Here is a 144179-nt window from a genome sequence, read left to right on the forward strand (position 1 = left end):
CTGAACATCGATTCGGAGTCAGATTTGGATGAAACATGTTTGGTTAGACTCGTATTCAAATGGATTGTCGGAATTTGTGAGTTTTGTTTGGTTCTGATGTAAGGCCCCATAAAATTTTACCTAAAACCCGAGGTTTTGTGGTGCCTAGGTAAGCTAATGTGTTTGAGGATTGTAGAAATTCTTCGGCTGCAGAACCAGTTTGCGGCCCGCAGATCGGCCACGGATTGAAGCAGAAAAAATTGCCAATTTTGACGACCATTATGCGGCCGTAGAACCGTTTTACGGACCGCAGATCCTATCGCAGATCCGGCATGAGAAATTTCGGAAGGAGGTTCTGCGGTCCATTATGTGACCGCTGAATTGGTCTGTGGATCGCAGACCTGTCGCAGAATGAAGCAGAAACACCCAGTTGTTGAGGGCCATTATATGCGGTCCATTTTGCGGACCGCAGAAGTGTTATGCGATCGCATATGCGACCATAGCTCTGCATCGAGGCTCCATTTTTCCAATCTAATACCCGACCCTTATTTCATTTATCTAGCCTAAGGGTTTATTTTTGGGGGATTACCTGACATTTTAGAGAGAGGAGAGAGATATTCTTGAGAGAGGAAAGGGAGGACTAAAGATTTCACTACTCTACTTTGAACAAACCTTGGAATTCCATCAAAAGGAACTTGCTAGGGCTTCAAAAAGGTAAGAATTTCTTCCCCCAATTCTTCAATTTTGGGTTGTGGTTGATTATGGGTGATGAGGGTAGATTTATCACATGCATGAGCAAATAGAGACTGTGGGGAAGTTGTTGAACCATCTTGGGTGGTTTTGTTCTTGAATTAGTTGAGGGAAAGGTCAGGTCATAGTCGTAACAGCCCTTGCCATGCGAATTCCTCTAGTCGTACTTATGATTCTCTTCTCCTCTATAGATTGGCATCGTTACGAGTGTTGGGACATTATTGTGGCACTACGAAAATCTCTTTCGAGGTGTGAAGGCTAAACTCTTTTTTCTGTTATTAGAATTCACGTGTTCTTACAAAACTCCATCATGTGAAGTTCGAATATGGAACTCTATTGATGTGGGGTATTCAAACTAGTAAAATTGATTCCCGGTTGGCATAACGTGTTAGAACCCTCGTGTGTTAATGATTCTCTATTTTTGACTTAATTATGTTATACCCCCTCTGAGAAGAAGATCAAGTATGAAATCAATGTGATTAAATACTTATTTCTCATATGATGAAACCTTAAGAACTTACACTTGCTAAGGCCAAAAGTGCAAAATGGTTGATTGAAAGGGAACTCTTTTGTACAAACTAGTATCGTTTTGGGAATCCGAAGTGCGGCATTGTGAATACACTTTCACTCGCATATATTGGGGTGAGGCGACGGGGCCGCTTTGTGTAGAGTTGTGGTATTGTGAATACACCTCCACCCGCATACATTGGGGTGAGGCGGCAAGGCCACTTTGTGTAGAGTTTGTGGTATTGTGAATACACCTCCACCCGCATACATTGGGGTGAGGTGGCAGGGCCGCTTTGTGTAGAGTTTGTGGTATTGTGAATACACCTCCACCCGCATACATTGGGGTGAGGCGGCAAGGCCATTTTGTGTAGAGTTTCTGGTATTGTGATTGCACCTCCACCTGCATACATTGGGGTGAGGCGGCAGGGCCGCCTTGTGTAAAGGTAGTTGCAGAGGAACCCCGACTTAAAAATTTATAAATGTTATTGAAAGCTCTTAATAAATTTGCTATGACTTTAACGACTATCTAAGCCTTTTATTGTTACCATGATTCATCATATTCATGTTGTATTTTCAAGTCCTTGCATAGGTGTTTGGTTTTTATATTAGTACTATTCGACATATACCAACGTCCTTGTTTTCGGGGGCGCTGCATCTTTAATGGATATAGGTGGTTCCACAGCGGAAGGCATTGACCAGTGATAGCGGTACACTCTATTCCCAGTTGACTTAGTGAGCCCCACTTCATTTCGGGGTCGTAAATCTTTCGTTCTGTATGTATTAGGTTTTGAGGTATAGTCGGAACCTTATTGCCGGCACTATCATTGTACTCTCTTGTATCTATTAGAGGCTCCGTAGATATGGTGTGGGTTGTGTATTGGTATTGGGAAAGTCAAGATAGTAATTTCATATGTGTATTACATGTTCCACTTCAAACTATGAAAGTGTATGTATTTTGAGACTTTATAAATGAAGTAACTAATGGTGATGGAATTAGTGTTGTTCATGAACCCTTTTGGTATTAATTAATGAAGTTTATCTTCTCTTTATTTATGGGTGAGTTGGGTAGAAGGCAATCTAGCAGGCTTGCTCGGCCGAGTTATCTCAGTTGGGCGCCGGTCGTGCTCCCCGAGGTCGGGGCATGACAGCTGAGGTGCGAGCCCGAATTGACTTTTTGGTTGACTTTGAGTATTTGATTAAAGAGTCAACCTTTATCGTTTCGGTTTGATTCCTATGGCATAATTTGATGTCATTGAGTTATTTTTGGCTACCTTTGAGCCGTGCAGTGGTCGATTTGGGCGAGAAGGCATTTTCAGAGTATTGGTTTAGCTTGTTGGAGGTAAGTGTCTTGCCTAGCTTTGATGACAAAATTTTTCCTAGTAAATGATACTATTTTCTACATGCTGGAGTGATGCATATATGAGGTGACGAGCGTATATGTATGTGCCAGGATTTTCATGCTCGGGAGAGGGAATTATTTGCCTCTTTATGCATTGTAGAACTTTTTGATTCCTTGACTTTTTGCTTCATTTAATTCTGTGACTAATAAACTTAATTATCTGTGTTAAGAATCATGTTAGAACGTATGGCGTCTTAAAAGGATTTAATGTGTTGTCTTTGAGACTGTTTACATACTTAATTTGACTGTATCATCATGAACACCCATCTATACATGTTATTGTCATGCTACTTGAGCTTCCCTATCCGTAATAAGAGATGATGATTGGGGCCTTAGGATAATGCTTGGAACTAGGGGTATTTTCGTGCGGATGATATGATGTAGGCACGATGAATATTGCCGTCCGATTTGAAATACGGTTGGCCGATTGGTTGTTTCAATGTGAAATTAATGGGAGCTGGATTTTTGTTATGATTACTCGAACGTTAAACACTTACATGCACTCTACTTCAGTTTCTATTAAGTTTGTTGTTTTGTATGTTACTTTCATGCTTGTGTTCCTTATGCAGTTACCTATGTGTTTTCTATTTGGCATGTTTCTACTATATCCATGTTCCTACCTTGTTTGTTATTGTTACTCTTGCACTTCTACTTGATTTACTTACATTCATGTCCTTCTGAATTCATGCCTTTACTTTTTATTAGCCCTTACATGTTACATGCCTCTATTTGTTACGTGATTTATTTATTAGATGCCTTGACCTGTTAAATTCCTTCGCTTACTACATGCCTTAACTTAATAGATGCTTTTACTTACTACATGCCTCTACTTGTTACATGATTTTACTTATTAAATGCCTCCATTTGATACTTGTTTTTACTTTCCAAACTTCTTTACTCGTTTCGTGTCCTACTCATCTTTGCTTAGCTGGATTGAGTGACTTTTAAATTGGTTGTGTGTTTATGCTTATTGGAATCCTTGTCTTTCTATACGGGATACTAGCTCTCAGATACTGGGCTTCCAATTTTACTACGATTGAGTTTGTGTTTCCAAGTTGAATACCACGTGTTCGTTTTTCTTGATGTTATGTTGTGAACTTTCCGGTGCTTGGTTGTTGTTGTAGTTTCATACGATCTTATATTATGTCACGCCCCGACCTTGGGGAGCGCAACCGGTGCTCAACCTAGATACCCCAGTCAAGCCAGCCTACTTCATGCTTTCTACCTGACCCTATCCATGAGTAATGCAACTATAAATATCACAAGCTAGACAATGAGAGAATGACATTTAGACCACCAATTTTATTACCATTAGTAATTTCATTTACAATTTCCCAAAATATTACAAGTCCGTAGTTTGAATGTGGACACATGTTTAACAAATACAATATTTCTAGTTTGTTTGGCCCAATCAAAAATACACCCCACACTATGTCTATGGAGCCTCTAACTGATACAAAAGAGTAACATGATAGTGCCAGCGACAAGGCCCCGGCTATACCACAAAATACTATACACAAGAAGCAAAAGGCGCAGACCCCGATATGAAGTGGGGCTCACTAACTCAGCTGAGAAGAGGGTGTACCGCTACCACTTGTCTATACTGAGTGCTATGAAACCACCTATATCCATTAAAGATATCGCGTCCCCAGCAAAAAAGGGACATTAGTACATATGGAATAGTACTAGTATGTAAGGTTAAACACCCTCTCACTGAATCGAGTAACAGTTCAAAAGATGAGAAACATGACATCAATGAGAGCCTCAAACAATATTAAAACGTCAAGTTAAGATAAAGATAAATGTTCAAGTAAATATCAATATTTTTAAGTTGGGAGATCATTAGTACCGATACACCATCGTGCTTATAGCACATAGTCCGATCTCTACCCAATCGGCTAAGACGTCTCACCCCCAAAGTATAAGGTTCGACATCAAAGCACAACACCACTATGTGTGCGGCAAGATGTCCGATATCTGCCCGATCGGCTAAGCCGTCTCACAACAATGTCGTGTAGGTCGACATCGTCTTTTACTAGAAATCATCTCATCCCAATTAAGGGAAATAATCTCAACACATCAATTTCATCCCAATTAAGAGAAATGACTTCAACACATCAATCACGTGGATTTACCCCTCAATCACTCCTACACCGCACATGTAGTTTTGGGTTTAGGTTATTTCAACCTACTGTTCCTCGGTAGCCAAATGATACTCCCAAAATATTTATTATACAAAGGAATTACAGCTCATTTCATAATCTTCACACTTTTTTCATTTCATTGGCATTATTAGCCACAAGTGATATTTTCATTCTTGGCACGATGTCCGCATTTTAAATTTCATACTTTCTTTTTTCACTTTCAAGTATCATCATAGGTTATCAACAATGAGAACATTTTGGAGTCAAGACTTTAAATATGTACATGAGCAACAAGAGTCTTAAACACATTGAGTTTTCCTTCCAAACTAAGGCGTAATAAATTTGCAATTGAAACATGAATTTAAGTCATAGCATTTTGATATACTAGTCATTTTGAATAATTTCCCAATGAGAGAATAATATGATAGGAGCAATTGGGACGCATTTGAGTATATGACTTACGACACAATGCTCATTTGGAATAACTCAACTTATTGGGAATGGCTCGGAACATTAGAAATTATGCTTGAAACTACGAGAATATCATGGAATTCAATTCTACAAGAGAAATTTAACCAACATAACTCGCTTGAGCTTTCCTTAGATTACTACAACATTTCGAAACATCTAGCGACTTCAATCTATTAGAGATATTGAACCATAGTTAGGAAAGGATTCATGGGTTCAACTACTAAGGCATTTTGTCGAGCACTAGCATTGCAATTTCGAATATACGGTCCTATGGTAATGTTCCTTCACCCCACAATCAATCCCCACATCAATAGGTCCCATATATGTTCTACAACCTCCCTACCACCTTCACTGGCACATGCATGCATATTTAACCAACTTCTATTCTCATGAACCACATTCCCCACCACCTATCTTTAGCCCAATTTTGAAATTGAGATCTAGGGCTAGAACCTTACCTCTTTAGTAAACATTTTTGCAAGCCTTCCTTGTGAATTCTCCAAGGCTTGAGCAAGAAATTGAAGTGGAAGATGTTGGAGCTCCTCTTTCTCTCTCTAGTTCCTCCCCTCTCTCTTAAAATATTCGAATTTCCCTTAAAAAGGGTCCCTTAAGTCTATTTATTAAAATAGGGCCGGGTTAGAAAATCCCATAAATTCAATCTCTGTGTCAGGTCTGCGGCCGGAGACTGGACCGCAAAATAGTTATGCGGTCTGCAAAGTTGACTGCGAAATGGTCCCCAAAAATTGGGATGGTCTGATCCAGTCTACGGTCGATCTGCGGTCCGCTAATCAGTTATGCTGTCGCATAACGCACCGCAGAATCTTCCTCTGGAATTTTCTCACATTGGATCTGCGATAGAAGTGTGGCCCGTAAAATGATTATACGGTCGCATAATGGACAGCGTGGTCGCTTAGTGGACAATGTGGTCGCGGCGGATATGCGGTCCGAAGAGTAGTTCTGTGGTCGCTTAGTGGACAACATAAAAGCCATGTTCTGCAAAATTTATTCCACCAACTCTCCAACGCTTTGCACCGTCCAAAACGTCTGTAAAACTTTCTTCAAGCATGTTAGCCTACTTCAGTACCACAAAACCTCGAATCCTTGGTAGAATTTTACGGGGCTATACATCCTCCCCTGCTTAGGATAATTCATCCTCGAATGAGGGTCAAAGTCCTCCTTTGGCACCAAATGTGACTCGACTCTTAATTCACATACAAGCAGTCCCAATTTTTGGCTAAATCCCCAAATTTTCAAACATTTCGGCAAAGTCTTCCCTGTATTAAGGCCAATCCACCTGTCAGAGTATCCAGAAACCAATCCTAACAACATATTCATAATCCAATGACTTAACATAGCATTAAATAATACCAACCATAACATCGTAAGCATTATACCACCAAAAAGGAGCATCTTTAACATAAATTGTACAAGTGGAATATAATTTATATAAAGTGAGCTCTTAATATTTTCATAAAACACAACTACTTAGTCATTCAAACAAATAAGGTTATTTCTTATTCATCTCTTCCTCGGCCACACAAGTAGCCACTTCAACTTGTTGGTTTCACCATAGAACTTTCACGGAGGAAATCTCTTTATTTCTCAACTTTCGGACTTGTCTATCAAGAATGAAAACCAGAATCTCCTCATAAGTCAATTCCTCATTGACTTCAATAGTCTCAAGTGGGAAAATAAGCGACAGGTCTCCAACTACCTTCTTCAACATAGACACATGAAACACCGGGTGCACTAAGGACATCTTTGGAGGTACCTCGGACTCAATTTCCCCTTCTTCACAAATCGCATTATACCCTTCATGGGGAAAACCGTCAAGAATACCCAATCATCCTCTTTGAACTCCAAATATATGCGACGCACATCCGAATAGGACTTCTGGTGACTCTGAGCAGTTTTCAACCGTTCCTTAATCGTCTTAACCTTCTCCATAGCCTGATGCATGAGGTTTGGCCCTATCAACTATGCTTCCCTAATTTTGAACCACCCAGTGGGAGATCTACATCTCCTGCCATATAAAGCTTCGAACGGTGCCATTTGGACGATGGCATTGTAGCTGTTGTTATAAGTAAATTCAGAAATGCCATGTTATGCAAAAATTAATTCCACCAATTCCCCTACGCATTCCACCATCCAAAACGTCCGTACCACTTTCTTCAAGCATGTTAGCCTCTCTCGGTACCACAAATCCTCCAATCCTTGGTAGAATTTTATGGGGCCTTACATCCACCCCCGCTTTAGATCATTCATCCTCGAATGAGGGTCAAAGTCCGCCATCGGCACCTAATGTGACTTAACTCTTAATTCACACACAAGCAGTTCCAATTTTTGACTAACTCCCCGAATTTTCAAAAAGTTTGGCAAAGTCTTCCCTATATTTAGGCCTATCCACCTGTCAGAGTACCCAGAAACTAATCCTAACAACATATTCATAATCCAATGACTTAACATAACATTAAAATAATACCATCCATAACCTCATAAGCATTATACTACCAAAAAGGAGCATCTTTAACATAAACTGTACAAGTGGAACATAATTATATAAAGTGAGATATTAATACTTTCTTAAAACACAACTACTTAGTCATTCAAACAAATATGGGTATTTCTTCTTCATCTCTTCCTCGGCCTACCAAGTGGCCTCTTCAACTTGTTGGTTTCGCCATAGCAGTTTCATGGAGGAAATCTCTTTATTCCTCAAATTTCGAACTTGTCTATCATGATTGAAAACCAGAATCTCCTCATAAGTCAATTCTTCATTGACTTTAATTGTCTCAAGCGGGAAAATAAGCGACAGGTATCTACCCACCTTCTTCAACATAGACACATGAAACACCGGGTGCACTAAGGACATCTCTAGAGGTAGCTCCTGCCTGTAAGCCACTTGACTAATCCTCTTAATGATTCTGTATGGTCCAACATACCTCGGACTCAATTTTCCCTTCTTACAAAATTGCATTATACCCTTCATGGGGGAAACCATCAAGAATACCCAATCATCCTCTTTGGACTCCAAATATCTGCGACGCACATCCGAATAGGACTTTTGGTGACTCTGAATAGTTTTAAACCGTTCTTTAATTGTCTTAACTTTCTCCATAGCGTGATGCACGACGTTTGGCCCTATCAACTATGCTTCCCCAATTTCCAACCACCCAATGGGAGATCTACATCTCCTTCCATATAAAGCTTCGAACGGCGCCATTTGCATGATGGCATTGTAGCTGTTGTTATAAGTAAATTCAGAAATGCCATGTTATGCAAAAATTAATTCCACCAATTCCCCAACGCATTGCACCATCCAAAACGTCCGTACCACTTTCTTCAAGCATGTTAGCCTCTCTCGGTACCACAAATCCTCCAATCCTTGATAGAATTTTATGGGGCCTTGCATCCTCACCCGCTTTAGATCATTCATCCTCGAATGAGGGTCAAAGTCCGCCATCGGCACCTAATGTGACTTAACTCTTAATTCACACACAAGCAGTTCCAATTTTTGACTAACTCGAATTTTTAAAACATTTGGCAGAGTCTTCCCTGTATTTAGGCCTATCCACCAATTAGAGTACCCAGAAACCAATCCTAACAACATATTCATAATCCAATGGCTTAACATAACATTAAAATAATACCATCCATAACCTCGTAAGCATTATACTGCCAAAAAGGAGCATCTTTAACATAAACTGTACAAGTGGAACATAATTATATAAAGTGAGATATTAATACTTTCTTAAAACACAACTACTTAGTCATTCAAACAAATATGGGTATTTCTTCTTCATCTCTTCCTCGGCCTACCAAGTGGCCTCTTCAACTTGTTGGTTTCGCCATAGCAGTTTCATGGAGGAAATCTCTTTATTCCTCAACTTTCGGACTTGTCTATTATGAATAAAAACCAGAATCTCCTCATAAGTCAATTCTTCATTGACTTCAATTGTCTCAAGCGGGAAAATAAGCGACAGATATCCAACCACCTTCTTTAACATAGACACATGAAATACCGAGTGCACTAAGGACATCTCTAGAGGTAGCTCGTGCCTGTAAGCCACTTGACTAATCCTCTTAATGATTCTGTATGGTCAAACATACCTCAGACTCAATTTTCCCTTCTTACAAAATTACATTATACCCTTCATAGGGGAAACCATCAAGAATACCCAATCATCCTCTTTGGACTCCAAATATCTGCGACGCACATCCGAATAGGACTTCTGGTGACTCTGAGCAGTTTTCAACCGTTCCTTAATCGTCTTAACTTTCTCCATAGCGTGATGCACGAAGTTTGGCCCTATCAACTATGCTTCCCTAATTTCCAACCACCCAATGGGAGATCTACATCTCCTTCCATATAAAGCTTCGAACGGCGCCATTTGTGTGATGGCATTGTAGCTGCTGTTATAAGCAAATTCATAAATGCCATGTTATGCAAATATTATTCCACCAATTCCCCAACGCATTGCACCATCCAAAACGTCCGTACCACTTTCTTCAAGCATGTTAGCCTCTCTCGGTACCACAAATCCTCCAATCCTTGATAGAATTTTATGGGGCCTTGCATCCTCACCCGCTTTAGATCATTCATCCTCGAATGAGGGTCAAAGTCCGCCATCGGCACCTAATGTGACTTAACTCTTAATTCACACACAAGCAATTCCAATATTTGACTAACTCGAATTTTTAAAAAATTTGGCAGAGTCTTCCCCGTATTTAGGCCTATCCACCAGTTAGAGTACCCGGAAACCAATCCTAACAACATATTCATAATCCAATGGCTTAACATAACATTAAAATAATACCATCCATAACCTCGTAAGCATTATACTACCAAAAAGGAGCATCTTTAACATAAACTGTACAAGTGGAACATAATTATATAAAGTGAGATATTAATACTTTCTTAAAACACAACTACTTAATCATTCAAACAAATATGGGTATTTCTTCTTCATCTCTTCCTCGGCCGACCAAGTGGCCTCTTCAACTTGTTGCTTTAGCCATAGCAGTTTCATGGAGGAAATCTCTTTATTCCTCAACTTTCGGACTTGTCTATCATGAATGAAAACCAGAATCTCCTCATAAGTCAATTCTTCATTGACTTCAATTGTCTCAAGCGGGAAAATAAGCGACAGGTATCTAACCACCTTCTTCAACATAGACACATGAAACACCGAGTGCACTAAGGACTTCTCTAGAGGTAGCTCGTGCCTGTAAGCCACTTGACCAATCCTCTTAATGATTCTGTACGGTCCAATATACCTCGGACTCAATTTTCCCTTCTTCCAAAATCGCATTATACCCTTCATGGGGGAAACCATCAAGAATACCCAATCATCCTCTTCGAACTCCAAATATCTGCGACACATATCCGAATAGGACTTTTGGTGACTCTGAGCAGTTTTCAACCGTTCCTTAATCATCTTAACCTTCTCCATAGCCTGATGTACGAGGTTTGGCCCTATCAACTATGCTTCCCCAATTTCCAAAAACCCAATAGGAGATCTGCATCTCCTGCCATATAAAGCTTCGAACAGCGCCATTTGTGTGATGGCATTGTAACTGTTGTTATAAGCAAATTCAGAAATGCCATTTATGCAAATATTATTCCACCAATTCCCCAACGCATTGCACCATCCAAAACATCCGTACCACTTTTTTCAAGCATGTTAGCCTCTCTCGGTACCACAAATCCTCCAATCCTTGGTAGAATTTTATGGGGCCTTACATCCTCCCCCGCTTTAGATCATTCATCTTCGAATGAGGGTCAAAGTCCGTCATCGGCACCTAATGTGACTTAACTCTTAATTCACACACAAGCAGTTCTAATTTGTGACTAACTCCTCGAATTTTAAAAACATTCGACAGAGTCTTCCCTGTATTTAGGGCTATCCACCTGTCAGAGTATGTAGAATCCAATCCTAACAACAAAATCATAATCCAATGACTTAACATAACATTAAAATAATACCAACCATAACCTCGTAAGCATTATACCACCAAAAAGGAGCATCTTTAACATAAACTGTACAAGTGGAACATAATTATATAAAGTGAGATATTAATATTTTCTTAAAACACAACTACTTAATCATTCAAACAAATATGGGTATTTCTTCTTCATCTCTTCCTCGGCCGACCAAGTGGCCTCTTCAACTTATTGGTTTCGCCATAGCAGTTTCATGGAGGAAATCTCTTTATTCCTCAACTTTCGAACTTGTCTATCATGAATGAAAAGGATAATCTCCTCATAAGTCAATTCTTCATTGACTTTAATTGTCTCAAGCGGGAAAATAAGCGGCAGGTATCCAACCACCTTCTTCAACATAGACACATGAAACACCGGGTGCACTAAGGACATCTCTAGAGGTAGCTCGTGCCTGTAAGCCACTTGACCAATCCTCTTAATGATTCTGTACGGTCCAACATACCTCGAACTCAATTTACCCTTCTTCCCAAATCGCATTATACCCTTCATGGGGGAAACCATCAAGAATACCTAATCCTCCTCTTTGAACTCTAAATTTCTGCGATGCATATCTGAATAGGACTTCGGGTGACTCTAAGCAGTTTCCAACCGTTCCTTAATCATCTTAACCTTCTCCATAGCGTGATGCATGAAGTTTGGCCCTATCAACTATGCTTACCCAATTTCCAACCACCCAATGGGAGATCTACATCTCTTGCCATATAAAGCATCGAACGGCGCCATTTGTGCGATGTCATTGTAGCTGTTGTAATAAGAAAATTCAGAAATGCCATATTATGCAAATATTATTCCACCAATTCCCCAACGCATTGTACCATCCAAAACGTTTGTACCACTTTCTTCAAGTATGTTAGCCTCTCTCGGTACCACAAATCCTCTAATCCTTGGTAGAATTTTATGGGGCCTTACATCCTCCCCCGCTTTAGATCATTCATCTTCGAATGAGGGTCAAAGTCTGCCATCGACACCTAATGTGACTTAACTCTTAATTCACACACAAGCAGTTCCAATTTTTGACTAACTCCTCCAATTTTAAAAAAATTCGGCAGAGTCTTCCCTGTATTTAGGCCTATCCACCAGTTAGAGTACCCAGAAACCAATCCTAACAACATATTCATAATCCAATGACTTAACATAACATTAAAATAATACCATCCATAACCTCATAAGCATTATACTACCAAAAAGGAGAATCTTTAACATAAACTGTACAAGTGGAACATAATTATATAAAGTGAGATATTAATACTTTCTTAAAACACAACTACTTAGTCATTCAAACAAATATGGGTATTTCTTCTTCATCTCTTCCTCGGCCTACCAAGTGGCCTCTTCAACTTGTTGGTTTCGCCATAGCAGTTTCATGGAGGAAATCTCTTTATTCCTCAAATTTCGAACTTGTCTATCATGATTGAAAACCAGAATCTCCTCATAAGTCAATTCTTCAATGACTTCAATTGTCTCAAGCGGGAAAATAAGCGACAGGTATCTAACCACCTTCTTCAACATAGACACATGAAACACCGGGTGCACTAAGGACATCTATGGAGGTAGCTCGTGCCTGTAAGCCACTTGACCAATCCTCTTAATGATTCTGTACGGTCCAACATACCTCGGACTCAATTTCCCCTTCTTCCAAAATCGCATTATACCCTTCATGGGGGAAACCATCAAGAATACCCAATCATCCTCTTCAAACTCCAAATATCTGCGACATACATCCGAATAGGACTTCTGGTGACTCTGAGCAGCTTTCAACCGTTCCTTAATCGTCTTAACCTTCTCCATAGCCTGATGCACGAGGTTTGGCCCTATCAACTATGCTTCCGCAATTTCCAGCAACCCAATGGGAGATCTGCATCTCTTGCCATATAAAGCTTCAAACGGCGCCATTTGTGTGATAGCATTGTAGCTGTTGTTATAAGCAAATTCAGAAATGCCATGTTATGCAAATATTATTCCACCAATTCCCCAAAGCATTGCACCGTCCAAAATGTTCGTACCATTTTCTTCAAGCATGTTAGCCTCTCTCGGTACAACAAATCCTCCAATCCTTGGTAGAATTTTATGGGGTCTTACATCCACCCCCGCTTTAGATCATTCATCCTCGAATGAGGGTCAAAGTCCGCCGTCGGCACATAATGTGACTTAACTCTTAATTCACACACAAGCAGTTCTAATTTTTGTCTAACTCCTCGAATTTTAAAATAATTCGGCAGAGTCTTCCCTGTATTTAGGCCTATCCACCTGTTAGAGTACCCAGAAACCAATCCTAACAACATATTCATAATCCAATGACTTAACATAACATTAAAATAATACCATCCATAACCTCGTAAGCATTATACTGCCAAAAAGGAGCATCTTTAACATAAACTGTACAAGTAGAACATAATTATATAAAGTGAGATATTAATATTTTCTTAAAACACAACTACTTAGTCATTCAAACAAATATGGGTATTTCTTCTTCATCTCTTCCTCGGCCGACCAAGTGGCCTCTTCAATTTGTTGGTTTCGCCATAGTAGTTTCATGGAGGAAATCTCTTTATTCCTCTACTTTCGGAGTTGTCTATCATGAATGAAAACCAGAATTTCCTCATAAGTCAATTCTTCATTGACTTCAATTGTCTCAAGCGGGAAAATAAGTGACAGGTATCCAACCACCTTCTTCAACATAGACACATGAAACACCGGGTGCACTAAGGACATCTCTAGAGGTAGCTCATGCCTGTAAGCCACTTGACTAATCCTCTTAATTATTCTGTACGGTCCAACATACCTCGGACTCAATTTTGCCTTCTTCCAAAATCGCATTATACCCTTCATAGGGGATACCATCAAGAATACCCAATCATCCTCTTTGGACTCCAAATATCTGCGACGCACATCCGAATAGGACTTCTGGTGACTCTGAGCAGTTTTCAACCGTTCCTTAATCGTCTTAACCTTCTCCATAGCATGATGCACGGCGTTTGTCCCTATCAACTATGCTTCCCCAATTTCCAACCACACAATGAGAGATCTACATCTCCAACCATATAAAGCTTCGAACGGCGCTATTTGTGTGATGGCATTGTAGATGTTCTTATAAGAAAATTCAGAAATGCCATATTTTGCAAAAATTATTCCACTAACTCTCCAACGTATTGCACCATCCAAAACGTCTGTACGACTTTCTTCAGGCATGTTAGCCTCCCTCAGCACCACAAATCCTCGAATCCTTGGTAAAATTTTACGGGGCCTTACATGCTCCCCCGCTTTAGATCATTCATCCTCGAATGAGGGTCAATGTCCTCCATCGGCACCTAATGTGACTTAACGCTTAATTCACACACTAGCAGTTCCAATTTTTGACTAACTCCCTAAATTTTCAAAAATTTCGGTAGAGTCTTCCCTGTATTTAGGCCTATCCACCTGCCAGAGTACCCAGAAACCAATACTAACAACATATTCATAATCCAATGACTTAACATAATATTAAAATAATACAATCCATAACCTCGTAAGCATTATACTGCCAAAAAGGAGCATCTTTAACATAAACTGTACAAGTGGAACATAATTATATAAAGTGAGATATTAATATTTTCTTAAAGCACAACTACTTAGTCATTCAAACAAATATGGGTATTTCTTCATCATCTCTTCCTTGGCCTACCAAGTGGCCTCTTCAACTTGTTGGTTTCGCCATAGCAGTTTCATGGAGGAAATCTCTTTATTTCTCAACTTTCGGACTTTTCTATCATGAATGAAAACCAGAATCTCCTCATAAGTAAATTCTTCATTGACTTCAATTGTCTCAAGCGGGAAAATAAGCGACAGGTATCCAACCACCTTCTTAAACATAGACACATGAAACACCGGGTGCACTAAGGACATCTCTAGAGGTAGCTCGTGCCTGAAAGCCACATGACCAATCCTCTTAATGATTTTGTACGGTCCAACATACCTCAGACTCAGTTTCCCCTTCTTCCCAAATCGCATTATACCCTTCATAGGGGAAACCATCAAGAATACCCAATCATCCTCTTTGAACTCCAATTATCTGCGACGCACATCCGAATAGGACTTCTGGCAACTCTTATAAGTTTTTAACCATTCCGTAATCATCTTAACCTTCTCCATAGCATGATGCACGAGGTTTGACCCTATCAACTATGCTTCCCCAATTTTGAACCACCTAATGGGAGATCTGCATCTCCTACCATATAAAGCTTCGAACGACGCCATTTGGATGATGGCATTATTGTTGTTGTTATAAGCAAATTTGGAAATGCCATGTTTTGCAATAAATATTCCACCAACTACCAAACGCATTGCACCATCCAAAATGTCCGTACCACTTTCTTCAAGCATGTTAGACTACCTCGGTACCACAAATACTAGAATTCTTGGTAGAATTTACGGGGCCTTACATCCTCCCCGCTTTGGATCACTCATCCTCGAATGAGGGTCAAAGTCGGACATCGGCACCTAATGTGACTTAAATCTTAATTCACACACAAGCAGTTCTAATTTTTGACTAACTCCCCAAATTTTCAAAACTTTCGGCAGAGTCTTCCCTGTATTTAGGCCTATCCACATGTCAAAGTACCCAGAGATCAATCCTAACAACATATCTATAATCCAATGACTTAACATAACAATAAAATAATACCATCCATAACCTCGTAAGCATTATACTACCAAAAAGGAGCATCTTCAACATAAATTGTACAAGTGGAACATAATTTATATAAAGTGAGATCTTAATATTTTCTTAAAACAAAACTACTTAGTCATTCAAACAAATCTGGGTATGTATTTTTCATCTCTTCCTCGGCCTACCAAGTGGCCTCTTCAACTTGTTGGTTTCGCCATAGCAGTTTCGCGGAGGAAATCTCTTTATTCCTCAAATTTCGGACTTGTCTATCATGACTGAAAACCATAATCTCCTCATAAGTAAATTCTACATTGACTTCAATAGTCTCAAGCGTCAAAATAAGCGACAGGTCTCCAACCACCTTTTCTCAACATAGATACATGAAACACCGGGTGCACTAAGGACATCTCTGGAGGTAGCTCGTGCCTGTAAGCCACTTGACCAATCCTCTTAATGATTCTGTACGGTCCAACATACCTCGAACTCAATTTCCCCTTCTTCCCAAATCGCATTATACCCTTCATGGGGAAAACCATCAAGAATACCCAATCAGCCTCTTCGAACTCCAAATATCTCCAACATACATCCGAATAGGACTTCTGGTGACTCTGAGCAGCTTTCAACCGTTCCTTAATTGTCTTAACCTTCTCCATAGCCTGATGCATGAGGTTTGGCCCTATCAACTATGCTTCCGCAATTTCCAGCAACCCAATGGGAGATCTGCATCTCTTGCCATATAAAGCTTCAAACGGCGCCATTTGTGTGATGGCATTGTAGCTGTTGTTATAAAAAAAATTCAGAAATGCCATGTTATGCAAATATTATTCCACCAATTCCCCAACGCATTGCACCGTCCAAAACGTTCGTACTATTTTTTTCAAGCATATTAGCCTCTCTCGGTACCACAAATCCTCCAATCCTTGGTAGAAATTTATGGGGTCTTACATCCACCCCCGCTTTAGATCATTCATCCTCGAATGAGGGTCAAAGTTCGCCGTCGGCACCTAATGTGACTTAACTCTTAATTCACACACAAGCAGTTCCAATTTTTGTCTAACTCCTCGAATTTTAAAATATTTCGGCAGAGTCTTCCCTGTATTTAGGCCTATCCACCTGTTAGAGTACCCAGAAACCAATCCTAATAACATATTCATAATCCAATGACTTAACATAACATTAAAATAATACCATCTATAACCTCGTAAGCATTATACTGCCAAAAAGGAGCATCTTTAACATAAACTGTACAAGTGGAACATAATTATATAAAGCGAGATATAAATAATTTCTTAAAACACAACTACTTAGTCATTCAAACAAATATGGGTATTTCTTCTTCATCTCTTCCTCGGCCGACCAAGTGGCCTCTTCAACTTGTTGGTTTCGCCATAGTAGTTTCATGGAGGAAATCTCTTTATTCCTCAACTTTTGGAGTTGTCTATCATGAATGAAAACCAGAATCTCCTCATAAGTCAATTCTTCATTGACTTCAATTGTCTCAAGCGGGAAAATAAGCGACAGGTATCCAACCACCTTCTTCAACATAGACACATGAAACACCGGGTGCACTAAGGACATCTCTAGAGGTAGCTCGTGCCTGTAAGCCACTTGACTAATCCTCTTAATTATTCTGTACGGTCCAACATACCTCGGACTCAATTTTGCCTTCTTCCAAAATCGCATTATACCCTTCATAGGGGATACCATCAAGAATACCCAATCATCCTCTTTGGACTCCAAATATCTGCGACGCACATCCGAATAGGACTTCTAGTGACTCTGATCAGTTTTCAACCGTTCCTTAATCGTCTTAACCTTCTCCATAGCATGATGCACGGCGTTTGTCCCTATCAACTATGCTTCCCCAATTTCCAACCACACAATGAGAGATCTACATCTCCAACCATATAAAGCTTCGAACGGCGCCATTTGTGTGATGGCATTATAGATGTTCTTATAAGAAAATTCAAAAATGCCATATTTTGCAAAAATTATTCCACTAACTCTCCAACGTATTGCACCATCCAAAACGTCTGTACGACTTTCTTCAGGCATGTTAGCCTCCCTCAGCACCACAAATCCTCGAATCCTTGGTAAAATTTTACGGGGCCTTACATGCTCCCCCGCTTTAGATCATTCATCCTCGAATGAGGGTCAATGTCCTCCATCGGCACCTAATGTGACTTAACGCTTAATTCACACACTAGCAGTTCCAATTTTTGACTAACTCCCTAAATTTTCAAAAATTTCGGTAGAGTCTTCCCTGTATTTAGGCCTATCCACCTGCCAGAGTACCCAGAAACCAATACTAACAACATATTCATAATCCAATGACTTAACATAATATTAAAATAATACAATCCATAACCTCGTAAGCATTATACTACCAAAAAGGAGCATCTTTAACATAAACTGTACAAGTGGAACATAATTATATAAAGTGAGATATTAATATTTTCTTAAAACACAACTACTTAGTCATTCAAACAAATATGGGTATTTCTTCATCATCTCTTCCTCGGCCTACCAAGTGGCCTCTTCAACTTGTTGGTTTCGCCATAGCAGTTTCATGGAGGAAATCTCTTTATTTCTCAACTTTCGGACTTTTCTATCATGAATGAAAACCAGAATCTCCTCATAAGTAAATTCTTCATTGACTTCAATTGTCTCAAGCGGGAAAATAAGCGACAGGTATCCAACCACCTTCTTAAACATAGACACATGAAATACCGGGTGCACTAAGGATATCTCTAGAGGTAGCTCGTGTCTGAAAGCCACATGACCAATCCTCTTAATGATTTTGTACGGTCCAACATACCTTAGACTCAGTTTCCCCTTCTTCCCAAATCGCATCATACCCTTCATAGGGGAAACCATCAAGAATACCCAATCATCCTCTTTGAACTCCAATTATCTGCGACGCACATCCGAATAGGACTTCTGGCAACTCTTATAAGTTTTTAACCATTCCGTAATCGTCTTAACCTTCTCCATAGCATGATGCACGAGGTTTGACCCTATCAACTATGCTTCCCTAATTTCGAACCACCTAATGGGAGATCTGCATCTCCTACCATATAAAGCTTCGAACGACGCCATTTGGATGATGGCATTATAGTTGTTGTTATAAGCAAATTTAGAAATGCCATGTTTTGCAATAAATATTCCACCAACTCCCAAACGCATTGCACCATCCAAAATGTCCGTACCACTTTCTTCAAGCATTGTAGCCTACCTCAGTATCACAAATCCTCGAATCCTTGGTAGAATTCACGGGGCCTTACATCCTCCCCGCTTTGGATAACTCATCCTCGAATGAGGGTCAAAGTCCGACATCGGCACCTAATATGACTTAAATCTTAATTCACACACAAGCAGTTCCAATTTTTGACTAACTCCCCAAATTTTCAAAAATTTCGGCAGAGTCTTCCCTGTATTTAGGCCTATCCACATGTCAGAGTACCCAGAGACCAATCCTAACAACATATCCATAATCCAATGACTTAACATAACATTAAAATAATACCATCCATAACCTCGTAAGCATTATACTACCAAAAAAGAGCATCTTTAACATAAATTGTACATGTGGAACATAATTTATATAAAGTGAGATCTTAATATTTTCATAAAACACAACTACTTAGTCATTCAAACAAATCTGGGTATGTCTTTTTCATCTCTTCCTCGGCCTACCAAGTGGCCTCTTCAACTTGTTGGTTTCGCCATAATAGTTTCACGGAGGAAATCTCTTTATTCCTCAACTTTCGGACTTGTCTATCATGATTGAAAACCAGAATCTCCTCATAAGTCAATTCTTCATTGACTTCAATAGTCTCAAGCGTCAAAATAAGCGACAGGTCTCCAACCACCTTTTCTCAACATAGACACATGAAACACCGGGTGCACTAAGGACATCTCTGGAGGTAGCTCGTGCCTGTAAGCCACTTGACCAATCCTCTTAATGATTCTGTATGGTCCATCATACCTCGTACTAAATTTTCCCTTCTTCCCAAATTGCATTATACCCTTCATGGGGGAAACCATCAAGAATACCAAATCATCCTCTTTGAACTCTGCATATCTACGATGCAAATCCGAATAGGATTTCTAGTGACTCTGAGCAGTTTTCAATTGTTCCTTCATCGTCTTAACCTTCTCCACAGCCTTATGTATGAGGTTTGGCCCTATTAACTATGCTTCCCCAATTACCAACCACCCAATGGGAGATCTACATCTCCTGCCATATAAAGCTTCGAACGGCGCCATTTTGATGATGGCATTGAAGCTGTTGTTAAAAGCAAATTCAGAAATGCCATGTTTTGCAAAAAAATATTGCACCAACTCCCAAACGCATTGCACCATCCAAAACGTCCGTACCACTTTCTTCATGCTTGTTAGCCTACCTAGGTACCACAAATCCTTGAATCCTTGGTAGAATTTTACGGGACCTTACATCTTCCCCGCTTTGGATCATTTATCCTCAAATGAGGGTCAAAGTCCGCCATCGGCACCCAGTGTGACTTAACTCTTAATTCTCACAAAAGCAGTTCAAATTTTCGACTAACTCCCCAAACTTTCAAAAATTTCGGCAGAGTCTTCCTTGTATTTAGGCCTATCCACATGTCAGAGTACCAAGAAACCAATCCTAACAACATATTCATAATCCAATGACTTAACATAACATTAAAATAATACCAACCATAACCTCATAAGCATTATACTACCAAAAAGGAGCATCTTTAACATAAATTGTACAAGTGGAACATAATTTATATAAAGTGAGATCTTAATATATTTTTAAAACACAACTACTTAGTTATTCAAACAAATCTGGGTATTTCTTTTTCATCTCTTCCTCGTCCTACCAAGTGGCCTCCTCAACTTGTTGGTTTCGCGATAGCAGTTTCACGGAAGAAATATCTTTATTCCTCAACTTTCGGACTTGTCTATCATGCTTGAAAACCAGAATCTCCTCATAAGTCAATTCTTCATTGACTTCAATAGTCTCGAGCGGGAAAATAAGCGACAGGTCTCCAACCACCTTTTCTCAACATAGACACATGAAACACCGGCTGCACTAAGGACATCTCTGGAGGTAGCTCGTGCCTATAAGCCACTTGACCAATCCTCTTAATGATTCCGTACGGTCCAACATACCTCGTACTCAATTTCCCCTTCTTCCCAAATCTCATTATACCCTTCATGGGGGAAACCATCAAGAATACCCAATCATCCTCTTTGAACTCCAAATATCTGCGAGGCATATCCGAATAGGACTTCTTGCAACTCTTATCAGTTTTCAACCGCTCCGTAATCGTTTTAACCTTCTCCATAGCCTGATGCACGAGGTTTGTTGCTATCAACTACGCTTCCCCAATTTCGACCCACCCAATGGGAGATCTACATCTCCTGCCAAATAAAGCTACGAACGGTGCCATTTGGATGATGGCATTGTAGTTGTTGTTATAAGCAAATTCAGAAATGCCATGTTTTGAAAATAAACATTCCACCAACTCCCAAACGCATTGCACCATCCAAAATGTCTGTACCACATTCTTCAAGCATGTTAGACTACCTCGGTACCACAAATCCTAGAATCCTTGGTAGAATTTATGGGGCCTTACATCCTCCCCGCTTTGGATCACTCATCCTCGAATGAGGGTCAAAGTCCGACATCGGCACCTAATGTGACTTAAATCTTAATTCACACACAAGCAGTTCTAATTTTTTACTAACTCCCCAAATTTTCAAAACTTTCGGCAGAGTCTTCTCTGTATTTAGGCCTATCCACGTGTCAAATTACCCAAAGACCAATCTTAACAACATATTCATAATCCAATGACTTAACATAACAATAAAATAATACCATCCATAACCTCGTAAGCATTATACTACCAAAAAGGAGCATCTTTAACATAAATTGTACAAGTGGAACATAATTTATATAAAGTGAGATCTTAATATTTTCTTAAAACACAACTACTTAGTCATTCAAACAAATCTGGGTATGTCTTTTTCATCTCTTCCTCGGCCTACCAAGTGGCCTCTTCAACTTGTTGGTTTCGCCATAGCAGTTTCACGGAGGAAATCTCTTTATTCCTCAAATTTCGGACTTGTCTATCATGATTGAAAACCAGAATCTCCTCATAAGTAAATTCTTCATTGACTTCAATAGTCTCAAGCGTCAAAATGAGCGACAGGTCTCCAACCACCTTTTCTCAACATAGACACATGAAACACCAGGTGCACTAAGGACATCTCTGGAGGTAGCTCGTGCCTGTAAGCCACTTGACCAATCCTCTTAATGATTTTGTACGGTCCAACATACCTCGAACTCAATTTCCCCTTCTTCCCAAATCGCATTATACCCTTCATGGGGAAAACCATCAAGAATACCCAATCAGCCTCTTTGAACTCCAAATATCTGCGAGGCACATCCAAATAGGACTTTTGGCAATGTTTATCAGTTTTCAACCGATCCGTAATCATCTTAACCTTCTCCATAGCCTGATGCACGAGGTTTGGCCCTATCAACTATGTTTCCCAAATTTCAAACCACCCAATGGGAGATCTGCATCTCCTGCCATATAAAGCTTCGAACGGCGCCATTTGGATAATTGCATTGTAGCTGTTGTTATAACCAAATTCAGAAATGCTATGTTTTGCAAAAAATATTCCCCCAACTCACATCCAAAAAGGACTTCTGGCAACTCTTATCAGTTTTCAACCGCTCCGTAATCGTCTTAACCTTCTCCATAGCCTGATGCACGAGGTTTGGCGCTATTAACTATGCTTCCCCAATTTCGAACCACCCAATGGGAGATCTACATCTCCTGCCAAATAAAGCTACAAACGGCGCCATTTGGATGATGGCATTGTAGTTGTTGTTATAAGCAAATTCAAAAATGCCATGTTTTGAAAATAAACATTCCACCAACTCCCCAACGCATTGCACCATCCAAAATGTCCGTACCACTTTCTTCAAGCATGTTAGCCTACCTCGGTACCACAAATCCTCGAATCCTTGGTAGAATTTTATGGGGCCTTACATCCTCCCCGCTTTGGATCATTCATCCTCGAATGAGAGTCAAAGTCCACCATCGGCACCCAATCACACACAAGCAGTTCTAATTTTTGACTAACTCCCCAAATATTAAAAACTTTCGTCAGAGTCTTCCCTGTATTTAGGCCTATCCACATGTCAGAGTACCCAGAAACCAATCCTAACAACATATTCATAATCCAATGACTTAACATAACAATAAAATAATACCAACCATAATCTCGTAAGCATTATACAACCAAAGAGGAGCATCTCTAACATAAACTGTACAAGTGGAACATAATTTATATAAAGTGAGATCTTAATATTTTCATAAAACACAACTACTTAGTCATTCAAACAAATATGGGTATTTGTTTTTCATCTCTTCCTCGGCCAACGAAGTGGCCTTTTCAACTTGTTGGTTCGCGATAGCTGTTTCACGGAGGAAATCTCTTTGTTCCTCAACTTTCGGACTTGTCTTTCATAAATGAAAACCAGAATCTCCTCATAAGTCAATTCTTCATTGACTTCAATAATCTCAAGCGGGAAAATAAGCGACAGGTCTCCAACCACCTTTTCTCAACATAGACACATGAAACACCTGGTGCACTAAGGACATCTCTGGAGGTAGCTCGTGCCTGTAAGCCACTTGACCAATCCTCTTAATAATTCTGTCCGGTCCAACATACCTCGTACTCAATTTTCCCTTCTTCCCAAATCGCATTATACCCTTCATGGGGGAAACCATCAAGAATACCCAATCATCCTCTTTGAACTCCAAATATCTGCGAGGTACATCCGAATAGGACTTTTGGCAAATCTTATCAGTTTTCAACCGCTCCGTAATCGTCTTAACCTTCTCCATAGCCTGATGCATGAGGTTTGGCCCTAACAACTATGCTTCCCCAATTTCAAAGATCTACATATCCTTCCATATAAAGCTTCGATTGGTGCCATTTGGATGATAGCATTGTAGCTGTTGTTATAAGCAAATTCAAAAATGCCATATTTTGAAAAAAATACTCCACCAACTCCCAAATGCAGTGCACTTTCCAAAATATCCGTACCAATTTTTTCAAGCATGTTAGCCTACCTCGGTACCACAAATCCTCGAATCCTAGGTAGAATTTTACGGGGCCGTATATCCTCCCCTGCTTTGGTTCATTTATCCTCGAATGAGGGTCAAAGTCTGCCATCGGCACCCAATGTGACTTAACTCTTAATTCACACACAAGCAGTTACAATTTTTGACTAACTCCCCAAATTTTCAAAAATTTCGGCAGAGTCTTCCCTGTATTTAGGCCTATCCACCTATCAGAGTACCCAGAAACCAATCCTAACAACATAATCATAATCCAATGACTTAACATAACATTAAAATAATACCAACCATAACCTCATAAGCATTATACTACCAAAAAGGAACATCTTTAACATAAACTGTACAAGTGGAACATAATTATATTAAGTGAGATCTTAATATTTTCTTATAACACAACTACTTAGTCATTAAAATAAATATGGGTATTTCTTCTTCATCGCTTCCTCGGCCTACCAAGTGGCCTCCTCAACTTGTCGTTTTGCCATAGCAGTTTCACGGAGGAAATCTCTTTATTCCTCAACTTTCGGACTTGTCTATCATGAATGAAAACCAGAATCTCCTCATAAGTCATTCTTCATTGACTTCAATAGTCTCAAGCGGGAAAATAAGCAACAATTCTCCAACCACCTTTTCTCAACATAGACACATGAAGCACCAGGTGCACTAAGGACATCTCTGGAGGTAGCTCGTGCATGTAAGCCACTTGACCAATCCTCTTAAGGATTCTGTATGGTCCAACATACCTCGGACTCAAATTTCCCTTCTTCCCAAATCGCATTATACCCTTCATGAGGGAAACCATCAAGAATACCCAATCATCCTCTTTGAACTCCAAATATCTGTGACTCACATCCAAATACGACTTCTGGTGACTCTGAGCATTTTTCAACCATTCCGTAATCGTCTTAACCTTCTCCGTAGCCTGATGCATGATGTTTGGCCCTATCAACTATGCTTCCCCAGTTTCCAACCACCCAATGGGAGATCTACATCTCCTTCCATATAAAGTTTCAAACGGCGCCATTTGGATGATGGCATTATAGCTGTTGTTATAAGCAAATTCAGAAATGCCATGTTTTGCAAAAATTATTCCACTAACTCCCCAACGCATTGCACCATCCAAAACGTTTGTACCACTTTCTTCAAGCATGTTAGCCTACCTCGGTACCACAAATCCTCGAATCCTTGGTAGAATTTTATGGGGCCTTACATCCTCCCCGCTTTGGATCATTCATCCTCGAATGAGAGTCAAAGTCAACCATCGGCACCCAATGTGACTTAACTCTTAATTCACACACAAGCAGTTCTAATTTTTGACAAACTCCCCAAATATTAAAAACTTTCGTCAGAGTCTTCCCTGTATTTAGGCCTATCAACATGTCAGAGTACCCAGAAACCAATCCTAACAACACATTCATAATCCAATGACTTAACATAACATTAAAATAATATCAACCATAACCTCGTAAGAATTATACTACCAAAAAGGAGAATCATTAACATAAACTGTACAAGTGAAACATAATTGATATAAAGTGAGATCTTAATATTTTCTTAAAACACAACTACTTAGTCATTCAAACAAATCTAGGTATTTCTTTTCATCTCTTCCTCGGCCTACCAAGTGGCCTCTTCAACTTGTTGGTTTCGCCATAGCAGTTTCACGGAGGAAATCTCTTTATTCCTCAACTTTCGGACTTGTCTTTCATAAATGAAAACCAGAATCTCCTCATAAGTCAATTCTTCATTGACTTCAATAATCTCAAGCGGGAAAATAAGCGACAGGTCTCCAACCACTTTTTCTCAACATAGACACATGAAACACCTGGTGCACTAAGGACATCTCTGGAGGTAGCTCGTGCCTGTAAGCCACTTGACCAATCCTCTTAATAATTCTGTCCGGTCCAACATACCTCGTACTCAATTTTCCCTTCTTCCCAAATCGCATTATACCCTTCATGGGGGAAACCATCAAGAATACCCAATCATCCTCTTTGAACTCCAAATATCTGCGAGGCACATCCGAATAGGACTTTTGGCAAATCTTATCAGTTTTCAACCGCTCCGTAATCGTCTTAACCTTCTCCATAGCCTGATGCATGAGGTTTGGCCCTAACAACTATGCTTCCCCAATTTCAAAGATCTACATATCCTTCCATATAAAGCTTCGAATGGTGCCATTTGGATGATGGCATTGTAGCTATTGTTAGAAGCAAATTCAAAAATGCCATGTTTTGAAAAAAATACTCCACCAACTCCCAAATGCAGTGCACCATCCAAAATATCCGTACCAATTTTTTCAAGCATGTTAGCCTACCTCGGTACCACAAATCCTCGAATCCTAAGTAGAATTTTACGGGGCCGTATATCCTCCCCTGCTTTGGTTCATTCATCCTCGAATGAGGGTCAAAGTCTGCCATCGGCACCCAATGTGACTTAACTCTTAATTCACACACAAGCAGTTACAATTTTTGACTAACTCCCCAAATTTTCAAAAATTTCGGCAGAGTCTTCCCTGTATTTAGGCCTATCCACCTGTCAGAGTACCCAGAAACCAATCCTAACAACATAATCATAATCCAATGACTTAACATAACATTAAAATAATACCAACCATAACCTCATAAGCATTATACTACCAAAAAGGAACATCTTTAACATAAACTGTACAAGTGGAACATAATTATATTAAGTGAGATCTTAATATTTTCTTATAACACAACTACTTAGTCATTAAAATAAATATGGGTATTTCTTCTTCATCGCTTCCTCGGCCTACCAAGTGGCCTCCTCAACTTGTCGTTTTGCCATAGCAGTTTCACGGAGGAAATCTCTTTATTCCTCAACTTTCGGACTTGTCTATCATGAATGAAAACCAGAATCTCCTCATAAGTCATTCTTCATTGACTTCAATAGTCTCAAGCGGGAAAATAAGCAACAATTCTCCAACCACCTTTTCTCAACATAGACACATGAAGCACCAGGTGCACTAAGGACATCTCTGGAGGTAGCTCGTGCATGTAAGCCACTTGACCAATCCTCTTAAGGATTCTGTATGGTCCAACATACCTCGGACTCAAATTTCCCTTCTTCCCAAATCGCATTATACCCTTCATGAGGGAAACCATCAAGAATACCCAATCATCCTCTTTGAACTCCAAATATCTGTGACTCACATCCAAATACGACTTCTGGTGACTCTGAGCATTTTTCAACCATTCCGTAATCGTCTTAACCTTCTCCGTAGCCTGATGCATGATGTTTGGCCCTATCAACTATGCTTCCCCAGTTTCCAACCACCCAATGGGAGATCTACATCTCCTTCCATATAAAGTTTCAAACGGCGCCATTTGGATGATGGCATTATAGCTGTTGTTATAAGCAAATTCAGAAATGACATGTTTTGCAAAAATTATTCCACTAACTCCCCAACGCATTGCACAATCCAAAACGTCTGTACCAATTTCTTCAAGCATGTTAGCCTACCTGGGTACCACAAATCCTCGAATCCTTGGTAGAATTTTACGGGGCCATACAACTTTCCCACTTTGGATTATTCATCCTCGAATGAGGGTCAAAGTCCGCCATCGTTACCCAATGTGACTTAACTCTTAATTCACACACAAGCAGTTCCAATTTTTGACTAACTCCCTAAATTTTCAAATATTTCGGCAGAATCTTCCCTATATTTAGGCCTATCAACATGTCAGAGTACCCAGAAACCAATCCTAACAACACTTTCATAATCCAATGACTTAACATAACATTAAAATAATATCAACCATAACCTCGTAAGAATTATACTACCAAAAAGGAGAATCATTAACATAAACTATACAAGTGAAACTTAATTGATATAAAGTGAGATCTTAATATTTTCTTAAAACACAACTACTTAGTCATTCAAACAAATCTAGGTATTTCTTTTCATCTCTTCCTCGGCCTACCAAGTGGCCTCTTCAACTTGTTGGTTTCGCCATAGCAGTTTCACGGAGGAAATCTCTTTATTCCTCAACTTTCGGACTTGTCGATCATGATTGAAATCCAGAATCTCCTCATAAGTCTATTCTTCATTGACTTCAATAGTCTCAAGCGGGAAAATGAGCGACAGGTCTCCAACCACCGTTTCTCAACATAGACATATGAAACACCGGGTGCACTACGGACATCTCTAGAGGTAGCACGTTCCTGTAAGCCACTTCCTCTTAATGATTCTGTATGGTCCAACATACCTCGGACTCAATTTTCCCTTCTTCCCAAATAGCATTATACCCTTCATGGGGGAAACCATCAAGACTACCCTATTATCCTCTTTGAACTCCAAATATCTGCGACGCACATCCGAATAGGACTTCTGGCTACTCTTATCAATTTTCAACCGTTCCTTAATTGTCTTAACCTTATCCGTAGCCTGATGCACGAGGTTTGGCTCTATCAACTATGCGTCCCTAATTTCTAGCCACCCAATAGGAGATCTACATATCCTGCCATATAAAGCTTCGAACGGTGCCATTTGGATGATGGCATTGTAGCTGTTGTTATAAGCAAATTCAGAAATGCCATGTTTTGCAAAAAATATTCCACAAACTCCCAAATGCATTGCACCATCCAAAATATCTGTACCACTTTCGTCAAGCATGTTAGAGTACCTCGGTACCACAAATCCTCGAATTCTTGGTAGAATTTTACGGGGCCTTACATCCTTCCCCGCTTTGGTTCATTCATCCTCGAATGAGGGTCAAAGTCTGCCTTCGGCACCCAATGTTACTTAACTTTTAATTCACACACAAGCAGTTACAATTTTTGACTAACTCCCCAAATTTTCAAAAATTTCGGTAGAGTCTTCCCTGTATTTAGGTCTATCCACCTGTCAGAATACCCAGAAACCAATCCTAACAACATAATCATAATCCAATGACTTAATAAACATTAAAATAATACCAACCATAACCTCGTAAGTATTATACTACCAAAAAGGAGCATCTTTAACATAAACTGTACAATTGGAACACAATTATATTAAGTGAGATCTTAATATTTTATTATAACACAACTACTTAGTCATTCAAACAAATATGGGTATTTCTTCTTTATCTCTTCCTCGGCCTACCAAGTGGCCTCCTCAACTTGTTGTTTTGCCATAGCAGTTTCACGGAGGAAATATCTTTATTCCTCAACTTTTGGACTTGTTTATCATGAATGAAAACCAGAATCTCCGCATAAGTCAATTCTTCATTGACTTCAATAGTCTCAAGCGGGAAAATAAGCGACAATTCTCCAACCACCTTTTCTCAACATAGACACATGAAACACCAGGTGCACTAAGGACATCTCTGGAGGTAGCTCGTGCCTGTAAGCCACTTGACCAATCCTCTTAATGATTCTGTATGGTCCAACATACCTCGGACTCAAATTTCCCTTCTTCCCAAATCGCATTATACCCTTCATGAGGAAAACCATCAAGAATACCCAATCATTCTCTTTGAACTCCAAATATCTGCGACGCACATCCAAATACGACTTCTGGTGACTCTGAGCATTTTTCAACCATTCCGTAATCGTCTTAACCTTCTCCGTAGCCTGATGCATGATGTTTGGCCCTATCAACTATGCTTCCCCAGTTTCCAACCACCCAATGGGAGATCTACATCTCCTTCCATATAAAGTTTCAAACGGCGCCATTTGGATGATGGCATTATAGCTGTTGTTATAAGCAAATTCAGAAATGCCATGTTTTGCAAAAATTATTCCACTAACTCCCCAACGCATTGCACAATCCAAAACGTTTGTACCATTTTCTTCAAGCATGTTAGCCTACTTGGGTACCACAAATCCTCGAATCCTTGGTAGAATTTTACGGGGCCATACAACTTCCCCACTTTGGATTATTCATCCTCGAATGAGGGTCAAAGTCCGCCATCGTCACCCAATGTGACTTAACTCTTAATTCACACACAAGCAGTTCCAATTTTTGACTAACTCCCTAAATTTTCAAATATTTCGGCAGAATCTTCCCTATATTTAGGCTTATCCACATGTCAGAGTACCCAGAAACCAATCCTAACAACACATTCATAATCCAATGACTTAACATAACATTAAAATAATATCAACCATAACCTCGTAAGAATTATACTACCAAAAAGGAGAATCATTAACATAAACTGTACAAGTGAAACATAATTGATATAAAGTGAGATCTTAATATTTTCTTAAAACACAACTACTTAGTCATTCAAACAAATCTAGGTATTTCTTTTCATCTCTTCCTCGGCCTACCAAGTGGCCTCTTCAACTTGTTGGTTTCGCCATAGCAGTTTCACGGAGGAAATCTCTTTATTCCTCAACTTTCGGACTTGTCGATCATGATTGAAATCCAGAATCTCCTCATAAGTCAATTCTTCATTAACTTCAATAGTCTCAAGCGGGAAAATGAGCGACAGGTCTCCAACCACCGTTTCTCAACATAGACATATGAAACACCGGGTGCACTACGGACATCTCTAGAGGTAGCACGTTCCTGTAAGCCACTTCCTCTTAATGATTCTGTACGGTCCAACATACCCCGGACTCAATTTTCCCTTCTTCCCAAATAGCATTATACCCTTCATGGGGGAAACCATCAAGACTACCCTATCATCCTCTTTGAACTCCAAATATCTGCGACGCACATCCGAATAGGACTTCTGGCAACTCTTATCAGTTTTCAACTATTCCGTAATTCCCTTAACCTTATCTGTAGCTTGATGCACGAGGTTTGGTCCTATCAACTATGCTTTCCTAATTTCAAACCACCCAATGGGAGATCTACATCTCCTGCCATATAAAGCTTCGAACGGCGCCATTTGGATGATGGCATTGTAGCTGTTGTTATAAGCAAATTCAGAAATACCATGTTTTGCAAAAATTATTCCACTAACTCCCCAACGCATTGCACCATCCAAAACGTCCGTACCACTTTCTTCAAGCATGTTAGCCTCCCTCGGTGCCACAAATACTCGAATCCTTGGTAGAATTTTACGGGGCCTTACATCTTTCCCGCTTTGGATCATTCATCCTCTAATGAGGGTCAAAGTCCGCCATCGGCACCCAATGTAACTTAACTCTTAATTCACGCACAAGCAGTTCCAATTTTCGACTAACTCTCCAAATTTCAAAAATTTCGGCAGAATCTTCCCTGTATTTAGGACTCTCCACATGTTAGAGTACCTAGAAACCAATCCTAACAACATATTCATAATCCAATGACTTAACATAACATTAAAATAATACCAACCATAACCTCGTAAGCATTATACAACCAAAAAGGAGCATCTTTAACATAAACTGTACAAGTGGAACATAAATTATATAAAGTGAGATCTTAATATTTTCTTAAAACACAACTACTTAGTCATTCAAACAAATCTGGGTATTTCTTTTTTCATCTCTTTCTCTGCCTACCAAGTGGCCTCTTCAACTTGTTGGTTTCACCATAGCAATTTCACGGAGGAAATCTCTTTATTCCTCAACTTTCGGACTTGTCTATCATGATTGAAATCCAGAATCTCCTCATAATTCAATTCTTCATTGACTTCAATAGTCTCAAGCGGGAAAATGAGCGACAGGTCTCCAACCACCGTTTCTCAACATAGACATATGAAACACCGGGTGCACTACAGACATCTCTGGAGGTAGCTCGTTCCTGTAAGCCACTTGATCATTCCTCTTAATGATTCTGTACGGTCCAACATACCTCGTACTCAATTTCCCCTTCTTCCCAAATCGCATTATACCTATCATGGGAGAAACCATCATGAATACCCCTATCATCCTCTTTGAACTTCAAATATCTGCGACGCACGTCCGAATAGGATTTCTGGCAACTCTTATCAGTTTTAAACCGTTCCGTAATTATCTTAACCTTATCCATAGCCTGATGCACGAGGTTTGGTCCTATCAACTACGCTTCCCCAATTTCAAACTACCAATGGGAGATCTACATCTCCTGCCATATAAAGCTTCGAACGGCACCATTTGGATGATGGCATTGTAGCTATTGTTATAAGAAAATTCAGAAATGCCATGTTTTGAAAATATTATTCCACTAACTCCCCAACGTATTTCACTATCCAAAATGTCCGTACCACTTGCTTCAAGCATGTTAGCCTACCTCGGTACCACAAATCCTCGAATCCTTGGTAGAATTTTACGGGATCTTACATCTTCCCCGTTTTGGATCATTCGTCCTCTAATGAGGGTCAAAGTCCGCCATCAGCACCTAATGTAACTTAACTCTTAATTCACACATAAGCAGTTCCAATTTTTGACTAACTCTCTAAATTTTCAAAAACTTCAGTAGAGTCTTCCCTGTATTTAGGCTTTCCACATGTCAGAGTACTCAGAAACCAATCCTAACAACATATTCATAATCCAATGACTTAACATAACATTAAAATAATACCAACCATAACCTCGTAAGCATTATACAACCAAAACAGAGCATATTTAACATAAACTGTACAAGTGGAACATAATTTCATTAATTGAGATATAAATAATTTCTTAAAACACAACTACTTAGTCATTCAAACAAATATGGGTATTTCTTCTTCATCTTTTCCTGGGCCTACCAAGTGGCCTCTTCAACTTGTTGGTTTCGCAATAGCAGTTTCACGGAGGAAAACTCTTTATTCCTCAACTTTCAGACTTGTCTATCATGATTGAAAACCAGAATCTCCTCATAAGTCAATTCTTCATTGACATCAATAGTCTCAAGCGGGAAAATAAGCGATAGGTCTCCAACCACCGTTTCTCAACCTAGACACATGAAACACCAGGTGCACTACGGACATCTCTGGAGGTAGCTCGTGCCTGTAAGCCACTTGAACAATCTTCTTAATGATTCTGTACGGTCCAATATACCTCGGACTCAATTTTTCCTTCTTCCCAAATCGCATTATACCCTTCATGGGGGAAACCATCAAGAATACCCTATCATCCTCTTTGAACTTCAAATATCTGCGACGCACATCCGAATAGGACTTCTGGCAACTCTTATCAGTTTTTAATTGTTTCGTAATTGTCTTAACCTTATCCGTAGCCTGATGCACAAGGTTTGGTCCTATCAACTATGCTTCCCCAATTTCGAACTACCCAATGGGAGATCTACATCTCCTGCCATATAAAGCTTCGAACAACGCCATTTGGATGATGGCATTGTAGCTATTGTTATAAGCAAATTCAGAAATGCCATGTTTTGCAAAAATTATTCCACTAACTCCCCAACGCATTGCACCATCCAATACGTCCGTACCACTTTCTTCAAGCATGTTAGCCTCCCTCGGTGCCACAAATACTCGAATCCTTGGTAGAATTTTACGGGGCTTTACATCCTCCCCCGCTTTGGATCATTCATCCTCGAATGAGGGTCAAAGTCTGCCATCGGCACCCAATGTGACTTAACTCTTAATTCACACACAAGCAGTTCCAATTTTTTACTAACTCCCAAAATTTTCAAAAGTTTCGGCAGAGCCTTCCCTGTTTTTAGGCCTATCCACCAGTCAAAGTACCCAGAAACCAATCCTCACAATATATTCATAATCCAATGACTTAACATAACATTAAAATAATGCCAACAATAACCTCATAAGCATTATACTACCAAAACGGAGCATATTTAACATAAACTGTACAAGTGGAACATAATTATATTAATTGAGATATAAATAATTTCTTAAAACACAGTTACTTAGTCATTCAAACAAATATGGGTATTTCTTCTTCATCTCTTCTTGGGCCTACCAAGTGGCCTCTTCAACTTGTTGGTTTCGCCATAGCAGTTTCACGGAGGAAATATCTTTATTCCTCAACTTTCGGACTTGTCTATCATGAATGAAAACCAGAATCTCCTCATAAGTCAATTCTTCATTGACTTCAATAGTCTCAAGCGGGGCAATAAGTGACGGGTCTCCAACCACCTTCTTCAACATAGACACATGAAATACCAGGTGCACTAAGGACATCTCTAGAGGTAGCTCATGCCTATAAGCCACTAGACTAATCCTCTTAATGATTCTGTACGGTCTAACATATCTCGGACTCAATTTTCCCTTCTTCCCAAATCGTATTATACCATTTATGGGAGACACCATCAAGAATACCCAATCGTCCTCTTTGAACTCCAAATATCTGCGACGCACATCCGAATAGGACTTCTGGCAACTCTTATCAGTTTTCAACCATTCCGTAATCGTCTTAACCTCCTCCATAGCCTGATGCACGAGGTTTGGCCCTATCAACTATGCTTCCCCAATTTCCAACCATCCAATGGGAGATCTACATCTCCTGCCATATAAAGCTTCGAACGACGCCATTTGGATGATGACATTGTAGCTATTGTCATAAGCAAATTCAGAAATGCCATGTTTTGAAAATATTATTCCACTAACTCCCCAACGCATTGCACTATCCAAAACGCATTGCACTAAGTAGTTGTGTTTTAAGAAAATATTTAGATCTCACTTAATATAATTATGTTGTTATAGACACATGAAACACCGGGTGCACTACGGACATCTCTGGAGGTACCTCGTAAGCATTATACTACCAAAAAGGAGCATCTTTAACATAAACTGTACAAGTGGAACATAATTATATAAAGTGAGATCTAAATATTTTCTTAAAACACAACTACTTAGTCATTCAAACAAATATGGGTATTTCTTCTTCATCTCTTCCTGGGCCTACCAAGTGCCCTCTTCAACTTGTTGGTTTCGCCATAGCAGTTTCACGCAAGAAATCTCTTTATTCCTTAACTTTCGGACTTGTCTATCATGAATGAAAACCAGAATCTCCTCATAAGTCAATTGTTCAGTCACTTCAATAGTCTTAAGCGGGAAAATAAGCGACACGTATCCAACCACCTTCTTCAACATAGACACATGAAACACCGGGTGCACTAAGAACATCTCTGGAGGTACCTCGTGCCTATTAGCCACTTGATTTTTAGGCACTACCAATACATTAGCTAACCAATCCGAGTACTTAACTTCCCGAATGAAACATATTTTAAGGAGTTTGGATACCTCATTTTTTATGAATGCATGCTTGACTTTGGACTGGGGCCTCCTCTTCTGTTTAACCGGGGGAAACTTGAGATCCAAGCTCAGCTTATGAGTAGTTATTTCTTGCGGGATCCATGTTATATCAACATGGGACCAAGCGAAACAATCTATGTTAGCTATAAGGAATTTAATGAGTTTTTTCCTAAGCTCAGGAGTTAACCCCGCGCCCAGGTATACCTTCCCATCGGGAAAGTGTTCGATCAATATGACTTGCTCCAGCTCCTCGACCGTTGACTTGGTGGCATCGGAATCATCAGGGGCGATGAACGACCTGAGAACTCCGTAATCATCATCCTCGCCTGCTTTTTGCTTCTCCGGTTTGATCGGGGCCGGTGTCGGTGATTGCTATTTAGTTTCTTCCTTCCTAACCAACTCTGGGTTCTTTGATGTCGAGAGGGCGGACATCGGGATCACCTTATCGACTACAAACATTACTTTTGCGGCCAACTGTTCTCCGTAAACTATTTTAATCCCTCCCGGTGTGGGAAACTTCAATGCCTGGTGCAGTGTCGAGGGTATTGCCCTCATGTTGTGAATCCATGGCCTTCCGAATAGAGCATTATACCTCATATCCCCCTCGATGACGTAGAACTTCATTTCCTGAATGGTTCCGACGATGTTCACCGGCAGGGTTATCTCCCCTTTAGTAGTTTCACATGCCATGTTGAATCCGTTTAAGACTCGGATCGCGGGCACTATTTGGTCTTATAGACCCAGCTGCTCTATGACCCTCGATCTAATGATATTGGCCGAGCTACATGGACCAATCAATACGTGCTTAACTCGAGATTTATTTATGAGTACAAAAATTACCAAGGCATCGTTATGCGGTTGCACGATGCCTTCAGCGTCTTCATTGTTGAAAGAGATGGCCCCCTCCGGCATGTAAACTCGAGTTCACTTTTCCTTTGTAATGGACACCTTAGTGTGCTTCAGCATTGGCTCCTGAGGATGTCGACTCCACCGATGATCATATTTATGATGTGCTGAGGTTCCTCTTGCTCGGTCTACTTGTTGGAGTCCCTATTCCTGAAGTGATTTTCGGCTCGATCACTCAGAAACTCTCGGAGGTGTCCGTTATTGAATAACTGGGTCACTTCTTCCCTTAGCTGTCGGTATTCTTCAGTCCTGTGGCCGTGGGTGCCATGATACTTACACATCAGGTTGGGATCTCTTTGGGCAGGATCAGACTGTAATGGCCGAGGCCACTTGGTATCTTTGATGCGTCCGATGGCTGATACGATGCCGGCAGCATCGACGCTGAAATTGTACTCCAATAACCTCGGTGCCTCCCTGGCCCCGATTGGCCTGTCGAAACCGTTTTTGCTCATGAGTCCCCGGTTATTATGACCTCGATCGCTTCTTTTTTCATTCCTCACTGGGTTACGTCTGGATCCACTGCCTCTTCGATCTCTGCTATACGGTTGGTACCGATCTCTGCTCGGTCTTAGTTCATGATTGATGGCTCTTTTAGACCTATCATTAGTTCTGATGGGATACACGAACCCAGAGGGGACCCCGAGCTGATCATCTTCCACTCTTATTTTTGATTGGTACCTATTATGGACGTCAGCCCAAGTTACCGCCGGGTACTCTATTAAATTCTATTTCAGTTGTTGTAAAGCCAAAAAGCTTTGAGGGTTGAGTCCTTGAGTGAATGCTTGAACAACCCAATCATCCGCAACAGGGGGCAGATCCATCCTTTCCATTTGGAACCTTGGCACGAACTCCCTGAGCATTTCGTTATCTCTTTGCTTGACTTTAAAGAGGTCTGATTTTCTGTTCTCGACTTTGATGGCCCCGACCTGAGCTTTTATGAAGGCATCCGCAAGCATAGCAAACGAATCAATGGAATTAGGGGGCAGGTTGTGATATCATATCATTGCTCCTTTAGACAAGGTTTCCCCGAACATTTTCAGTAGAACCGACTCGATTTCATCATCTTCCAAGTCATTTCCCATGATGGCACACATGTAGGAGCTCACGTGTTCATTCGGATCCGTGGTCCCGTTATACTTTGGAATTTTGGCCATACGGAACTTCTTAGGGATCGATTTCGGAGCTGCACTCGGAGGGAAAGATTTTTGGATAAACTTCTTGGAATCCAAGCCTTTCAATATCGGGGGTGCTCCTGGGACTTGATCAACCCTGGAGTTATAAGTCTCCATTTTTTTGTCGTTGGCTTCGATTTGCTTTTCTACCAATTCCACCCGTTTTGTCAGTTCCTCAAGCATCTTTATTATCTCGGGGTTGGTCCCGGGTTCAACTTCACCCAGCCTTTTTGTGGCCGGTTCATTTTTGCGAGTATTTTCCCGTGATGATTCGGGATCAACTCTGTTGGGGGCGCGACTTTGGTTCTGCAACTGGGATATCGCTGCCTGTTGAGCCTATAATATTTCGAAGATCACCCGCAAATTGATCCCATCACCTTCGCCGTCGTGTGTACTCTGGACCATCGAGCGGGCTCCCCCACGAACGCTGTTTTCGGGGTCGGTAGGCAAGTTTGCATCGATAGCTACATGCAAGTTAGCATCGATCGGGTCCCCGACTGGAACTCTACTAGGGTCAATAGGGGGCACCTCGTTGTTGGACACTACATTGTTATTCTCGCCATGATGTCCAGACTCAGCATCAGCGCTCAAATGAGCAGATTGAGAGTCCGACATTTTCAATTTGACCTGAAATTAAATCTCAAAGAACAAGTGTAAAATAGAGTGAGTTATGGGAATTTGTATCAAATTACCACTATTATCTCTAGCCCCACGGTGGACGCCAAACTGTTTACCCTAAAAAACGGATAACAATTGAATTTATATGTGGTTTTAAGGATACGTGAATTAATTCAATACGAGTGATTAATGACGTTAAATTAAGCAAATGGAAAATGTAATAGATGACCAAACCAATGATAAGGGTGATTCCGAGCTCGGTTGATGGCTCGATGAAGAACATGGCCTCGATTCCAAGCTTATACTTATGAAGAACTTAAGAACAAGAATAAGAACTTTGAACAACAAAGAGAATTAAAATAAATTGCCTTGATATGCGTATTACAATGTGTCCCCTGAATAATAATCTTTCCCCTTTATATAGTAGGAGAGTTTTACCCTAAGTACAGTTCTAAGAAAGGTAAAAATCTTTTGTTTCACTAATCACTAATTTTCTGCCGATACGAGCCGAGATTCACGCCGTGATATCCGGTCGTACACGAACATCGCGACCCTTTGTTAGTCATATGCAACTGTTTGGTAATGCTCTCCGAAGTCTCAATCCTCGGACCGAACTCGGAGGATATGGCCCCGATATCCCCGAGGGCAGGTGTTTTGCCCGAACCCCGATACGAGAGGCTCCTTGCTTTGACTCCGATTCATTACGGTCATGTTCCTGCTCCATTTGGCTCACTGAAAAATTGAGTCATTCAGTGGGCTTGATTTTACCCGTATACAATACTAAGAAACAAAATAAAAAGGAAATATATGAAAACTTGTGAAGAAGCATTATTTCTCACTACATTTCGTGTTTAATAAAGCCTTCTATAAGAAATACAAATACGTTACATTATGTAATCCAAATAAGGAAGGATTTTAAAACACAAAATTTAGTTCATTTTGAAGTCCTAAATAATAGGAAAATAATTAAATATTATTTCTAAATATTAGCTAAATAATTAAATGACTATTTTGTCTAGTATTAAAGTAATTTTTAAAGGGTAGAAAAGACAACAACATACCTTTATATTTTTAATATAGTACAGATTCACTAATTAAATATATTTTTTAAAGGCCAAATACAGAACCGGCCCCTCAAACTTGCCAACATTTTTCATTTACACTCAAACTAAGGAATGTACCTATTGAACACATAAACTCGATCCAAACGGTGCCTATTGAACACAATTTTGACAGTCGTACAAAAACTTCAAGCAAGTGAGATTCGCTCTCCAAATCAACCAATTAATTTCTGCCACATCACTAAATACCCCCACCATTCAAACCCACCCACCTCAAACAACCCACCCCAACCCCAAAGCACCACCCCATCTGCTTATGGCACACTTCATCACCACCCCCATCTGTTTATGGCACATATTTTGTTTGACTCAAGTTTTTAGTGTCTCTAATTTTAATTTACTATTATATGCAGATCCGAACTTCCTTTCTCTGTGATGTAGTAATATCATTCCTTTGGTTCTTAAACTGACTGTCTGTCCATCCTACACCTGATTGTCTCTCCATTTTACTTGCCTACAAATTAAATATTGTATCTCCAGTTGTATGCTACACGAACGTTTAATACCTTCGTTAATAAGTGATTGTAGGAAATGACTTCTTTTTTTTCCTGATTTCGTTGCTTTAAAGTTTAATTTTTTTTTTAGTATGAGAAATTTCAAGTTCTAGCAAAGAGCTCACGCACAGTCATCTGTTTTTGAGCTTATTCTTATCCCCTTATTTATTTTTGGCATGGAGTTTGAAGGGGCAAGAATTATGATCAATAAGTTACATGTACAATTTGCATTTTAAAGAACTTGCATATGATTGAAAACCCGAAATGCTTTTGTATACGGTCGAAACCGGGTTCGTCTATTATGAGACCAATCAAGACTGAAGCGTGACAGGTTAAAACTCGATCTCGTGCTATATCGAACCAAGGGTGCAAAGTCAAATTGTTGAGCTCGTGACCCTAGGACCAAATAAAATCAAGACCAAACAAGATCGAGGGAAATTTGTCGAGCCGAATAACAGAAGGCCGAAGTATCCACGATCGGTTGGGGATCACGGCGAAAATCCCGGCACGTATCAAGGAGAGGCCTATTAGTTAGCAAATTATGAGATTTTTTACCTTATATGGAATTGTATCAAGAGTAGGACTCCCTTACTATAAAAGGGGGGTCTGATCATTTGTAAGCGACATTGCAATACAAAGCACAAAGCAATATATTGTTATTTCTAGCCTTTATCATCTTGTTATTATGTTCTTACATCAGTTGAAGCATTTCTTGGTTCGAGGGTGATCGAACTCGAAAGATTAGGTTGTTCAATTTATGTGGTTTGCATTTATTTTTTTATCGTCAATTTCGATATTAATCTGTTTTCTTAATTTGTATCAAGCTATATCACGTATCCTTAAAACCGCGTATAAATTTAATTGGTATCCGATTTTTTAGGGTAAACAGTTTGGTGCCCACCGTGGGGCTAAGGATAATAGTGATTATCTGGTACAAACTTTCATAACACACACTAATTTACACTTGTTCTTTAAAGTATCTTTGATTCCAGGACCAAAATGTTGAACTCTTAGTTAGCACCCTGCACGTTGACAATGATTTCGGTCACCACGACGAAAATGATAATATAGCGCCAGGGAACGACGCACCTCTGGTTGGCCTCGATGGAGTTCCGGCTGTAGATCCAATAGACGTCAGCTCTCATGTAGCCATCAACGCAAATTTGGCCATCGATCCTGAGGGCAACGTCCATGGAGATGTTCGATCAACCGCTCGAAGCACACATGGCGGCAAAGAGGACGGGATCATCCTATGGGTGATCTTCGAAATGTTGCATGCTCAACAGGCAGCGATAGCCCAGCTCCAAAACCAGAATCACCCACCGAGTAGGATCGAGCCCGAGCCATCCCAGGAAGTTGTCCACAGGGTCGAATCGGCTTCAAGGAAATCAAACGGGAAAGAATCGGGGACAGATCCTACAATCATGAAGATGCTCAAAGAACTTACAAAACGAATTGAGTCGCAGGAAAAGAAGATCGAGGCAAATGACAAGAATGTGGAAACTTACAACTCCAGGGTTGATCAAATCCCGGTAGCACTGCCAATATTGAAGGGTCTGGATTCCAAAACGTTCGTACAAAAACCTTTCCCCCCGACCGTGGCTCCCAAGCCGATTCCCAAGAAGTTCCGCATGCCCGAGATTCCTAAGTATAATGGAACGACCGACCCGAACGAGCATGTCACCTCTTACACATGTGCTATCAAAGGGAATGATCTAGAGGATGACGAGATCAAATCTGTCTTGCTAAAGAAATTTGGAGAGACCCTATCAAAGGGAGCTATGATATAGTACCACAATTTACCACCTAATTCTATAGACTCATTTGCTATGCTTGCAGATTCTTTTGTAAAGGCACACGTCGGGGCCATCAAGGTCGAAACCAGGAAGTCAGACCTTTTTAAGGTAAGGCAGAAGGACAACGAAATGCTCAGAGAATTCGTGTCTCGATTGCAAATGGAACGGATGGACTTGCCACCGGTTGCCGATGATTGGGTTGTTCAAGCTTTCACCCAAGGACTCAATGTTCGAAGCTCGGTGGCTTCGCAACAGTTGAAGTAGAATTTGATAGAATACCCGGCTGTTACTTGGGCCGATATGCATAATCGGTATCAATCGAAGATCAGGGTCGAAGATGATCAACTTGGGTCTCCTTCCTAGTCCGTTTATCTATCAGACCCGTCAATAGAATCAAGAGGGACATTGACCGAGAACCGAGGTTGAACAGGGATCGATGCCAGCCATATAATGGAGATCGAAGAAGTAGCGGATCTGGGCGAAATCCTATACGAAATAAAAGGAGAAGTGATCGAGGCTAGAGCTTTCGAGGGATCATGAGTAAGAACGGCTTCGACAGGCCTGTCGGACCTTAAGAAGCACTACGGTTATTAGAGTACAATTTTAATGTTGATGCAGCTGCCATCGTATCGGCTATCAGATGCATCAAAGATACCAAATGGCCTCGACCTTTACAAACCGATCCAGCCCAAAGAGATCCCAACAAAATGTGCAAATATCATGGCACCCATGGCCACAGAACAGAAGATTGTCGACAATTGAGAGAAGAAGTAGCCCGGTTATTCAACAACGGGCACCTTCAGGAGTTTCTGAGCGACCGAGCCAAGAATCATTTCAGAAATAGGGATCCCAATAAACAAAACGAGCAAGAAGAACCTTAACACGTCATTCATATGATCATAGAAGGGGTCGATGTTCCCCAAGGTCCGATGTTAAAGCGCACCAAAGTATCAATCACGAGGGAGAAACGGACTCGAGATTACATAGCAGAAGGAACTTTATCTTTCAACGACGAAGATGCAAAAGGAATCATGCAGCCCCATAATGATGCACTGGTAATATCCGTACTCATGAAAAAAACTCGAGTTAAACATGTGTTAATTGATCCAGGTAGTTCGGCCAACATCATTCGATCGAGAGTCGTAGAACAACTCGGCCTACAGAACCAAATCGTGTCTGCGGCCCGAGTGCTAAACGGATTCAACATGGCTTGTGAAACTACTAAGGAAGAAATAATGTTACCGATAAACGCAGCCAGGACCATCCAGGAGACCAAATTTTATGTGATCGAAAGGGACATGAGATATAACGCCCTGTTCGGGAGATCGTGGATCCACAACATGAGGGATGTGCCCTCGACCCTTCACCAAGTGTTAAAATTCCCAACATCGGAGGAGATTAAAACGATCTACGGGGAGCAACCCGCCGCGAAGGAAATGTTTGCCGTCGATGAAGTAATTCCAATATCAACACTCTCATCGACAAAGGAGCCAGATTCAAAAGAAAAACAAGAAGCTAAATAGCAATCATCGATAACAACCTCGACCCAACTAGACAAGCAGGGGACTGACGAAGACGATGATTACGGGGTTCCTCGATCCTTCATAGTCCCCGATGATTCCGACGCTACCAAATCAATGGTTGAAGAGCTGGAGCAAGTCATATTGATCGAACGTCAGCCCGATCGAAAGGTATACCTGAGCACGGGTTTAACTCTCGAGCTCAGGAAAAAACTCATTCAATTTCTTATAGCTAACATGGATTGTTTTGCTTGGTCCCATCTCGACATGACAGGGATCCCACCGGAGATCACCACTCATAAACTGAGCCTAGACCCGAAATTCCATCCGGTGAAGCAGAAAAGGAGACCCAGTCCGAGATCAAGCATACCTTCATCAAGGACGAGGTAACTAAACTCCTTAACATAGGGTCTATCCGGGAAGTCAAATACCCGGAATGGATAGCAAACATAGTAGTAGTCCCTAAAAAAAGGAACAAACTGAGAATGTGCGTGGATTACAAGGATTTAAATAAGGAATGCCCAAAGGATTCTTTCCCTTTTCCCAATATCGATCGCATGATCGATGCCACGACCGTCCACGAGATCCTCAGTTTTCTCGATGCCCACTATGGGTACAACCAAATACGAATGAACCCGGATAATCAGGAAAAGACCTCCTTCATCACTAAATATGGCACATACTACTATAATGTAATGCCATTTGGATTAAAAAAATACCGGTGCCACTTACCAACGCCTAGTGAACCGGATGTTCGAAGAACAAATAGGGAAATCTATGGAAGTTTACATTGACGATATGTTAGTTAAGTCCCTATGAGCAGAGGACCATTTAAAGCATTTGCAGGAAACCTTCAGTATATTGAAAAAGTACAATATGAAGCTGAATCCGAAAAAATGTGCGTTCGGAGTCGGGTTAGGTAAATTTCTCGGATTCATGGTATCTAACCGAGGAATCGAGATCAACCCCAACAAGATCAAAGCTATCGAGGATATCACGGTAGTGGACAACGTGAAGGCCGTGCAAAGGCTAACCGGGCACATAGCTGCCTTCGGGCGATTCATCTCGAGGTCCTCCGATAAGAATCATCGATTTTTCTCATTGCTGAAGAAGAAAAATAACTTCACATAGACCCCGGAATTCCAGCGGGCCTTGGAAGAACTTAAGCGATATTTATAGAGCCCGCCACTGCTTCACACACCAAGGGCAGACAAACAACTATACTTGTATTTGGCAGTATCTGAGATATCGGTAAGTGGAGTCCTAGTTCGGGAAGAACAAAGTACGCAAGTTCCGATTTATTATGTTAGCCGGACCTTGGGTGAGGCCGAAACTAGATATCCCCACCTAGAAAAATTGGCGCTCGCTTTGCTAAGCGCCTCCAGGAAACTGAAACCGTACTTTCAATGCCATCATATATGTTTTGTGACAACTTACCCATTGCGAAATATAATGCATAAACCCGATCTCTCGGGACGATTGGCCAAATGGGCCGTGGAAATCAGCGGGTACAATATTGAATATCGACCCCGGACAACCATAAAGTTTCAAATTTTGGCAGATTTCGTGGCTGATTTCATGCCGGCTCTAATACCCGAGGTCGAAAGAGAGTTGTTGGTAAACTCGGGGACGTCTTCGAGAATCTGGGCCCTCTTTACGGATGGTGCATCGAACGCAAAGGGGTCCGAATTTGGCATCATACTGAAGCCACCCACATGCAACATAGTTAGACAATCCATTAGAACTGTGAAATTGACTAACAACGAGGCCAAATATGAGGCCAAGATTGCAGGTCGCGAACTGGCCAAAAGCTTAGGGGCAAAGGTGATCGAAGCTAAGTGTGACTCCCTCCTTGTGGTGAATCAAGTTAATGGAACGTTCAAAGTCAGATAAGAACGAATGCAAAGGTACTTAGATAAGTTACAAGTAATGTTACATCGGTTTAAAGAATGGACTTTGCAACATGTACCTCGAGATCAAAATAGTGAGGCTGATGCCCTTGAAAACTTAGGGTCGTCAGTCGAAGATGACGAGCTCAACTCGGGGGCAGTTGTATAGCTCATGACATCAGTAGTAGAAGAAGGTCAAGCCAAGATAAACTCCACAAGCTTAACCTGGGATTGGAGAAATAAATACGTAGAGTATTTGAAGATCGGGAAACTTCCCTCAGATCCAAAAGAATCTAGGGCCCTACGCACAAAGGCAGCCCGATTCAGCTTTGTCCGAGGAAAGAACCTTGTTCAGAAGAATGTCCGATGGCCCATTAGCAATATGTCTGGGACCAGAAGATACCGAGTACGTTCTGAGGGAAGTTCGCGAGGGCACTTGCGGAAATCATTCAGGCACTGATTCATTGGTTCAAAAGGTGATCAGAGCCAGCTATTACTGGATCGACATGGAAAAAGATGCGAAGGAGTTCGTTTGAAAATGTGACAAATGCCAAAGATATGCTCCAATGATTCACCAACCCAGGGAACTGCTGCATTCGGTCTTGTTACCATGGCCATTCATGAAGTGGGGAATGGACATCATCGCCCCCCTTCCATGGGCACCGGGTAAGGATCAATTTATCTTATTTATGACTGACTATTTTTCTAAGTGGGTTGAAGCGCAGGCATACGAGAAAGTTAGGGAGAAGGAAGTCATCGACTTCATTTGGGACCACATCATATGTTGGTTCAAGATGCAATCTGAAATTGTGTGTGACAACGGGAAACAGTTTATCGGCAGCAAAGTGACCAAGTTCCTCGAAGATCAAAAGAATATTATCGACACCTCATCACCCTAGCGGGAACGGGCAAGCCGAATCGACCAACAAAACTATAATCTAAAACATTAAGAAACCGATGCCAAAGGGAAATGGAAGGAAATCCTGCCCGAAGTGGGCATACCGCACGACTGCGAAGTCCAATATCGAGGCTACTCCGTTCTCATTAGTTTATGGCGCCGAAGCCCTAATACCGATTGAAGTCGGGGAGCCAAGTATCAGATTTCGATATGCAACAAAGGAATCAAATGACGAGGCCATAAATACTAGCTTGGAGCTATTGGATGAAAGACGTGAAGCAGCCCTCGTTCGATTGGCTACCCAAAAGCAACAGATCGAGAGGTATTACAATCAAAGGGCCAACCTTCGATACTTCAATGTCGGGGACTTAGTACTAAGTAAGGTCACACTAAACACCCGGAATCCTAACGAAGGGAAGTTGGGTCTGAACTGGGAAGGACCGTACCAGATTCTCGAGGTCACCGGGAAAGGATCCTATAAGCTCGGAATGATAAACGGAGAATAACTACCGAGCAATTGGAATGTAACTCACCTAAAACAATATTACTGCTAAGGTACGACCCCATTCATTTCCTTTTATTTCGAACTAACACATGCAGGTGATCGACAAGAAGCGGCACAAAGTTTTAGGTCTGAAAGCACATGTTACACTCTTTTTTCCTTAGACCGGCTTTGTCCCAAATGGGTTTTCGGCAAGGTTTTTAACGAGGCAACAATGGATTATGCTAACTTAGAATCAAAGACCGATTATGAATCAGTGTCGAAGATCGCATTAACAGTATCCGAGGTTCCTCTACAATCAACCTCGAATACTGGGGGAGGTATTACCTTCGGATATGCATTACCTTCGGATATCAACTTTAGCGAGGAAATTACTTCGTAAAGGAAGGGTTTCGATAGGTAGGATTTATTGTAAGGGCCAAACGGTCAAATGAACTGTGCCCACATAGATTGCTCGAGCCCTAGCATAAAACATATACGCATGTATAACCGTTTTGCACAAGAATAAAGAGAAGTACTTTCCTTGCAATCATCTTATGTTTTAAAAATTTCCTCTTTACATCCCTTAAAGAATTTTGTACTTCCGATCTCCTAAAGGTAATGAGCTCAAGGGTCACTTATGACCAGGGTACGAATGATCACTCCCTCACTCGGGGACTGCTCTCCGAAAACAAAACTCAAATGACCCAAGTCACTAGGCTTCGAGGGCATAAGACCTATTAGGCAACCCCCCGATTTTTGAAGGCCATGGCCACCCCACTCGGGGACTGTTATCTTGGGCAAGCCTGGATAGCTCGGGAAAGCAAGTCCAATGGGCAGCTCCCGAACTAAAAGGCTACGACCATATTAACACGGCTCAGAGACGTCCGAAACCCGTAACAAAAACTAGGCCTTCGAAAAAGAAAGTTTTTCATAACCGATTCTAAAGGCTACCCTCGGCAAACTATTATCTCGGCTACCTACTTTGGGAAAAGGTTTCCGGTAACACCGAACCCCCAAAATGCCTTAAAACAGAGTAATGTAAAGGCAAGGTTTGTTTGAACTTTTGAACATAACCTAAGTTATTTTATGCTAAGGCATTTTGGCCTTTATGAATACAAGTAATAGAGCAAAGGGAAAATTTGAAAGCCGAAAGGGAAAGAAAGCCTTATATATATATATATATATATATATATATATATATATATATATATATATATAAAATCTTTAAACAAAGGCCAGAATGGCCCGATATAGAAATTTACAATGGCCAAAACGACCTCAAAAAGATGCAAAAAATAAAAACATCTAAAGGCCTAAGTGGCCTAGTCCTCATCGGGGGCAGCGTCTTCATCCTCCGGATCTTCCCCGCCTTCAGATTCGGTTAAGCTCTCAGAATCTTCCTCGGAGAAAGCTAACTTTCGGGCCCTAGCTTCTTCTACTTTGGCATTCTCGATTTCCGCCAGTATGTTGAAGCTCTAAGGATGGACTCCTTCGAGGGCTTCCCTTCGAGCTTGCCACCTTGCATGCTCCACCATGCTTTTGGCCTGTGCCTGAATCGCCTCGACATCGACCTTGAATAGGGCCACTTTAGCATCGGCCTTGGTCTTGGCCACAACCACCTCTGATCTGGTCGCCTCGAGTTCCTTGGCCAGACTCTCTTGACCAGAAATGGCCGAGTTTAGCTCAGATTGGAGCTCCTCGATCTTCTTGGCCTGCACCAAGTTTTTCTCTTTTGCAGCCCAAAGCTGGGCCTCGGCCGACGCCAGTTGTGCTTGGACAACTTCCTAATCCGAGGTTATGAGATCTATATTTTTCTTGAACTCCTCGGCCTCAGCTTGTATCATGTCTACCTACGCTTGGAGCTGCCCGATTTGTTCAAGCCTTTGTCGAACCTACATGATCGGATCGTTAGCCACTGAGTCCAGTTCGTCGTCACTATCTTCAAATACTCGATTTACCTGCTCGGCCCACTCGGCATGCTCCTTCTGAGCCACTTCTAACTCGGCCTGAAGTTTCTCACTCAAAAGCTTATAAGTATCCCTCTTCTTCTCAGTAAGCTCCCAAACCTCGGCCTCGTGTTGGGCTAACTCCTCCCGGTATTGGAGGAAAGTCTCATGGTGCAATACCGAGGCCTGCAAGTATAAAGAAATGTGCTAGGATTATTTGCAACTTCAAATTTAAAATACATAATAAAGGGACACTCGAAGTTACCTGATTCAAAGCCTGTTGAGCTTTATTGAATAGGCAGGGCGCTTTCACCGCTGCCATCACGACCTGATCCTCTTCGGTCACCAAGCACCGAAGGTAGCTAGCAACCCCCACGGGGGCAGAGAAAACCCGGGCATCCTCCGGGACAGAGAAAACTATTGACTGCCTTCGATCAGGGTTAACGCTCGGGCCCCTACCAACTTTGGACTCGAAGAATACCCACTGGCCCCCGATGATGGTACCTTCTTTGGCACCAGTATGTTCACCAAGCCCAGTGACGTCCTCTGAGGCAGTGGACTCTAACCCATCCAAGAAGTTGTGGACATGTGTCTCCCCCTGAGTCCCCTCGTAAGAACGACCTTCTAGCATACCGGCCTTATGGATCATGGTATTTGAGAATTAAGGAGACCCGGTAAGATCAGTCGCCCCAAGCGCATCTTTCAGGGCACCCTCCTCTGCTCGAGAAGTGTCGGCCCCGATCTCCCTTTCGACTCCCCTAGCTCGGGGAAAAGTAGCCGCACCCCGTTCCGGTTCGGAGATCTCGGCCAATGCCTTCTCAACAGCTTCCCCAGCTTGAGGCAAAGCAGTTCGCACCCGAGCCACTAGCTCGAAATTGTCTTCTTCTTCTTCTTCTTCTTCTTCTTCTTCTTCTTCGGATTCATCCCTCAGTGGGCGGATTGAGTCTGATGGGAGGGCGCCGATATTTTCTTTGGGTTTGCGCGCTTGCCTCTTTTTCGGTCTCTGCTTCTCCGAGTTCGGGGATCTCGGGGCCCTTTTTCTTTTCTTCTCATCACCCTACCTCGGGACAGGAGACTCAAGAGGCATATCCTCATCATCGGATGGAGGCCTTATAGCAACATCCTTGGGGAGACCTACAAAAGAAAACAGAACCGATAAGAATTCGACAACGCAAGGAGAAAGTCAAACATTATTGAATCAGAAAAGAAAACTTACCATGATTACGGGCCTCCCGCCGACCCTTCGACAATTCCATCCATGCATGCTCGGAATATGGTCTCTGTGACACAAGTTCCTCGACCCACCCCTTGATTTGGGGAACGACATCCGGCATCTGAGCCATAGCTGCCCCACAAAGACACCGATAAGAAGGGAGAGAAGGGGAGAAACAATAAATAAAATCTTTAAGGCGAAGTTGTACTTACGCTTCATGTTCCATTTCTCGGGAAATGGCATGTCCTCGGTAGGGATCAAGTCCGAAGTCCTTACTCGAACGAACCGGCCCATCCAGCCTCGGTCCCGAGCCTCATCTATACTAGAGAATGGGGCCCTACTGGCCCGGCGAGCAAGTTTCATTAACCCCTCTCGATAGAGTCGGGGACTGTACAGGCGCATAAGATGATCGAGGGTGAAGGGACACCCATCGATTTTGTTTACAAAAGAGCGGAGAAGAGTCACTATACTCCAAAAGGAGGGGTGAATTTGACCGGGGGTCACCTCGTACCTCTTGCATAAGGAGATAATGACCGGGTCTAAGGGACCCAACGTAAAGGGGTAAGTGTAAATACTTAAAACACCCCCCACGTGGGTAGTAATTGCTTCCTCAGGCAAAGGCACCACCACTTGCTTGTCGGCCCAGTTGCAACCCTCTTTGATCTTAGAGAGGAGATCATCGGTGATCGTACATATATATCTCGAGACCGGCTCGCATCGACCCATTACCGAAGAAGTTTTTTCGACCTTGAAATCAGCAACGGTCGGGTACCCTGCAGGAACAAACCCTTCAATGTGTGGTTCCGCCATAGTCCCATCGCCGGTGGGTCGTAATGAGGAGGCGACCTCCTTTTGTGGGATAGTCTTAGAAGTTTTCGCCATTTTAGTGCAGAGATGAAGAAGAGGAAATTAAGAAGATACGCTTACAACAACAACAACCCAGTATAATTCCACTAGTGAGATCTGGGGAGGGTAGTGTGTACGCAGACCTTACCCCTACCCTGGGGTAGAGAGGCTATTTCCGATAGACCCTCGGCTCCCTCCCTCCAAGAACTCCCCACCTTACTCTTGGGATGACTCGAACTCACAACTTCTTGGTTGGAAGTGAAGGGTGCTTACCACTAGAGCAACCCACTCTTGTCTAAGAAGGTACGCTTAGTGGTTTGCAAAAGGTTCAAGAAATCTAGGTATAAAAGTTGGAGAGTGAAGGGATTTTTGAAGAACAAGAATAGAATGAGCTTTGAACGTAAAGTTTGAATGAATGAAAGTTGGGGTATTTATAGTCTGCTAATGACGGTTCAAAACCCGTAGTGGCTGACCAACAACTAACAGGCATTTAATGCCTTGGTAACTGGACCGACGGGATGTTTCGGTGACCATTTGTCGCTTATGTCATGATCGGATGTTTCAGTAACCGTTTGTCGCTTACATCATGATCCATCGAAGCGGGATTCGGAAGTTCATATCGTTTCTCGTCACCTTCTCTCTGAAAAATGAGGGGACTATATGTATACGGTCGAAACCGGGTTCGCCTATTGTGTGACCAATCAAGACTGAAGCGTGGCAGGTTAAAGTTCGATCTCGGGTTATATCGAACCAAGGGGGCGAAGTCAAATCATTGAGCTCGTGACCCTGGGACCACGAGGGAAATTTGCAGAGCCGAATAACAGAAGGCCGAAGTATACGCGATCGGTTGGGGATCACGGCGAAAATCCCGGCACGTATCAAGGAGAGGCCTATTAATTAGCAAATTATGAGATTTTTTACCTTATATGGAATTGTATCAAGAGTAGAACTCCCTTGCTATAAAAGGGGGGTCTGATCATTTGTAAGCGATATTGCAATACGAAGCACAAAGCAATATATTGTTATTTCTAGCCTTTATCATCTTGTTATTATATTCTTACATCAGTTGAGGTATTTCTTGGTTCGAGGGTGATCGAACTTGAAGGCCAAGACTGTTCAATTTATGTGGTTTGCATTTATTTTTTTATCGTCAATTTCGATATTAATCTGTTTTCTTAATTTGTAGCAAGCTATATCATGTATCCTTAAAACCGCATATAAATTCAATTGTTATCCGATTTTGAGGATAAACACCTTTAAAAAGTCAAATGGTATCGGCCGACGAGCTTTCGTTGGTGGTGGGCGATGTAGGAGGGGCCGGAAGAGAAAATAAAAAAGAATGAGAGAGAAAAATATATTTTTGAAAAGATATGGCTTCTGAGGCGCCTAAATTAAGTGGAGTACACTTACCATGCCATGTGAGTAATGTGTGTTTGACAGGTATAGTTTAACACAAGTTTAGTTGTTCAATAGTTACAACTCTTAATGTCTAAATGAAAAATATTGGCAAGTTTAAGGGGCCACTTCTGTATTTGGCATTGAGATAGGATCCAGCGGCATCGCCCCTGCCTTTATACTAGTCAAAGAAAAAATGGAAAGCTGTTAATGCCGAGTGGAAGAGGGCACGCACAAACAAACACAGATGGAGGTGGAATGGCTTCTTGTAATCCACGGCGTCGTGACACTCCTAGTATTGGTTTCTTTCCTCTGCGGCCAATGGCCTATCTTCGATGGCACTTTCATTCAAAAAATCCACTTCTTCCTCACCTTTGGTGTCTGCGATTATTTCCGGTATTTATTTTATTCATATAATTCTTGCTTGTTTCGGGCCCGATACTTTGTAATTTTAGCCCTAATTTTGAATTTTCAGCCGGTTTGTGGGTGCTGTTTTTGGTCAAAGAGGTTCCGATGCACTCTTCTGCGTCGAGTACTATTGTTGTGATCGTCCTAATCCCATCCTCCAGGTTTTTTCTTCTTCTTAATTCATCTTATTTCAAACCCAAATCAGTTGTTTGATTTATTGTAAAAGTCAATTGCTTTATCAGAATAATGTTGAAACTGGCCGCTTCATGATGACAAGATTTTACATAATGCAATGTTTAGTTTGTGACAGTGTAGCAACTTTGAATGTTTGGCATTAGCTCTAGTAATGTCTGTCTTATGTGAATTCTTTTGATAAATCAAATAATCAGTTCATTGTGATTGCACTAAGTGGGCGTTTGGACATAAGAATTGTAAAATTTCAAAAAAAAGTGAAACTTTTTTCAAGTGAAAATGGTATTTGAAAATTAGAGTTGTGTTTGGACATGAATATAATTTTGGGTTGTTTTTGAAGTTTTGTGAGTGATCTGAGTTTTTTAAAATTTTCGAAAAATTCCAAAATTCTATCTTCAAGCGAAAATTGAAAATTTTATGGCCAAACACAAAAAAGTGAAAAAATTCTTATGTCCAAACGGGCTCTAAGATGGTAATGAAATTTACAAGTAATTTAACTACTAGCTTCCAAATAATCCAACTCTATGTGCAAAGAGGAATAGACCCATATTACACAATTACACTAATAACAGCAGCAACAACAACAATAATAATAACATAATAATTAGTACTAGAAGTTCAGATAGGACTGAAACACTCCGAGAAAACATAAAACATAAAGTAGATGTACTAACATGACTAAAATATCCCAACTAATAGGTATCACCTATAGATCTTTTTCTTCCATTGGACCTTTCTTGGTACACCATGGGACATCATCTTGTGTTGTATGAGTTAGATCATTCTTAACTAAGGTAAACAAGTAAGGGCTCAATGTTGATCCCTTTGTAACTCCTACTACGGTTTTCACACTAGTGACGACTCCTTCATACTTATCCTTTATGACATTTATATATGTATATGAATTTGTTTTTTCTTCATCACCCATCAAAGGACCTTTCTTGGTGCTCTATCATATGCTTTCTCTAGGTCAATGGATACTATGTGTATAGATCTTTCTTTTACACCAACAGTACAATTAGAATAAACAGTAACTCTTATACCTTACCTTATCAAAAAGAATAAAAGCTAACACCAGCTTACGACAATGTGTTCCCTCTCTCTCAAATTATGTGCCATAAATATGGCATCGAAGCAACCTCGCCAACTCTCTTCAACACCTCAAAAAGACCAATAAACCTCGGGCTCAACTTGTCCTTCTTCCCAAACCTCATTACGTCCTTCATAGGCGAAACTCTAAGAAGAACCTTTTCACCCTCCTTGAAAGCTACATCACGAACCTTCCGATCCGTATAACTCTTCTACCTGGACTGGGCTATGCAATGCTTCTCCTGAATCAACTTCACCTTCTCCAAAGCATCACGAACCAAGTCTGTGCCCAATAACCTAGCCTCGCTGGGCTCGAACCAACCAACCGGAGAACGACATCACCTCCCGTATAAGGCCTCATATAAAGCCATCTGGATACTCGATCGGTAGCTATTGTTGTAGGCAAACTCCACTAAAGGTATAAACTGGTCCTATTGGCCTCCGAAATCAATGGTGCTTGCCCTCAACATATCCTCCAAGATTTGAATGGTTCGCTCGGACTGCCCGTCCGTCTGAGGGTGAAATGCAGTACCCAACTCAATCTGCGTGCCCAACTCACGCAAAACCGCCCTCCAAAAGTGCGAAGCAAACTGAGTGCCACAGTCTGAGATGATAGAAACAGGTGCACCATGTAAGCGAACAATCTTTCGGATGTAGATCATACCCAACTGCTCTGAAGTGTAGGAAGTCATGACCAAAATGAAATGTGTCGACTTGGTCAATCGATCCACAATAACCCAAATGGCATCAAACTTCCTCAAGGTGCGTGACAACCCTACCAAAAAATCCATAGTAATGCGCTCCCACTTTTACTCCGTTATATCAATCTTCTAAAGCAAACTTCCCGGTTTCTGATGCTCATACTTGACCTGTTGAGAATTCAAACACCTAGAAACATGCTCAACAATGTCCTTCTTCATCATCCTCCACCAATAATGCTACTTTAAGTCAGATACATTTTCGTGGCACCTGGATGAATGAAATACCGCGAATTATGAGCCTCTTCAAGAATCAACTCTTTCAAGCCATCGACATTAGGAACACAAACTCGACCTTGAAGTCGCAATACTCCATCACCAATAGTCACCTCCTTAGCATCACTGTGATGCATTGTTTCCTTAAGGACAAGCAAGTGGGGATCATCATACTAGCGAGCCTTAATGCGCTCAAACAAAGACGACCGAGATACAACATGAGCAAGGACTCTGCTCGGCTCCGAAATATCCAATCTCACCAACTTATTGGCCAATGTCTGAACATCCATAGTTAAAGGTCTCTCCACATTAGAATGAATGCTAAACTCACATGCTGTCAACCTTCCTGCTCAAGACGTCTGCCACCACATTGGCCTTCCCCGGATGATAGAGAATAGTAATATCATAATACTTCAACAGCTCCAACCACCTCCGCTGCCTCAAATTCAAATCTTCCTATTTAAACAGATGTTGGAGACTCTGATTATGATAACCCGTATACACCTCACAAGACACGCCATATAAGTAATGCCTCCAAATCTTAAGCGCGTGTATAATAGCTGCTAACTCCAAATCATGCACCAGATAGTTCTTCTTATGAGGCTTCAACTGACGCGAAGCATAGGCAATCACCATACCGTCCTGCATCAACATACACCTGAGACCAATACGCGAGCATCACAATAATCTGTATATGAACTGATCCTGAAGGCAACACCAAAATTGGACCTGTAGTCAAAGCAGTCTTGAGCTTCTGAAAGATCTCAACACACTCGTTAGACCACCTGAATGAAGCACCCTTCTTCGTCAACTTAGTCAATAGAGTTGCAATAGACGAGAAACCCTCCACGAAGCAACGATAGTAACCAGCCAAACCTAGAAAACTCTTGATCTCCGTGGCTGTAGAAGGTCTGGGCCAACTCTAAACTGCCTCAATCTTCTTCGGATCCACCTTGATCCCCTCACTAGTCACCACGTGGACCAAGAAAGCCACCGAGTCCAACCAGAACTCACACTTAGAGAATCTGACATATAACTTCTTTTCCTTCAGAACCTGATGCACTATTCTCAAATGTTGCTCGTGTTCCTCCCTACTACGGGAATATACCAAGATATCATCAATAAACACAATGACAAAAGAATCCAAATAAGGCTGGAACACACTGTTCATCAAATGCATGAATGCTGGGGCATTAGTCAAACCAAAAGACATCACCAAGAACTCGTAATGTCCATAACGAGACCTAAAAGCCGTCTTAGGAATGTCCGAAACCCTGATCTTCAACTGATGGTACCCCGATCTCAAGTCAATCTTGGTGAACACCCTAGCACCCTGAAGCTGATCAAATAAACTATCAATGTGCGGTAGTGGATACTTATTCTTGGTGGTAACCTTGTTCAATTGCCTGTAGTCGATGCACATTCTCATGGAGGCATCTTTCTTCTTCACAAATAGTACCGGTGCGCCCCAAGATGAAACACTCGGCCTGATGAAACCTTTATCTAACAATTCCGGCAACTGTTCCTTTATTTTCTTCAAATCTGCTAGAGCCATGCGATACGGTGGGATAGATATAGGCTGGGTGCCCGGTGCCATATCAATACCAAAATCAATATTCCTATCGGGTGGCATGCTTGGTAGGTTTGCACGAAACACATATGGAAACTCTCTCACCACGGGGACTGAATCAACTGTAGGAGTATCAACACTGACATCTCTAACAAAGGCTAAGTACGCTAAGCACCCCTTCTTAACCATCCATTAAGCCTTCAGAAAAGAAATCACCCTATCAGGAATGTGACCAAGCGAACCCCTCCATTCCAACCTCGACAACCCCGACATGGCTAACGTCACGATCTTAGCGTGTCAATCAAGGATAGCATGGTACGGAGATAACCAGTCCATACCCAAAATCACGTTAAAGTCCACCATATTAAGCAACAGAAGATCAACCCTAGTATCATAGCCCCCAATAGAAACCACACAAGAACGGTAAACACGATCGAGCACAATGGAATCCCCAACGGGTGTAAACACATAAATAGGAGTATCCAAAGAATCACGAGACATATCCAAATATGAAGCAAAGTAGGATGACACATACGAAAAAATAGAACCGGGGTCGAATAATACTGAGGTATCGCTATAATAGACCAAAACAATACCTGCAATGTTTGCATCTGATGCGACGGCCTCGGTCTTACCAGGAAAAGTATAAAATCGGGCTTAGCTTCCCCCTTTAGGACGACCTCTACCCGTCTGTCCTCCACGTCTAGTTGGCTGTGCAGGTGGAGTAGCATTTGGAGCGGGAATCATAGTCTGAGTACCCTGCTAAGGTACACCCATCCGAAGACTGGGACAATCTCTCACCATGTGCCTAGTATCACCACACTCAGAACAACCTCTCTGTTGACGTGGCTGCTGAAACCGAGTCTGCCTCGGATGACTGGAATAACCGCTGAAGAACCTTGTGCAGGAGGTGCACTGAAAGATGAATGTCCAGTGCGACCTGAGATCCATGGCTAGCTGGAGCACTACGTGAAACCTGAAGTGCGGACCGAACTGGTCGACTGACAAAGCCTCTATCATGACGAACCTTGCCCCCAGAGTTGGAGCCACTAAATCCTCCAAAACCACGAGGCTTCTTGACCTCCCTATCCTCCCTCTCTTGCCTCTGCGAATACTCTTTAGCCGCCTAGCAATCTCCATAGCCTGATGAAATGTAGTCTCAATCTCCATCTCCCATGCCATCCCAAATCTAAGGCTATTTGTGAGTCCATCAACAAATCTACAGACTCTCTCTCTTTTAGCAGAAACCAAAGGAGCTGCATAGCGTGATAGCTCTGTTAACCTTATATCATACTGCATCACAATCATATCCTTTTGTGGGATAACCCCCACCCCCCCCCCACCCCCAAGAAAAGATCGGAGAACTTCGACCACGTAAGTGGTGCTGTGCCAGCTGACCTACTCGTGTCAAAAGTCTGTCACCATCTGTATGCGGCTCCGTCAATTGGAAAGTGGTAAAGTCGACCCCGTTCGACTCCACCAAACCCAAAGTACGCGGAATTCGATGACACTGATCTAAGAAACCTTGTGCATCCTGAGAAGCCCCTTCACCGAAATAGGGAAGGGGAAGTCTCTAAAACCTCTCCAACCTCCTCTACTCCTCAGAAGACACGACTGGCCTTACCTCAGGCTGTACTGCAACTATTGGCTGTACCCTCATAACAACCGGTGTCTGACTAACATGAGCCAGCTGCTCTGATGTACGTGCGGCGGGAGTCTGGGCTCCTCTCCCAGCTTGTGAAGTAGCTGGTGCAATCGGATCAACGTTGCCTGGCCAAGCTCTCGAACATACTCATAAAGTAAGCCAAAGTCTCCTGAAGTCTAGGTGTAGCAATAGGCCTCTCAGGTGCCCGAGCGGGTCCCACCTGCTCAACATGATCGGGCTCCTGCTCCTCAACTGGAGCTACTAGTGGCTCCACAACTGCTACTCTAGCAAGGGCTCTAGTTGCGGCGCATGCCCTACCTCGACCCCGTCCTCTCGCGGCTCTAACATGGGGCACAGGTGCCTGCTCCGCTGATCCCGCAGATCGTGTCCTCACCATATGTAAGAAAATAGAAAGGTAAAGGTTCAAACTTTGGAATAAACAAATCCGCACGATGCTATCTTGTTCATTGTTTCACCAAACAAGAAACGTTGAATAAGCGAAGAAGAGGAAAAAAATTAGTCAATCACGTTTTTGAAGCTAATGCTCAAAGAAACTAATCATCAATTTTTATTTTCAGTATATTGAGCTATTTAAATAGGCCTTACAATGAATAAAATTGATTAGGTTAAGGAGAACTAATCCTAATTAAGCTAGAATAAGAATAAAATTATGAAAAGCCTATTCTAACTAAAATAGGAAAAGAAATTCTAGTAGGAATGAAATACAACTAACAATCCTAGTTTGACTAGAACTTCAAATATAATTCTACTAAAAGAGGGAATAAGAAATCCTAATCTCTATGGAAAAGAAATCCTAATCTTAAATGAATTCTTGGACTTCTTGTATTTCTTGGATTCTAGGAAGTTTCCTAACAGTCCGGTAGCCTCTCGAAGATAAGTACAGACGTTTCCGTATCGATCCGCAGACTCTACTAAACTTGCTTACGACTCGTAGAACCTATGAACCTAGGGCTCTGATACCAACTTGTAACTATCCAAATCCTACCAAAGTGTCGTGATGACACCTAACCTTCAAAACTAGGTAAGCCAATCACATTAACAATATTAAACTATCAAGACATAATATAATAAGTTTGATTAAACAACGGAAATAGTTATAAACATAAGCCGGAACGACAATACATAATGCAACTCCCTAAACCAGGTAATACAGAGTCATGAGTTCTAAACCGAATACATAAGGAATTTCAAAACTATAATACTGTCTGCAAGTAATAGTATAAAAATGTGGGAAGAGGACTCCAAGGGTCTACGACGTCCATGCAGTACTACCTTGAATCCTCTCGAACAGACACAAGCTCGCTCTCGAAGCCCACTACCTCCAGCACCCGGATCTGCACAAAAACGTGCAAAAGTGTAGTATGAGTACGGGACAACATATACTCAGTAAGTATCAAGACTAATTTCGGTGAAGTAGTGACGAGGTTCAAGTCATTTGATACTCACTAATCAAAGAACCTGTGCAGTATATCCAGTAACTGGCAACAAGAGTGTAACAAGATACAATACTGAAGCTCAACAAAACAGGAGATATCAACTCAACATAGGTAAAATCATCTCTTCAAATGATAACAGAGACATAGAATAGCATGTTAAATACAAGTGGAAACATGTCTAAATGCATGATAAAGCATAAAAAACGCATGTGCATGATCAGGAATGCCACCGTTATACCGCCACATGAATATCAACAGTGTAATGCCACCCTTATACTCCACACGTCATCAACAGTGAAATGCCACCCTTATACTCCACACAACAATAGTGAAATGCCATCCTTATACTCTACGCATCACAATCAATCACAACAATCATGATACCACAGTCCGCGTGTACACCATCAAGAGAGAAACATGAGAGGGCGACTATAGAGGGATGGATCCGTATCCACACGTTGCACGGCAACAACCTCGTGCATAACAATAATCACAATTCGCACGGCCAAAACCTCTTGCCACAATATCATCACAATCCCACGACAAAGATCTCGTGCCACAATATCATCACAATCGCACGGCCAAGATCTCGTGCCACAATATCATCACAATCGCACGGCAAAGATCTCGTGCCAACACCTAATCAATCCGCCCAACATGTCCACATGTGCCATGATCATAACATTGCAATATGCCAAATTATCATCAAAAGACTTATGATCATAATTTGTCAAGAAGGTGCACAAGGACATAATAATATAACGATACGGATGAGTGTTCAACATATAAAGCATGACTTCAGCTAAATCAATTGTAGTAACTAGGTTCATTTAGTCATAGAATGATTAAACATGTTTCATACAAAGCATGTCATTAAAATAAGACATATTAGAAGCCTAAGGTCTAATCTAGTCAAACTACACATAGCTCCAAGGGTCTGTGGCGTCCATGCAGTAATCCTCTCGAATAGACATAAGCTCACTCTCGAAGCCCGCTACCTCCAACACCCGTATCTGCACAAAAACGTGCAAAAGTGTAGTATGAGTACGGGACAACATATATTCAGCAAGTATTAAGACTAACTTCAGTGAAATAGTGACGAGGTTCAAGTCATTTGATACTCACTAATCAAAGAACCTATGCAGTATCTCCAATAACTGGCAACAAGAATATAACAAGATACAATACCGAAGCTCAACAAAACAGGAGATATCAACTCAACATAGGTAAAATCATCCCGACTAACAAAATCTTCAAATGATAACAAAGGCATAGAATAACATGTTAAATACAAGTGGAAACATGTCTAAATGCATGACAAAGCATAAAAAACGCATGTGCATGATCAGGAATGCCACCCTTATACCGCCACATGAATATCAACGGTGAAATGCCACCTTATACTCCACACGTCTTCAACAGTGAAATGCCATCCTTATACTCCAGACAACAATAGTGAAATGTCACATTTATACTCCACACATCACAATCAATCACAACAATCATGATACCACAGTTCGCGTGTACACCATCACGAGAGAAACATGAGAGGGCGACTATAGGGGGATGGAGCCGTATCCACACGTTGCACGGCAACAACTTCATGCATAACAATAATCACAATTCGCACGGCCAAAACCTCTTGCCACAATATCATCACAATCCCACGACAAAGACCTCGTGCCACAATATCATCACAATCGCACGACAAAGATCTCGTGCCAACACCCAATCAATCCGCCCAACATGTCCACATGTGCCATGATCATAACATTGCAATATGCCAAATTATCATCAAAAGACATATGCTCATAATTCGTCAACAAGGTGCACAAGGACATTGATAATATAATGATGCAGATGAGTGTTCAACATGTAAATCATGACTTCAACTAACTCAATTATAGCAACTAGGTTCATTTAGTCATAGAATGATTAAACATGTTTCATATAAAGCATGTCATCAAAATAAGGCATATTATTAGCCTAAGGTCTAATCCAGTCAAACCACACATAGCACCCATGTACACGCTCGTCACCTCGCGTACACGTCGCTTTACACATAACACAATTAGGCAAATAAGGCCAAATCCTAAGGGTTATTCCCTCACATAAAGTTAGGCAAGATACTTACCTCAATAAATCCAAATCAACCCATAAAAATAGCCTTTCTCTTAAAAATCACCTATGTCCGGCTCAAATCTTGCCAAAAACAAATCAATAGCATGAAACATTATTATAGGAATCAATTCAAAAAATAAAATTTCAATCTTTACCCAATTTCCAAAAAGTCAACAACAGTTAACCCCAGGCCCACACGGTCAAATTCCGAGTCAAGGGGTATAGTGGCGTACGCAGGATATTTCTTAAGTGGTGTCACTATTAAAGAAGCGAGCAATGAAAAATTCATGAAAACGATTTCTTTTAGGAGAAGAAAAACTATTCAAATCATAGTAATATGTGATTTCGAGGTCGAAAAGGACCTTCTTGAATATATGCTCTTAATAATGCAATATTGTCATTTAATTGATATTTTCGAATTGTTAAAATTTTTACTTTGATCAAATTTTAAGGACGACTTTGAAATGCTGAATTTAATTTTGAAATCTTGAAAGACACTTTATAAAAATATCTCCAGTAAATTTAAGCTGAACTACAAATTAAACTATCAATTAAATAAACTCTGAGTAAATCATAGAATTTTGCCCACAAAGAAAAACAATGAATACCATTAAGAAATCCTAACCAAAAAGAAAAAAAAAACGAAAAAAAGTAGGAAGATAACTTAAATGGGAACAACAACGAGCTCAATCCCAAAGCAAATTGTAGAGAAATAAGTAATAGTTTTCCGACAGTTACTATGATTTTAAGTTTAGTAAAATAACTTTGTTGTAGAAGCATTCAAATATTTGTTGTAACTAACTAAATTATTTGTTGTTCATTCTACTAGTTAGACCCTTTCAGGTGAGCTCAAAAAATATTAAAACACATAAAATGCAAGCTACGAGAATCGAACCATTGACAATGGATTGGGCAGTAAAGCGCTCAACCATTGAACCAGGGAGCACTTCGTTGCAAGTGGTGTCACTTTAAAGACTTTATATGCTGATACGTTTTCTTATGTATTATTTCTACATATATTTAGTAAAATTTCCCGACGAAGCGGTGTCACGTGACACCGCTTCAACCAACGTGCATCCGCCCCTGAAGGGGTAGATCCCGACTAGCCATAACCCTACGTGTTCAAATATGTAATTAGATTCCAATTCGAGTCCAAATCGACTACCAAATCCCCATTTTTCATTTTTGGAAAACATAGTCAAGATCCCCCAATATTCTCTTCCAAATCCCATAATCTAGGTGTAATAATCCATAGGAAAACAAGATATAATATCAAAATTAAGTAGAAATCACTTGCCCCAAAGCCTTGTGTGGAAATTCTCTTAAAAAATCAGCCATCTCCAAGTCTAGGGTTCAAAACATGAGATAATGGGTCTAAGTCCCGAAATTCCTCCAATATAGTCAGCTGCAGAAGTTGTAAATGAGACCAGGGGTTCGCAATTGGGAGCCTCGCAAATGCGAGAAATGGCTCGCAAATGCGAACTGGATCCCTCAGCTTCAGTTTTCGCAAATGCGACCAAGTGTCGCAAATGCGATACTCCATTCACAAATGCAGATGTCGCAATTGCGATACCAGTTTCGCAAATACGAAGCTGGCCTTCTGAGGCACCCATCGCAAATGCGATCATGACTTCGCAATTATGGACCTTCGCAATTGCGAGTGGACCATCGCAATTGTGATGATCGCAATTGTGATGTCTGCAACACCTGCAAACCTGAAGCTTTCCCAAAACCAATCCGAAATCAATCTGAAACTCGCCCGAGCCCTTCGGGCCCCACACCAAACATCCACACAAGTTTATAAACCTTGTACGAACTCGCTCATGAGCTCAAGACATCAAAATAACATCCATAACCAAGAATGAAACACCAAAACACACCATGCAAGCCTTCAAGTTCAAGAACTTCAAATTCCACAACCAAGCGTCCGATTCATACCAAACCAACTCGGAATGAAACTAAACACACGTTCCAAATGACGAAATAGACCTATTCCAAGTCCCGGAATAACAATCCGAACCCGATAACCTCAAAGTCAACTCAAGATCAAACTTGTGAACTTTCTAAACCTTCAAAATTGCCAATTTCCGCAATTAGAGCTAAATCATTCTAGGAACCTCCAAATACAATGTGGACATACGCCCAAGTCCAAAATCACCATACGAATCTATTGGAACTATCAAAACACGAATCCGAGGTCGTTTACACAAAAGTCAAACTTTGGTCAACTCTTATAACTTAAGCTTCCAAAATGGGAACTAAGTGTTCCAATTCACTCCAAAACCTTCCCGGAACCAAACCAACCATCACTGCAAGTCACAGAACAACAACCTAGCACACGAGAAGCATCAAATTGGAAACGATACTCAAATATACAAAACGACTGGCGGGATCGTTGCAAATCGTTCCACCGGACAAGCATCCAAAAAGTGCTTCTTACATCAGAACCTTATGCACTGAAATGAGAAAATTGTTTTATATTTCTGGGAATTACATTCACTATCCAAACATAGAATTGACAGCTCGCCACTTTAAATTTATTTGCCATTTGATCAAGATTTATTGTTCGACGAATTAATTTACATTCTTGTTGTTGTAGAAATAGGCTTAAGTTACTCTAAAAGGGCAGGGCAGCCCGGTGCACTAAGCTCCCGCTATGCGCGGGGTCCGGGGAAGGGGCGGACCACAAGGGTCTATCGTACGCAGCCTTACCCTGCTTTTCTGCAAGAGGTTGGCTTAAGTTACTCTATAGATTGAAAACACTAGCTTATACAACAACAATAAAAAATCCAGTTTAATCTCATAAGTAGGGTTTGGGGAGGGTAGTGTGTACGTAGACCTTACCCCTACCCTATAAAGGTAGAGAGACTGTTTTCGATAGACCCTCGGCTCAAGTAACAGTAAAAATAAAGCAACAAGCAATAGCAACAGCAATGTAATAGGGTAATGGAAGCGAATGACACAACAAATAATAAAGAACCAGGAATAACCTAAAATGATAGAAAATCCTGGTTTTTCCCGAAAGAAGTTTGACGTTCGTTGTCTAAGGCAGCTAGACTTCTAGAGAGGAGGAGAGCCCTCTTTTCACACTTTGTCCATCTCTGTCTTCTGTAAAATAGATGCCTACAATCTTTTCTCTGATAGTCGCTTAATGCATGTTAAATACTGTTGCCATTCTAATTAGAGATGTCTTGCCTGTATTTCTATTGAACAAAAAAGAGTTTAGCACCATGATTCATGATATCTAGGCATGTACTCAGAATACATATTCTTATTTCTAAGTTTAGTACAAGATGTGGAGTCAGAGCTATTTACTTGCACTAGATTGGATAATTTAAAATTGCTCTTAGAGGTGTAAAAGTAGATCTCATAGTGTATCATTAATATTCACAAATTTTCTGTATGCTTTTCAAATGTTGAAATACTAAATGATGGCAAATAATGAAACTTCCATTCCAAAGAGGATCATTTGAAATGACAATAACAGCATTCAGTAGTACTTACGTTGGAAATGGGGCTAGTCTTTGAGAGACTCAATGAGAGTTGCCTTGTTTTTTAAGTTTCTTCTGTTTCCATGTTGCTTGTTCTTTTGTGAATATGGAGAAATTTTATTTGAAAATTGTCTGTTACTAAACGCAGCTCATTTATTTGGGGATAATTGGAGCCAGTTACTACTTTATTGTGCAGTCAGCCTTTAAGTACATTCCTGGGTATTACTTAGGTGAAGTGCACAGGTACTGTTGAATCTTTGTGTTTTACGTTGCTCTCATATGCATCAGTTTGTTTGTAACTTGACTATCTTTGCAGACTTTTACCATTATCCAAAAAAGAAAAAAACGCTTGACTAGTTTGGTGGATTATCGAGATATATGTACTTGAATTCCACAGAGATTACATAAAATTGCAGGTACACGAGCTTGTTGGCAGTTGGAGGGGGTATTCTACTCTTTCTATTGACTAGCTTTTCTGACCCAGGAACTGTAAATATTGAGAATGTTTCGCAGTATCTATCTGCTTATCCCTATGACAATATTATATTCTCAGAAAAGGAATGTCCAACCTGCAAGATTCCAAAGTGAGTGTGTTTCTTCTGTTTAAAGCTCTGATGCTCTAGTTTACGGCTCTAGCTAATTAAACATTATTTCCTCTCCTAGCAGACCTGCTAGGTCAAAGCACTGCAGCATTTGTGATCGCTGTGTCACTCGATTTGATCATCATTGTGGATGGATGGTTTGTTATTTTCTCCCATTTTTTTTCCATCTCTCAGATATATACAAGTTAACTCTATATCAACACTATGTTCACTGTATATGTTCTTATGGTTTTCATACTGTTTCTCAATATCACTGCAGAACAATTGCATAGGCGAGAGAAACACCAGATACTTTATGGCTTTTCTTCTCTGGTGAGCAAATGATACTGATTGGTCTTTCTGTTTAAGGTCTGATCGCATACACGAATTTCTTGCACTACTGCCGGGGCCTGGGACAGGCAGTGGGGTGTATCATGCGCAGTTACAATTTTTTTTTTTAAAAAAAAGAAATCTTACCATTGTTTACTAGTCTTCTGTGTTAATTTAACCTTGTGTTCTTCATGGTAGTAATAGAAAGATGCTGGGAACGGGTAGAGTGAGTTGGGTTCAGAAAAATGCATGAGAAATAGTTTGAGAAAATGCAATACACATTCATAAAATGATTTCTGAAATATGGACGGGAGATGTAATTCTCATAGGAAGTCATCATCTGAAATAAGGCTTTAGGAAAACAGGCTTCTGCAACTGCATATAGCACCATGAGAAGAATGTGTGGATAGTCTGCGTTCTTTCAAAATCTAAAATGGTTTTTGTTGCAGTCAACTTCAGATGTTACACAGTGCTTTTGATTGTAGAATAGCGGTTAGATTATTGAAGTGAGATTTTTGAGTATCTCTCTATTTTCTTTTTACAAAAAAAACCATTTAGGTCATTGTAATGGTTTTTTTTCATCAAAGGCGTGAGATGAAACATCTTTTTATCCATGGTACCAACCCTTCAATGCACTGTGAAGAATTGCCCTTTTTGATAGGGGATATTTGCTGTTTACTCTCCCTTTTCACAATGGAAGTTTCTTGTTAATTTTTGCATAACCTTGGAAGGGGATAGGGGATACTCACGTTTCCTCCCCCCCAACCCCCCACTCCCACTCCCACCACAGCAAATGAGACCACATCACTAGCATATATTATTGGCTAACCTTTGTGGAACTTGATCACTTTTATTGCTACTCCTCCTGGAGAAATACTCATGCAATTGTTGCCATCGTTTGAACTTATTACATATCAGGAAAAAACAGAAAACGTAAATAGCTGTTTCTTCTGCAGAAGAGCTTTTTAAGAAACTGAAAAAACACACAGAGCAAAAGAGAGAGATACAACATTAGTGGAGAAATGATTCTTTAAACTTGGCTTCTTGAGAGCATTTATTAAAGCTAATCTAGATAAAAATTTCAACAGCTTGTCCTAATTCCTGAACTCATCCGATCTCTTTATTCTTGTTGAAGAAAGTACTTTTTAGTCGTAAGTCATTGTGAAAAAGTTCTGCCAAATAAGGACTTATTAGAGAGAGTTCTTTTTTTGTATGTTTAATCTTGACACTGTCTTTACTCTTCACTTCACATGCTCGTGAAAAATATGTATGTGAATAACATAAGATTCAACTTTCATTATGAAGGATTTTGTATTTAACACTGCTGACCAAGTTGATGAGACTTTTACATTGACTATCCTGTAATTTTCAACACGTATCTGCAGGCATTTTCTTCTCTGTTTATATGGGACAGTTGCTATTGGACTAGTGCTAGCTGGCCGCCTGAAAGAACTACGGGTTATAGATATTCTTACTGGTACATAGACTACTCCCTTAAATTTTAATGGTGCTCAATTGCATGTTATATTCAAAATGAAAGTTGAATTTCTCTGTTATTGCAGTTTATTATGGCTTCGAGAACTCATTTAGTAGTTTAGCTCCACATGTTGTAGTGGTAAGTGGAATACCTTTTTCGATTCAGCATCTCTCTTCCCCCCCACCCCTGATGCTTGCATGTGATTGTGTGTGCATTGATGGATAGTTCAGACTAATGAAAACTCTTACCAAATACTAATTCTGTTTTGGGAACTTTTAAGAAACAGTTAACATACGAGTCCTTGATAAAGGCAATGCTATCAAGCATTCGTACCTGCTATACGTCCTTATCCTCCATTCATGCTTCACTTTTGCAAAAGCCTTGAGAAGATGATGAGGGATTTCCTGTATGACATAAATTGTGACTGTCATTTTTTTTTTATATGGAGAAATTCTGGAGTCCTATACAAAATGGTTGTGTATTCGGTGATTGAGGATATTTATTTATACACTGTTGGGGAAGTGGCTATGGTGATATGCTAATGCGGAAAGAGCGATGTGGAGAAAGGTGATTACTGTGTAAGTACGGTAACAGCCAATTTGGTTGGTTCTCAAAGGATGTGACCACCTTCTATAGTTGAGCCTGTGGAGAGGCTTAATGAAGGAGAAATGAGACTTCTGAAAGTTTATTGGCTATTCGTTGGGAACGGAAACAGAGTATGGTTTTTGGCTTGATATATGGTGCAGTGACAACATACTGAAAGACAACTTTCCAAGTTCGTCTGCCTCGGGAAGTGATGGCTGAAACGATATAAAAATAACAAACAAACAAAAGAAAGCAACAAAGAGATATAAGTTAGACACATATTAAAATTCAAATAAGCAATGCTTGGAAATAAACCCAAAATTACCTCCTAATGGAATCCAATAAGAACCACAGCTATCAGACACCCTCAAGTGGAATGGGATTCACAAGCAAGATTCCAGGAAAGTTTTAATCACAATAATAGATATCACACCTTTAATCTTCACAGTGGAATTCATACAAAATAACCAAGCTACTGATAATGGATAAGAACTAGCTGCTTAAAGTAAGCTAAAAAAACCAAAAAAAAAAAAGGTTAGCTAAAAAGGCTAGTACCAAAGCCCCGAGCTAAAAATAGCCTATGTCTGTCCGGATTCATTATTGCTGCGATTTCTGTGGAGGTGCTGCGATTGTAGCTCTTCTTCAGAAGCTATTCAAGGATTGGAAATATGCTGTTATGCTGTGATTGCAGCTTGGCCTCCTACACTTGCAGTCCTTATTCAGTTTCTGTCCAGGACCTGATGTAGTTGGACTGCGATCACAGCTCTTTTTTCCCCAAGCTGCCAAAAGCTGACCTTTTCTCATCCTTAAAGGCCTTCATTCCTCTAGGGACTCAACAATTCAGCTAGGAAACCACTGGAAGTGGATTGTTTGATCCTTGGTTGCTACGATTCCCTCCCATTTGAAAAGAATTAGTCCTTGAATTCGAATCTAGCAACAGGAGGAAGATTCCAGAATTGGTAAATATTCCCCCAAGGTTAAGAATGTACTAAGTAAAATTAAACAAGATAATGACCATGCATCCTTTTAACCTGTTAGAATAGCTATGTGAATATATATGTAATTAGTCCTAGTCCCATAGGTAATGGGAGTAGGTTATATATTATGTGTACTTATAAATAGGGTTCATTGCATTACAATTAACATCAATAATATAATTTTTCCGTGTATTATTTCTCACATGGTATCGAGCGGGAAAACATCCGGGAAAGAAAACCCCGCCGAAAAAGTCGTCGTGCTTCAATTCCGGCGACCTTTTTAGGGTTGTTTTTCGTCAAACCACTTTCCATCGGTGTTGTGCAAAAACCAACACCACCACAAGGTCCCCCAACCCCCGGCGACCAAACCCCAACAAACAGCTTCGGCTGCCGACATCTCACGCGCCGCCACGCGCCGATCAGAGGTTTGCTTTTCCGGTGAGATCTACTCCACACGCCGGCGCGTGGAGCACTTTCCGGCCACTTTTTGACGAAATTTCTTCAGAACAGTTGGATCGCCTTCAAATTCCGAGCCTACCCATAATTTTATTTTTTAATTTCGGTCACTTTGAAATTTTTTCCGGTAGCAGTACAATGTTTTTCCGGCAACTACAGTTGATTCTTTGTTTTATTTGGTGCTAATTTGCTAGACCTCTTTTCTATCTAACAATGTCTTTGGGAGTTTATGCTTTTGGGTCTATAAACACGGGTTCTGGAAGTTCCGGTATTATGATTACCTTAGAACATTTAATGGGATGTTCAAACTACTTAGCTTGGGCTTCGTCTGTCGAACTGTGGTATAAAGGTCAAGGTGTTCAAGATCATTTAACAAAAAGGGCTAGCAAAGGAGATGAAAAGGCCAAAGCACTTTGGGAGAAGGTCGATGCTCAGTTATGTAGTATCCTGTGGCGTTCTAGTGATTCCAAGTTGATGCCCTTGTTCCGTCCATTCCAGACATGTTATTTAGTTTGTGAAAAGGCTCGTACTTTATACACTAATGACATATCTCGTTTATATGATGTGATATCGCGAATGACAAGCTTCAAGAAACATGAATAGAATATGTCTACTTACTTGGGACAAGTACTAGCAATCATGGAAGAATTTGAGAAGTTGATGCCAGTTTTCGCTAGTATTGAAAAGCAACAAGAGCAACGACAAAAGATGTTTCTAGTTCTTACACTCGCTGGACTTCCTAATGACCTTGATTCAGTACGTGACCAGATTTTGGCTAGTCCACTGTCCCTACAGTTGATGAATTATTCTCTCGATTACTTCGCCTTGTTGCAGCACCAAGTCACCCAGTGATCTCATCACAGACACTTGACTCCGTTCTCGCATCCCAGACAATGGAAAATCGGGCATCTCAAACTATGGAGAATAGACGAGGAGGAGGTCGTTTTGGAAGATCTAGACACAAGTGTTCTTATTGTCATAAACTTGGACACACTCGTGAAGTGTGCTATTCTTTACATGGTTGACCATCCAAAAATGCTTATATTGCTCAAACCGAGACTACAGGTAACTAAGGATTTTCTTTATCTGAAGGAGAATATAATGAGTTCCTTCAATATCGAGCAAGTAAGCAGACATCTCCACAAGTAGCCTCGGTTGCTCAGACTGATACTTCTGTTGCTGGTAATTCTTTTGCTTGTGTTTCCTAGTCTAGTACTCTTGAACCATGGGTCATGGACTTAGGCGCTTCTGATCATATCTCTGGTAATAAATTTCTTTTGTCGAATATTGTGTATTCACAGTCTCTTCCCAATGTTACTTTAGCCAATGGATTTCAAACTAAAGCAAAAGGAGTTGGACAAGCTAATCCCTTATCTTCTGTCACTCTAGATTCTGTTCTTTATGTCCCTGGCCGTTCTTTTAGTCTTGCATCTGTTAGTCGTTTGACTCGTGCCCTCCATTGTGGTATATATTTTATTGATGATTCTTTTATTATGCAGGACCGTAGTACGGGACAGACGATTGGCACGTGGCGTGAATCAGAAGGTCTTTACTACCTTAACTCACTCAATCCCTCCAAAGCATTTCTAGTTACAGATCCTCCAAAGTTAATTCACAGACGTTTAGGACATTCGAGTTTATCCAAACTTCAGAAGATGGTGCCTAGTTTGTCTAGTTTGTCTACATTAGATTGTGAGTCGTGTCAGCTTGAGAAACATACCCGAGCCTCCTTTCCGCGTAGTGTTGAGAGTCATGCAGAGTCTGTTTTCTCTTTAGTTCATTCTGATATATAGGGTCCTAGTAGAGTCAGTTCAACCTTGGGATTTCGTTATTTTGTTAGTTTCATTGATGATTATTCAAGATGTACTTGGTTTTTCTTAATGAAAGATCGTTCTGAGTTGTTTTCTATATTCCAGAATTTTTGTGCTGAAATCAAAAATCAATTCGGTGTGTCTATTCGTACTTTTCGCAGTGATAATGCCTTAGAATATATATCCTCTCAGTTTCAGCAGTTTATGACTTCTCAGGGAATTATTCATCAGACATCTTGTCCTTATACCCTCAACAAAATGGGGTTGCAGAGAGAAAGAATAGGCACCTCATTGAGACTGCTCGCACACTTCTCATTGAATCTCGTGTTCCGTTGCGTTTTTGGGACGATGCAGTTGTCACAGCTTGTTATTTGATTAATCGGATGCCTTCATCTCCCATCCAGAATCAGATTCTGTATTCAGTATTGTTTCCCCAGTCACCCTTGTACTCTCTTCCCCCTCGTGTTTTTGGGAGCACATGTTTCGTAGCCTCTGGGAAAGATAAGTTAGCTACTCGTGCTCTCAAGTGTGTCTTCCTTAGTTATTCTCATGTTCAGAAGGGATATCGTTGTTACTCACCTGATCTTCGTAGGTACCTTATGTCAGCTGACGTCACATTTTTTGAGTCTAAACCTTTCTTTGCCACTTCTGACCAACTTGATATATCTGAGATCTTACCTATACCGACCTTTGAGGAGCTTACTATAGCTCCTCCTCCACCTTCAACCACAGAAGTCGTACCTATACCAACCGTTGATGAGTCTAGTGTTGCTCCTCCTAGATCCCCAACCGTTGAGGAGTCTAGTGTTGCTTCTCCTAGATCCCCCGCCACTGGAACACCACTCTTGACTTATCATCATCGTCCGCGCCCAGCATCAGGCCCAGCCGATTCACGTCCTGCACCTGTCCCTGCTCCTACTGCGGACTTGTCTCCTAGTACACCAATTGCACTTTGGAAAGGTATACGGACCACACTTAATCCTAATCCCCATTATGTCGGTTTAAGTTATCATCGTCTGTCATCACCCCATTATGCTTTTATATGTTCTTTGTCCTCTGTTTCCATCCCTAAGTCTACAGGTAAAGCATTGTCTCATCCAGGATGGCGACAAGCTATGATTGACGAGATGTCTGCTTTACATACGAGTGGTACTTGGGTGCTTGTTCCTCTTCCTTCAAGTAAATCTACTGTTGGTTGTCGTTGGGTTTATGCAGTCAAGGTTGGTCCGGATGGCAAGGTTGATCGACTTAAGGCCCGTCTTGTTGCCAAGGGATATACTCAGATATTTGGGCTCGATTACAGTGATACCTTCTCTCCCGTGGCTAAGATAGCATCAGTCCGCCTTTTTCTATCCATGGCTGTTGTTCGCCATTGGCCTCTCTATCAACTGGACATTAAGAATGCTTTTCTACACGGTGACCTTGAAGATGAAGTTTATATGGAGCAACCATCTGGGTTTGTTGCTTAGGGGGAGTCTCGCGGCCTTGTATGTCGCTTGCGCCGGTCACTTTATGGTTTAAAGCAGTCTCCTCAAGTCTGGTTTGGTAAGTTCAGCACAGTTATTCAGGAGTTTGGCATAACTTGTAGTGAAGCTGATCACTCTGTGTTTTATCGGCATTCTGCTTCAAATCTCTGTATTTATCTAGTGGTTTATGTTGATGATATTGTTATCACCGGCAATGATCAGGATGATATTACTGAGTTGAAGCCACATCTCTTTCAGCAGTTTCAGACTAAGGATCTGGGCAGATTAAAGTATTTTCTGGGTATTGAGGTCGCTCAGTCTATTGTGATCTCACAACAGAAGTATGCCTTAGACATTCTTAAGGAGACAGGAATGACAGGTTGTAGACCTGTTGACACTCCTATGGATCCGAATTCTAAACTTCTGTCAGGGCAGGGGGAGCCGCTTAGCGATCCTGCAAGATATAAGTGGCTGGTTGGTAAATTAAATTACCTCACAGTGACTAGACCTGACATTTCCTTTCCTTTGAGTGTTGTAAGTCAGTTTATGGATTCTCCCCTGTGATAGTCATTGGGATGCAGTTGTCCGCATTCTTCGGTATATAAAATCAGCTCCAGGCAAAGTACTATTGTTTGAGGATCGAGGCCATGAGCAGATCGTTGGATACTCAGATGCTGATTGGGCAGGATCACCTTCTGATAGACGTTCTATGTCTGGATATTGTATTTTAGTAGGAGGTAACTTGGTGTCTTGGAAGAGTAAGAAACAGAATGTCGTTGCTCAGTCTAGTGCAGAAGTAGAATATCGAGCAATGACTATGGCAACATGTGAGCTAGTTTGGATCAAACAGTTGCTCAAGGAGTTGAAATTTGGTGAGATCAGCCAAATGAAACTTGTGTGTGATAATCAAGCTGCCCTTTATATTGCATCGAATCCGGTGTTCCATGAGAAAACTAAACATATTGAGATTGACTGTCATTTCGTCAGAGAAAAGATACTCTCAGGAGATATTACTACAAAATTTGTGAAGTCGAATGATCAGCTTGCAGATATTTTCACCAAGTCCCTCAGTGGTCCTCGTATTAGTTATATATGTAACAAGCTTGGTACATATGATTTGTATGCACCAGCTTGAGGGGGAGTGTTAGAATAACTATGTGAATATATATGTAATTAGTCCTAGTCCCATAGGTAATAGGAGTAGGCTATATATTATGTGTACTTATAAATAGGGTTCATTGTATTACAATTAACATCAATAATATAATTTTCCCGTGTATTATTAATACACATAACCCAATCGTTCTAGATGGAGTAGACGCTCCTCTAAGCAACGTGTGCACATCACATCACAAGGAATGTCATAATCTCCAATATATCTGCAAAATGCATCGTGCATGAACTCATCAAAATGAAGGGACTAGGTAGGCTTAATGTATTAGGTATACCATTTTGTACATGCCAAAATTAGTCCTACCCCCAATTCTCTAGATATTGCACAACATGAATATATACATGCAATGTATATATATTATGTTCAACAAGGATTATCTTGCTCGTCCACTCTAGAACTTTCTTGAGCATTGGGAGAATCCACATTTGCTCATCACAATCTTTGCACTCAATTTTCCATGATGAATTGTTATACACTTTAAAGCTTCGACAAGGGGTCAATTCATCATGATGCAAGGAAGCAGTCATGAAGTCAAGAAGGTTGCCTATCACGTTCAGGTTCAAAAGGACCACGATCTTCAACTAGAAATGTACTAACTCAAGAGTAGGGCAGCTTATAAGGATCAGCTTAGCCGCTACTTGCAATGAATCATCACAAGACTTCGCTCAATTTCAAAACCAGTGCCACAATTATACTTCATGCCCACAAAAGATTTTTCATTAGCACTCTTAACGCACTAGAAAAGAGACATTCATCTTCAATTCTTTGACTAACTAAATAAACAATTCTACATGTTTCACTTTGCATCTACTCAAGACTATCATGTAAAAAAAGGACTATCATCACAAGAGGATACTTTTGAAAAAATTAGGCTCGATAAACTTAGGTTCATTCTCTAATGACAGCTCATCAACAATTGCATCTCTATGAGTAAGAAAAGATATATGATCAATAGAATTACAAGCACTCTAAGATACAGTTTGGCAATTTGCATTCTGAGAGTCACGCACCATAATATATGCAAATGTGCAATCAACTCTATGTGCATCCTCACTCCTATTAGGCTCAAATACAACGGCATCACTACTTTGTGACAATTTAAGCTCATAAGAAATAGAAACATTGGATGCAAAATAAAGACTCATTATGTTCATAATAAGTATGATTAACACCTAAACTCTCAACACACTCAAGCTCACTAAACAAAAACGAAGAGTTAGATTTATTTGTTTTACCTTAAATTACTCCCACAAATTCAATTTACCTTTGTTAGCCACACTTAGGCTGACGCCGTGGTGTTGCAACCTCTAGTTTCCTAGAACCACAAGTGACTTCAGGTGAAGAATCTTCATGAGAAGCTTCACATTTAATTCCTCCTAGGCATATCACCAACAAGTCTGTTGTTATTCTTTCTCATTTGTTTCCATTTAGTGCAAGAAAATGCAATGCAGCCTTCTTTGTGACACTTAAAGCATTTACGGACTTTCTAATGAAATCGAAGAGAAGATAGCCATGCTTCCTTGAACCTGACTTTCAAGTTTCCCTTGTGGTATACAATCATTACCGTGAACATGGCGGGCTGGCGGCTTGAGGTAACTTCACCGCCTTTGCCTTGTGTCAAGTAGGACAATCTCTAGTATTGCCACTTGCATAGGTTTTTCATTAAGCGTGAAGAAGCCTTAGAATTTGGAACACAGCACCCCCCCCCCCCCCCCGATATGCAACTTGAACCATTAGAGCCTTACCTCATCATCCTCTGTGGTCATGGTTCTTTAGCTTGTATGGAGTTCCAAGCTCCTTCAAATGGTCTTTCAAAAGTTTTTCATGTATGAATTTCCCTTTTTGATATTGCATCCATCTTTCATCAAGCTCCCTATTTTTCTTGAGGCACTCTTCCAACTCATCTTCATCTAGATGAAACATGTTTCCAGAAAAAAAACAAAAACAATTAAAGTTATAAGGGCCTCGCGTTCACACTCAAGTGTATCTCTCAAGAATGGTCACACAAACGCTCGTGTACCACTCTTAGATTGGCTTTTGTTGTCACTCTTTTGGTCTCACCGCTCAAGCCTTTACTGCGGTTGGTGTATACCAAAAGTTGTAAACAAACTCAACAAGTAGCTCACCAGTTATCTTTTTACTTCGGCTTGGGAATAGAGTTTATGTTCAACAAAGAAGTACAACTAAAGCAAACTGACGGGAACCAACAAATTCACAATGAAATTAAATAGAGGCTAAAATAAGAGGCAGAAAATGAAAAAGTGCTCACAGAAGCACTAGCAACATTGTTAAGATCTTATTACTATATGAAAGTAGTGAGAACTTTGAATGTTGATGATTAAGAATGGTATGAAATTAAAGAAAAGCAAGTTACATCAAAACACACTTCAGCTTCACAAAAAATAAAGTTTAGAGCAGTCAGCTGAAAGACGGAGGTACTGGAACTCAGACTCAAGATATGTTGCGTTCGCAGCTTGGTCACTGCGATCGGAATGTTAGCAATCTTACTAATGTTGCAATCTCTGAACACGAACTGCAATCACGGTTGTATGCTGGATGATTCTGAATCGTCAGGACAAATTTTGCTAAAAGGGGTGCGGTTGCTCGTGGAAGGTGTGTAGCTGTCCAAAAGGGTTGTTGGGGAATTTCTATAATGCTGCAACCACGGTCAGGAGGCTGTAACCACAGTTGTTCTTTGGATGGAATTCTGAATCTTTCTAGAACAAAACTAACTGAATGGTACAACTGATTTCTGGCAAGAACTTTCAGACTTTGAAATTTTGATCAAATCCCCAAATAGACTCAAACATATCCCACATGAGGCGAAACATGAAATATAAGGCTAAACACTGAACCTAACAATACACCCTCATAATTCCATCATTTTTCGAAACTTCATTTAAAAAAAAAGAAAATCAAATGGACTCAAATGAATGGAGCTGGTGAATAAAGAATACTTACCCTCACCAAAGCTCTGGTATGAAGTGATGGCGGAAAGAGTATGTAGATAACAAACAAACAATGGAAAGCAATAAGGATATAGAAGCTAGACTCAAACTGAAATTCAAATAGGCAATGCACAGTTCAGGGAAGTGGACAGTATGATTTGGAGAGGAATGCTTTTGAAGTTCATATTAAGTCTTTCAATTGCCACCTCATTTTGCACGCGAGTTCATAGCCCTGTGTTGGAAACATTGCGGAAATTGAGGAACCCAAAAAAGGTGGTATTCTTCACATGGTGTGTGACATTTGGGGGGGGGGGGGGGGGTTCATTTAGACAGCAGACAACCTTAGAGGAGGAAATCCTTCGTGGTTAGATGGTGTTGCATGTGCAAAAGAAATGGGGAGGACACTAACTGCCCTCTACTTCATTATTAATGCGCGTCGAAATTGTGGGTATGATATATGCGATCCTAAAGGTGTAGTAAGGTGCTTCGATGCACAGTTGCAGAAATGTGGGCAAGTTGGAAACTGCAATCGGGTCAAAAAAAATATCGGATACTCACACACACACACGCACACACATGTATGTATGTATCTATATACACACATACATATATACATATATGTGTGTGTGTGTATTTATATCCGACATTATTTTTGACCCGATTGCAGTTTCCAAGTTGCCCACATTTCCGCAACATATATATAGTGTGTGTGTGTGTGTGTGTACATATAACATATACGCGGTCTTCAAGCATAGATGTGGAAATATTGTCTAGCTGGATATTGCACAACTAGAGAGTAGTAGGAAGAGGCTACGGAGATTTGCACCTTTTTACATTTTTTGGTTATCATGGGGAAATGAAGAGGAGATATTTGAAGGTGTAGAGAGATCCTTGTCAAGAGTGATGTGTTCCCTTTCCTTTCTGTTATACTTTTGGTGCAAAGTGGACAGGTAAAATATGAGTGTTGTGAGAAGGCACGGGAGAAAATATGTTATTGATATTGGATGATCAATACAATACAAGAGGTCCTTATTTATAGCTATACTATACAAGGACATACTATTCTTCTACCAATGTGGGACAATACTACACTATATACATGCTGTAAACTAACACTCCCCCTCAAGTAGGTGCATACAAATCATATGTACCGAGCTTGTTACATATATAACCAATACGAGGACCAGTGAGGGACTTGGTGAAAATATCTGCAAGTTGATCATTCGACCTCACAAACTTTGTAGCAATCTCTCCTGAAAGTATCTTTTCTCTGACGAAGTGACAATCAATCTCAATGTGTTTAGTTCTCTCATGGAACACCGGATTTGATGCAATATGAAGGGCAGCTTGATTATCGCACACAAGTTCCATCCGACTGATTTCACTAAATTTCAACTCCTTGAGCAATTGTTTGGTCCAGACTAGCTCACATGTTGCCATAGCCATTGCTCGATATTCTGCTTCTGCACTAGACCGAGCAACTACATTCTGTTTCTTGCTCTTCCAGGACACCAAATTTTCTCCTACTAAAACACAATATCCAGACGTAGAACGTCTATCTGAAGGTGATCCTGCCCAATCAGCATCTGAGTATCCAATGATCTGCTCATGACCTCGATCCTCAAAGATTAACCCTTTGCCTGGAGCCGATTTTATATATCGAATAATGCGGACAACTGCATCCCAATGACTATCACAGGGAGAATTCATAAACTGACTTACAACACTCACAGGATAAGAAATGTCAGGTCTAGTCACTGTGAGATAATTTAATTTACCAACCAGCCGCCTATAGCTTGAAGGATCGCTAAGCGGCTCCCCCTGTCCTGGCATAAGTTTAGAATTCGGATCCATCGGAGTGTCGACAGGTCTGCAACCTATCATCTCCGTCTCCTCAAGAATGTCTAAAGCATATTTTCTTTGAGAAATAACAATACCTGAGCTAGACTGGGCAACCTCAATACCTAGAAAGTACTTCAATCTGCCTAGATCCTTAGTTTGGAAGTGCTGGAAGAGATGCTGCTTCAGATTGGTAATACCATCCTGATCATTGCCAGTAATAACAATATCATCAACATAGACTACCAGATAAATACAGAGACTTGAAGCAGAGTGCCGATAAAACACAGAGTGATCAGCTTCACTACGAATCATGCCAAACTCCTGGATAACCGTGCTGAACTTACTAAACCAGGCTCGAGGAGACTGCTTTAGACCATAAAGTGACCGACGCAAGCGACATACAAGGCCACGAGACTCCCCCTGAGCAACAAAACCAGGTGGTTGCTCCATATATACCTCATCCTCAAGATCACCGTGAAGAAAGGCATTTTTAATTTCCAGCTGATAGAAAGGCCAATGACGAACCGCAGCCATGGATAGAAAAAGGCGGACTGAAGCCACTTTAGCCACGGGAGAGAAGGTATCACTGTAATCGAGCCCAAATATCTGAGTATATCCTTTGGCAACAAGACAGGCCTTAAGTCGATCAATCTGTCCATCGGGACCAACTTTGACTGCATAAACCCAACGACAACCAACAGTAGATTTACCTGAGGGAAGAGGAACAAGCTCCCAAGTACCACTTGTATGTAAAGCAGACATCTCGTCACTCATAGCCTGTCGCCATCCTGGATGAGACAACGCTTCACCTGTAGACTTAGGGATGGAAACCAAGGACAAAGAAGATATAAAAGCATAATGGGGAGATGACAGACGATGATAGCTCAAACCGACATAATGAGGATTAGGGTTAAGTGTGATCCATATACCTTTCCGAAGTGCAATCGGTGTACTAGGAGCAGGGTCCGCAGCAGGAGTAGGGTCAGGTGCAGGACGAGAACCAGTTGGGCCTGATGGAAGACGCAAACGACGATGATAAGTCAAGAGTGGTGTTCCTGTGGATGGGGAACTAGGGGGAACAACACTAGACTCCTCAACGGTTGGTATGGATGAAACCTCTGTGGTCGAAGGTGGAAGAGGAGCTATAGTAAATTCCTCAAAGGTCGGTATAGGTAAGACCTCAGATATATCATGGTGGTCAGCAGAGGTAAAGAAAGGTTTAGACTCAAAAAATGTGACGTCAGCTGACATAAGGTACCTACGAAGATCTGGAGAATAACAACGATATCCCTTCTGAACACGAGAATAACCAAGGAAGACACACTTGAGAGCACGAGGAGCTAACTTATCTTTCCCAGGGGCTAAGTTATGAACAAAACACGTGCTCCCAAAAACACGAGGTGGAAGAGAATACAAGGGTGACTGGGGAAACAATACTGAATGCGGAATCTGATTCTTGATGGGAGATGAAGGCATCCGATTAATCAAATAACAAGCTGTGAGAACTGCATCGCCCCAAAAACGCAACGGAACACGAGATTCAATTAGAAGTGTGCGAGCAGTCTTAATAAGGTGCCTGTTCTTTCTCTCAGCAACCCCATTTTGCTGAGGGGTATAAGGACAAGATGTCTGATGAATAATTCCCTGAGAAGTCATAAACTGCTGAAATTGAGAAGATAAATATTCTAAGGCATTATCACTGCAAAAAATGCGAATAGAAACACCAAATTGGTTTTTGATTTCAGCACAGAAACTCTGGAATATAGAAAATAACTCAGAACGATCTTTCATTAAGAAAAGCCAAGTACATCTTGAATAATCATCAATGAAACTGACAAAATAATGAAATTCCAAGGATGAACTGACTCTACTAGGACCCCATATATCAGAATGAACTAAGGAGAAGACAGACTCTGCATGACTCTCAACACTACGCGAAAAGGAGGCTCGGGTATGTTTCCCAAGTTGACACGACTCACAATCTAATGTAGACAAACTAGATAAACTAGGCACCATCTTCTGAAGTTTGGATAAACTCGGATGTCCTAAACGTCTGTGGATTAGATCTGGAGGATCTGTAACTAGACATGTTGTGGAAGGACTGAGTGAGTTAAGGTAGTAAAGGCCTTCTGATTCACGTCCTGTACCAATTGTCTGTCCCGTACTGCGGTCCTGCATAATAAAAGAATCGTCAATAAAATATATACCACAATGGAGGGCACGAGTCAAACGACTAACAGATGCAAGACTAAAAGGACATCCAGGGACATAAAGAACGGAATCTAGGGTGATAGAAGACAAGGGATTAGCTTGTCCAACTCCTTTTGCCTTAGTTTGACATCCATTGGCTAAAGTAACAGTGGGAAGAGACTGTGAATATACAATATTTGACAAAAGTGATATATTACCAGAGATGTGATCAGAAGCGCCGGAGTCCATGACCCATGGGCCAAGAGTGCTAGACTGGGAAACACAAGCAAAGAATTACCAGAAACAGAAGTATCAGTCTGAGCAACTGAGGCTACTTGTGGAGATGTCTGCTTACTTGCTCAATACTGAAGGAGCTCATTATATTCTTCTTTAGATAAAGAAAATCCTTGGTTACCTGGAGTCTCGGTCTGAGCAATGTAAGCATTTTTGGGTGGACGACCATGTAAGGAATAGCACATTTCACGAGTGTGTCCAAGTTTGTGACAATAAGAACACTTGGGTCTAGATCTTCCAAAACGACCTCCTCCTCGTCTATGCTCCATAGTTTGAGATGCCCGAACATCCATTGTCTGGGATGCAAGAACAGAGGAATCAAGTATCTGTGATGAGATCACTGGTGGACTTGGTGCTGCAGTAAGGCGGAGTAATCGAGAGAATAATTCATCAACTGTCGGGACAGACGGAGTAGCCAAAATCTGGTCGCGTACTGAATCAAGATCATTAGGAAGTCCAGCGAGGGTAAGAACGAGAAACATCTTCTGTCGTTGCTCTTGTTGTTTTTTCATACTAGCAGAAACTGGCATCAACTTCTCAAATTCCTCCATGACTGCCTGTACTTGACCCAAGTAAGTAGACATATCCAATTCCTGCTTCTTTAAGTTTGTCATCCGTGATATCACATCATAGAAGCGAGATATATCATTAGTGTATAAGGTGCGTGCCTTTGCCCAAACCAAATAACATGTCTGGAATGGACGAAACAAGGGCATCAACTTGGAATCAATAGATCGCCACAAGATGCTACATAACTGAGCATCGATTTTTGCCCAAAGTGCTATTGCCTTTTCATCTCCATCGCTAGACTGTTTGATTAGATGATCTTGAACACCTTGACCTCTACACCATAACTCGACAGATGAAGCCCAAGCTAAGTAGTTTGAACCTCCCATTAAAGGTTCCGAGGTAATAATAGCACTAGAGCTTCCAAAACTCATGTTTCTAGACCCAAAAACATCAAATCCCAAAGACATTGTTGCAAATTATTACCAAATAGGAGAAAGAATCAACTGTAATTCACTGAAACAGTGTACGGAAACACAGAAACAGAATACCGAAAACTGTAGCTGCCGGAATCTACTGTAGCTGTCGGAATAGTACTGTAGCTGTCGGAATAGTACTGTAGGTGCCGGAAAAAACTCAAAGTTGTCGGAATGAAATGAAAACAGTGGGGGTATGATCGGAATTACCAGGCGACCCAACTGTTCTGAAGGAAGATTTTCAAAAAATGGCCGGAAGTGGTCGTACGCGCCGGCGCGTGAGCTTCTGGTAGCGCGTGGAGGCGCGTGAGGAGGCTGCTGCCGGAGTTTTTCACTGGGGTTTGGTCGCCGGACAGTGACGACTCTCGTGGTAGTGTTGGATTTTGCACAACACTGACAGAAATGAAGCAGATAGAAAACAGCCTTAAAAAATACTGATTTCTCTTTCCCGGAATCGCTGGAATTTATGCACATCGATTTCTCTTTCCCGGAATCGCTGGAATTTATGCACAGCGATAAGTCTCTCACAATTGCTCTGATACCATGTGAGAAGGCACGGGAGAAAATATGTTATTGATATTGGATTATCAATACAATACAAGAGGTCCTTATTTATAGCTATACTATACAAGGAAATACTACTCTTCTACCAATGTGGGATAATACTACACTATATACATGCTGTAAACTAACAAGTGTTATAAGTAAATTTATGATTTATACGTTTTGTTCCTATCATACATCTGGAGGTGTGTATCAATAAATTACTTTGATTTGTAAAAATAAGAAGTAACAGACAAGTGCATTGTCTGAAAACATGTTACTAAATAAACCTTGCAAAATGCTGATAATTGTAGGGGGATCTTTCTGCTGTAGTATGGAAGTTCTGGAATTAGCTTATCCTTTCAGTGCATTGATGATCTAATTTAGGATGCTTTCTCCCTTTTCTTCATTTTTAAAAATTCTTTTTCCCTTTCATCAGCTTTCTTAGCATGTCGTGTCTGTACTTGTGCTTGTGTTTGTTTCTTAATGATAATCTTCTACTTTGTATCAGTGGTTGTTGGATTCGTACAACACTCAAATACTTATCATGGTATTTCTGGCTATAGTGTCTATGCTACTTGCCGGTTTCCTTGCATACCACACCAAACTTTGTGTCACAAATACTACAACAAATGAGGTATTCCTTTTTTGTATTTAATTCAGTACAGTACATATCTCCAGTAGCTTAGGATGATTTTGTTGTTTTGCTGTGCAGTCTGACTTTTCTTCTCCTTCATAGTACCTGCATTTTCCTTAGAAGTAAGCTTATGGAACTATATGTGTCTAACAATGAACTTGTTGTCTTATTACTCATTTTTCTTTTTTTGATAACTGAGAAATCCCCGAGAGCCAGTGGGGCACAGTTCGAAACTCGGTGGAGAATTAGCCCGCTCCTCTACCCTTCTCCACTTAAATACCAGGCTTTTGTCTTTAGCAGGGTTCGAACCCATGACGTGCGTCTAACCCACACATCACAAGTTACGTTCTTACCACTAGCCCGAAGCCTTGGGGGCCTTGTAATATTATTACTATTACATGGACATTTTCACCTAAAAGGAAATATGGCTTCTGATCTATCACTGAACAAAGTTCAGGCCAGTTGGAGACCTTGAAATCTCAAAATATTTCGGCAAACAAGAAATAAGAAGTCTGCTCTTATAAGGGGGATCAAGTAAGTAAACACAATTTTGACTGACCAACCTAAAAATAACACGTTTAAGGACCAGAGGAGCATTATCTCGTAGTCTGATAGCAGTCTCTCCTTTTAGTCTTAATTTTGACTAGGCATGAGAAAAAGAAAAGTAAAGAGAAGAAAGGAGGAAGAAGGGGAAACAGAAAAAGGAAAAAAGCATTGGGACATCCTAAATTCTAATGATATACCCTATTGATTCAGCATACCTCCAAAATTTTAGGAGTCGAAACAGCAGCGGAAGCTGTTCTTAGCTCTCATCTAAAGCTAAATTTTGCTCGTGTGGACTGCAGACTTTCAAATGGCAAGAATATTTAAACTGGAAGAGGAAAGTCAATGAAGCAAAGGCAAGTGCAGCAGCTCTCAAATCAAGTTTAGGTGAATTGAACCAGGAAATGATGCGCCCTGTGAGCAAATGGAAGGCCTTCTTTCGGAGGTCCCATCTGGAAGAAGTGGAGGTGGTTAAGAATAACATTTACGATAAAGGACTGCTCCAGAATGTCTCTGAGATTGTAATTCCTCTTTCAACAAGACGTTCATTCATACAGAGGAAATCAAAATCAGGTTAGAATTGTCAGTTGGTGACCCATATTCCATTGGGGCTTGATAGCTCATCTTAGTCCAAGTCTTTAGTCTAATGGTCGTAAACACCGACGAGAATGCTCTAAATGTGAAGTACGCTCGATTCTATCAGAACCTATTACAAGTATCGACAAGTCATCTACCTTTACTCTTGGATGGGCACGGTTAATGCAGTTTAATTGCACGTGGTGAAAGGATTGGAGGGGTTCTGAGGAAGGGGTTTAAGTGCCAGTAGTGGTGTTTGCTTCCTTTTATTTGCTGCGGCTGCAGCTGTTGAAGGGAAGTGCTTACTGTTCCTTTTGGTGCATTCTGATTACTACTGGTGCAGCCTGGGTTTCTTCTTATTTCTAGGATAAATTTCAATCCTACTTTATTTAACTTTTTATAGCTCTTCGCTGCTTAGCAGCAAATTTTTACTTGTACTATGTAATACGACGAGAATGAGTGCCTGGTATATGTTGCAATCCATTGTCTCATGTGTCCACCAGCTGTGGAACTGGAACTCGGTAGAACTCAAATAAATTTTGTGCTCATGTAGCGGAAAAAGAGAGAATGTTACCCAGCAGCTTAATATTTTTTTTTTAAATTATAATGTAAATTTCATTGATGCCTGGAGAAACTCTTGTATGCAAAAAGCAGGGAACTTGCATTAAAATGTGGTTCTCTAAAAAAAAGGCTCTCAATCTTCTATCCAAACTGAAACAAGGACCGCATGGATGTTACCCCCCCCCCCCCAAAAAAAAAAAAAAGGAAAACCGAAAAAAGGAAAAGAGGATATTCTTCTACTTACAAATCACTGTTTCAAACGCTCGCGTATTCTCTCCTCCTATATATAATCCACATGGGGGCTAGAAAAGTAACATCCCATGTTTTAGGTCTTCTCTTCCTCTTAATAAAGGTCCAACAACGAAACGCCTTAGTTATTATCAAAAAATAAACAAAAATGCAACGCCTCATTCATTGTGCACGGCGTCATTGTTATCGAATTCGTTTGGGACCACCGACACAAGCACAAGCTGCCGCATGACAACGCACAAAGAGGTAATATACATTTTGTAGGTGATATACATTTTGTTTGCGTTTTTTTACGGGGGAAAATTACGACATGACACGTGGCCGCTTAAAGGAAGGACACGTGGAACACAAGATGGAGATGGCCACTGAACATAGCTATTCCGCTTGTCACCGGAAGGAATAATGATCATAAAAGGAGTATTAAATGTTTTGTGCTTGGTAACACTTACGCTACAGCATTTTAATGCAACTTTATTCTCTCGCTTTTGATCTTATCATTGTTGTGCCCGGAAACCTTGTTCTCGGACTCATTAGCTCTGATGTTTCGTCTATATTCTAAAGCTAAGTATTTCATATTTTATCAGTTATTTCATCACTTTTTGGATCAAATTAATTCACTTGTCTAGAAACTACAAACAAATTCAACTGTACTGTTTTTCGGATAAACAGCTTGGCGCCCACCATGGGGCCTAGACAACCATGCAATTAAATTGATCTTTGCCCTTTTTACTAACAAGTTTGATTATTTTTGTCTTAGCAAAAATCACAAAAGAAATGGCAGATAACACTATTAACGGCACACGCAACCCTGAAATTCAAGGGGAGCAGCCTCATTTCGAGGATACAATCAGTGACACTCGCAATGAGGAGAACGACGCCACACTGACGCATGACGGGCGATACCCTCGACAGGTTCGGGAGAGGACTCCTGATGATGCTGATGAGGAGCATGTAGCGGGTGCAGTGAGGGTCCTGCAAGAGCAACAAGCAATCATTCTAGGCCATCTCATGCGGAAGGATCAGGTTATGACGGAACTAAAGCAGGCGCTATTAGGTGCTTCAAATAACGCGAACAAGCGAGATCCAATTCCTCCCGAGGTTCCCGCAAACCAAATGACGCGAAGAGTCGACAACAACACTCCCAGGGGCGAAGTTGGCTCCGGCGGGGCCGGAGGGAGCAGATCCGGCCTCAACAATGATAACGACTCATTCACGGAGGAGCTTTTACAGTTCATGAAGGAAGTAAACGCCCGCATGTATCAAGTCCCGGGTGCGCCACCAGTATTGAAAGGCCAGGATTTGAAGAAGTATGTTCAATTACCGTACAAGCCGAGTGCGGCCCCAGAATTAATCCTGAAGCGGTTCAAAATGCCCGAGGTGCCGAAGTATGACGGAACTTCAGATTCACAAGAGCACATTACCACTTACACAACAGCAGTGAAAGGAAATGATTTGGCTCCTCACGAAATTGAGTCTGTGTTGCTGAAGAAATTTGGTGAGACTCTCACGAGGGGAGCTTTAACATGGTATTCACTATTGCCCGAGCATTCTATAGATTCCTTTGAGATGCTCGCGGATTCTTTCATCAAGGCTCAGGCCGGTGCCAGAAAGGTGCAGGCCCGAAAGGCCGACATATTCAAGATCACGCAGGGAGAGTCAGAGTTATTACAAGAGTACGTCACCCGGTTCCAGAAGGAAAGGATGTTACTACCGGCGGTCCCGGATGAATGGCAGCTGAAGCATTCACCAAAGGTTTAAATCCGAGAAGTTCGGACGCTTCTCAGAAGTTGAAGGAAAGTCTGCTCGAGTTCCAAGCGATAACTTGGGCGGATGTCTACAACCGGTACGAGTCGAAAATAAGGATCGGAGATGATCAAGTTGGCTTTCCATCGTCGACCAAAGGACGGGAGAAGAACAGAGAAAAAATGAAAGATGATATTGACACGGATAGACGGACATCGAGAGGCCGATTTTTACCCTACAAGCGGATAGGAGGTCGCGACAGGAACTTTCGGACAACAAACAGGTTCACCGTTGATAGAAGGACCGATCGTGACCGGAACAACAGATCGTTGCAGGATAGAGAAATCTCAGAGTCACGAGATTCTTCTTACCCAAGGTTATCAGAATATAACTTCAATGTCAGTGTCGTAGAGTTGGTGTCGGCCATGAGGAATATCAAAGAGGCACGATTCCCAAGACCTATGAAATCTGATCCTAGCCAAAGGGATCCCAATTTATGGTGTGAGTACCATGGCACTAACGGCCACCAGACTGGAGACTACCGACACCTCCGGGAAGAAGTGGCAACGCTGTTAAAGAATGGTCACCTCAGAGAATTCTTGAGCGATCGAGCTAAAAATAACTATGGTCGGAACAGGGGCGATGTGGAAACCTCGAAAGCAGGAGAAGAACATCCACACCAAACGATCAACATGATCTTCGGAGGGAATGAAATTAACGGGGTCACCTTTTCGGCAGCAAAGAAGACAAAAGTGTCGATAACTCATAGTAAGAGGCTCCGGGAAGACAATATCACATTCACGGACGAAGATGCAGATGGATTACTACTGCCACACAATGATACACTGGTAATTTCTTTAAATGTATTAGATTTTAAAATTAATCGTGTTTTAGTGAATCCAGAAAATTCAGCTAATATCATACAATAGAGAGTACTAGAGCAAGCTAAACTCACTGGAAGCATTATCCCGACAACGAAACTCCTCGCCGGATTCAACCTCGCAAGCATGATAACCCGGGGAGAAATTTTGCTGCTCACGAACACTGAGGGAGTAATGAAGACAACACTCTTCGAAGTAGTAGATGGAGACATGGGATATAACATCATCTTGGGAAGACCATGGCTGCATGAGATGAAAGTCGTGCCTTCAACATATCACCAATTGTTAAAATTTCCAACACTCGAGGGTATCAAACAGATAAGGGGTGATCAACCGGCAGCAAGGGAGATGAATGCAATTTCGGTTTCCAGTAGCAAAGGAAAGGAACGTGCGGCATAGCAATTACTGGAACCGGCACCTGCCCCCAAACCAGAGGAAGATAACCCGGGGATAGAAGAGTCGGAACAATATCAGGTATCAAGGTATTTTCAAGTACCGAAAGAGACAGACGCGACGAAATCCACGACAGAAGAATTGGAGCAGGTTGCGTTGTTCGAAGAATTCCTAGAAAGGAAGTTCAATTTGGGAATAGGACTGCACCTGGAACTCGGGTCTGCTTTTATTGAATTCCTTAAAACTAACACCGACTGTTTTGCATGGTCGCACGAGGATATGACAGGAATTCCAACGGAGATAGCCGTACACAAGTTACGCTTAGATCCCAACATACCTCCGGTAAGGCAAAAGAAGCGCCCTATTGCTGAAACAAGGAATAAATTCGTCAAAGAAGAGGTAACTCATTTACTTAAGATTGGTTCAATCTGAGAGGTAAGATATTCGGACTGGCTAGCCAATATAATAGTAGTACCTAAGAAAAATAATAAATTCTGCATGTGTGTAGATTATAAGGATCTTAATAAGGCGTGCCCGAAAAACTCATTCCTATTGCCAAATATCGATCAGATGATTGATGCTACGGCCAGGCACGAGTTAATGAGTTTCCTCGATGCTTATTCTGGGTACAATCAAATCAAGATGAACCCAGAAGATCAGGAAAAGATTTCGTTTATAATGAATTTTGGTATATATTGTTACAATGTGATGCCCTTCGGACTGAAAAATGCCGGAGCCACTTATCAACGGCTCGTGAATAAGATGTTCGAAAAACAAATAGGAAAGACTATAAAAGTATATATAGACGACATGCTCATTAAGTCTTTGAATGCAGGTGACCACTTGAAACATCTGCAAGAAATATTCGACATCTTGAGGGAGCACAATATGAAACTTAACCCCGAGAAGTGTGTGTTCGGGGTCAGTTCGGGTAAGTTTCTAGGATTCTTGGTCTCACAAAGGGGAATTGAGTTAAATCCCGACAAAATCAAGGCCATATAGGACATCCTGGATCAATTGTCTAACGTAAAAGAAGTCCAGAGGCTCATAAGGAGATTGGCAGCTTTGAGCAGGTTCATTTCCCGTTCATCAAAAAAATGTCATCGCTTCTTCGCACTACTCAAAAAGAAAAATAATTTCGAATGGAAACCGGAGTGTCAGCAAGCGATGAAGGAGTTGAAGAAATATTTGTCAAGCCCTCCGTTGCTCTCAAAACAAAAAGAAGGTGAAACGTTGCTAGTCTACCTCACGGTTTCAGAAATAGCGGTAAGTGCAGTTTTAGTCCGAGAGGACGAAGGTACGCAATCTCCCATTTATTACGTTAACAAAATTTTAACGGGAGCAGAAACTCGCTACTCAAATCTGGAAAAGCTGGCCTTAGCTCTCATAGTCGCCGCTCGGAAGCTGAGGCCCTACTTCCAATGCCACCCGATAGTTATGGTAACTACTTTCCCTTTGAGGAATATCCTCCATAAACCCAAACTCTCGGGTAGGTTGGCCAAATGGGCCGTCAAAATGAGCGAATTTGATATAGAATATAAATCGAGGACTACAATTAAGTCGCAAGTCTTGGCTGACTTCGTGGCCGACTTCAGTTCGGGACTATTGCCTCTGGCAGCTAATGAGGCAATAATGGTGTCATAATCGACATCGGGAGTTTGGACCTTATTTATGGACGGAGCTTCAAACGTAAAAGGGTCCGGGCTCGGAATAGTCTTAATCACGCCTTCGGGGGAAACCTTAAGGCAAGCCTTCAGAACGATTCCTTTAACTAATAATGAAGCAGAGTACGAAGCTTTGATTGCAGGACTCGAATTGGCCCGAGGACTTGACTCCGAAGTCATCGAAATTAAATGTGATTTGCAGTTGGTGGTAAATCAGGTCTACAGAATTTTTGAGACTAAAGAGGAACGTATGCAACAATACGTGGTAAAGGTTCAGGCTCTATTGGAACGATTCCGGGAGTGGTCAATAAATCATATCCCGAGGGAAGATAACACAAAAGCAGATGCATTGGAAAATTTGGGCTCATCAACAAAAATCCAAGGATCGGAATCAGGGACGATAGTACAACTGATGAACTCATCCTTGGACACAGATGGTTACTATGAGGTGAATTCGACTAGTTTGGTCTGGGACTGGAGAAACGAAATAATCGATTACCTCGAGCACGGAAAGTTGCCTGAAGACCCCAAATCATCAAGAGCGTTGCGCGCCAAAGCTGCATGTTATAGCTTCAAGAAAGGCCAATTGTACAGAAAATCCTTTCAGGGCCCGTTGGCCCGGTGCTTAGGAGCATCAGAAGCTAACTATGTCATGAGAGAAGTCCACGAAGGGATATGAGGCAACCACTCAGGTGCAGATTCTTTGGTGCTGAAATTAATTCGGGCAGGGTATTAACAAGATGCTAAAGATTTCGTACAAAAATGTGATAAGTGCCAACGCTACGCACCACTAATATATCAACCAGCAGAACCCCTACATTCGGTTCTTTCCCCGTGGCCGTTCATGAAATGGGGGATGGACATCGTCGGACAGCTACCACTGGCTCCCGGAAAGGTAAGATTTGTTTTAATTTTAACTGACTATTTTTCTAAATGAGTGGAAGCAAGTCCTTATTAGAAGATCGTAGAATGCTAAGTGGTCGACTTCCTGTGGAAAAATATAATTTGCAAGTTTGGAATACCAAAAGAGATTGCATGCGACAATAGGCCGCAGATTATCGGCGCAAAAGTTACAAAGTTCCTTGAAGACTTGAAGATAAAGAGGATTACCTCTCCACCTTATCATCCGAGCGCAAATGGTCTAGTGGAGTCAACAAACGAAGTGATTATTCAAAACCTTAAGAAAAGGTTGGAAGCAGCAAAAGGCAACTGGCACGAAGAATTATCTGGGGTTCTATGGGCCTACCGAACAACGGCCAAGTCAAAGCACGGGAGAGACCTCTTTTTTCCTTGTATACGGTGCAGAAGCTTTAATACCGGTGGAAAAGGGGGAACTAACCTTAAGATATTTCGAGGCGAATGAAGGATCGAACAACGAAGCAGTGCTAGTCAACTTGGAGCTGCTCGAGGAACGCAGGGACTTGGCGCATGTTAGAATGGCGGCTCAAAAGCAAAGAATGGAATGATATTATAATCGAAGATCCAACCTCCGATATTTCAAAGTAGGAGACTTGGTCTTGAGGAAGGTAACTCAAAACACCCAGGAACTCAACTCGGGCAAGTTAGGCCCAACATGGGAAGACTCTTACCAGGTTTCAGCTATCACTGGGAAAGGATCATACGAGTTGGAGAACCAAAACAGAGACAAGTTGCCTTGCAACTGGAATGTGTCTCACCTCAAAAGATATTACTGTTGATGAACAACAGTCAAACGAAAAGTATGTGTTGCACTCTTTTTCCCTTCGTTCAGTTTTTGTCCCAATTGGGTTTTTTTGGCAAGGTTTTTAACGAGGCAGTGACGGAAAGCATACTACGAAGACAGAAATGATAAGACCTTTGATAACAAGGCAAGCAAGTAATTTTCCACTCGGGGACGATTAGATAATCTTTGCTTCAATAGCAAATTCCCACCAGGAAGGTATGTTTGCTACCGAAAAAAGGTTACCCGATCGTTCACGAGCACAAACCACTAGAGGATTGTTAGGTATTCTTTCGCTCGATAGCATGGGTTCCTAATGGGAAATAGGATATGTTGCCGAGTGAAGGATCACCTAGCAATTCATTGGTGGGATCTTCGAAGATACAAGGCTTCCAGTATTTCAATTCGCATTCTTCGCATTTGAACACTGGGGGAATGATATGAGGTTACGGAAACACTGCATGCCAGGCAACACTGAATGCCACGTCAACCGGGGAACGTAAATATAGAATAGAATACATCATCGGGACCGGGGATTGCGCATCCAGCCCCGTAGAAACAAGTTGTACAAGATAGCCACAAGTCATGGCAATTTCTTTTCTTCATAGCAAAATGCTTATGTACGTTTGAAAATAGAAGGAATTAAATGGAATGAAATCCTTTTGTTTTTATCTTGTTTCTTGTCTGAAAGATGATTAATTTTACCATTTGAAAGTTAAACAAGTGCTTCAAATGTTTGTGCCGTAATGAACAAGAGACGTCCTCTTCAAGAGCACCGTAAATATAAGAGGTCCCTCTCTTATAAAAACCCTCATGCTAAAGGGTTGGTTCCGGAAGAATCAATTCCCGAAATCCATAATGCCATCGAGAAAAAAATACACCCGAAGCTGCATACGCAAATACTTGTTCAAACCCTCATGTAAAAGGGATAATTCTCGAAACCAAAATGCTTCGAAGAAAAAGCATCAGAGATTATACATAATAAAGCGCGAACAGAACAACATGCGCAGAATACTTAAGCAAGTACGAAAGTTAAAGACTTGCATGAATATTTAAAACGAAAATAAGACTCAAACGATACTTGAGCAAAAAATATGTTTTTATTTACAAGGGTGCGTTAGAGTGATAAAGGTATAAAATAGAAAAAGAAAGAAAAAGCTAAGTTACAGCGTCTCCGGAATTAGGAGGAAGAGAAGTATCCGCATCCCCGGGAGTTGGTTCCACCGATGGCTCAAAATTTTCCCCATCTTGGTCTTCGGCATCATCACCTTCCGATCCCTCTTCAGTTTCCAAAAACTCGAAACCGGAATCAGAAGAACCTGGAGCGTCAAACTGTGCCGGGAGTCCTTTTTTGCAGCCAACTCAAGCTCTCGGGCCTTAGCAATTTTGGCATCAATGTCAATGATACCAGTTTTGGCCTCTTCCAAGGTTTTTCTCCTCATGCTATATATGGAATAAGTTTTTCAACAATGAGGGAAGTCGCTCGGTGCTTGAGTTCTTCTTTGAGTTGAGTAATTTCGGGCGGAAAGGTTTTCCCGGGCGGACCTAGCAGATTTGAGACTGACATCGAGCTCACGGGCAATTGAACTATATAGCCTATTATGCTCATTAGTTTTCCTGTACTTCTCCTCCAACTAGGCATGTTTCGCCACCACAGCAGCAAGCTCTTCACTTTTGGAGTTTAAGGCTGCTTCCAAATTAATCACTCTTTCAGCGGAGGCAGCCTCGCGCTCGATTGCAGCAAGAATGGCGTTCTGGACTTCTGCCCATTTAGCCTTGGCTTCATCAAATATAACCCTCAGAGGCCCAATTTCTTGGCTAAGGGTCCCTACTTCTTGCTCGCTCTGCTGCAAATGGGCCTCCAAAACAACGGCCTCGGTAGCCTTGATTTCCAGTTCCGAAAGGCGGAGAATAGTCTGGTCCCGTTCCGCCAAAAGCTAATCCCATTTAGAAGTAAGTTCTTCCTTCTCACGAATCAGCCTTTAGAGGCCCTCAGAAGCCAAAAAGTTGGCCTACAAAGCAAGAAGAGGTAAAACTTAGAGTACATTTGTTCAAAAGTAGAAGAAATAATAGAAGAAGAAATGAATGTACCGTTGCGACGTTATGCATAGCATTGTTCAACAAACACTCTCCCGAGAGTGTCTGAATCTTCTCCCAGTCTTTTTCTGAAGCCAAAGGCTTCAGATAGTTAGCAAGATCCACCGGTCTCGAAAGCAAGTTGCACCCGGTGGAGACCGAAAGGGTAATACTCCTCATCCTTTGTGGATCTTCAGAGGGGGCAGCATAATTTTGCCCCAAATTCCCATGAACTGGGGACTGTGGATGAGGGGAACCTTCTTCATGGTCATGCGCGACCAATGGAGATGATGTAGCAACCGCTGTTGGAAGAGTGGATGAAGATGGGAATGATGTAGAAGTTGCTGGTGATGGTGAAGGTGGAGATGAAGCTGATGAAGTGGAAGAGTGAGAAACAGCTACATCAAATGCAGTGTTGGTTATTTGATGCTCGCCAACCAAAGACGGCATGGACTCGGTACTCAGCCTCGCAGTACCGGTTACATCAATTGGGGCCCGAGAGCGGGAATTGGCATTATCTACCAAATCAAAGTTTTCCCAAAGTGCTGAGATGTCATCTTCAGCTGTTGCAATTGTCTCAACAGGTCGAGCATCCTGTTGAGATGATGAGGATCGTATCCTTCTATGTAAAGAAGCCCTCTCATCACTAGATTCTTCATCATCTTCGATCATCACAGTGTCTATGACCGGCCCGAAAAGAGGACCAATCACTATCGCCACCGGAGATGATTCAGGGGCATCAACCTTTTCCATCTTGTTCTTTTCCCCGGCCGCAGAGGAGCGTCTCCTTTTTGGTTGCTTGTTCTCTGGCCGGGGACTCCGTAAAGAAACACTTGCGCCCGAAGCAGGCCCGGAGACGCCTGTTCGAGTAAGTGCCTCCTGAAGCAACCTCGTCGCATCAGCAGGGTAAGCCAAAACATCCTCCTCGTGGACATTAACGGAGCCCGCAAGTAGACCTAATTTCATGAGCAAGTCAGAAGTGTTCAATCAAGTTCTTTATATACAAAAAGTGAAAACGAGGTAAATTAAAGTTACCATGATTTTTGGCCTTCCACCCGTACTTAATGGACAGTTCTTTCCACAAACGGGTTTCGGGCGTTGTGATGTCCAAGATCTTTTGAACCCACCGGTCCAAGCCTTCTATCACCGGTGGGATCCATCGAGTCGCAGTAACAAACGAATTTTGAAGGATCAATACAAGCATGAAAGAATATTTAGCAAGAAAAGATGTATTAAAGAGAATTTACGAGAGCGGTTCCAAGCAACCGAAAAGGATGATGTCGTTGTTGGAATAATGTCACTGGTGGCAACTGCAACGAACCGTTCCATCCACCCACGGTCGTTGTCGTCGTCCATGCTAGACAGCAAAGCATGGTGGCCACGCTTGCATAGGTTTATCATTCCCCCGCGGAAGATTTTGGGGGAATAGAGATTCATCATATGATCTAGGGTTAGTTCCTCTCCAGTTTCTAGGCACAGACGTCGAAGGCAGACAACCGTCCTCCACACTGAAGGACTTACCTGTGCCAAACACACTTGGTAGCGAGGCAAAACTCCGCAATCATGGAATCAAGCTCTCCGCTCAAAGAAAACGCACCCATAGTAAAGGGATACATGAAAAAATACGTGAAAAACATGTGCGAGGGTTAGCAGTAGGAAGTTTCTCTTCAAAATCCTTCGAAGTATTAAGCCTTATTGGGATGATGGAACCCACAATTAGAGGAATGGAATCCTCGGTTTTGTTCTTGCCTTTTGAAGAACTAGCACGTATTGAAGAGGAAGCCATTGGAATAGAAGGAAGGAAAATTTCTGGTTCGAAGAAGATTAGAGAAAAGTTGGGAAATAAAGATGCAAATTAGAAGTTCGAGAGATTATAAAGTACATAAGAGAAGGATGATGCGTATAACTAAAATTTTGGCGGCTAAATTCATGGCCACGATTACCTCGATAATCTCTGTAAAAGGCGTGCTAAATCATAGGAAGACACGTGTTCGGGGCATTAAATGCAGAGAGACATGCGTCTAATCAACCGTCAGTGGCCTTCAAAAAGAGTTATAGTAATTCCCGCCAAAAGAGTGTTTCTACTAACTTTCCGGTAACACAAAGTTATGTCACCGAAAAGCAGGGGGACTATTTGTATAGGAAAAAAATATGACATAACACGTGGTCGCTTAAAGGAAGGACACGTGGAACACAAGATGGAGATGGCCACTGAACATAGCTATTTCGCTTGTCACCGGAAGGAATAATGATCATAAAAGGAGTATTAAATGCTTTGTGCTTGGTAACATTTAATACGAAATATTTTACAGCATTAAGGATGATGAACCGTTACAAGGAATTTGGCATTTATGTCTAACGTTACATCTTCATCAATGGCCCTCATAATTGACATTAAAGAAGGGCATGATCCTAGGACCTCCGTCCCTAGAGATAGCTATAAATAGAGAGCTAAGTTATCATTGTAAAGGGGAAATTTCCTGGCTAACTTACGCTACATTCTATACAGCATTTTAATACAACTTTATTCTCTCGCTTTTGATCTTATCATTGTTGTGCCCGGAAACCTTGTTCCCGGACTCATTAGCTCTGATGTTTCGTCTATATTCTAAAGCTAAGTATTTCATATTTTATCAGTTATTTCATTACTTTTTGGATCAAATTAATTCACTTGTGTAGAAACTACGAACAAATTCGACTGTACCGTTTTTCGGCTAAACAATATTTTCTCTTATATAAGAAGCGAGAGTTTAGGTCCTTAAGAAGTCTGAATCATCAACAAGCCTGACCGTCCATTTTCGGGCATTTTGGTCATTTCAGATTTCTTCTATTAAAGCATCTCCTATTAAAACACTAGATTCCGATAAGTTTCACCGTTTAACTTTTCTGCTCTTGCATCTATCCCCATAGTTGTTCTGCTTCTTCTGATATTCCGTTGTTCAGTACGCTTTTTGTTTCCCGCTGACGCAAGAAAAAACCCAGGTTGAAATCGGTTGCCACTGGGTTCTTCGCTGCTACACCCATTAACTGGTCAGTTTACACTTTCTACTAATTTTTTTCTTTCTTCCATTTATAATTTTCCCTTAGTAATTCTACATAACGGTCTTAATTTGTACTCCAATTTGCCTTCTCTGGTTAAACTATGTCAGTGATTTAGGAATTTCTTCGTCTGTGTTTTTTCCCCTTTTTTGGTGGAGCTTTGGTGTTGTTTCTTATCACCGTGAAAGAGCTGTTTGTAATTCTAGGACAAAGGGAAAGATCAAGATGGTTAACTTGTGGGTATCTGATGAGCATCTTTGTCAAGTCTACTGACCTTAGGGTCTCAAGATTTTCGTATGCTGAGATTCAACCGTATAACAAGACTTGCAAACAAGAGAGAATGATTTTTTGTAAATTGGGTTGTCATTAAGAAAATCAGGAATTGAAAAGACAATTAAGTTATTGCATTTGCATGCATTTTTCTCATAATTCTTGAATCGTTACTTCTCCACGTGAATCTTTTAGTAGCTTTTTATATATACCCAAAATTGATTGCATAAGAAAACATGTGATGTTTTAAAACAAGTTTGTTTTGTTTTAGGTTCATGTTGCTGATGTTTTTAGTTCTTCATAAGGCCTGTCTGTTGGTATCGAATCTCTAATTTTTGTTGAAAAAGGTATATATTGTTAGACTGAAACTTTTTAACTCAAAGTTTTGTTCCATAAGTTGTGGATTAAATGATTTCATTTAGTTGAATATGCATTTTCTTATGCTTCTTGGTCTTGGATCTGAACAATTCCAATAAAATGTTCTTGTTCGCACTTAATTTGGACTAAAATGTTATTATTGGTAATAATACATTGGTCAGTATTAGACGCTTAATAATAGGTCAATCATCTTATGTAACTAGAAGGGGGGCCAAGAAGAATGCATTGTGTAATGGATGCTATCCCGACTACTTCTATTAAACTTGGAGGTGTAGCTCCCACATAAAGTTGATTTTCCAATGGACAACTATTGGAACTCTAGGGATCACAAGTGCAGTATTAAGATTGGAGTTGTAATACTAATATAAAAAATAGCAAGTATATATTGCTCGTAGAAAAAAGTATGTAATGTAGAAGAAGATAACCATAACAAATATGACTTGGCTTTTCCTTTATCTTGACAATATTCCAATCGCGATCCAACACAAGACATTAGTTAACACAAAAAATCAAGCGAATAAATATCGTTGCACAACCACTTTGATCATCCCAAACACAAAGTCTATATGCATTTACATACCATTCACATATTTTACCACCACAAGAATATTTAGTTCTGTTGTCATTATACATGAGAAATATTTCCCAATAATCAGCTAATCCCATTGCACACCACGTTGTACTCTTGTTTGTTTTCAAATCTTGATGTAGATTAGCAGTACCGTGATTATAAATACGAAGCTCTGTGGTTTTGTCAATGGAGGTTACTGAAATTGAACAAACAATTACCTATCGGGTCGTCACATTCTCCACCTCTAAAAGAAATGTTCGTCCTCGAACGAACATAGAAAAGTACCTGATTTGGTGAAAAAGTGTGGGTATCTACTCCGCATATTGGACTCGGATTCCCATGTAGCTGCCTTGATCGGCTATCTCTCCATTGCACTTTCATAGAGGGAAAACTCCTAGATTTCAACTTTCGAACCTGTCGGGCTAGAATAGCCACCAGCTCTTCCTCATAGGCTGAATTCTCATCAAACTGAACCGTGCTGAAGTCCAAAACATGTGGCAGATCACCATAATACTTCCGGAGCATAGAAACATGAAACACTGGGTGAACACCCGATAGTCTAGGTGGCAATGCAAGTCTGTAGGTCACCTCCCCAACTCTCTCTAACACCTCAAAGAGGCCAATATATCGAGGGCTCAACTTGCCCTTCTTCCCGAACCTCATCACACCTTTCATGGGTAAAATTCTGAGAAACACTTTCTCACCTACCATATATGCAACATCACGAACCTTCCGATCAGCATAACTCTTTTGTCTAGACTGTGCTGCACGAAGCCTATCCTGAATCAACTTGACTTTCTTCAAGGCATCCCGAACCAAATCAGTGCCCAACAACCTAGCCTCTCCCGGCTCAAACCAGCAAACTGGAGAACGACATTGTCGCCCATATAAGGCCTCATAAGGAGTCATATGAATACTTGATTGGTAGTTGTTATTGTAGGCAAACTCCGCAGCGGTAAGAATTGATCCCATGAACCCCCGAAATCCATAAAATAGGTGCGTAGCATGTCCTCCAAGATCTGAATGGTGTGCTCGGACTGCCCATCCGTCTGGGGGGTGAAATGGTGTACTCAACTCAACCCGCGTACCTAACTCACGCTGCACAGTTCTCTATAAATGCCATGTGAACTGTGTGCCTCGATCGGAGATAATAGACATCGGCATGTCATGAAGACGAACAATCTCCCAGATATAGATCTGAGCCAACTGCTCTGAAGAATAGGTAGTCACTACCGGAATAAAATGAGCTGACTTGGTCAACCTATCCACAATCACCCACACTGCATCAAATTTCTTCAAAGTTTGTGGGATCCCAACAACGAAATACATGGTAATATGCTCCCACTTTCACTCGGGAATCTCAAGTCTTTGAAGCAAACCGCCCGGCCTCTGGTGCTCGTACTTTACCTGTTGACAATTCAAACATCGAGCCACATACTCCATTATATCTTTCTTCATTCTTCTGTACCAATAGTGTTACCTCAAATCCTGATACATCTTGGTGGCACCCGGATGAATGAAATACCGCGAACTGTAGGCCTTCTCCAGAATAAACCCACACAACCCATCCACACTAGGCACACAAATCGGACCTTGCATCCGTAACACCCCATCATCTCTAATAAAAACCTCCTTGGCATCACCGCGTTGCACTGTGTCCTTAAGAACAAGCAAATGAAGGTCGTCATACTGACGTGCTCTGATCCGCTCATACAAAGAAGACCGAGAAACCACGCAAGCAAGAACCCGACTAGGCTCCGAAATATCTTACCTCACGAGCTGATTGGCCAAAGCCTAAACATCCAATGCTAGCGGTCTCTCACCAATTGGAATATATGCAAGGCTACCCATACTCTCAGCCTTTCTGCTCAAGGCATCGGCCACCACATTGGCCTTCCCAAGATGGTACAAAATGGTAATATCATAGTCTTTTAATAGCTCTAACCACCTCCGCTGCCTCAAGTTTAGATCCTTTTTCTTAAACAAGTGTTGTAGAATCCGATGATATGTGAATACCTCACACGACGCGCTGTAGAGATAATGCCTCCAAATCTTTAATGCGTGCACAATGGCTGTCAACTCTAAATCATGAATGGGGTAGTTCTTCTCATGGGCTTCAGCTAACACGAAGTATATGTAATCACCCTACCCTCCTTCATCAAGACACATCTGATGCCAACCCGCGGAGCATCACAATAAACTGCATATGAACCCGATGCTGACGACAAAACTAGAACTGGAGTTGTAGTCAAAGCAGTCTTGAGCTTCTGAAAGCTCAACTCACACTCATCAGACCATCTGAAAAGAGCATTCTTCTGGGTCAACTTGGTCAATGGGGCTGAGATAGATGAAAACCCTTCCACGAACCAGCGATAATAACCCGCCAAACTCAAGAAGCTCCGGATCTCTGTAGCTGAAGTAGGTCTAGGCTAGTTCTGAACTGCGTCAATCTTCTTAGGATCCACCTTAATGCCCTCCGAAGATACAACATGGCCGAAAAACGCAACTGAGTCCAACCAGAACTCGCACTTTTAAAGCTTGGCATATAACTGACTATCCCCCAAGGTCTGAAGTACGATCCGAAGATGTTGCTCATGTTTCTCTCAACTGCGGGAGTAGACCAAAATATCATCAATGAAGACGATCACAGAAAAATTCAAATAGGGCTTGAATACCCGATTTATCAAATCTATAAATGTTGTTGGGGAATTTGTCAAACCAAATGACATAGTAGGAACTCATAGTGACCATACCGAGTCCGAAAAGCTATCTTAGGGACATTTTGTAATGACCCAATCGGTCATTTTGACTTTTAGAACTTCGTTCCCCTAAATAAAACTTTTCGTATATGCTTTTATAAATTTATGACTTGCGGGGATGGTTGGTTCGGGATTTGGAAGTGTTCGGGTTGAAATCGGAACACTTGATTCCTTAAGTTGGCCTTAAAATGCTAAGTTTGACTTCGGTCAACATTTTGAGAAAACGACCTCGGAATAGAATTTTGATGATTCAAACAGCTCTGTATGGTGATTTTGGACTTAGGAGCTTGTTCGAAATTTTATTTGGAAGTCCGTAGTTAAATTAGGCTTGAAATGGCTAAAATAGGAATTTAATTTTGAAAGTTTGACCGGAGAATTGACTTTTTGATATCGGGGTCGGAATCCAGTTTTGAAAATTTTCACAGCTCCGTTATGTCATTTATGACATGTGTGCAAAATTTGAGGTCAATCGGACTTGATTTGATAGGTTCCGACGTCATTTGTAGAAATTGAAAGTTTCAAAGTTCATTAAGCTTGAATTGGGGTGTGATTTGTGATTTTAGTGTTGTTTGATGTGATTTGAGGTTTTAAATAAGTTCGTATGATATTTTAGGACTTGTTGGTATATTTGGTTGAGGTCCCGAGGGCCTTGGGTGAGTTTCGGATGGTTAACGGATCAAAAGTTGGACTTAAAAAGCTGTTGCAATTTTCTTATGCTGGAAATGCAGAAATCGAAGCCCAGAAATCGAGCCCAGGGTCAAAGGCCAGGGTCGAAGACAAGGACGAGGCTCAGGATCGAAGTCCCAGCTCGAGGGCCATAATCGAAGGCAATGCTCGAAGGCCCAGGATCGAGGGCCATAAAGATCGAAGGCATGATCGATGGCTGCCTTGGCAGTTTATAAAACTGGGGATTTCATCCCATTTTCCATTTTTGACGAACTTGAGCTTGAACAGAAGCGATTTTTGACAGATTTTCAAGGAAAAATATTTGGGTAAGTGATTCTAACTCGGATTTGGTCAATATACACAAATATATCATTATTTTCACCATTTAATTAGTGTATTGAGATGGAAACTTGGGAAATTTTTAGAAATCTCATAAAAATGAATTTTTGAGATTTCGGTGTCGATTTAGAGTCTGATTTGAGTGAAACTGGTATGGTTGGACTCGTAATTGAATGAGTTGTCGTATTTTATATGTTTTGCCGGATTCCAAGACATGGGCCCCACAGGCAATTTTTGGACTAATTTAGGATTTTATTGAAAAATGTAGTATTTTCTTATGGTATTGATTCTATAATTTTTGTTGACTATATTGCATTAATTATGACCAGATACGAGTTGATTGGCGTCGGAAAGTCGAGGAAAAGGCATACTACATGATTAAATTGAAGCAAGTCGAGGTAAGTGACTTGTCTAACCTTGTGTAGGGAAAATTTTCCCTAGGATTGGTATTAATGTGAAAATTAAAATGTGTTGAAAGTCATCTACACGAGGTGACGAGTGTGTAAATGGGCTAAATGTGAAAGGTTATGTCTTTAAATTGTGTAGATCGCTGTTGCATATTAATTAAATAATTTTACCTTGTTATATTCTTTATCATTGATTTAAATGTTTATATTTTAAATTTGCTTGACCTTTTCCTGCTAATTATTTTACCTGTTTAGTTGAAACTTGGTTTCTTTTATTCTGTGCATTATTGGAAGGTTGATTTTCTTTAAATTAAATATTATTAATATGAATTATTTGACATTTTAAATTTGGTATTGAAGCAATGTATTAAAATTTTGAAATATTATTCTGTGCAGTTATTTATTCCCGAATATTTTTGTGAGATTTTCGTACTCATTGTGATGGAGTCGTGAGCTCTTATTTATGAAAAAATATTATTGTTGAATTATTATGGCATGAGCCGTGAGCTCTTATTTATGAAAAAAAATATTGTTGATTTATTTTGACAAATTGAAATATTTGGGCACTTGAGGTGAAAATTGTGATATATTGTGATATTGATACGCATACGGTGGTATAATGTTTGGGTGTTGAAACGCATGCGGTGAGATAAGGATGGCTTGATACGCGTGACTAGTAGGGGAATCTACTAGAAGTCATGCGGTGTGATAAGGATGGCTAAAACGCGAGATGCTATTTCGGAAAAAAATATTTTCTTTAAAATAAATTGTGAAGGCTCCCGCGGTAATATAAGAAAATGAGATATTGTGAATTTATTTATGATTTGGGACTACGAGGCGGTACCTCGGGTGTGCCCTTGTTGATATTGATTTATGGCCGCAGTTGCCTTTGATTATTGTTGTGATTTTCTTAAAGTTGAAAAGAATTCTGTTTTTGTTTCCACGAGGTATTAATTGCCATTATTTGGTGTAATTAAATGGTGACATACTACTTGATTCATTTCCATTGTCATTTTATATTATTATATTGTTAAACATTTTACATGCCATTATTTATTTTCCAGTAGGGCCTGACCTGACCTCGTCACTACTCTACCGAGGTTAGGCTTGGCACTTACTGGGTACCGTTGTGGTGCACTCATACTACGCTTCTACACATCTTTTTGTGCAGATCCAGGTATATCTTATCAGACCAGACATCAGTAAACTAGTTGTACGAGAAGACTTCGAGGTATATCTGCCAACATCCGCAGACTCCGAAGTCTCCTTCTATCTTACTATATTGTCTTCCTTATTTGTTTTAGACTCTGATGTATAGAGACGTAGAGAATAAATTCTTAGAAGCTTGTGACTTATTTTACCGGATTTTGGGAGTTGTAATTGTTTGAATTGTAGTTTATTTATTTCAGATATTTATTATTATTATTATTCCGCATTGATAGGCTTACCTAGTATTAGAGAATAGGTGCCATCACGACCTCCTATGGAGGGAATTTGGGGTCGTGACACATTTGATGCTCTAATCTTCAACTGATGGTAGCCAAATCTTAGATCAATCTTCGAAAATACTTTGGCACCCTGAAGCTGATCAAATAAGTCATCAATCCTCGGCAATGGATACTCGTTCTTGATAGTGACTTTGTTCAACTGCCGATAATCTATACACATCCTCATCGAACCATCCTCCTTCTTCACGAACAACACTGGTGCACCCCAGGGCGAGACACTAGGTCTAATGAATCCCTTATCAAGTAAATCCTGCAACTGCTCCATCAGTTCCTTCAACTTAACTGGGGCCATACGGTATGGTGGAATAGAAATGGGTTGAGTGCCCGGAGTCAAGTCAATACAGAAGTCGATATCTCTGTCGGGTGGCATCCCCGGCAAATCTGCAGGAAACACCTCTGGAAACTCGCGCACAACTGGTACTGAATCCATGGAAGGAACCTCCGTACTAGAATCACGGATATAGGCCAAATATGCTAGACATCTCTTCTCGACCATATGCCGAGCCTTCACATAAGAAATAACTCTGCTAGTAGAATGGCCAAGAGTCCCTCTCCACTCTAATCGAGGCAACCCCGGCATGGCTAAGGTCACCCTCTTGGTGTGACAATCAAAAATAGCATGATAATGTGACAACCAATCCATACCCAAGATAACATCAAAGTCCACCATATCAAGAAGTAGAAAGTCTACCCTAGTCTCAAAGATCCCGATATAAACCACACACGAGCGATAAAAATGATCTACAATAATATAATCTCTCACAAGCGTGGACACATAGACAGGAGCACTCAAAGAATCATGAGGCATAACCAGATATGAAAAAAAAAATAGGATGATGATAAGTGGGGATTTTGGCTGCTTATTAGCACCTTTTATCTTTTGTTTTAGTCCGAAAGGATTGAATTGTGTTCCTGAAACTAATAAAATTGTGTAAAATTGCAGGAATGCTGGAAGGTTGGTCTCCCGAGATGAAATCCGACTCAAAAAGAAGTGTTCCGAAACACAAGACAATAAAGGGCGCAAAAGCACAAATGTGCGGTCCACAGAATTCCATCTGCGGCTGCAAACCAAGAAAAAAAATCTAACAGAATTTTCAGCAATATGCGGACCGCACATAACATGTGCGACCGCAGAACTAGGTTAGAGTCAAAGATCAGAGAGTATGCAAAAAGACCAAGTTCAGGAGCTTTTGTGAATTATGAACTGCAAGATAAAAACCCTAAAAAACCAACGAGTCACACACTAAGCATAGCAATTATATCAACTGGTCAATCGAATTTTTATTCAACCTTATAGAATTAAGAATTATAAATGTTCCCCTTGATTGATTAGAAAAAGAATGAATATGTCTTTTTTTGTTCAATCATTGGATAGAAGGGAAAGACAAGTAGTAAAATTATTCCTGGTCTAGAAATATCCAAATTTTGATGCCCAATACTCCATAGATAGTTCGAACTGTATAAGAGCAATAATCAATTTTCGCTCGAATCGTTTGTAGGGGAACCCTACCTTCTCTGATCCATTCAACACGTGCAATTTCTTTTCCGTCGATACGCCCCGAAATTTGTATTTGAATTCCTTTTGTATCTGCTTGTTCTGTTAATTCAATAGCCTTTTTCATTGCTTTTCGAAAGGAAACTCTATTCTTTAATTGTCCAGCTATAAATTCTGCAAGAATATTAGGGTTTCCATAAGGTTTTGTGTGCGGATCGCAGATTTCCCATCATGGCCGCAAAACAGCCCTTTTACTGTCATCAGAGAGTCTACACTTTTTGACTCAAATGTGTGGCCGCAGGTCTAATTGTGCGGATCACAGAAAATAGGTTGCGGTCGCACATTACCCAATTCTCTGTCATCAGAGAGTTGGCACTTTTTGGGATTTAGAGGTGCGACCGCAAGTGAAATTGTGCGGAATGTACTTCACTTTTGCGGCCGCAAGATAAAATTGTGCGGTTAGCAAGTCCAAATCTGCAGCCGCAAGAAAATTGTGCGGATCGCAGATCTAGTTTCCTGCAAGTATGCTTTGACTGTGTACCCTCACTGTGTCTTCTAGTTTATATCTTACTCGCATGTCTCCTGGGTATGTTTGAACATTGAATTGCTACTAACAATCGCCTTTGCTTGATACAGACAATGGTTCGATCTAGGGGACGAGGCGACACATCTAAAGGGAGGGGTGAACCTTCTCGGGGTCGAGGCAAGAGTACCCTACCCCTTGGCCAACAAAATACAATTACAAAGAAAGCTACAACCGGTAGAGGGAGAGGTGCAGATCTCTCCGAGACGAGCTCATATGTCCCATCTAGGGAAGAATCAGAGGGCAACTCAGCCTCCGTTCATGAGTAGCCGGTCGTACAGTCGAGGCCGCCAGGGAGATACCAGCTCAGGGACGAGCCATCCTCATCTCATAGCACTTCTGAGGACTCAGAGAGTGCTAGTCAGGCTTTTGAGCCATCGGCTACCCCTGTCCCTGAGGCACAAGATACACTAGTTCAGGATATCCCCGATGATGGCAGAGGGCGAGATGCTACAGCTGTCAGCCTTGAAAGGTCGAAGAAGAAAGAGATTTGGGAGGACCAATTTGTTAGCTTGCCTGCCTTCACCAGCTTTTGTACATGGTGGCCAGTGAGGTCGCTAACTCTTGAGCGACAGTTTTAGTTGAAAGTTTGGAGAGGTACAACCCAGCAGTGTTGAGACAGTTCAGGGAACGCAAGGGGTGGATGTGGTTCACTCAAAGTGTAGTGGACGCCAAAGAGTACCTGGTCCGTGAATTCTATGCAAATGTGGATCACATCAAAAAGGGGACAAAATTGACTAAAATACGTAACGTAAAAGTGAGATTTGATCAGCATACACTCAACACGTACTTGGGCTTCGAAGATGTTGAGCCAAAGGAATATTTGGAGAAGTATTCATTGGGAGACGCAACCCAACCTTGGTTAGCGGAGATTCTAACAGCACCAGGGCCACAATCTCCATGGATTGCCGCTGGGGTTCCTATCCACCGGAGCACTTTGAGTTTGGAGGCAAAGGGGTGGCAAACCTTTGGCTGCAGCAGACTGGACCCGAGCCAGAATGAGACTTACCTTCCAATTCCTCGGGCAGTTCTGGTTGCTTCTATTATGGTAGGGTACCCTATCAATGTGGGGGCCGTGATGTCGGCCAACATCTCAGTGATTTCTCGGCAAGATGACTCGTCCTACCTGTATCCAAACACTATTACAGAATATTTCATGCAAGGGTAGAGCCGATGGATTATGACACAAAGGTGAGGTCGAAGAAGCCTTTTACTTGGTATTCACTGATGGGTGCGAACAATCCAAAGAAGAAAGTTCAGCCTCCTACCACCGCGAGCCAGTCTGATGAGCCAGCTACGGTAGCTGCTGAGGTAGTTGATGTTCCATCCACTTCAGTCGAGCCTTCCTTCAGTGCCGCAGCTATGCCTCCGCTATTATCCACAGCCCCTACTCCAGTTCCTTCCACAGCTCCCACCTCAGCTTTGAAGCCGGTGCCCATGCCTACTGTCCCACTTTCTGCGCTGCAATTCTCCCAAAAATTGGCGAGCCTCAACAACTGGATGCAGACAGCCACTACAAAGCTGTCTGACTTATCCAATGTTGTTGCAGCGCAGTCTTCTGTTCAGGCACCTCAATTTCCCCCGACAGTTGAAGAGACATTGAAGAAGCTCCTAGAGAACCAGAACACTATTATGGCTACCTTGGTACAGCATGGGTCAGTGATCGAAGAGCTGGGAAAGGAAGTAAAGAAGATGCGGATATCCCAGGCCAGCAAGAAGTCAGTGGATAAGCTCCAGAAAGAGGTGCACAGAATTGCTACAGTCGGAGATCTTCCATTTGACATGTTACTTGACCCGCATCAGTCGGCACCAGATCCTGCGGCACCATCTGCACTGGTAGCACCAACTGGCCAGTCTGACGAGCCAGACCTTGCTACCGACACTGCTGAGGCAGTGCGCGAGATGTTCGCCAACCCGGCCACACCCAGAGTCGAGGATGATGATATCTAATTGGTTGAGCCGGAGGGCGATGACATTGTTGGGGACACAGAAATGTCCAAGGAGCTATAGGGAGTTTTCTTCACACTTTTCCCTCTTTTACTCTTATTTTGTTAAGCATTGGGGACAATGCTTATCTTTATTCGGGGGGGTGGAGTTTATTAATTATATTTGATACATTTTGAGATATTTGGAATGTAATAACTTGATATTATTTTCTCTTTTCTTATTATGTATATATTCTCTCTCTTTGTCTCATTATATATATTCATTCTATCTTCAGTAGTTTTTGTTTATTAGCTTCTTTATTTTTGTTTTTTTATTAGTTCTTTGTTTGATTTAGTAGCTTCTTTGTTTGATTTAGTAGCTTCTTTTTATGTTTTAGTAGATAATAAGCCTTTGGATTTCTTAATGCCACGGTTCTTTCTAAAGGTAGTTGTTGCGTGAACCGGGTGACTCAACCCAACGATGGATGGCGTGACAACCTTCTTAAGGTAATGAGTCTGTTTTTGTGTTTAGGTAATAATAGTAGTAGTAATGAATAAAAAGACCTAATTAAGGCATGCTTGAAGAGTCAACCATGCTTCAATTGATACCAACACACTTAACTACGTGATTATGGTTAAAGACAAGGTTTTTGAAAGAAATAATTCTAGTTAGTAACTTTGTGACTCTTGTGTTGACTTTGGCAATCATCGAGTGGTTTAATTGGACCATAGTGATCTTTAAACTTGAATGTGGTCGTTGTGGGTCCTCGACTCTGTCCTCTTTAATAATCCGGTTGCGTGAGGGGTGAGATGAATTGTTGCTAATCCAAGTATCCATGTGAAGGGTCTAGAACTTGCCCCGAATGTGTTTCAAGGCAAAATCCTAAGTTTTGCTTGGTTTGAGAAGTGATTGTAGGTTCTCCTTGGCCCGTTTGAGTTTTCTATTTCCAACCAATGTCATTATCCCTAGTCAACCCCTTTAAGCCTCTAGCCTTTCTCATTTGATAACCATGTTACAAGCCGTTACCCGTTTGGTCGTGACCCTCTCTTGGCACCCGGGCTTTCCTTAACACTCTCGTAAAATCAATGGCTTAAAATGTAAGTTTGGGGGAGAGACGAGGAACTTGAAAAAGGTATCAAGGCACAAAAAGAGAAAAGAAATGATCTCTATGAGAAGAGAAGGCAAGAAAAGAAAAGAACAAAAAGAAAAATGCAAAAAGTGAATAAGTGGAGGGGTTGAATGGATTCAAAAAGAGGTAATGATTCCAAACATAGAGAAATAAAAAAGAGAGAAAAAGAATGAAATGATCAAGAAAGAGTGATGTTAAGTCTCTCTAGTCCTCAATGAAAAGAAAGTTCCTCTAAGAATTGGCAAAGTGTGAGTCGAGAAATGAAAGATGGAGTGCTTAAGGAAAGGTGTAACCACTCACCCATACTGTATCTGACCCTAATCCAAAAGCCTTTATTACATTCTGAAAGAAGTCCTACTTGATTTCAAGCCGAGTGAGCTTACATTAGTGGGGATCTACATGAGGCGCAAGCCTATAGTACTTGAAGCCGTACTTGTGACATTCTCTTGAGAGAGATGAGTAAACCTTTCATAAATCTTTGGATCGAGTGCTAAATTTCTTAAGTGAGCCTGGCAAATGGAAAGTAGAGGAGGAAGAGTTTGGAGTCCACCATGACCTACATGATATAGCAAGAGTCCTTGATGAGTAAAGTCTATTCTTGAAGCTCAAATGTCACATTAGAACTATATGTGAATGAATGTTTTACTTGTCGCCTTGTTGATAATACATGAGTAGTATGGTTAATTGTTGGTCCCAACTGATGTGTGGATGGCTCACCTTCGACTCGCTGAAATGACCCTTAACTTTTGGGGGTGGGAACTAATTTATTTGCTTGAGGACAAGCAAAGACTTAAGTTTGGGAAAGTTGATAAGTGGGGATTTTGACTGCTTATTAGCACTTTTTAGCTTTTGTTTTAGTCAGAAAAGTATTGGATTGTGTTCCTGAAACTAATGAAATTGTGCAAAATTGTAGGAATGTTGGAAGTTTGGTATCCCGAGATGAAATCCGACTAAAAAAGGAGTGTTCCGGAGCACAACGCAATAAAGGGCGCAGAAGCACAAATGTGCGGTCCACTGAATTCCATCTGCGGCTGCAAACCAAGAAGAAAAATCTAACAGAACTTTCAGCAATGTGCGGCCGCAGAACTAGGCTAAGAGTCCAAGATCAGAAAGTATGCAAAAAGACCAAGTCCATGAGCCTCTGTGAATCGCGAACTGCAAGATAAAACGTGCGGACAACAGATTTCTCATCACGGCCTCAAAACAGCCCTTTTACTGTCATCATAGAGTCTACACATTTTGACTCAAATATGCGATCGCATGTCTAATTGTGTGGACTGCAGAAAATAGGTTACATCCACGTATCAGCCAATTCTCTGTCATCAGAGAGTTGACACTTTTTGGGATTCAAAGGTGCGTCCGCAAGTGAAATTATGCGGACCACACTTCACTTTTGCGACCACAAGACAAAATTATGCGGTCCGCAAGTCAAAATCTGTGGCCGCAAGAAAATTATGCGGACCGCAGATCTGGTTTCCTGTAAGCATGCTTTGACTGTGTACCCTCACTGTGTCTTCTGGTTTATATCTTACTTGCATGTTTCTTGGGTATGTTTGAACATTGAATTGCAACTAACAATCGCCTTTGCTTGATATAGAAGCTGTTGTAGCCGTTTTTCTTTACTATTTTAGGAAGTTTTACATTATTTTGGTGTTTTAACATTAGATTTCATCATTTTAATCTTCCATTATGAGTTTAATTAGCTTTTCTTCTCTATTTTCTGCAATTTCCATTATGTGTAGCTAGACTTTTTCTAGGGTGTAACCAAACCCTAGTGTGTAAACCTTATGGGTATCTAATTGAATGCTTGTTTATGATTGGGTGTTGATTATTTAGCTTAGTTTATGCTTCAATTTTAGAATTAATGGTTGCAGACATTGATTCATACCTATTTGACTTAGTCTCTACTTGAGAAAGAGGGGCCTAGTCTAGGCTAACTTAGCTAACAAGGAATTGGGTTAATTAAGAGATTGATTAACCTAATTAAAGGGTTCAAACTAGAGATAGTAATAACCTGACTTGAGCTCTTATCAACTGTTTTGGTTTATACCCATTTGGACTTGAGAAAGGCAAATTAGAAAAAATCATTCTCTGACCGAGAGGTATTGAGTGGGTAACGTAGAGTTGAGAGCTATAAGACACCCCAATCAACAAAACAAGCATTAACGTCTTTATCCCATTAGGCAAACACCTAGGTTATGGTCACAACCCTAGTCCTTTAATCCAATTTGAAAAACCTCAAAAACATTTATCTATAATCTATTTTCTTTAGTTTGCATTCATTAGAGTAACAATAGAAATAGAAAACAAAACCTTGTTGTGAAAGTGCAATCTTAGATAACACATTTGCTTGCTTCAAATATAAACTCCTAACACCCCTCATAACTCCTCGTCGATCCGACCCCGACTCCTAGTTGGGTAATTATTATTGCATACGACCGTTTCATATCTCTTATTGAGATGTATTGTGGACGTGATCAGATGAAACGTATGAATAAGTAGAGTCCTGATCAAAGAAAATTGAGGCATCTCTATGGCAAATCGAAATAATACATGTGATGACGGCGTTAGAGGACTCTGCCTCAGGTCTAGCTTGAAATGCATAAAAACGTGGTTGGGCCCCACCACTATGACCTCCACCTCTCGGACTGCCTCTAGCTGGCTGGCCTGACCTCCACCTCTAGCAGCTTGACCCCCGCCTCTAGCTGGCTGAGCGGGTGATGGAGAAATTGGTGCCAGAACCATGGCACAAGAACCCTATTGAGGCATGTTGCCCTGTGACCTAGGGAAAAATCTCACGACGTGCCTCGGATCTCCACAAGTATAACAAGTACACGACTGTTGTGACTGCCGACTCTGGAACTGACCCTGTCGACCTGAATAACTACCCTGATAACTCTGGATCAGAGGTGCACTAATAGGAGCTGAAGGTGCACTATAGGCTAGCTGGTTAGGATGAGACCCATAAGAATCACGACTACCCGAAGCACCGTGGGATACCTGAAGCGCTGACTGAATCGGTCTGGGAGGATAACCCTACCAAATGAACCCCTGCCTCCAGACGAGGCACTACTGAAACCACCAAAATGACGAGGCCTCTTCTCAGATACTGCCTCCCTACCATGACCATGAATCATCTCGATTCGTCTAGAAATCTCTACTACCCGCTGGAAAGAAATATCATCCCCAGTCTCCTTGGCCATCTGTAGCCTGATACCAAAAGCAAGACCATCAATGAACCTCCTCACTCTCTCCCTCTCAGTAGAAAGCAAGACAACTGCATGGCGAGCTAAATCCACGAATCTGGTCTCATACTTGTAAGGACCCGTAAAGATTTTAACCAAAAACTCGAGGTTTCATGGTGCCAAGATAGATTCCTGCGTTACTATAGTAGAAATTCTTCGCGGCGAGCTTACCAACCGCGATTCGGACTTTTTGGATTGAACAGTACCCTACAGACTTAGAGAAAAATATTTCGCAGAAGAACGCATTCTTGCGGCCAATTATGCGGCCGCATAATCACTCTGCGGACCGCATAATGGCCGCAGAGTGAAGCGGAAAGTTGGCCAATTTGAGGTCAGCTTTGCGGTCGATTATGCGACCGCATAATCACTATGCGGACCGTATATCGGTCGCATAATCCCTCTTGGGTTTTTACGGAGGGAGTTCTGCGGTGCATTATGCGACCGCAGAACAAGTATGCGGATCGCATACTGGTCGCATACCTGGGCCGAAAGTTTAGGCCCCTGAGGGCCATTTCTGCGGTCACTTTGCGGACAACATAACCATTACGCGGTCGCATATGGGACCGCAGACCTGTGTCGGGCACCCTTTTTCTTAATTTAAAACCCGACTGACATTCCGTTAAAACACCCCTTTAGTCTATTTTGAAGCTCATTTCTGATATTTCTAGAGTGAGAGAGAGGGTTCTAGAGGGAGGGCCTAATTTTTCATCAAATTGATCTTCAACCATCACTCAAAGCTTTGGAAATATTCAAGTAGAGCACAAAAATTCTTCATCCTAAAAGGTAAGGCTTCATCACCCTAGCTCTTAATTTCAAACATAGTTATAATGGGGTACTAGGGTAATACTTCATGGGTATGAGGGTGGTTTATCTTGCATGCATGTGTGATAAAGAGTGTGGGGAAAAAGTGGGCTAGAACCATGAACGTTTTCCTAATTCTGGGTTCAATTTGTATATTGCTAAAATAGATTGAGGTTGCTAAGGGTTCCGGATAATTGTAGAGTCTAAAGAAGCGCAATTGAGGTATGTATGGCTAACTCTCTTCTTCCTAGAATCGAACTATTGGTGTCCGAATAATGGGTGTAAGTTCCAACTTGATCATACTAGAATTGTTTTCCTTAGTGTGTTGGATTGAAAGATTCATGTTCCGTAATTCTTTTAGATGGTTACCATGTCATCATGCTATTTAAGAACGTAATTATGATTTTCCAAGCTCCTTCTCTTATGTATGAAATGCCTTATGTGATGGTACTTATTGACATGAATGATGATGTTATTTGAACAAATAAAAAAGGAAAGACTTGAATTTTAAAATGTTCCCAAGTGCCAAGAACTACTTAATAAATGAGGCTATTTGTGCCATGCAACGAAAGATGGGAAAGAAATGTGAATTGAGTGAACAATTGGAAGAGGTTATGTCTCAAGTGAGATGGCTTAGCATATCGGGCCGAGATCGGACGCCATGCTATACACATGGTGGCATTTGTGTTGGAATTATTGATTTACAATGTGGATATGGATATGTCTCACTTGAGATGGCTTAGCCGGTCGGGCCGAGACCGGACTCCGTGTAAAACACGGTAGCATTGTGAGTTGTGGCTTTAGCACTAAAGATTATTAATCTAAAAAGATGGAAAGATTGAATTGGAAACTATGTGATCCTTACTTGGTGTATCCTTGTATTTCTATGAAGTACTTATTGATTATTATGACTGCCTTCTCTTTGTTTCACTGTTCATTCTACTAAGATTGGTGTTTGCCTTACATACTAGTACTATTCGACAGTACTAACGTCCCTTTTGCCGGGGGCGCTACATCTTTGAATGGATGTAGGTGGTTCCATCGCAGATAGTGCCGATCGCAGATAGTGGTGCTCTCTTTCTCTCCTCACTGCAGTCTTGGTGAGCCCCATTTCTCCTAGGGGTCATGTAGTCCTTCTTTTGTATAAGTTTTCATATTTTAAGGTATAGCCGGGGCCTTATTGCCGGCATTGTCATGTTGGTCTTTTGTATCATTAGAGGCTCCGTAGACGTTTATGTGGGTCATGTATATATGTTGGGGTGGTCATTGGATCAAGTTGTATTTTGAAAACTCAACTATGGCATAATGTATATAAGGAAAAACAAAATGAACTAGCAACGTTTATATATTTATATAACTGATCTCCCCCCTGTTTTACAAATGGTGATGCGATCCCTTTTTGGATTATAAATGAGTCGGGTAGGAAAGGTTTAATAGGCTTGCTCGACTGGGTTCACTCGGTTGAGCGCCAGTCGCGCTCCCAGAGGTTGGGGCGTGACAAACTTGGTATCAGAGCCTAAGGTTTTAAAGTGTCCTAGGATGTCTCGGAGCCATGTCTAGTAGAGCCTTTCTTATCGGTGTGTTGTCAACCACACCTATAATTAGGGGCTATTTGGACATTTAAGAATGAAACCCTTCATTGTTGTTCTATATCGTGCGACAGATCGGAACGTGAGGTTGTTTTCCCCTAACTCGTGCATTGTTCTAACTTTCAGTAAATGGCACCTAAGAAGAGAGCGAGAATTGGCCAAGAAGCCAATGCCACCCCAGGAGTGGCTGTTGATCCCTTACTTGATAATGCGGGTGAGGATAATCCCCCTACTATCACACTGCCTGATTTGTCTACTCCAAAACAGACTACCCCAGTTCCTACACCAGCGGAGGGTGACACAATCCCTCCCGCCGATATTCATGTTCCACCTCCAGCCCCAGCTCCTGGTCTCGGTATTTCTGATGGGGATCTTAGAGGAGCTATTCAGATGTTAACTCAGTTAGTAGCTTCTCAGGCTAAGAGGTCAAATATTGCACCCACCTCATTTATCTTGCAAGGAGATTCTTCTGGTTCCAGGGTAAACAGGTTCCTTCAGTTAGACCCTCCAGTGTTCACAGGTACTGATCCCGGGGCAGACCCTCAGGATTTCATTAATAAGATGCATAAGACCCTCCGAGTTATGCGTGCTACTGAGACGGAAGGAGTAGAGTTGGCCTCCTATCGTTTGAAAGGGGTGGCATATTCCTAGTTTGAAATGTGGGAGGATTCCCGTGAGGAGGGGAGCCCTCCGGCGAGAAGGAGTGAGTTCGCGGATGCCTTCATAGACCATTTCTTGCCTGCCGAGACTAAGGCAGCCCGTGCTGTGGAGTTTGAGACCCTTAAACATGGTAGTAAGAGTGTGTGAGAATATCACATGGAGTTCGCGCGCCTGTCAAAGTATGTTGTTCATATGATGCCGACTATGGAGGCTAGGGTGCGTCGATTTGTGCAGGGCCTTAGCCCTTTGGTTATTAATGAGGCTGCCACAGCTGCTCTAAATTCTGACATGAACTATGGAAAGATGGTGGAATTTGCCCAAGCTACAGAGGCTCGAAAATTAAAGCACAGGATGGAACGAGAAGGTAGTAGTAGGGCCCGATCAGCAGGCAACCTTGGGGGTTCGTTCGGAGGTGGGAGATCAGCTTTTCGGGGAGGATCATCAGGGTCGTCCCAGTCTTATGCTCAGTCTTCAGCTAGTGCCTCGCCATCAGGGCACGGTCAGTAGCAGGGGAGTCGCTTTAGGCCCGGTCAGGACAGCAGGGGGTCCCACCATCAGGGCCGATCAGGAGGGAGATTCCCACAGTAGCAGAGGGCCACATGCCCTAAGTGTGGGAGGATACATTCGGGAGTCTGCTACCTGGACATGCCAGTATGTTACGGATGCGGAATGAGAGGCCATATTCAGAGGGAGTGTCGTGCATCCCGTCAGGGTGCAGGCAGGGGCACAGCTCAGTTATCCAGTCCTAGAGGTACGAAGGTTGAGAAACAAAGAAATTGCATCCGTAAAGGTATTATGGCGAAACCAGCAAGTCAAAGAAGCTACTTGGGAAGCCGAGAATGAAATGAAAAAGAAGTACCCTCATTTATTTGAATAGCCATGTAATAGCTCTATAAAGTTGTCCCCCTAAATCCCCCCCCCCCAAAAAAAAGTTTGTATCACTTGTTCGGCTAATATAAAGACACTCTTTTCTGGCTATATGTCCCCCATGAGGCTTCGGTTGGTGTTATTTTGCATTCTGTTGTGTCATTTAATTCTATATATGTTGCTAAGGGGTGCTTCGGGGGCTCTCTGATAGGTGGATAGGCCTAAATACAAAGGAAACTCTGGCAAAATTTTAAGAAAATTAGGAAGTTAGACAAATTTGGGGCTGAAGGTATGTGGCATAACTGAAACTGTGTTAAGTGAACCTTGATTATCATTCGAGGACGAATGATCTTAAGTGGGAGAGGATGTAAGGACCCGTATAAATTTTAACCAAAAACTCGGGGTTTCGTGGTGCCAAGATAGATTCCTGCATTCGGGGTTTCGTGGTGCCAAAAACTCGGGGTTTCGTACTGTTCGGACTTTTTAGATTGAACAGTACCCTACGGACTTAGAGGAAAATATTTCGCAGAAGAAAGCGTTTCTACGGCCCATTATGCGGTCGCATAATCACTTTGCGGACCGCATAATGGCCGCAGAGTGAAGCAGAAAGTTGGCCAATTTGAGGTCAGCTTTGCGGTCGATTATGTGACTGCATAATTACTATGCGGACCGCATATCGGTCGCATAATCTCTCTTGGGTTTTTGCGGAGGGAGTTCTGCAGTGCATTATGCGACCGCAGAACAAGTATGCGGACCGCATACTGGTCGCATTCCTGGGCCGAAAGTTTAGGCCCCTGAGGGCCATTTCCGCGGTCACTTTGCGGACACCATAACCATTATGCGGTCGCATATGCGACCGCAGACCTGTGTCGGGGCTCCCTTTTTCTTAATTTAAAACCCGACCCCCATTCCGTTAAAACACCCCTTTAGTCTATTTTGAAGCTCATTTCTGATATTTCTAGAGTGAGTGAGAGGGTTCTAGAGGGAGGGCCTAATTTTTCATCAAATTTATCTTCAACCATCACTCAAAGCTTTGGAAATATTCAAGTAGAGCACCAAAATTCTTCATCCTAAAAGGTAAGGCTTCATCACCCCAACTCTTAATTTCAAACATAGCTATAATGGGGTACTAGGGTGATACTTCATGGGTATGAGGGTGGTTTATCTTGCATGCATGTTTGATAAGGAGTGGGGAAAAAATGGGCTAGAACCATGAACGTTTTCCTAATTCTGGGTTCAATTTGTATATTGCTAAAATAGATTGAGGTTGCTAAGGGTTCCGGATAATTATAGAGTCTAAAGAAGCGCAATTGAGGTATGCATGGCTAACTCTCTTCTTCCTAGAATCGAACTCTTGGTGTCCGAATAATGGGTGTAAGTTCCAACTTGATCATACTAGAATTGTTTTTCTTAGTGTGTTGGATTGAAAGATTCTTGTTCCGTAATTGTTTTAGATGGTTACCATGTCATCATGCTATTTGAGAACGTAATTATGATTTTCCAAGCTCCTTCTCTTATGTGTGAAATGCCTTATGTGATGGTACTTATCGACATGAATGATGATGTTATTTGAACAAATAAAAAGGGAAAGACTTGAATTTTAAAATGTTCCCAAGTGCCAAGAACTACTTAATCAATGAGGCTATTTGTGCCATGCAACGAAAGATGGGAAAGAAATGTGAATTGAGTGAACAATTAGAAGAGGTTATGTCTCAAGTAAGATGGCTTAGCCGATCGGGCCGAGATCGGACGCCATGCTGTACACATGGTGGCATTTGTGTTGGAATTATTGATTTACAATGTGGATATGGATATGTCTCACTTGAGATGGCTTAGCCGGTTGGGCCGAGACCGGACTCCGTGTAAAATACGGTGGCATTGTGAGTTGTGACTTTGACACTAAAGATTATTAATCTAAAAAGATGAAAAGATTGAATTGGAAACTATGTGATCCTTACTTGGTGTTTTCTTGTATTTCTATGAAGTACTTATTGATTATTATGACTGCCTTCTCTTTGTTTCACTGTTCATTCTACTAAGATTGGTGTTTCTTATAATTGATAATCTTAGTTTTATTTGTAGTTGATAATAACATCAATCAAAGGTTTATTATCCTGGATAGTGTTGAGCTGAAGATTTATTAGAACATTATTTAAGTCAATCCCTGTGGAGACGATTTAATATTATACTATCTTTGACTAGCGAGCCTAAGTTTTTTACACCGGTTTTGCGCTCGTCAATTATTTTGGTGCTTTGTTACCCGTTTACTTCTTGTTGCCATTTGTGATTCTATTATTCTATTGTTGATTTTATATTAATAATCTTTCCGATGTTAGCCTTACGTTGATGTTCTTTTCGCTGTTAGCTTTATGTTAATATCTTGCACAAGTTTTTATGTCTAGTGGGTGTCTTGACCTGGTCTCGTCACTACTCTACCGAGATTAGGCTTGATACGTACTTGGTACCGTTGTGATGTACTCATGCTACACTTCTGCATATTTTTGTGCAGATACAGGTAATTCGGATCGTGTTGGATTTAAGAGTTGTGTCTGCGCGGCTGGAGATTTCAAGGTATACCTACTTGACGCTCGTAGGCCTCGGAGTCACCTCCTGATATTATCTTTGCTACTATTTATCCTCGTTTCAAAGCACTATTGTACTTAGAGATTTTAATGTATTTCAGTAGAGCTTATGACTCTGTACTATCGGTTTTGGGGATTGTATAACTATTGTTCAGCTTTAGTTATGTTATTTTATTTAACAGTTTAATTTTATATAGTTGAATTGGTTATTTTTATTAGATCTCTTCATGTATTACGCTTACCTAGTCTTAGAGACTAGGTGTCGTCACTACATCCTAAGGTGAGAATTTGAGGTCGTGACACTATGGACCTCCAAATTCAAATTCGGGCTTACGCCTAACTCCAAAATCACCATACGAAGCTATCGGAACCATCAAAATTCCATTCCGGAGTCGTCCACATAAAGGTCAAACTCCGGTCAACTCTTTCAACTTAAACTTTTAACCTTGGGACTAAGTATCCCAATTCATCCCGAAACTTCTCCGAAACCAATCCAACCACCCCGACAAGTTATATAGCCACAAATGAACATGGAAGAGGCAATAAATAGGGGAACACCCACAATACACGAAACGATCGATCGGGTGGTTACATTATGGGTTCAATTTTTTAAGATTTTTAACATTAAACCCATTATAATTTTAAAGCTATAGATTCATATTTATTACTCCATCTGTTTCAGATTAGATGAAGTACTTTTCTTTTTAGTCTGTTCCAAAATAAATGACACATTTCTAAATTTGGAAATAATTCAACTTTAAACTCTTCATTTTACCCATTTTATCCTTAATGAGAAGCTTTTATTACCACACAAATGGCATGACCCCACAAAGCTTTTACCCCCTTAAACTTTTAAGACCACAAATTTTAGAAGTCTCTTCTTTTTTTTAAATTTCGTGCCGAGTCAAACTACCTCATCTAAATTGAAACGGGTTTAATTGAACCTTTACTTATAGTGCAACATTAGCGTATGGCTGGATCTTAAATAATAGGCCAGGGAATGACGTAATGGAGGAATGAGGGTTTTAATTTAGAAAAGACATTTTAGGAATAAAATTATAAAATTATTAGTCAAACTAAAAGCGATTAAAAGCTAAACAAAGTTGGTATGACCAACTTATATATAACTCATGAATTATTTTAACATATAAGCACTTTGATATTTGACAAATGCGTAGATAAATGATGAAAGTGATTATAAGTTAATTTGACCACGTTATAAAATTACCCAAACACCCTCATATTATACCAAAATTTCAACACTTAGTGCCTAGCAATTACTTTATTACATCAGCTAAGCCCAACGGACTGTTCGATGGCTATGTTTCTTAGAAAGTCTTCCCAGATATTTTCTGGTGTTGAGAACTTAAAATCTGCCACAAAATTCTGAATCGTCCACTTATTCCACAAAACCATGAATATAACAAGATGAAGCTGAATCCATCCAAATGCAGCAAAAACAATGAGATTTTGGTTTCTGATTTTCATAAAGTAACAAACTCACAAAGCTACATTGACAACAACAAACCCAATGAGTTCCCAAGAATGGGGTATGGGGGAGGGAAAGATGTACGCAGCCTTACCCCAACACTGGAAGGATGAAAAGAAGTAATGGCAACAAGTAGGAACAACAAGATAAAAAAGACCAAAGCGAAGAAAGCAGTTAAACTTTAGGTTGTAATAGCAATCTATGAATAAAAAGATATCATACTAACACTATATTGAATTTTGAAAAAATTAATTTCAAGTTGATATTCAAATATTCTAAACAAAATTTGAAAAAGCATAACCAACTAAACAAGTGCATTGTAGTCTCCAAAACTTGTATACAATGATAGAAACAAACCTAAGATAATGGAATTCAACTTAAACCTTGTAACCCCTGCTCTTTCTTCTTCCTCTGGCCCTCTCAAACTTCCTTCCCTTGGAACGCACATACGGTTTCGTGTGGCTGTGTGGAACTCCAGGAGCTGGACCAAAGTGCCTCACTGCTTCACGAGCATTCTTAGGGCCTCTTAGAAGAACCTGCAAATTGATATATAAATATTTACAAGATCTTTTAGTTGGAGTTCAGACACTTACGTTGGAAGTGCAACAGATGACATTGAGCAAATACTGTTATGAATGGAACTGCAGCCATATAATATGGAAACAAAAGGATTCTTCAGCAAGCATGGCAGAGATCTCGGCTCCCAATTAGCAATTATACACAAGTGAAATCTCCAATTCTAGGTTAAGATAATTAGAGAAATGTACAAACATAACCATTGTTCTTTTAACTTATTAAACTCTATATATGCCTTGGGGATTTAATTACAATGTTTAACCGTTGTTATTACCAAAAAAATCAATGACTATGTTCATTCATGTAAATAACCCATGCTACCTAATACTCCAAAAAATGCCAATATCAGTTTTTTCCCTATAGGCAGCTCCCCCAGAGTCAAGACACTGCCATTAAAAAATTTCCTAGCAAATGTTCAAACAGGAGAATACACAGTGTTTTACAAAACAAGAGACACTCTTTAAGAATTTTTAATTAGCCGAATAATGTGATAGTTAAACCTATATTTAGAACATTCAGTTTATTCAAATCTAAAATCTACTAAAAGGGAAACTTGAATCAAATAGAGCACCCCTCCATTTCCGAAACTATAATAAAACAGGTAAACTACCCTGATTCCTGAATACATATATTTTTATCTTTATTTTTGAACCCTGATTCCTAATTATATAACTTTTAAGTAACACTTTTCCGTTTTTATATATGAATAATTATATAGCATCTTCTTCCAATGTTTCAAAAGTTGTGGAAAATTCATCCTCCTATAAGCCAGTGATCCGAAAGGAAAAGGGAGGATTAGAATAAGAAAGTAATATTAATTGAATTAATGTAATCCTATAGCATTCAAGCACAACTCCATGGATTCTTATGGGAAAAGGCTCAAGCAGATACAATCTTCTTTGGTTTTGTGTACGCACAGATAAAATCTTAGGAATCATAAGAAGGCTCTCAAGAAGAACTATGTGCAACCAATGAAGAGCTAAAGGAAACTAACATGAGTGGAAGCTCAGGCAGCAAGATGAAGACCATTCAAAGAAAAGCTGACATATAAATACTAAGCATCGACAGTGTCCAATTTCTATCATAAACATGTTAAATCACATTTGAAGAATGCGAAACAAGAATTTATGCTTTTTTCAATACCAATTCAGGCCTCCAACACCACAACCATATTGCATTCTACTGACTAATTTGAATACAGCAATTCAAGATAGTGTTCTTTTATCTCGTAGACTACCATATCAACTTCTTTCCTACAAAATAAGACTTCATTACTAAAATATGAAACCAAATGGCTACAGCGACCTATACGCAAAATAAATGGCAGCAAACAGACAACACATCCAAGGTTTCAAAAAATCTCACGGAACTACCACGTTAAAGGGCAATAAATTAAGTAACAGAGTGGTAAAGGGGTGTGATTGATTACCGTGTTTTGACCAAGTGGAGCTCTAAGAGCCAGCTGATCAAATGTCAAACACTCACCACCAGCTTTCTCAATCCTTGCCCTTGCAGTCTTTGTGAATCTCAAAGCACATACCATCAATGTTGGAACTTCATAGGCCCTAACATCATCGGTAACAGAGCCCACAATCACAGCAATCTTATCCTCCTAAAATCACATTTAAAAAATCAGCTAAAGCAAAGAAAGACAAACAAATGAACCTATACATCTGCAATAAAATGCATCCAATAATGGAAAGAGGAAAGATATACCTTTCCTTTGGTATAAGATATCAACCTCGAGAGTGAAAGGGGAGGTTTATTGGTTTTGCTCATAAAGAGCCGCTTAAGAATCACTGTGTTGAACTTGCTTCCCGTCCTCCGCACCAAAAATCGGTATAGCTGTACAAATGTCAAACAAAAGACTGCACTAATCAAACATTTGAACTACTGAATAGAGTGAATAGTTCACTTTGCAATGTTTGATTACTATAAACTATTTTCACCAAAAGGGTTAGAATGACTTCCTTTTCTAATGGGCAATAGTCATTTTTCATTCCCAAATAGCACATCCCTTATTCCATTTTGTTTCAACCAACACGAGACACTATTTTCAATCTTTACCAATACCCTATTTTATATGCACTGAATTTTTATATTATCAATGTAACTTAACTTGTTATAATAGTTTACTTACCATTATTAAAGATTACAAATTAATGCTATTAAATAGAGTTACTTGCAATTTAACTTTTTAAGTGACCTGACCTGATCGTGTCAACATTATGATTATCATGTCAATTATTTTTATAGCCAAGCAAACACACTAGATCATGATGGTAACAACAATTTTCACAGGAAACAATTTGTATGAAAAACATTTTCCTCCGTACCAAACACATCCTACATGGCAACAGCACTAATATTAGAATACTAAGAAAAATAAGGAGTGGGAGGAAGTTTCACCTTGACGAGGAGTTTCAAGTAAACATCATCAGACTTAGGTGCTGTGCGCTTTGTCTTCTTGTTCTTACCTCCAGCCTTCAGATCGATACCCTGCTCACAACATAATTCACACACATTTTACACATATTATGTTAGAAAGAAAATGGACACCAAGGCAGAACAAGGAAGTACCATTGCTTCTATTGGGGTGTTTGAGCTGTGATTCTAGGGTTCGGCGCCTCTCACTCAATATAATATGAAAAATAGCGCGCTAGGGTTTTTTAGAGGGGATTTTACTACTGAAGCTACGGTGCTGGTGAGGTCTATGACAAATTCATGCACCTTTTCTTGGCTCGGGATTCTCTTTTGTAATAATTTATATCTATATCAATATCTATATTAACGTAATAAAATTTACATTATGATTAAATCAAGTGGCGAGCTACTATAGCACTTGGCATTTTAGTCAAATATTTATAATAATATTTAATTTAAATTGAAAGATAAATTTTTTTTGAATTTAAATAGAAAGATAGTAAATAAGATTCTTTTGAATCTAAATGGAAAGAGTGAATATTTTTCTAAAGATACAACCTACTGCTCAATCTTAATTAATAAGATTTTTTTAAAAAAATATTGAATTGAGAGATAAAAATAACACCTTTATCATAACTAATTATAAAGATAAAGATGGAAGTATTATCAACACATACTACTAATACACCTACTACTATTTTTATTCTAAACAACAATAATAATAATTCACATATCTTCTGTCTATTTATTTGTTTAACCAAATCAATTCAAATCTTATCCAAGATTTTAAATTGAAAAAAATAAAATAAATCAAATCTCATCCAAGCTTTTTAATAGGCAAAAAAAAACTCCAAGGACGAAAAACATACCTTGAGATTTTGGTGAAGTATAAAGTATGAATATATGCATTTCTATTTTTATAATCTACTGTTGTATTAAATACTAAATGAAATGATTATATAAAAAGAATTTATTATAGGAAAAATAATATAAAAAAAAGAGGAATAGAGATAGTGTCATAAATTTTATACTTTGAATTAAGTTAAAAAATAAAATAAAGATATTACATAAATAATACTAAAAATATTAATGATAAATTTAAGCATATTAATCTGAGCAGTAGAATAAAAGGATAAAAGTAAATGAAATTTTATTACAAGAAAAAAAATAAATTCATCTATAATATATTATAATGGGAGTAGCAGACAAGGATATGGATAATTTTAAGTTATTGGTAACACAATAACATGTATAAATAATCAAACAAAAGGAGAAAAAAATGTGTAAATACATAATTTCAGTGTAAAGATATATAGAAGAATAAGACTTAATTGATTTTTGAGATTAGAATTTTTTTAAATAATAATGAGAAAAGTAATACTATATGGATAAGATACACGTATTTAAAAATATTTAATAGATAAACTAAAATAAAAAGCATAGACAATTGACACAATTTTAAGAAACAAATGAAAAAATATAAAGACATAATATAAATTCTTATATAGTTAATTTCAATACAAAATTAAAAGTCATTGGCATGCAGTTTGATTCTCTTGCTCACTTAGCATTTCAATTTTTAGAATTGAGATATGTGATATATGTAGTTTGAATTAAAATAATTTTAAAGTGATTCTCAAAAAGAGAGTGGTCATGGGGTTTGATTCGATAGATCGTAAAGTAACTCCCATGATGTTAAAATAAAGTTAAATCAATAATAAATGTACAAAAAAATAAGAGGAACTGATAGTAAGCTATACATCAATATGTTTTATGGAAATAATATTTTAAAGTATGAAGCTACTCAGATATCGGCTGAACAAAATGTCAATTGTGTTACTTTATGGTAAAATTAGTTATCCAAAATTTTGTAGTTTGTCTTATGTCTTAGTTGTTTGGAAGCAATATATAAACGTTTTAGTTTTTTCTATGAATTCTAATAGTTGTTATGATAAATAAATAGGAATGGAAGTATGGATTCTTCTCTAATGGCTCGGGTATGGACTGTGATTTCTTAGTCCTTTGTTAATATGTATATTCTCACAAATTATTTGAGCTAATTGATTGAGCAGTTGTTGGAGTCGTTATATACGTGTAAATTATAATAAAATAGACTTAAAGAAGGTAAATATGTAAAAGAATATAATTACACTATTTGGGATTACTATTTACACAAAATAAAGTGAATTACAAAAATTAAAGGTAAAATATATTTGATTCATTTTTCTTTTAGGAAATGTGTATGGCATAATAGAAATATTAAAATTACATTACCACTTTGTTTAATTGAGAAAACATTGACTCTTTAAAAATAAATTACTAAATAAAATTGAAACTCATGAAGTTAAAGAGTTTTATGGAATATTCTTCATTATGAATAGTGATTTGAACAATCCACTATGTCATAAACGTATAATTTAAATTGTTAAAAGCAAAGTAACACTAATTGTATGGTTAAAATTGAAGTAGCATCAGAATTATTCAGCAAATTCTGATCCAACTGTTCATATGTTGGTACCTCCCAAAAGTGAGAATATATTGCCGATAAATTATCATGTATGTATATTTGTGTTTGTCTTTTTAACATTAAAACACTAAAGGTAATAAATTATGTAACTTAGGTTGTGTCAGGACCCGGAATTTTCACTCTTGGGACCGTGATGACGCCTAATATTTCACTTGTTAGGCAAGCCAACATTAGTTATATTTATTATTCAAATCAAATGATAACAATAACAACCGAATAGTCTGAAATAAAGTGATAAACTACTGAACGACGTAATCCAAATACAATCCCAGAAACTGGAGTCACAAATACATGAGCGTCTAGAGTACTACAGATAATAGTATGAATAAATACAACTGTTTGAATCAAAATAAACAGCAATGATGACATAGAAGAGGACTTTAGGATTACGGACGCCGTACAGCTATACCTCAAGTCTCCACAGGTAGCTGGATCCGGGCAATCTCACTAAGCGTTGCTGGGACAAACTCCGAAATCTGCACAAGAAGTGCAGAGTATAGTATGAGTACAACCGACCCCATATACTCTGTAAGTGTTGAGTCTAACCTCGACGAAGTAGTGACGAGCCTAAGGCGGGCCACTTACAACAACATGTATGCAATAATAATAATAACAGGAAAATAGGAAATGGAAGTAAAGTAGTTAACTCATGAAAACGAACTCGAAATTCAACTACCAGAGAGCCCAGAATAACAAGTCTCATATAATAATACCGAGGCAAATACAACAATCACAAACAAGTACCACATATATAATCCATTGCAGCGTGCAACCCGGTCCCACCATATCATCATCTGTTAATATCATAATTCGTCCTTATTCCACCATTTCAATTCCTTACCTTTCAATTTCTGTTGCGGTGTGCAACCCGCTCCCTAAACAATTTCAATCAACATAAATAATTCAACAACCAAATTTACAAGAATTTCTACATCAAGAGAGTAAATGTACAAGGTAATAAAGAACCACATAATAATCAAAGAATCTCTAACAACTTAAAGTCTCAACTTTACCAATGTATCGGTATCTAACAACTAAACAACACACACAAATGAAACCACATTATAGAATGCAACAAATATACAAAAACAATAGGATAATTAAAGCATGTGACAATTAAGGTATGCAAGTAAAGCAAGTAGGGGCAAGTAGCAAATAAGAATGGAGTCATGGGAGGAATGGACAAATTAAGACAAGGAATAATTAAATGACAAGTAACAATTATGGAATAGAAGTCAAATAAAGCATGTAACAATTAAGACATGAAGCAAGATATATCATGAAATAAACGAAAACATGTAAACAAATATCATGACGTCGTATATACACTCGCCACCTCGCATATATACCGTTTTCTTACATAATCCACATAACACATAGTTCAAGAATTCCTAATTCCCTCAAGTCAAGATTAGACCCATTACTTACCTCACTCCGCGAATCAAAGAAATCAACTAACCATGGCCTTGCCTTTCGAACAGGCCTCCAAACCAACCAAATCTAGCAAATATAGTTCAAATAATTCAAAATAGGCTTTAGAAAATACCACGAGTGAAAAAGATTCAATCTTTAATAATTTTGGAAAAAGTCAATAAAAGACAACCCTGGGCCCGCTTGGTCAAAACCCTAGATTCAGATCAAAATCCGATTACCCATTCACCCCGTGCCTGGTTATGTTATTAGTTTCAAAATACGACCTCAATTTGAGGTCTAAATCTCAATTTATCAAAATTCCCAATTTTTACCTAAAACCCAAATTTCTACCATGAAAAAATAGAGATTAAAGATTAAAATCAATGGGTGTTTATAAAAATGTAAGGAAACAATTTAAAATCTACTAACCTATGAAGTTGGGATGAAAAATCTCTTCAAAATCGCCTCTAGGCCGAGCTTAAACTTGAAAATGCTGAAAAATAAGAAGAAATCCCGATTTTGAAATGGTTTAAATCACTGACGTCGGGTCTTCTTCGTGTTCGCGAAGGACCTAACGCGATTGCGAAGCACATCGGCACAAATGGCCTTTGCGTTCACAAGATACGCTCTGTGTTCGCGATGGCCTCACCTACCTAGCCTTCGTGTTCACGAGCCTAGGCTCGCGTTCACGTAGAGTATCAACCCAGCCTTCCCCAGACCCATTAACCCATCGCGTTCGCGTGGGTGAGGTCGCATTCGCGAAAGGTAACCCCCCCAATGCTTCGCGTTCGCGATCGTATTCTCATATTCGCGTAGAAGGAATCCGCCATGTCCTAGTTTCCCCTTCGCGATTACGAGAGAGGCTTCGCGATCGCAAAGCACATTGCACCAGACATCAGCAGATAGCTGAACCAGCAATTTTCCTAAGTCAATCCAAATGGTCCATAGCCTATCCAAAACTTACCCGAGCCCCTCGGGTTCTAAACTAAAGATGCACACAAGTGTAATAACATCATACGAACTCGCTCGCGTGATCAAAATTCCAAAATAACACCTAGAACTATGAATCATACATCAAAATATATGAAATTTTTAAAGAAACTCAAGAACTTCAAATTCACAACCGAGCGTCCGAATCCTATCTAATCAACTCCGTTTTGCACCAAATTTTGCAAACAAGTTTTAAATAGTAAAATGAACTTATACCAAGTTCCAGAACCAAAATCCAAATCCAGTAGCAATAAAGTCAACCTACGGTCAAACTTAGAAAATCTTTAAACCTTCAAGTTACTAGTTTTCAACAAATTACGTCAAATTAAGTTAGGGACTTTCGAATTCAATTTCGGGCATACGCCCAGTCAAAAATCATGATACGGACCCACCGGGATTGCCAAAATACTAATCTGGTGTTATTTACACGAAATGTTAACCGTAGTCAACTCAAGTCATTTTTAAAGCAAAAAATTATTTTTTCTTCAAATTTTTGCATAAAATCTTTAAGGAAAAGGACATAGACTGCATACGCAAATCGAGAAACTCTAAACGGAACTAATCGAGGTCTTAGAACAAGGAATAAGTGCTAGAACTCAAAATAACCTATCGGGTCATCAGATTCTCCACCTCTAAAAGAAATATTCGTCCTCGAACGGATATAAAAAAGTACCTGCACTGGTGAAAATGTAGGGGTATCTACTCCGTATATCGGGCTCGGACTCCCACGTAGTTGCCTCGATCGGCTGACCTCTCCACTGCACTCAAACAGAAGGATAACTCTTAGAGCTCAACTTTCGGACCTGTTGTGCTAGAATAGCCACCGACTCCTCCTCATAAGTCAAATCCTTGTCCAATTGGACTGAGCTGAAATCTAATACATGGGACGGATCACCGTGATACTTCTGGAGCATGGAAACATGGAACACCAGATGAACTGCTGATAAGCTAGGTGGTAATGCAAGCTCGTTGGCCACCTCACCAACTCTCTCAAGGATCTCAAAGGACCCGATATACCTATGGCTCAACTTGCCCTTCTTCCCGAACCTCATCACACCCTTCATGGGGTGAAACCCGGAGCAAAACCCTCTCTCCAACCATGAATGCAACATCACGAACTCTCCAATCGGCATAACTCTTCTACCTAGACTGTGCTGTACGAAGCCGATCCTGAATTATCTTGACCTTTTCCAAGGCATCCCGAACCAAATCAGTACCCAACAATCGAGCCTTTCCCAGCTCAAACCAACCGATTGGAGAACGACACCGCCTCCCATATAAGGCTTCATAAGGAGCCATGTGAATACTCGATTAGTAGCTGTTTTTCTATGCAAACTCCGCAAGCGGCAAGAAGTGATACCAAAAACCCCTAAAATCCATAACACAGGTGCGAAGCATATCCTCTAATATCTGAATGGTGTGCTCGGAATGCCCGTCTGCCTGGGGGTAAAATGTTGTACTCAACTCAACTCGTGTGCCTAACTCACGCTGTACGACACTCCAAAAAAGTGATGTGAACTGCGTGCCCTGATTAGAAATAATGGACACCGGCACACCGTGAAGAGGAACAATCTCGCGGATATAGATCTCAGCCAGCCGCTCTGAAGAATAAGTAGCTGCCACCGTAATGAAATGCGCCGACTTGGTCAACCTATCCACAATGACACATACTGCGTCAAAATTCTTTAATGTCCGTGGGATCCCAACAATGAAATCCATGGTAATATGCTCCCACTTCCACTCGGGAATCTCAAGTCTCTAAAGCAAACCGCCAGGCCTCTTATGCTCGTACTTCACCTGCTGGCAACTTAAAAACTGAGCCATATACTCAACTATATCTTTCTTCATTCTTCTCCACCAATAATGCTGCCTCAAAACCTAATACATCTTGGCGACACCCGGCTGAATGGAATACCACAAACTATGAGCCTTCTAAAAAATCAACTCACGAAGCCCATCCATATTGGGCACACAAATCCGACCCTGCATCAGCAACACCCCATCATCTCCAATAGAAAACTTCTTGGCATCACTGTGCTACACTATGTCCTTAAGGACAAGCAAATGGGAGTCGTCATACTGACGCTCTCTGATGTGCTCATACAAAGAAGACCGAGAAACCGTTCAAGCAATAACCCGACTAGGCTCCGAACATCTAACCTCACGAACTGGTTGGCCAAGGCCTGAACATCTGATGCTAGCGGTCTCTCACCAACATGAATATATGCAAGGCTACCCATACTCACAACCTTTCTACTAAAGGCATCGGCTACCACATTGGCCTTCCCGGGATGATACAAAATGATAATATCATAGTCTTTTAATAGCTCTAACCACCTCCGCTGCCTCAAATTGATATCCTTTTTGCTTAAACAAATACTGTAGACTCTGGTGATCTATGAATACTTTGCACGACACACTGTAGAGGTAATGCCTCTAATTCTTCAATGCATGAACAATCGCTGCCAACTCAAAGTCATGAATAGGGTAATTCTTCTCATGAACCTTCAACTGCCGAGACGCGCATGCAATCACTCTGCCATCCTTCATTAATACTGCACCAAGCCCAATATGTGATGCATCATAATACGTGGTGTAAGACCCCGAACCCGTAGGCAACACCAATACCAGAGTTGTAGTCAAGAAGGCAGTCTTAAGCTTCTGAAAGCTCGACTCACACTCATCGGACCACCTGAATGGGGCATTCTTCTAGGTCAATCTAGTCAATGGGGTTGTAATATATGTAAACACCTCTACGAATCGGCAATAATAACCCGCAAACCTAGGAAGCTCCGAATCTCTATAGCTAAAGTAGGTCTAGGCCAGTTCTGAACTGCCTCAATCTTCTTAGGATCCACTTTAATGGCCTCGATAGATATAACATTCCCCAAAAAGGCAACCGAGTCCAACCAGAACTCACACTTAGAAAATTTGGCATATAACTGACTATCTCTCAGAGTCTGAAGTACAATCCGAAGATGCTGCTCATGCTCCTCTCGAGTGCGGGAGTGGATCAAAATATCATCAATGAAGACGATCACAAAAGAATCCAAATAGAGCTTAAATACCCGATTAATCAAATCCATATATATTGTTGGGACATTTGTCAAGCCAAATGACATCACTATAAACTCAGAATGTCCATACCGAGTCCGGAAAGTTGTCTTAGGGATATCTGATGCCCTAATCTTCAACTGATGGTAGTGAGATCTCAAATTAATCTTCGAAAATACTTTGGTACCCTGAAGCTGATCAAATAATTCATCAATCCTCGGCAAAGGATACTTGTTCTTGATAGTGACTTTGTTCAACTATTGATAATCTATACACATCCTCATCAAACTATCTCTTCTTCACAAAAAACATTAGCGCACCCTAGGGCGAGACACTAGAACTAATGAATCCTTTATCAAGAAAATCCTGCAATTACTCCTTCAATTCAAGTGGGGCCATATGGTATGATGGAATAGAAATGGGTTGAGTGCTCGAAACCAAGTAAATACAAAAGTCAATATCTCTGTCGGGTGGCATCCCCCACAAATCTGCAGGAAATACCTCTGGAAACTCACGCACAATTCGTACTGAATCCATGAAAAGAACCTCCATGCTAGGATCATGGATATAGGCCAAATATGTTAGACATTCCTTCTCGACCATACGCTGAGCCTCCACATAAGAAATAACCCTGCCGGTAGAATGGCCAGGAGTCCCCCTCCCTCAAATTGAGGCAACCCTGGCATGGCTAAGGTCACCGTCTTTGCATGACATCCCAATATGGCATGGTAAGGTGATAGCCAATCCATGCCCAAAATAACATCAAAGTCTATCATATCAAGAAGTAGGAGATCTACACTAGTCTCAAGGCTCCCGATAGAAACCACACACGAAACATGATATACAACAATAGAATCTCCCACAAGCGTGGACACATATACAGGAGCATTCAAAGAATCACGAGGCATGATCAGATATGAAGCAAAATAGGATGACACGTAGGAATAAGTAGAGCCCAGATAAAATAGAACTGAAGCATCTCTATGGCAAACTGGAACAATACCTGTGATGATGGCGTCAGATGACTCTTCCTCAAGTCTAGCTGAAAATGCATAAAAATGGGGCTGGGCCCTACCATTCTGACCTCCGCCTCTCAGACGGCCCCTAGCTAGCTGGCCTCCACCTCTAATGGCCTGACCTTCACTTCTAACGGCCTGAACTTCTCCTCTAGCAACCTGACCCTCGCCTCTAGCTGGCTGAGCGGGCGGTGGAGGCACTGAATTCTAATGTGGCATACCGCCTTATGACCTAGGGCAAAATCTAGCAACATGCCTCGAATCTACACAAGTATAACAAACCCTCAGCTGTTGTGACTGCTGACCCTGGAACCGGCCTTGTCGACTTGGATAACCACCCTGATAACTCTGGATCGGAGGTGCACTAATAGGAGCTAAAGGTGCACTGAATGCTGACTGCTTAGAACAATACCCATAAGAACCACGACCGCCCGAAGCACCGTGGGCTACATGAAGAACTAAATGAATCGGCCTAGGAGGATAGCCTTTACCAAAAACAACTCTGCCTCTAGATGAGGCACCACTGAAGCCACCAAAATAACGGGGCCTCTTCTCAGATGTCGCCCCTCTATCCTGACCACGAACTATCTCGATCCGTCTAACAATCTCTACAGCCCTCTGGAAAGAATTATCATCCCCCGTCTCCTTGGCCATCTGAAGCCTGATGTTGAAGGTAAGACCATCAATAAACCTCCTCACCTTCTCTCCATCAGTGGGAATCAAAATAGTTGCATGACGGGCTAGGTCCACAAATCTGGTCTCGTATTGGGTGACAATCATGCCACCCTGCTGAAGGTGCTCGAATTGCCTACGGTACTCCTCCCTCAGAGTGAAAGGAATAAATTTCTACATAATTAACTGCGATAACTGATCGTAGGTAAGTGGAGGTGAACCAGCTGGTCTGCTCCGCTCAAAATCCTGCCACCACCTCTTGGCAGAACCGGCAATCTGGAACACTACAAAGTTGATCCCATTGGTCTTAACAATACCCATGTTGCGCAACACCTCGCGGTAATGGTCCAAGTAATATTGTGGGTCCTCAGAAGGTGCATCACTATAATGAACAAGAAAGAGCTTGGTGAACTTATCCAACCTCATAATTCCCTCAGAAGACATCGCGGGCCTCTCCCCGGGCTGTGTAGGAACAACGGACTGAACTACCCCAATTACTGGAGCAACCAGAGTCTTCTATAGGGGAGCCATCTGCTCCGGAGTGTCAGTGGATGGAATCTACGCTTTCCCCCCAGCTTGAGAGATGGCTGATGCCATAGGAAATAACCCGGTCTGAGCCACACTCTCCATGAGTCCAACTAAGTGGACTAGAGCATTCTAAAGCATGAGAGTGGATATAAATCCTTCAGGGACCTGAGCGAGTCCGACAGGTGCAGTCTGAGTTGGGATCTCCTCCTCATGATCAATCTGAGGCCCACAATGGGTGCTGCTACACGAGCTCTAGGCTGAGCTCTGCCTCTGGCTCGACCTCGGCCTCTACTCCTGGTAGTGGCTGCAGTAGGGGGCTCTGGCTCCTTCCCGGCTGTACGTGCGAGTTCTCACCATCTGCGAGAGAACATGAGTTGAATGGTTCAAACTTCAATAATGGAAATAAACCACACGATAGATAAAGGAAAAGGTGAAATTTTCCTAAAGCCTTAAAGCCTTCGAAAGATAAGTACAAACGTCTCTGTACCGATCCTCCAGACTCTACCAAGATTTTCTCATGACTCATTAGACCTAGGCAATCTAGTGCTCTGATACCAACTTGTCACGACTCCGAATTCCCACCCTCGGGACCGTGATGGCGCCTAACATTTCACTTGCTAGGCAAGCCAACATTAGCGATATATATTAACCAGTTTTAACAATTCAAATTAAATGATAACAATAAAAATCGAATAGTCTCAAAATGAGGTGTAAACTACTGAACGACGTAATCCAAATACAATCCTAGAAATTGGAGTCACGACTACATGAGCGTCTAGAGTACTACAGATAATAGACTGAATAAACATAACTATTTGAATCAAAATAAATAGCAATGATGACATAGAATGGGACTTCAGGGCTGCGGACGCTGTGCAACTATACCTCAAGTCTCCACAAGTAGTTGGATCCGGGCAATCTCACTAAGCGCTGCTGGGACCAACTCCAGAATCTGCACAAGAAATGTAGAGTATAGTATGAGTACAACTGACCCATGTACTCTATAAGTGCCGAGCCTAACGTCGACGAAGTAGTGACGAGGCTAAGGCGGGCCACTTACAATAACCTTTACACAATAATAATTATAACAGGAAAACATGAAATGGAAGTAAAGTAGTTAACTCATGAAAACAAACTCGAAATTTAACTACCAGAGAGCCCAGAATAACAAGTCTCATAGTCTCATATCACAATACTGAGGAAAATCAAACAATCACAAATAAGTATGACATATACAATCCGTTGCGGCGCGCAACCCGATCCCACCATATCAAGATCTGTCAATATCATAATCCATCCTTATTCCACCATTTCAATTCCTTACCTTTCAATTTCCATTGTGGTGTGCAACCCACTCCCCAAATAATTCCAATCAACACAAACAATTCAACAACCAAATTTACAAGAATTTCTACATCAAGAGAGTAAATGTACAAGGTAATAAAGAACCAAATAATAATCAAAGAATCTATAACAACTCAAAATCTCAACTTTACCAATCTATCGGTATCTAACAACTAAACAACTGATACAAATGAAACCATATTATAGAATGCAACAAATATACAAAAATAATAGGACAATTAAAGCATGTGACAATTAAGTATGCAAGTAGGGGCAAGTAGCAAAAAAGCATGGAGTCATGGGAGGAACATACAAATTAAGACAAGGAACAATTAAATGACAAGTAACAATTATGGCATAGAAGTCAAATAAAGCATGTAACAATTAATGCATGAAGCAAGATATATCATGAAATAAATTAAAACATGGAAAAAAATATCATGACGTCGTATATACACTCACCACCTCGCATATACATCGTTTTCTCGCATAATTCACATAACACATAGTCCAAGAATTCCTAATTCGCTCAAGTCAAGGTTAGACCCAACACTTATCTCACTCAGCGAATCAAAGCAATCAACTAACCATGGCCTTGCCTTTCGAACAAGCCTCCAAACCAACCAAATCTAGCAAATACAGTTCAAATAATTCAAATTAGGCTTTAGAAACTGCACACGAGTGAAAAAGATTCAATCTTTAATGTTTTTGGATAAAGTCAACAAAAGTTAACCCCGGGCTCGCTTGGTCAAAACTCTAGATTCGTACCAAAACCCGATTACCCATTCACCCCTGAGCCTAGTTATGTGATTAGTTTCGAAATCTGGCCTTAAATTGACGTCTAAATCTGAATTTCTCAAAATCCCCAATTTCTACATAAATCCCTAATTTCTACCATGAAAAAATATAGATTAAAGATTAAAATCAATGGGTGTTTATAGAAATGTAAGAAAACAATTTAAAATCTACTAACCTATGAAGTTGGGATGAAAAATTTCTTCAAAATCGCCTCTAGGCCGAGCTCAAACTTGAAACTAGTGAAAAATAAGAAGAAATCCCGATTTTGAAATGTTTTATATCATGGCGTCAAGTCTTTTTCGCGTTCGCAAAGGACCTGACGCAATCGCGAAGCACAACAGCCCAAATGGCCTTTGCGTTCACGAGATACACTCCGCGTTCGCGATGGCCTCACCTACCCGGCCTTCGCGTTCACGATCTTAGGCTCGCGTTTGCATAGAGTATCAGCCTAGCCTTCCCCCAGACCTATTAACCCATCACGTTCGCGTGGGTGAGGTCGTGTTCACGAAGGGTAATCCCCCCTACTGCTTCGTGTTCGCAACTGCATTCTCACGTTCACGTAGAAGGAATCCACCCCTGTCCTAGTTTCCCCTTTGCGATTGCGAGAGAGGCTTCATGATCGCGAAGCACATTGCACCAGACATCAACAGATAGCTGAACCAGCAATTTTCCTAAGTCGATCCAAATGGTCCGTAGCCTATCCGAAACTCACCCGAGCCTCTCGGGCTCCAAACCAAATATGCACACAAGTGTAATAACATCATACAAACTTGCTTGCACGATCAAAACACCAAAATAACATTTAAAATTACGAATCAGACATCAAAATGCATGAAATTTTCTAACAAACTTAAGAACTTCCAAATTCACAATCGAGCGTCTGATTCCTATCAAGTCAACTTCGTTTTGCACCAAATTTAGCAGACAAGTTTTAAATAGTAAAATGAACCTATACCATATTTCGAAATCAAAATACGAATCCGGTAGCAATAAAGTTAACCTGCGGTCAAACCTAGGAAATTTTTAAACCTTCAAGTTAATAGTTTCAACAAATCACGTCAATTTAAGTTAGGCACTTCCGAATTCAATTCCGGGAATAAGCCAAGTCCAAAATTACGATATGGATCCACCGGGATCGTCAAAATACCAATTCGGTGTCGTTTATACAAAGTGCTAACCGTAGTCAACTCAAGTTACTTTTAAAGCTAAAAATCATGTTTTCTTCAAATTTTCACATAAAATCTTTCCAGAAAAGGATACGGACTGTGCACACAGATCGAAAATACTAAACGGAGCTAATCGAGGTCTCGGAACATGAAAATAAAGGCTAGAACTCAAAACAACCTATCAGGTCGTCACAGGTTGGTAGAATTTAATATTGTTGTGAGAGATACTTCAGTTGAGATAATAATATAATATATTTTTTATAATGATAGTTAAGATGTTATTAAATGTATTTTTTAAATTTTTACTACATGATAGTACTATTTATTTTTAAATCGTATTACATTGTTATTCATTTTTATTACAAACTATATGTGAGGTTATAATATTTGAGTTTTTACCAATAGTTATTTACATATATATATATTTTATTAATTAAGTGGGATCACAATATTATCCACACGCTGTGTGGGTGCTAATATTAGTAACCAAGGAAAAATGAAAATTTAAGCTTTTTGTCTCTTAAATATTGCCAATTCGTGTTAGTGATTTTTACTTTAGCACATTTTTACTTTCAATTAACTGAATATATGCACTTATGAAGTGTAGAACTCTGTTGTGATCCACACCCTCTACATGAAGCTCATCCTTTCAAAAAGAGACCTTATTAACCTCCACCATTTTCCCAATAGTTGCTGTCAGTGGACCACTAGTGGTGTTGCCCGTCATGCTTACTCCACTCAATACTTTTACTAAAACGTCCCTATGACTGTCAGAACTCATCAGCAGATCCATGATTGATATGTGTGCATGGGTCTTCTTCAGCTGTTCCTTGATAGAGTACTCCTTAACCGGCATCTTTCACCAGAATTCTGCCGCTTCTACATCCGTTTTGTTTCTCCTCTGGTTTTGCTATCTATTTGGATTTTCCCAATTCAATTCCTTAGAAGTGTAGCATCTTCCCGACCGAGTCATCCCATGAGCTACCATAGGTTCTGTCATTTTTCCCTTTCCCTTCGACTGATAGGCCCATGGATCTGCCTTGTAATTATGATTCCAATCCTCTTTGACGGCTGTGAGGGGCCATGGCTGGTAGGTTTGGAGCATTACTAGTGGCTTCAATTGCACCGTGATTAATGGGGCCTCCCAAGGGGTTGTCCTTGCTTCTTCAGTGTTCCTAATGGTAATGATGGTTCCTTTTAAATCATAGTCTTCCTTAAGGGTGATCATGTTTATCCCTTGATTTCTGTGGTTTGGTAGTGAGTTATGGTTTACATTTGATGGGGATGGGGTATATTGGTTGACTCCGCTCTTAATCAACATTTCGATCTCGTGCCTCAGACCATAACAATCTTTAGTTTCATGCCCCGGGACATCTGAATGATATGCGCAGTGCTTACTTGCATGAAAGTACTTAGTAGGTTTGTCTGAGATTCTTCCTTCAACCAGATATAGCAAACTGACTCTTCTCTGTCTTTCAAATAGTTGGGCCAATGGCTCGGCAATTGGGGTAAAATTTCTATGGTTCCGTGTTTCGAGGTTAGGATGCGGTCAGGGAGCATAAGCATGCCTGTTTTGATGAGTGGTGGTTTGAACATGGGCATATGGTCGTGGTGGGTTTGGATATGTATTGGCTCGAGGTGGATCATAATGTGGCCGGGTATTTTAGACTGGGGTATAAATGGGCTGGGTTGGGTGTGAGCGTTTGCGGGGTATTGGTTGGCTCGACGAGGGGGGCTTGGTTGATAGTAAGGGACAATTTCAGTCACCTCTTCCTTCTTTTTCTTTGCGCTGCCAATGGAACCGAACTGTATGGTTTTTCTAGTAGCTTGTAATGCGGCCATGGATTGTATTTTCCTGCACTTGATACCCTCTTCTGAGACATTTCCCATCTTGACCAATTCGGGGAACTTCTAGCCCATCATTCCTATCATTTTCTCAAAGTAGATTCCTTACTGGGCACGAATAAAGTATTTTGTTAGTTCATTGTCATCATGCGGGGGTTGTGCTCTAGCTTCTTCTGACCTCCAATGATGGGCATACTCTTGAAATAACTCAAAGAGTTTCTTTTGGATGTTCACTAAAGAAAATATGTCCGGTTTAATCTCAGTATTGAACTTGAAATGATTCATGAAATCCTCGGCCATATCCTGACATTCTCTCTAATTGCTGGGATCTTGTCTGGTATAGTAGGTGAGTGCTTCTCTGGTCAAAATTCTTATGAATAATTTTATTCTTAACTTCTCGTTCCTTTCCACTCCTACTAGCTTATTACAATAGGCCCTCAAGTGGGCGTGGGGATTTCCAATCCCGTCAAAGAAATCAAATTTCAGAGGTTTGTATCTTGCCGACATATCGACATCTGGATGTATGCACAAGTCCATGTAATCTAAGCTCTCACCCCCTCAAGCAACCTGTAGGTTTTTCATTTGCTTTCTTACAACCCATAGTTGTTCTGACAACGATTCATCTTCTTTAGATCTTGCTTCTTTTTCCATCTCAACATACTGATCAATCTCGTAAGGCACCCTGACTATGACGGGCGTAGTAAAAGCTAGTTCTCCTACAGTATATATGGGTGGAACATACCGCTCATGAGTGGTGATGTGTGCTGCAGTTATATACTACGTATGGGTATTTGCAAAGGTAACATTATCACAAGGAAGGGGAAGGGTTTAGACCAAGTTAATTATAGTTGGGGGATTTTACAGTTCTTACATGTAGTTGGGAACATAAGGCGTATGTATGGGAGGGTTTGGTGGATTCGTAGGAGTAACTGGTGATATAGGCTGAAACATGGCAGGAGTTGTGGTATAGGTAGCGGTAGTTGGAGTGCTGGCAGGTTGCCTGGTTGATGAAGGAAAATGGTCAAGGATTGAGTCTAATGATCGAGATCGAGGTAGTTGTGGGAGCGTTGTCATGGCCAGATGTGCCAGTTCCCGGATCTATTGTGCTCCCTCTCTCAATGATTCCATTTCTTTCTCCATCCAGGCGACATACTCATCGTTCCATGTTTCGTCTCTTTCTCTTGAACCCCTTGGGATGTTAGTTACTGCCAGAGCATTTTCGGTCGGGTTATCTATGGTGGTCATCTTTCCTTTAGACCTCAAGTTATACGATGATTCAGCCAGTTTAATTATTAACACAAACCAACCTCTGTTCGGGGGAGGGGGTAAATAATAAGATAAGAAAGCAAGAAAGCAAAACAAAATAGAAGTTAGCTCAAGTAATGTATAGATATAATCACATAGAGCAGTTAATTCACATATTGAACAAACGCATTCCTAAAGTATTAGGGGACCTCTCTTTTTCGGAGGCAGGCCTACGTCGTAAGCATTAACAAAATATCTAAATTATTTGACACGTTCGGATCCAGATCGAAATTGATTTTTATTGATAGAAAATTTTGGTGGTTACAACATGGTGATATGGGCTACAAAGCTTTCTCTGAATGATACAAGGGATAAAGAGTAATTTTCAAATGTCGCAACATGGCCCCTCCGGGATTTTATAAAGACTTCATGGGCTTATAAGATTGCCCTTATGGAATTCAAAAGGTAAAAGATGGAAACAAACCAATAACTCAGTAATCCTCTGATGAATCCCCCTTCCCCCCAAGATCTCTTCCTCTAGGTCTTCCTCAGGATCCTCCTTAAACTCTTCCTTGACGTCTTCATGATGATACTTTGAATCCTCCTCCGGGTCCTCTTCCGGCTCGTCTTCGAACTCGATCTACACGTATTCCACAACTTTATTGTCATCATCAGTTGGTGGTAGCATATGGTCGACCGATCTTGGGACCACCTGTTAGTGCATAGTGGAGGTGACAAGGTAGTGGGGTAAAATTTTGTGATACACTTGCAAGGCTGCCTCGTATCTTCCAATCATGCTAAACCGTCTCGGCTAGGCCTGGCCAACTGGTCTTCCTCGAAAATCCACACAAAGTACTCTAGTGTGCACCACGTATTCTATCCCATACTCATTGTGACCAAATCACTCCATTCATCTTGGAGTTGTCTCACTTTTGGAATTGGGATCTGTTCATTGTATTCATCCTCGAATAAAGCTATTCGAGACCACATGGGTACATCTTATACCAGACATAACTGTCTCAAAACTCTCAGCGGTGCATATAGCTGAATTCCTTCCAATCCCATCGGCTCAATGAAATATTTCTCTGACAACCTCACGATTGCTCTGCCATTTTGTCAAGAAAGCTTCCAGTTGACGAAGTCTCCACTTAGGTGAGTTAAAAGATCACGTCACTCTTCCTGCCCATGGGGTTCTCCCCAGTGCATCGTTCGCTCTTCATGGCTGCGAATCATATTGCTGGTGTCGACGAAGTTATGGTCGGCTCTCTTTTAAGGAAGTGTTATGTGCCCATACTTGCAGAAACAGGTTGGAATCCTTAAAGAAGTCGTAGCCTCTTGAACATGCTGATAAATCCCTGAACATTTCTGCCAGCAACATTGGGACTAGAGTGACTCTCAAGTTCCCCCAAAATGTAGCCAAGACCAGCGGTAGCACATCAATGTTGATCTGTCCTTTTCGCTGTGGAAAAACCAAAAGTCCCAATAATGCCAAAGAGAAGGTCAAGGGCGAAGGCTCTCCCACGTCTCCGTGTCGTACTGAAACTTCTCATGATGTAAATCATAGCTCTCCAAATGCCCAAATATGTCGAACAGTTGGTCTAAACTTATCCACCCGTCTTTGACATTCCAAAGATTTTGATTGCTCTTCAATCCCAATGCATAGAGAAACCCGTGACCCCGCATGATGACCAGCAATATGGGCTTTCGTCCAGCGAATTGTAATTTTGTAAAGCGGGTAATCTCCTCGAGCGTAGGTGTTAGCTCATAGTCGACAAACTTAAAGACTACTTTGGTTAGATCCCAGAATTCTATCAACAACCTGGTGAGCACTCTATCAGCTCGGATGTTCATCAACGCAGTCAGCTCTCCAAGGTGTGTCCTAATTTCGTCTTCATGCACGCGCCGGATGTTCCTCCACCATTGCTTCATCTTGTGGGGAGCTCACATAACCATGCTAATATCAGGATGTTATGGTTGATTTCCATCTAAAATGAGAGAAAAAGGCTAGGTAAGTATTTTGCTCCGATTCCTTAGAGTCTTAATCTGGATTAATTTGTCATTTCGCATAAGGCATGCTGTTAGGTGCATAACCTGTTGACATTAGGGAGGTTTTCCTACTTGCGGGTCAATGCAAAGGATCGACTCACCTAGGGTGTATGCAGCATGGCCTATATTTATAAGAGTACAGTGTTTCCTAAGCTTTTTGGAGTAGAACTGAATAATTGTGAGACGACATGTCAGTTGACCTCGCATGTCGTTCTCTAAAACTAAAGAAATTTGAAAGAAGGTTCAGAAGGGTGAAAAGACAACCCTCGTGTGATTTCGGTGTGATTGTGTACGGCCAAGACTCGATAGGAAAGTGCAATGACAGTGTATACAAACAGTAACAAATAATTGAAATAAGTCACTGACAATATATTAGGGATAAAGCAAGTGTCACGACCCAAAACCACCAACCGGTCATGATGGCACCTAACTCACTTGCTAGACAAGCCAACATAACAACAACGAAAAATAATAAGAGAAATAGCAGAAATAGTACAAGTCTAATGCCAATAACATAAATAACTGCGTCGCAATACAATAATCCCCTAGAATTGGTAATACAGAGTTATGAGCACTAAACAGAAGTACAAGGTTGGAATAAAAATAGCAATATTGTCGAAATGGAAATAATAATGCTAAAGGAAAAGAGACGCCAAGACTACAGTCGAGATGTAACTGTACCTCATCCCTCCAAAGCTAAACTCAGCAACAAGCCGCAGCTACTGGTGACTTGGACCAATACCTGGATCTGCTTGCAAGGTGCAGAAGTGTAGTATGAGTACAACCAACCCCATGTACTCAATAAGTATCATAACTAACCTCGGTGAGGTAATAGCAGTAAGAATTATAAATGATTCTCGTTATTCACCTGTACAGTTCATAGATCTAACAAGTACTGAACAATCATATGATCAATTTATGAATAACAGATAAAACCACCTTGGTGCACACAATAGCTTACCATACTCTGCTCAGTCAAAAATTCAGCATATAAAGAATATATGCAAATAAAACAGGTAAACAACCAAGGAAATTGCAAGTAAAGAAAAAATGCAATAACCAAATCAAATACTGGCTAGCTTTCCTCAAAATACCATAACCAAACCAAACCACTGATCAACTTTCCTCATACCGTATGTACACCATCATGAGAGAAACATGAGAGGGTGACCCTTGGGGATGGATCCATATCCACACGCTGCACGGACAACTCACGTGCTACACAAAACCCCTCACGTGCTAATAATATATCAACTGCACAGACAACTCACGTGTTGCACGGACAACTCACGTGCTATCGTATCGCAATCACATGGACAACTCACGAGCCAATAATCACAACCGCACGGACAACTCACACACCAATAATCACAATCGCACAGACAACTCACACGCTAATAATATCATGCAGCGCGGATAACTCACGTGTCAATAATCACTACCGCACTGATAACTCACATGTTGCTAGTCCAATCCATATCACACAGAAAGAAAATATACAAGATTACATGTACATGATCAATGAATATCAAAATATCATACTCCTAGACTAGTATAAGTAATATGCTAAGGTGTACGAATGTGCAAGATGTGCTATCATAGCCCAAATCAGGCAATTATATCACGGAAGTAGCAATTATCAGGTTCAATTAGGATATTAACCTCTATGTAACCTCAAATATGGTTTAAATAGCTCAGAAAAGGGTACAAATATATGAAACATAACAACTTGAAGCTTAACAATCAATTCATGGTATATCATAGCCTAAGTACTACCTCAAGCATGAATAAATACCCCGGTGCATGCACATGGCTCAACCCCACGCATATGCGCCACCCATAGCACGTAGATATCGTATATAACTCTTGAAACTAGTGCCTCAACCAAGTTTAGGTAAGATACTTACCTCACCCTATGCGAACGTGGCTTGAACCTCGCAAACGCGTAGTCTAAACTCCCCCCAGCTCCCAGCTGCTTCGCGAACACGAAGCCCTACCGCGAACGCATAGAAGGGCGACTACCCAACCCACTCCAACCTTATGCGAATGCGAATGCCTTGTCGTGATCGCAAAGAAGGAAATCAGACATCAGCAAATCAGTAGTCCAAAACATGGTGAAATGGTTCGAAACCCATCTGAAACACACCTGAGGCCCCCGGGAGCCCGTGTAATCACACCAACCAATCCCAAAATATAACACGGACCTACTCGAGGCCTCACATAACACCACAAATGTCAAAACCACGAATCACACCTCAATATAAGCCTAAGGAACTGATCCAAATTCAAAATTTACGCCGAACATGCCTAAACTACCCGGAATGACCTCAAATTTTGCATGCAAGTCCCCAATGACACAACAGACTAATCCAACTCCTGGAACCACAATCTGAACCCGATACCATCAAAGTCAAATCTTAGTAAAACCTATCAACCTTCCAAACTTTCAACTTTCCAACTTTCGCCAATTCAAGCCAAAACAACCTAGGAACCTCCAAATCAAAATCCTTAGATACGTCTAAGTCTAAAATTACCATACGAACCTATTGGAATTATCAAATTCCGGTCAACTCTTACAACTTAAGCCTTCGAACAAGGGATTAAGTATCCCTACTCAATCCAAAACTTCCCCAAAACCAAACCAACTACCCCATCAAGTCCCATAATCACATATACACATATGTAAAGCATCAAATACGGGAAACGGGGCTAAAATACCCAAAACGATTGGCCGGGTCATTACATTCTCCCCCTCTTAAACAAACGTTCGTTCTCGAACGAGTCTAGAACCATACCTGAAGTCTCAAAAAGGTGAGCGTATCTGCTCCGCATCTCCTGCTTGGTCTCCCAAATAGCCTCCTCGACCAACTGACCTCTCCAATGAACCTTCACCGATGCTATATTCTTCGACCTTAACTTTCGAACCTTTCGGTCCAAAATGGCCACCGACTCCACATCATAAGTCAAATCCCCATCCAACTGCACTGTGCTGAAGTCCAAAACATATGACGGATCCCCATAATACTTTCAGATCATGGAAACATGAAACACTAACGAACTCCTGATAGACTAGGTGGCAAGGCAAGTCTATAGGCCACCTCTCCCATTCTCTCAAGCACCTCAAAAGAACCAATATACCTAGGGCTCAACTTGCCCTTCTTCCCAAACCTCATCACACCCT

General features: G+C 40.8%; 2 protein-coding genes and 1 long non-coding RNA gene across 5 annotated transcripts; 2 read left to right on the forward strand and 1 right to left on the reverse strand.

Annotated features, from left to right (window-relative positions):
* The first annotated feature begins 51451 nt into the window (after window positions 1-51451).
* Window positions 51452-84419, forward strand: LOC107812730 (putative protein S-acyltransferase 17). 2 transcript variants are annotated; one of them, XM_075230820.1, is made up of 10 exons: window positions 51452-51821; window positions 51901-51994; window positions 64521-64615; window positions 64789-64956; window positions 65039-65111; window positions 65234-65286; window positions 66669-66760; window positions 66846-66898; window positions 82541-82666; window positions 83512-84419. In XM_075230820.1, exons 1-10 carry the CDS (start codon window positions 51673-51675, stop codon window positions 83785-83787), a joined length of 1179 nt encoding a protein of 392 aa, XP_075086921.1. In that variant the 5' UTR covers window positions 51452-51672; the 3' UTR covers window positions 83788-84419. The 2 variants fall into 2 exon arrangements, with proteins under 2 accessions (XP_075086921.1, XP_075086920.1); XM_075230819.1 differs by having other exon boundaries at window positions 51502-51821; window positions 65036-65111.
* Window positions 84420-95838: 11419 nt separating this feature from the next.
* LOC107774249 (uncharacterized) lies at window positions 95839-104716 on the forward strand. Of its 2 annotated transcripts, XR_012699254.1 has the most exons (4): window positions 95839-96081; window positions 101403-101471; window positions 102652-102711; window positions 103932-104716. It is a non-coding gene; the product is annotated as an uncharacterized LOC107774249 (long non-coding RNA). The 2 variants fall into 2 exon arrangements; XR_001645457.2 differs by lacking the exon at window positions 103932-104716 and having other exon boundaries at window positions 95847-96081; window positions 102652-102908.
* Window positions 104717-119556: 14840 nt separating this feature from the next.
* Window positions 119557-122650, reverse strand: LOC107774248 (large ribosomal subunit protein eL18y). Its single transcript, XM_016593744.2, has 5 exons — window positions 122511-122650; window positions 122340-122429; window positions 121647-121775; window positions 121360-121542; window positions 119557-119890 (listed from the first exon to the last, which is right to left on the reverse strand). The coding sequence occupies exons 1-5, from the start codon at window positions 122511-122513 to the stop codon at window positions 119732-119734; spliced, it is 564 nt and encodes a 187-aa protein (XP_016449230.1). The 5' UTR covers window positions 122514-122650; the 3' UTR covers window positions 119557-119731.
* Window positions 122651-144179: the final 21529 nt, after the last annotated feature.

Source organism: Nicotiana tabacum, chromosome 15 (assembly GCF_000715075.1).
Source record: "Nicotiana tabacum cultivar K326 chromosome 15, ASM71507v2, whole genome shotgun sequence".
Taxonomy (NCBI): Eukaryota; Viridiplantae; Streptophyta; class Magnoliopsida; order Solanales; family Solanaceae; genus Nicotiana; species Nicotiana tabacum.

What these genes read in the sequence shown, in the direction of transcription:
- LOC107812730 (XM_075230819.1), top strand. Translation starts at nt 51,673, where the DNA reads ATGGAGGTGGAATGGCTTCTTGTAATCCACGGCGTCGTGACACTCCTA. An exon ending in CCAACCTGCAAGATTCCAAA is followed by an intron (nt 64,957 to 65,035) that starts GTGAGTGTGTTT and finishes TTCCTCTCCTAG; the next exon opens with CAGACCTGCTAGGTCAAAGC. An exon ending in GGTTATAGATATTCTTACTG is followed by an intron (nt 66,761 to 66,845) that starts GTACATAGACTA and finishes CTGTTATTGCAG; the next exon opens with TTTATTATGGCTTCGAGAAC.
- LOC107774248 (XM_016593744.2), bottom strand. An exon ending in ACTTGAAACTCCTCGTCAAG is followed by an intron (nt 121,776 to 122,339) that starts GTGAAACTTCCT and finishes ACATTTGTACAG; the next exon opens with CTATACCGATTTTTGGTGCG. An exon ending in CTCCACTTGGTCAAAACACG is followed by an intron (nt 119,891 to 121,359) that starts GTAATCAATCAC and finishes ATCAATTTGCAG; the next exon opens with GTTCTTCTAAGAGGCCCTAA.